This window comes from Thunnus maccoyii, chromosome 2, assembly GCF_910596095.1.
Source record: "Thunnus maccoyii chromosome 2, fThuMac1.1, whole genome shotgun sequence".
NCBI lineage: Eukaryota > Metazoa > Chordata > Actinopteri > Scombriformes > Scombridae > Thunnus > Thunnus maccoyii.
This window is the reverse complement of record NC_056534.1, coordinates 27,262,389-27,406,567: the sequence shown is the minus strand read 5'-3', so window position 1 is coordinate 27,406,567 and position 144,179 is coordinate 27,262,389. Positions and strand designations below refer to the sequence as shown.

The 144,179-nt window shown below is 39.5% G+C and overlaps 4 protein-coding genes, 1 long non-coding RNA gene and 1 pseudogene across 16 annotated transcripts; 3 read left to right on the top strand and 3 right to left on the bottom strand.

Annotated features, from left to right (window-relative positions):
• Window positions 1–59,190: 59,190 nt before the first annotated feature.
• LOC121884487 (zinc finger and SCAN domain-containing protein 5B-like) lies at window positions 59,191–62,747 on the bottom strand. Its single transcript, XM_042393335.1, has 4 exons — window positions 61,685–62,747; window positions 61,434–61,561; window positions 61,176–61,281; window positions 59,191–60,746 (listed from the first exon to the last, which is right to left on the bottom strand). Exons 1-4 carry the CDS (start codon window positions 61,989–61,991, stop codon window positions 59,542–59,544), a joined length of 1,746 nt encoding a protein of 581 aa, XP_042249269.1. The 5' UTR covers window positions 61,992–62,747; the 3' UTR covers window positions 59,191–59,541.
• Window positions 62,748–65,943: 3,196 nt separating this feature from the next.
• si:ch73-109d9.2 (uncharacterized protein LOC565042 homolog) lies at window positions 65,944–71,071 on the bottom strand. Its single transcript, XM_042393346.1, has 4 exons — window positions 70,228–71,071; window positions 68,313–68,428; window positions 67,953–68,061; window positions 65,944–67,752 (listed from the first exon to the last, which is right to left on the bottom strand). The coding sequence occupies exons 1-4, from the start codon at window positions 70,496–70,498 to the stop codon at window positions 66,581–66,583; spliced, it is 1,668 nt and encodes a 555-aa protein (XP_042249280.1). The 5' UTR covers window positions 70,499–71,071; the 3' UTR covers window positions 65,944–66,580.
• Window positions 71,072–71,416: 345 nt separating this feature from the next.
• Window positions 71,417–91,205, top strand: LOC121910795 (zinc finger protein 687b-like). Of its 9 annotated transcripts, none has more exons than XM_042432128.1 (7): window positions 72,728–72,814; window positions 74,046–74,113; window positions 74,283–74,365; window positions 80,879–81,045; window positions 81,177–81,228; window positions 81,465–83,893; window positions 88,055–91,205. In XM_042432128.1, exons 4-7 carry the CDS (start codon window positions 80,899–80,901, stop codon window positions 90,164–90,166), a joined length of 4,740 nt encoding a protein of 1,579 aa, XP_042288062.1. In that variant the 5' UTR covers window positions 72,728–72,814; window positions 74,046–74,113; window positions 74,283–74,365; window positions 80,879–80,898; the 3' UTR covers window positions 90,167–91,205. The 9 variants fall into 9 exon arrangements, 8 of the variants coding, with proteins under 8 accessions (XP_042288107.1, XP_042288114.1, XP_042288102.1 ...); XM_042432137.1 differs by having other exon boundaries at window positions 72,750–72,814; window positions 74,051–74,113; XM_042432146.1 differs by lacking the exon at window positions 74,283–74,365.
• A 14,733-nt stretch (window positions 91,206–105,938) lies between these two features.
• On the top strand, window positions 105,939–122,578 carry LOC121881869 (proteoglycan 4-like). 4 transcript variants are annotated; one of them, XM_042389639.1, is made up of 7 exons: window positions 105,939–106,659; window positions 113,412–113,578; window positions 113,710–113,761; window positions 114,000–116,416; window positions 119,124–119,165; window positions 119,548–119,584; window positions 119,807–122,578. In XM_042389639.1, the coding sequence occupies exons 1-6, from the start codon at window positions 106,389–106,391 to the stop codon at window positions 119,548–119,550; spliced, it is 2,952 nt and encodes a 983-aa protein (XP_042245573.1). In that variant the 5' UTR covers window positions 105,939–106,388; the 3' UTR covers window positions 119,551–119,584; window positions 119,807–122,578. The 4 variants fall into 4 exon arrangements, with proteins under 4 accessions (XP_042245573.1, XP_042245594.1, XP_042245584.1 ...); XM_042389660.1 differs by lacking the exon at window positions 119,124–119,165 and having other exon boundaries at window positions 105,940–106,659; XM_042389632.1 differs by lacking the exon at window positions 119,548–119,584 and having other exon boundaries at window positions 105,957–106,659.
• A 5,699-nt stretch (window positions 122,579–128,277) lies between these two features.
• On the top strand, window positions 128,278–137,457 carry LOC121881416. Its single transcript, XR_006091780.1, has 4 exons — window positions 128,278–128,367; window positions 135,990–136,087; window positions 136,209–136,358; window positions 137,371–137,457. It is a non-coding gene; the product is annotated as an uncharacterized LOC121881416 (long non-coding RNA).
• Window positions 131,086–141,180, bottom strand: LOC121881407 (annotated as a pseudogene).
• Window positions 141,181–144,179: the final 2,999 nt, after the last annotated feature.

Below are 144,179 nucleotides of genomic sequence, written 5' to 3'. Positions count from 1 at the left end.
CTCATGTTTTCACTTTCCTCGATCCTCCTCTCTGTCCCCCCCTGTGTGCCCCTTCGCTTTTTCCCTTCAGTCTAATTATTTAGCAAGCGAGGGAGGCAATCTGCTCTCCCTTGTTGCTGCTCAAGTGCCCATTACAGGGAACGCGCTTCATCTTTCTAATGAACTGATCACGTTAAATGAGTTGAAAACTCTCTGGCTTTGCTCACGTGCGCAGAGAGGAAAAAGAAGGGGGTTGGCAGGTAGGGATGAAGGGGATTTAGGGGACAAAAACAAGAATGCCAGAGTGAATCGGAATAAAGGAGAAAGAAGAAAATGGCTTTGAGAGTAAAGTAGTTACCCTCATCATATTTGGACTGTTTCTGGCTGATTTACTCCCTCTCCCTCTCTATTTCTCTCCCATAAAGAAGAGTGTGCTCCACTGCTCCTGTTCTTTGATTCTTAATGGTTGTAGCTCCACAGTTACACCCTCTTTAGCAATCTCTGATGGCACACAATAGCCGTCCAGAATTACAAAATGAATATGGCTGAATGCTCCTGTCATCTGCATCCATGGTTGGATTAATATAAATGGAATGAATGAAGATAGAATATAAATATACAGTGTGCTTTCCAGTCAAATACTGAAACATTGTTAATGGTAAACTCCAAATTTAGTGCACAAGAGACAACATGGATCAATAGCAAGAGTTTGAATTGCGGTCACTGTAGAAAATAGATGGTGACAACACATGAGAGGAAGAGTGAGAGATGATGGAAGAAGAGGGACGCGAGGGAGGGAAAGAGAGAGAGAGGAGGTGGTGATGGTGGAGGAGGGGAGGAAGAGAGGAAAAATGGTCCTGTCCCCAGGTTTGGGTTAGAAACACTTATAACTCAGGACCATAGATTATGACAGTCCAATCTTCTGGGCTGCTGCCTGAAAAATAACCACAAGCACCCAGCTGCCACACACACAAATACACACACACATGCACGGAGGGAGATGGGGATGAAGTGGAACGTAGGGAAATGAAGGGCCAGACGAAAAAGAGAAGGTGGGAGGCAATGGAAATGAAAGAAGGATGTGGATGTATGCAGAAAAAAGGTTGAAGTGAGAAGAAAGCAGAAATGCAAGTGGGATTGATGAGAGCATAAAGAGCAGAGGAAGTGTGAGTGTAATAGGAGGGTTTGTGGAAGTAGCACATGGAAAAATAATGATAGAAAAGGATAAAATGGGCAGAGCTGAGAACAAACAGAAAAGGAGGGTTACTCTGAGTTAAAGGCCCAATCTCACTCAGCACTACAGCACCATCTTTCAAAATATTGTTGCCACAGTGGTGGTTAAGCATTTTCATTTTTTTTATTTTTATGTATCCATGCATGGTCTCATTGGATCTAAAATATTTTTAGCGTGGAAGACCTGAACAACAGGGCAGAAAAAATAGCATAAAAAAACAAGACTGAAAAACATCAAGCGTGCAAACTTGAGAGTCCAGGAAGCAAGTGTACAGACACTGACAAATACAATTACATTATAACCCTTAAATTAACTATGTCAGTGATTACACCAAAGAAATTAACTCACTCAATTTTAAATCACTCTCTAATTAGCACCACGCAGAGAGGGCAGAGTACTTATAAAGACATTTTTGTCTAGCTCATGCAAATGTGGGGAACTGCAGTCACCTGTAAAATGTGTAGGTCATAAAGAAAGTCTCAAGACAGAATAGGCTGCGGGCACAATATTCATGGTACAATGAACGCTTTTGTTGACAAAAAAAGTGCCCACTGAAAGGATATGGCTGGCAATTTTCTATATTTTTTATTGTCAACAGATCTCATGTGTAGAGTCCAACCAACAATGAACTGATCAAGTATTGTGTGTGTATCCAAAGCCTGATATACCATATTCCTTTGTGCCATAGACCGCCGTTGTTGTCCAATGTGTTAGGTTGTTTAGGTTCTAAACAACCTGACATGCCCACGCTCTTCCAGGCCAAAGAACTTGTCACCCAGCATAGACGCATTTTTGATAGTTTTTGTACAACAATAGAGGTCTACGGCAGTAATTCCTAACCAGGGGTACTTGTACCCCTGGGAGTACTTCTGCTGTTGCCAGGAGGTACGTGGAGAGATTGTAGATTAGCTCAACTAATTTGAAACATTTGAATTAATGATTTGATTAAAAAATACATCTGCATATTGAGCCAGCTATAACAGTTAATTTAGGTGTTATTACAATTAAGAATGCGTGAAAACTAGCAAATGAGCAGAGGAGATGAAATAGTTAGCTAAAACTAATGGCTAAATGGTTGGAACGTTCAGCTTTTGCCACTCCATGTGGTTGTAGTTCGAAAACAAACTTAACCAAACTAAACAACTAAACCCTGACAGTTCAGTTGTATAGGATTAATAATTAAATAACATCCAGTTTGAAATTAATTCAAATGAACACATTTGGAACATAAATGGTAGTGTTGATGAAGGGGTATTTGAGTTGATCTGACTTGACTGTGGGGGTACATCTTACAAAAAGGTTGGGAACCACTGGTCTACGGCACAGAGGAATAAGATATATCAGACTTTGGATATACACACAATATGCATGAGTGCATTGTTCATTGAAAAATTGCCACCCATATCCTTTAAAAAATAACCAAACTAACTAAATTACATATTTTAAACACCATATGAAAATTTCTATGGCACATTTAATATAGCAACCACAGGTGTCTCAGGTGCTTTTCATGTGTCTGCTTTGGTCTTAAAGGGTCAGTTTACACAAATTACAAAAAAAAGTCAAGTGCCAGTTTATTAGGCACACTAATCAAAACTATCACAGTGTAATACAACAGTCCTGCAATAAATCCTACCTTTGTGGAGGCTATGATGTTTAGTTAGGGCCTGACCACCAAGTGGTGCGAAGGCCCTATTGTCTTTGAAGGATTTATTATTATGAATTTTATTGTACTGATTCAAACGCATTTTTGAGGTGCTAGGGATGCTCAAAACTCACAAAACTGCACATGCATCAGAAGTGGCGTAACTTAATATCTGATATGGGTCTTGGGTTTGGGGGTGGCAAGTTGGATCGATAGCACCCCCTAACAATTTTCAAAGTCAAGGCCCCCCTTTAAATTTGACATAGATTAACAAAAGGCAGATGTACCATCTCCAGACTTACAAAAATGCCTCAAGTCCAACACGAAGTCAGCCATTTTTAATTTTACTGTGCAATTTTTATGCAGTTTTTACCATTTACAGGAGTTGTACTTTAATGAACTCCTAGAGAATTAACCAGAGTGACTTCAAATTTGGTCAGTATCATCTAAAGACCTTTGGGATGTAAAATTGCAAAGCTTTTGAGTTTTCATGGAAAGCTTGGATCAACATCTTTTCCAATAAACGTCTTTGTTCTATTGAAAAAGAACATACATGTCTAAGATAAAAACAGAAGATAGAGGTTGAAAATAACCACATTATTGTCATTTTACCTTCTACATTTCTCTCACCAGCTGCAGGGCAATCTATCAGTTGTCTTTTGCCCTTTCAGGCACACTCGACTACTCCCTGAACGTCAAATAAGTCTAAATATCAAATGGCAAGCTTTAATCATATCATATGTCATGGGACCAATGTTAACTAACATTAACATCAGCAAATGTCAGGGAAAGCAAGGCAGCTCAGACATACTTGCATACACACACACACAGGGAAACTTCAGCTCCAATCAACAACTATAAGTAATCAGGGCTCATTATTTAGCTTTTTATAGAAAAAAAATCTCAGAACGTTTTGAAATCATGTAACTCAAACAAAAATACATAAATACAGTTTCAAAACATTCTCCATTCTATAGTTTCACAGTGTGTAGCATAATCAGCAGCACCACTTGAGGAGTCTGTTTACTGTATGCTATGGTGAGCAATGTCTACTTGCAACAAGGAAACACAATTTGATGCATGGGAATATAAAATCCAGATGAAAATCACTTTAAACACATAGCTTTTGACAAATTACATGTATTCAGTGTTAAGAATACCTGGAATTTTACAGAAAAAGCATCAGGATGTTGGCCTGTTGGGCAAACTGTGATGCAGCATATGGGATAGATGGTGACTCACATCCTTCCTGGAAGCGATTTATTCAATTTCTGTCTGGTCCTTGCCCTGGAGCCTTCATTGCCAATTCCATTCCCAATCCAGTCATTTTTATTTCTGATTTCTGAAGAAATTATTTTACAAAAATGAAAAAGGAGCTCTAGCCACCACTTGTACTGTGGTTGAAGAGGTGGCAGTAACCGCCGGAGAGACGTCAATATAATACAAATTGAGCCACAAATGTAGTAATAACTGACACATTCATCCCTCAGTGTGCAGTTATTACCACAAACATTTGTAGCTTAATTTTTACCTATCATGTTGACTTAGATGAGAAGATTGATGCATATCTCATGTCTGTACAGTAAATATGAGGCTACAGCCCCTTCTTTTAGTCTGTTTCATTTCTGGTTTTCTCTCTTAACTACCGATTGCTATAAAATCCTCAAATTTGGTAACACATGTCCACATTTTTGAGAAGGTCATATGGGCTGACAGATCCACTAAAGATATCTGATTAAAAAGATAGTTTACATTCAGTGTTAACTAGCTTACAACAAGCTCAAGCAGTAATACTTTGTGCAGTGGCTTAATGTTTCTATGGTGAACGTTTTAAAGGAGGTGTGAAGCTAACTTATCAGTGCGGTGATGCAGGTAATTAAGTTATTGCCATTATTTGCATTCTTCACAAACAATAACTAAACCTGTTTTTACTTTGTTGGTCTGGAATCTGATTTGCATAAAACCTTTCACCCAACTATGTAATATAACATTTTATTGACAATATACAGTACCAGTCAAATGTCTGGACGCACTTTCTCATTCAAGGGAATGGGAAGTTTGTCCAAACTTTTGAATGGTACTGTATTTGGAATAATTAGCTTGTTTCAGAATAATAAGTCCATGCCATGGAAAACTAGACTGTGTGTAATAGTGAAACTATCAAAGAGTCTCCACTTTGCACCCTGTGTTTTGGATATTGCGTTTGCATTTTGAACAACAACACTTCTTCTACAACTTCTGTTATGATATCACATTATGACCAGTCAGCATGGCTATTATAACAGTAACATGAGCAGCTGATCCCAGTGTTGTGGAGGAGAAATGATCTAATCAGCGCCAATATGAAAATAGCAGTGATGCTTGTCACACTGCTGTAGAATAAAGTCAATCTTTCATGCTGTGTGTTATATTATAAAACTAATCAGATATTTGATGAAATGTAGGCACAAGGTAATCACAAGCAGCAGATGTCAGTGTACACAACGAAACATATCCCAACTTCCAGTGTAGACAGGAAGTTAAAAGTCAAAATTACAGAGCCAGAGAACTTTGTTTCCGAAACACATTAGGTCAGTTGAGTCAATTTACCAGTCTGTGCTTGTATCCCAATCATGGTTTTTAGTTGTTTTTTGTTTTGTTTTGCATCATATGTACCAAAAAAAAAAAAAAAAATATTTGATCTCTAGAATTGTTTGGTTGTGTTAGGAACAAAAGAGATATTTCAGCAAATTATTGAACATTAATTGAAAAATATTTGGGGTAACTTTATATTACCTTTGTTCAATTATATAATGAGACAGTGACATGACAGATACAGTATATATTTTGAGATTTTATATTGTATGGGAAAACAAAGTTCTTACTTTTAATCTCAAAGTCAAACTCTCATCATTGCAGCAATTGGAGTATGACTCCTGGTTTATATTTGAACAGAGCAGTGTCTTCCTCAATTTGAGTCTTAGGTGATTAGAGCAATGAATATTAAAGAGAGGAAATTGGCAGAGAGGAACGAGTTGAGAAGACTGAAATGGAGATAAAGAGCAGAGGAAGGAGTCAAGGGAAAGGAAGAGTAAGAGTTGACGAGAAGGTGGAAGGAGCAAAGACGGAGTAAGGGAGGAGCGGAAAAGACGAAGAGGGGAGGAATAGTTAAGAGTAATAGAGGTGAGAGGCCAGAAGATAAGAGAATGGACAGAATGTGGCAATGGAGAGATATACAGCTGCAGGACTGTGAGAGGTGTGTAGAAGGTGCCGGCGGAGCTCATTACTGCTTATCTCCGTGGTAGGGGGGAAATAGTATGTGTGTGTGTGTGTGTGTGTGTGTGTGTGTGTGAGCGACACACACCTACACACAAACACACACACACGCACACTCAACTTACATTACCTCGCTGCACAACCATAACATGAAATGAATCGTGGAATTTAGTGAAGAGGGTGTGGTATCAGGGCTGCTTCCAAACTAGTCCACATGTGGAGTAAAAGCATATCCCAGCATGCACTTAGCGGCAGGTTATTTGCACACTCTGCATTAAAATGTAAACCTGGATTTCTTGTGACCAGCCCGAACATTTCAATTTGAGTGCGGTGCTCTTCGGCGATGCCCCCTCTCATCTCACTCATGTCTTTCTTTCACAGCTCGCTCTACCTCTCTGCACTTTGCCATCAATCTCCGACCCTCCCCCTCATCCAACCACTCTCACTCCATCTTGCCGTCCCTCCATCTCAGCCCTCATCAATCTACTGTCTCGCTGTAGACCACACTCATGACGCTAAACTTCTCAACTCTTCCTCTCGCCTCTAACTAGTCCTTCTCTCGCCCTCTTTCGTCGTCCCCTGCCCTGAGTTGATCCCTCCATCAATCATGCATCTAGCTCACGCGCTGCCAGTCTGGACCTCTCTCTCCCCTCCGCCTACCCACTCAAGACATTAATCTCTATCAGCTGTCTACACTCAGTAAGCTAGACAAGAAGCAGTCTTCTTTCTTTGCTCTCTGTCTTTGTCCTCGTGTTTTTCATCTCCCTTTTCTTTTCTCTCTCTGTAGCTTCTCAAACTGACCCCATAATTAGGGACCACCTATGCAATGGTATTCATTTAATGGAGCCGCCTGTTCGTCCCTCTAATTTTATATCCTTTTACTCTACTATTTGTAACCTTGACCCCTCTCCTTTTCTTTCTACTCCTCTGCTTCTGCCACCTCTGTTATTTTCTTCTGCTGCATTCTCGAAGCTGCATTGATTTTTAGAGTGTCGGGAAATCTAAGAAAGTCTAAGAAGTCTTGGAATTACTGCCTTACAGTGTACATGCCTCTAAGACTAGTAAATATATACAGTATATATATATGTTCAAATTGTACCTTGAGGAAGTAAGTGGTCATTATACTTGTCCCAGACATTAAGACCCAGGTTAGACTCCAAAAACTAGCTTGCATGATGTGTTCTCTGACTGTATCTGAAGCAAAAGTGTATATAGCTGTTCCACACTCAAAAAAGGGGTGAAAAGTGACAGAAGTAGTTGTGTAAAGAATGGAGAAGTTCAATTCTGTCGCCTCCACACACCTGTGTGAGGAGCTTTAAATTCTGACAGCAATAAAAAGGTTGTGGTGAAATCAGATAGCACAAAATTAAAAGGGGAAGCACCCATAGCCATAGTCATATTTTAACCCAAAATGAAAACCAAAAGGGAATGTTATTTTACTGATAGTACCATGATTAAATGTTAAAAGAAGTGGGAAGCATAAAATGGCAATTTGAAAATGTAAAGTGAAGTTGACAGCATAAACTAGAGTGTACTGAGCAGGATTTGTCCCTTGAGACAACATTAACTCTTTATCATCAAGATCATGTTTACCATCTCTGCTCTATGAACACTTGCCTACTGTATTTTTACGCTGACTGCCTTGTGTCTGTTTTCTGTGCCACACTTGTTCCCTATGTGTACTCTTTTGGCGTCAAAATATTGGCGTTGTCAATTTTACTGTCAACATGCATCTTTCAAGATTAACTCCACACTCCCAGTCACTCCCTCACACACACTCACAAACACACAGAAATCCTCTTTTGTCATACTTGACACCATAGTATTCAATAGTATTCAATACTGATCATGCTGTTTCTGTAGTGATGGCTTGAAAGACATAAGACATGAACTAACTTTGATAGAGCTGTGACTCTTTGATTTGGCAACCCCACAAAGAAGAACGTCATCCTCTTTTAACTATCTAACACTAACTAAGAAGTGTTTCCCTATCCTTAACCATGTTGTTTTTGTGCCTAAACCTAACCAAATTTTAACCAAAACAGTGTAAGATCAGAAATTATTATTATTATTGAAGCAGCAATGTTGTCCTATGGCATCAGATCATATTGAAGGGCATGGACCAACAATATATTATGTTAATTTTGTTTAATTTTGAGGACCAGAAACCACAAATTCTGAACAGAGCCAGGCAGAGAGCCTGATTCCCTGTTTCCACTCTTCTTGCCAAGCTAAGCTAAGCTGCGTCTGGCTCCAGCTTCATATTTACCATACAGAAATGAGAGTGGTATCGGTGTATGACAGTAAAAAAATTAAAAAATAAACTATAAAACTCTTCCCTACTAAACTATTCCTGTCAATGCGGTTTTCAAAATATGATTAACCAGAAGTTGTGTTTGCATGAATATTCAAGGGTGGAATGTAATATGTTTGAAGGGACATTGGCTTTCTACATGGCTTCATTTGGTTTGTTTCTCTCATAATATTTGTTTCTAACTTTTGAAACATTTTGTTTTGATTACATTTGAATCACAGAAATTAATTCTGCTTTGTAAAACAGTACAAATAGCCTAGTCTGCTAACAAGGCCAAAAAGTAGCCTACTGACGTTTTCGTCTTAGTCCTCATCATGGGACCCTCACCTTGCAGGTCCCTTAAGAGTCTCCACCCAAGCCAAGTAATGTCCATAGACTGTATATAAAGATGAACATAGCGAGGTTTGGTATCACCCAGTAGTTTGTGTTGGAGCTGCTTTGAAGCCCAGAGTTATTGCTTATGGCTTATGGAGGGTGTCATCTTCTCCATTTGGAGCCAGGACCCTCTGAATGAGGAGTGCAGGGTGTTGTCTTTCACGCCCTGCTAACTTGCAAAGCAAACGCTAGCTTACTGGAAACACTGAGCGGTGCACAGTTGGGCTAACGTTAGCTGCTTTAGCTAAATTGTGCTAACAGGGTAGGTGTAATCAAGTAACATTAAACTTACTGAAATGTTGTGACAATAGTCTGACTCAATGTGGGTCCAGGAGCTGGGGAGTGCAGCAGGTGAGTGAACTGTCAATCACAGCTGTCAGTGAACGCCCGGCAGACATCAAAGTTACTATAAATCTTTAAATCTAATTAGAAATAATTTCCAAAATGACCACCAGCACAATTAGTAGAGGGGCCGGAAATTAATGATTGAGACCACACCATGACCAACTATGGTATTACCATGAAATGATTGACTTAGTATTTCTAGAGAGAATTTGACACTTTTTGAATGAGAGTCAACTGGATCCCGGGATTTTTTGGAGCCAACATCTAAGGGACCTCAGTGGCATTTGACCTCTACACTTCATAGACCTATTGTAGAGAAACATGGCAGCTACTACTGCAACATAGACAGCTGTAGAGAGACCACTTAGACCAAATGACCTTTACCATCCACTGACCACCTCACATAACACCAATGCTCTCTCTCTCTCTGACACATACACAAACAAATGAACAAACACAGAGTCCCTCCTTTGCTGTTATTCCTCTCTCTATCGTAATGTGAGAAATCTGTGCACATGCATACACACACTATATACTGTATGGGGATTGATCACACACGCACAAACATGGGCTCCGATGGGACCCAGGGAGACATACAGGGTCTGCAGGCTGCAGCTTCATCCATCACCACTAAGCCCACCTCTTCATTTCAGCACCTTCTATCCATCCATCATTCTCTCCCTCTCTTATTCTGCCTCACCCCTCCCTCCTTCTCCCTCTGTCATCTCTTCCACCTCTTTTATGCTCTTATTCGTCTCTTTCCCTCTAACCTTTAAGCCAACCTCTGCCTTTGAGCGCTGTGCACTCTATCCATCTTAGCCATGTCTCTCCCCTCTGCTTTCCTTCCCAATCTTCTCCATCTACCTAAAATTTCCCTCTGCGTGTCTGTCAGCTTGCTTTGCTGTCCTCTCCATTTATCTTTCTCTAAGCCTCCTTCTCATCTTCCATTTCTGAATTTCTCCCTCATTGAGCACTTTCTACCCTTTTCCAGCATCATGCCTTGAATCTTATTACTTATATCTCTCCCATCTGTGTCAGCTTTTCTCGCTCCCTTCAGTCTCAGTCCCTCCCCTCTTACAGTCATCGTTGTTTGGTGATATCAGCATGTCCTGGATATCAGACCTGCATCATAAAGCATTCACGTTTAGCTCTTCTGAGATGTATTCAGGTCAGATGTCAGGTTATCTGCGGAATTCAAAATACACTTAGTATTGAGATTGCCAGTTTTGGTGCAAATCATGTTTCGGTTGTTTTAGTGCTTCAAAATTCATTATGAAGCTGCCTCCAGCTTCTCATCTTCAACAACCTTGACTTTAATTTAACTAGCGATTTGGATTTGATGTGGATTTAAGTGGGGAAATCAATACTGGATTAAGGCTTTCACCTGGATTCTCGTAGTCAATCAGTTTAATGGAGCATGTATTTAGGAGCGTAGCCTTTCTTGTGCAATCAGTGTGTTTCCATTTGGGAAACAAAGTGAATGCACAAACAAGCTTTTGTCCACCTTCTCGAAACTTTCATGAGTCCTTTTATTACTGTATGTAGCTCTTTGCCAGTGTGGTGAGCACAGATGTGTGTGTGTGTGTGTGTGTGTGTGTGTGTGTGTAAAGTGTGTTTGTGTGACATTTAATATCATAGCTCTCCCTGGCATCCTCTTCATTACACTGCACTCAGTCTAATTTCATCGGGGCCTGCAGCCGTTTGAAAACAGGCCAAATACTTGATGAGAGATGAAGAGAGGAAGAGGAAGAAGGAGGAGAAGGAGGAGGAGAAAAGGGGAGAGGTGAAACTCAAAATGGGTTGTTGATATTAAACAGTGGCTAGTCTGACATGATGCAACCATGTTCATCCACACACACACACACATGCTCACAGGCACATGAACGTCTGCAGTCTCCCACACAGTTCTCAGTATTAATCCAATTCATAGAATTAAAAGCTGAAGGATGTTTTGCTTCTTTACCCCATAAACCCCCCTCCCTCCCTCCTTCCTTTCTACCTCCTCCTTCTCACTCTCTCTCTCAGCAAGAGGGATAAGAGGCTAAGATTAATTCCCTAGTTTTGCCAGGGTATTTGATAAACAGCCACTTGTCTTTGTGACATAGCTTGGGAGAAACACAGTGAATGAATCTGCACAGAGAATGGAGACAAGCAGGAAGACGAGGTGCATGAGAAAGCAAAAGTGCAGGGGGGATGAGAAGAGGAATACCTAGATGGAGGTGACATTAAATGGGGATGGGAAGAGCAAATGATTAGAAGAGGAAAAGTCAGGTAAGAGAACAGGGGGGGAATAAGTGACAGGTGGAGCACGATAGCAATAGATGAACAGCAAACCAAGAAAGAGAAAGAAAGAGAGAGATGTTGAAAGAAGAAAGCAACTGTAATGTACTGTAATGTGATTGGTACAAATTCTGGGTGTGGTTGGCCACTAAAAATAGTTCATAGGTGCGTTTCCATCCACCATTTTTATTTGCCTTTCCTCTTAAAAAAAAAACTTGACAGGAAATGCTGAAAATTCTAAAAAATCCCAAAATATTGCAAAAAAAAATTTTTTTCACTTGGCTGTAGCGAAAAAGTTGGTGAATCAAAAGTGCAATGGAAACAGACTTGGTGAATAAAGTCTGTTTCCATTCCTCAACACAAATATGTAAGTTTCTGCTCCACTGAAGAGATGGAAAAATAGCAGCAGACAAAAACACTGTGTAGAGTGATGAGACTGTAATGCTCCTTAAATTAATATATGAAACAAACATAAATACTTTATTTCTATCATGTTCTCTATATGGTTTTTCACTGTTTGAGGTTTGACCGCTGCTCTTTTAATTACATCATCTTGTACTTCCTCTCTATTACTCCTGCAATGGTTCAGTGCTCCTTGACTGCAAAATTAATGCCACCAGCTGTCTATCTCAATGACCTAACTCCAAAGATTCACATAACAGCAGCAGATGGAAACATGCATTAATTCTAAATTTCTTTTGCTGATTTTCTGAAAATTTGGTTAAATTTGCACTACATTTGGATGGAAACCTAGCTCAAGTCATCATTTGAGATCCAACTGCCACACAAACAGTTAACTAAACGAGGGGATGATGATGTTAGCTGTTGTTTAGTCCCATCTATGACTTGAGCACTCCGTGTGTTAACCCATGACTGTGTACATTAGTCTGTGTTGTGATTCGAATCACCGGGAAACATATGAGTGCTAAAGTTACTGGACTACTTATTACTGTGATTTGACTGTCTGCTTATTTTCTGTCAGCAAAAAAAGAGAGAAAGCTAACGCTAGCTAGAGACCTCCTTTGTTAAAGTGGTGCGGCCATCCTACAGGGTGTGCAGGAGCTGCCAGTTACTCAGCAAATGTTGAATTAACATTAACGAAAAGCAATGCCTGGTGGGAATCAGTGCTAATGTTAGCAAGATAGGGTAGCCTCCACTTTCTGAGTGGAAGTTAACTAGGCTACAGGAACCTAGCTTGCTACCTTCACTTTTCAAAATGGAACACAAACTTGGGCCCTCCCAAATGTTGAATGTTGTAAAGGGGCAGATGGCTTAAATAGATAACAATACATAACCAGTGCTATGTGTGGTTGTTGCAAACTACAAAAAATTGTTAGAAAATAAAGTTGAAAGATAGAAAGAACGAAAGAAGTGAGGCTGCCATACTGTCAGCATTAAGTGAATGGAGCATAAACTTGAACATTTAATCAACCACATTGAGAAGATGGACGTGAATTAATTTAACTTCCTCAACACAAAGAAGTGAGTGTATCTGTGTTTTTGTGTATGACACTCATTGAACAAGTGAGTGACAGCTGTCATTCAGCTGCCTCACAGTGGCTCCTACATTAAGCCGTCTAACTGCAACGATGAAATTACACAAGACATCCACACCTAATCAACAGTTTGAGTCCAACCTCTGTTTTCTACTCACTGCGGTAAAGGCTGAACTTGCCTAACTTCCTGTTTGAAAAATCAGAAAATACAAGGTGTATTTTTGTCTCAGGTCCAACTGAAAGCTCCAGTTGTGTTATTTTTATTGATAGATGCTGAGAGGCCAGTGTCTCTCAAAGTCTAGAAATAAGGTGAGGGTGCTCTCCCAGCCTCTGTGCAAGTCAATATCTTGACTTTAAAGCGATTGACAAGTTGTTTTTGTGAACAAATCCCTAAGTTTTGGCATGTAATCCTGTCTGCGTTGCACTCCGTCCCTCATCTAGTCTCTTCCCTGTCAGACAAGGCTAGTGCTTGATTTTATTTGGCTGCCACAAAAAAGGAAGAGAGGGAGGGGGGGGATAATACAAATCTGACGTTCCTTTTTTCTCAGCTGTCTCCCTCTCTTTCTTGTTGATTATTTCTCTTTCTCTATCATTTTTTATTTAACTCTGCCTAACCCTCCTTTTCTCTTTTACTGTCCAATTTTCCATCTCTCCTGCCATTTTCCTCCTCATGGTTGGTCCTCTGATCCAAACGAAGGGAGAAGTAATTGTCATTATGAAAACTCTGGCCTGCTCCCCCTCCACCTTTGCTTCACGCTCTTCTGACGGGCCTTTAAATTGTTTCCCAGACAGCCTTTCACCTTGATCGGGACACTAAATCCACCAATTAAATCACCCAAATTGGAACGGGAGTAACAGCAAAAATGATATATATACCACCTTTGTGTGTGTGTGTTTGCGTGTCTGTGTGTGTGTGTGTGTTTTGACAGCAGGGATTGGCTATAGCTGGTGAGCTTAGTCCATCTGTCAGAAGGCCCCCAGCCCAAGGCTAAAGGTGCTATCTGTCATGCCAGATGACACAGAGACTGGGAGTCCATGACAGGGGGTTATCATATCACAGCAGCTAGTAAAGGAGGCAGGGAAGGAGGGAGGGAGGAAAGGAGGAGTAACTGTAAAATAGGAAAGGATGAAACAGACTGAGAGAAAAGAAGGGGATAGAAGAGGGAATCAGAAGTGAAGACAGGACACAAGAGCAGAGGAGTGGTGTAAAAGAGGAATGGAGAGATAGAAGGATTCATAAAAGGGAGGGGAAATAAACCAAGAGGTTAGAATAGAGCACAAGAGCAAGACCAAGATGGAGGGAAAGAAAGGGAGGGATAGATTACAGTACGCCACACCGGACTTGAAACAGCAAGGATAGAAACAGAGGCAGGTAGGAGGTGAAGGAGGAGAGGAGATGACTGATGGAGGATGGAGGGATGAAAGAAGAAGGGACATGATAGCTGGGGAGAGTGGGGAACGAAAACGGAGGAGGGGGAAAGTGGCGTTAAAATCAGAGAAGATTTGCTTGGTGGTGCTTTCACAAACTCACACAACCATACACATATACACACACACACACACACACAGGGTGTAACTCTCTTTTCAATTACATGTGACAGCTGCTGTCCCCCTGATCCATGCAGTTACTGTGGCAATGGTGACAGGAATTATGGCGGAGCAGACAGGTGAGTCAGAGGGGAGCAAGGGGAGGAAGAGGTGGGAGAAAGGCATGGAAATGGAGAAGAGAAGGCCAAGGATGACTTGAGGAAGTGTACGCTGGAGAGAAGGCACTCCGATCTCCTATGATCTAAAATAGATCATGCATGTGTTTAATAATCATGGAGCTTGGCGAACAAAACAAAGAGAAAGAGAAAATAAAAAGACTGGCTTAGAAGAAAGGTTGACATTTAGACCATTGATGCTCATGTTTAAATAAGATATTACCAAGGAATGGCATGCAAAGAGGTTAAACTAGTGCAAATTTAGCAAACAAAACAGCTAGTTAAGTAAAACAAATGCATCTGCATCCCATAGGCCATTGTTCTATCAGTATATAAAAAGGACAGTTCACTGCTGTTATTTCTTAAATTGTCTATGCCTATGTTTTCAACTTTCAGTTTCACTTTGTTCCTGCCTTCTTGTTTTGAACACCTGAAAATCTGCTTTTGAAACCTGCCTGCTTGTTTTGCCCCTTTGAATCTTTTTTCCCTTTTTACAACCTGTCCATTAGTGACTATGAGACTACCTGACCACAGAATCTCCTTTAACCCAGCCTGCCTTGGCTACAGAGTTCTGCTTTTAGGTTCAAGTCCAGACAATTTTGTACCCAGCAGACTCAGATTGGCTCTAAAGGTTTCTCTTTCTTCCCACAGTGCCCCCACTGGTCGTCAACAACTCATTAAACTGACACTGTCACTCAAATTAAAGGACAGAGCCAACCAACATCTACATCTCCTCTGGTTGGAGCAATTTATGTTCTTCCCCTTCCTGCCTCCTTTGTTTTCCAAGCAGAAGGAGGAAGTCATCACCATCTTGCATCAGTTGTACATCCGCAGATCTAGCTGACATCCTGTCATTGGTACCTTGCAGAGGTACCAATGACAGTAGTCAACCCTTGCTGACTGTCATTGTAATATTATAATGTTATAATGTACAAGGTGGATCCCCAGTTTGTGTGACCCCTTTGCCAAGGTGGTGGCCCTGCTGTAGTCTTCCATGTTGCTTCTCTCATGTTCCATATCTCATCAGTTAACGAATCTCTAGGTCTCCCATCTCCAGATTTTCAACCCCTTCTACCTCATCAGAGGCCAGCTAGTTGTCTTTGTCAAGCATCACTGTTGGGGAAGGGACTTTCGGTGGCCTAGAAGGTGTATGGTCCTGAAGAAAGAAAGAAAGAAAGAAAGAAAGAAAGAAAGAGAGAAAGAAAAAGAAAGAAAGACCTTCCTCCCCTGCTGCTTTCCAATTGGTCATTAAAGAAGAGTTCACTACTGTTTGTGTTGCTTTAGTGCTCTGGCCTTTGTTCCTGCTTTACTGGCTGTTCCTGCACTGACCACCCTTCCGTCTTTGATTAACTTTCTAGCTGTTTATCACCTTTGACTACCTGCCAGTTAAGGTAAGCCAGCTGGAAACATAGGAAAGGTCTCCTTTATCCATTCTCCATTCTGCCTTAGGAGTTTTTCTTTTGGTGTCTAAGTCCTTAGCAAAAACCTTACATGTGTGTGTCTGCATGTTGATGCTGACATTCACATACAAGCTAGATTAATGATCCCTGAAAATGTGTGTGTTCTGGTATGTGTCAGCAAGTCGATATCTGCAGAAATTGCTGATACTGCATGTACAAAAAGTTTTGGAATCATTTTAGCAAACAAGAACAAGAATAAGAGGGCATGAGCATGAAAGAAAGATAGATGTACTCAGGTGGTTTGGTCTCTGAGGGTTCATAGAACAAACAAGGTTTGTTTGGTTTACATGGAGGTTGTCTAACACTCTTTAGTGTACAAGAGAAAAGAGAAGTTTCTTCCAATTTCTGACTTTTGTTTCCCTCTGTTAGAGAACTAAGGAATCACCGGAGTCAACATCAGCAGGTACAAACTGAGATGGATACAGGAGCCAGGGTTCAAAACAAGGAGAGAAGGACAGAGTAGTACATAGAAAAATGCCTTAACTGCATCTCTGTTGGGCTTCAAACTTCAGTCATACTTCAGCTGATGTTTCTAACAACACTGTGCAATCAGTGGGGAGGGTTAGTGGTTGGCTGTTAGCTACTGTTATACAGCAGAGATCACACATACACGTGCATGTGTGCACACACATACACACCCAAAGATGAGGGGATTTGGTATATGAAGAGAGTAAACTGTTTGCTCCTTTGGAGAAAGTCTTCAGTGTGTCTCTGCTACAGAGTGTGTTGCTCACTGTGTGTTTAACCCACCACCCTTTGGGAGGGCTTGTGGGAGGTTTTGGAGAGGGATGACAGGATCAAAAATAGGTGTACCATACATACACAAGAACACCTGCACACCCAGATAGACACACATTCATGAACACATACACACACACAAACACACACACACATGCCCTGTACACTAACTGACTGCTTGAACTCACTCCATGGGCTGCCTGCAGGCCCACCAACATAGCCATCATTAGCAGACTCTATTTTAAGGCTGAGGCTACAGGGTAAAATATCCGAAAGAAATGGTTTCAAGATTTTGTAAATGCCAAATATGAGAAACTTTGAATATTGTACATTCAAGTGGAAATTCTTTAGTCATATTTCAATGAAACAATTGATATTTACTTTGAAAAGAAGTTAATATCACTGTAGTGTTTTTTAGTCTTATCGTGAAAGAAAAGTTGACAGAATCTTCCCTTAAGTATAAATCTATTTGAATCAAATTGTGTAAATTACAAATAGTAGTCAGATGTTGAGAATCATACCAATTTGTTACAAAAGATGCTTTTATGCTCACATATTAATACCTTACATTTTTGTGTAAAGGTACAGGAGCACTTAAATTGTGACCAAATATATTTTTCCATTTTATTTTATGATCAACTATGATCTCTATGAAACCTTCTACCCAAAGTGAAAAACATAAACAGGGAAGGTCAACAGGTTTGACCTTTAACATAATATTACTTTTCAGCCAAGCAAGCAGCATGGCTCTAGAGATGGCAATGTCAGGTTGTTGATCTACCTTTGGTCCAGACTGAAATAGCTCAACAACTATTGGATGGATTGCCATGAAATATTGTATAGACATTCATGGTTTCCAGACACTGGGTTATACTGACTCTGGAGATCCCCCAAATTTTCTGATGGTTTTTCCACAAAAATAAAGCTCAATTACCTAGTAAAAAATTCTTAAAGTGGTCATATTATGTTTTTTCTGGTTCTATTTTATTTATATGCTATTACGATGTCATATATCTATGCTAAACATGGTCACATTTCCAAAACTTGAGGTTAATGTATGTAGAAATGTCCACTGCAAGTCAAAAGTACAGGCTTCAGCCTGCTCTGAACACTTTGTTTGCAACGGTTTTTTCTACCTTACCAATGAGCTGACATCAGATTGTCATGCATACTCATAAACTTCCATCAGTTCAATAGCCTTTGTAACTAAGGTTGTTGCAAAGGTTTTACTATGTATTGTTTGCATGTCCATTCTCATATTTCGGATCAGATTCGGGTTCCAACATGCACAGATGTATTTGAAAAGTTGAGATTTCGAGTAAAGAACGAGAAAAAGTAGTGAAATCCTACAACTATAGTTTGTTGCAGGGTTTGTTGACGTAGCCTCCCAAGTGGCTGGAAGCCATGATGCAGCTTCTAGAAGCTAACCAATCAGAATAAAGTGGGCTCCTCGGGAGGGGGTCCTTTAAGAGACAGGAGCTAAAATGATAATAAGATAGAGACTGAACTGAGGGGCTGTATCAAGGGCCAGTGTAAGAGAGACACAGAGTTTTTTTAACTGTAGATCATGCAAAGATATTCCAGTAGAGCCCCAGAATTACCTGGAAAATGTACACGATACATACCCTTTAAAACTATATATATTCCTTCTCCCTCACTGAAAAATCCATAATGTATGAATATGTAAATGTGTTTCCTTTCAAAAGTTTAACTATTGATGCACAATTGTTTTCTCCTGCCATACTGAAAAGTCCATTATCAGTGTATGTGCACTGCAGGTTTCAAGTTTCATACTGGACCATGATTGGCTTCCAAACTAATTTTGATGTCACAAATCACACACTAGGTACAAGCCTTATACTTAGATTTTCACTGCACACAGAGAAACTTTCCTCCTTCAGCAGATGAATGTGAAAACAGCCTACTGGTATCAAACTCTGCACATACATCATTCTGCACAGTGAAGCTCAAACATCCAAGTGAAGTAACAATAAGAAAAACACATTTGATTGGTTGGTGGCTTTAAGGTAATACAAACAAATTTCTTGACATAAGTTCTTTCATGATGGAGGGGTATAATTTTCTATTATACTGTTTTCTTTGTTCATATATAAATGTGACAGTATGGCAACTTCAGCTTTTCCCCTACACTACTACCTCTCACCTCCTCCCACATGATGGATATATGATTATATACATCAGACAGATTTTTTTTTATTAAATGTACTGTGCTTTGTGTTTTCTTGAAAAACCAGGAGGACTATGTGTAATGTAACTGGAATGTTTTCATTCTTCACTCTTACTGAAGCCAATTATAAAATTATAAGAAATTATCTTCTCGGTGATTTCTGATTCTATGTACACAATATGGTTATAGGAAAAGGGTGAACAATGAAATTATTTCCAGGAAAAAAAGAAGAAAATAATAGATGCAAAGGGTGGCAACCAGAAGCTTAGTACTAGAGGCTTGGCTCTGCAGGCAGCTGGCTGCATCTACACAGCAGTTCATCTGTTCATGTAAGGGATGGATGCACTGAATTCATATCTCACCGTCTAATCACATCTCCCTACACAGACTGGCCGCTGTGTCTTCCTCATAATTCCTAATCTAAATATTAGGCCACACACACCTCCATCAGAGATAACAAAGTGTGTAGTAAGATGGCTTGACCTGGCCTCTGTTTATGAGCAGATGTTAATATTTGTCAAATTATAAAATTACAATCATCTCTTGCAGGATTTAATAATTTACACACACACACACACATACACACACACACACACACACACACACACACACACACAACAGACTTGGCCCAGGTGGAGCAGTAGCTGCAGCATCCATGAAGACGGACTAAATTACCTCACTGTTGGCATGGCAATGGCTCGTTGGAGAAAATGGCTGCTGCTCCTCCCCAGCTGAGCCTGCCAGGAATGATGGATCCAAGTGAATAAATGAATATGATAAAAGAGCACGAGAATAAAAGAAAAACAGGTAAGACTGTTTACTGAGAACAAGAAGAAGATAGATAAGCGGATGAGAAAGAGTTGGAGCAGATGCCATGATGGATAAATAAAGCAGATTAGATGAGCAGCTAGTGATTTCTCAGAAGCACCTGTGGCTTTAAGACTCATTAATAAGAAGATTTTTTCCAGTTTAAAAAGGTCCACTTATTAACTGCATATTGAAAATTTGGAAATCTATATCTATATTTGGCATTTAAGCATTTATTTAATTCATTAAAGAACATGTATTTAAGCAGATATATTGAGGTTTAGCACCACGTTGTCAATGAAAGTTACTAATGAGCTGATATTTATATGCATTAGTTCAGATTTTCAGTGGGGCCATCATTTATTTTACTCCTCGTTGCACAGATTTATCTCACATTTCAGGGACATATCAAAAAACAGATAGACAGTGGTAGAAAACTCAGCCTGCAATAAAAGTAAAAAATACTAAAAAAACTAACTTTGTTTTCACTTCTGCAGCCAAAAGGAGCCAGAAAAAGCACTGGGCCACAGGTGGTAAAATGCTTAGAGTAGGAACTACGACAAATTGTTCCCATTTGACATTTTTCTCCATTCCACATCTTTTGATTTAAATTTCCATGGTTACTGGGGGGAGAAATGGATCAAAGCTAATTCAGTTGGAGTTAAGCCCTGCTGTAATGCTGGGACTGTTATAAACCAGCATGTTCACTGTGAGCAATCAGGAGCGGAAGTGTGTCACAACTGTAATGTCAGTGAGTCAGAGCTGAGCAGGTAACTTATAGTACCTATGAATACACTGCTAAATAAAATCTGAGCACACAATAATGAGTGAGAGGGCATGAATGTGCATGTGTGCAATGTCAAGTGTTTTCGGAAAAGTTTCTTTTCTTGATGGGAAAGTTTCATAATCATGGTGGTTTCAACTACCCACCTAATACCTGACCTTTTGTCTGGATAAGTGGGGCCTTTCTTCAGTCTACTTTTAGTTCTGACTCCAAAACTCCTGAGACCACCCAGGAAACCATTTAAGAGGCAGAAAGGCAAAGAAAGACAAAGAAAACGCCTTTACTTCTGCCTCATCAAAGCCTCCACAGGGGCCCTGGTTCCGTCTTTCCATTCCTTTTGTATCTTGCTGCCTATCAGTTCCCAAGATGCTTTGCAAAAGCAACCAGCTCAGGCTGTGTAATTTCACTGCGCTACTTGGTTGTCTTGGAGATTCTAGTCTGACCAATCAACAAAAGCAACCACTTAAAAGGTAAAAGGCAGACCTCTCTCTGTCTCCTGTTTCTCTCCCCCTCAGGGGTCAACTTTTGTTCGGGCCTCTCTGGCTTCTTGTTCTACACTTCTAATTGGGCAGCAAGGTCACTGATCAGCACTGATCAGCTGACACAACTTTACACCGTTTCCTTCTAATGAGACGCGTGCTCTGTAGTAGCCAGCAGCCAGCAAAGGGTAAACCACTGTCCACAGATTTTAGGCCTGTGTTCAGAACTGACTGAAAACATGAAAATGCATTGTACTGTACAAATGTAAATTAATTTACTTTTTTTTGTCTTTTTTAAGCTTAACATTTGGAATTCTCAACAATATATTTTCTATCAGCCTAACAACTGATAGAAATGCAATATTTTGCACAGGATTTCAGAGCGAAAAATATTTGATTCAGCCTAAAAGGATGTTTGCAGTTTTAATTGGGGTCCATAAAATGAAAGCAAGGAGACCATCAGTGTCCAATTAAATGGCATCACAGACACTTAAGCAGTGATTACACAGTCATCTGAGTGAAAGTTAGTTTCTCATTTTCTTACCTTGTTTACTCTCTGTTATTGCACACTGAAGTTGAGATGCTCAGAGCCTTGTGTCTCAGATTTTACCAAAAAAATTCATGTTTAATCTTTTATTTTTGCTGCAGCCCCCCTATCCTGACTCACCCACCATATGCAAATACAAATCTGTGGGGACAGTGTCTTCAAAAGAAGTCTATCCTGTCTATGAATGCATTACCTATTGTTACACATGAGAAAGAACCCATACTACTTCATTTGCACTGCAATGAAGCACAAATAGAGAATTTCACTTAATGCCTCTCTAATTGGCCTTTATAAAGGAAATTATGTCTTAAAGGCTATCTGCTTAAAGCACATCCAAACAAACCATGAACTGAGAGGAGTCATTGCATCACATTGTTTTCACAGATTAAAGGAAACTGTCAACATTGTCAATCAACATGGTAATACTGAACTCCTTTGTGTATGGGTACACCATCAGAATCTGGCAGACTCAACAGTCAACCAGAAACTCAATACAAAACATTGAATGTCTAATTTCTAAAATTCGATATTAACAAAATCTTAACAATTATAACTTTTTCCATCAAATAATCAATACCTTCTAAGGCAAACAGACACTGGACGTCATTCTGCACCAGGCTCTCTGACAGGTCAGACAGTGGACAGCTCCTGGTGCTGAAATGAAATCTAATTTTATTAAATTAAGCCATACCCTTTATCTTTAATTCAAATGTTATTTTAATTCCACAACATCCCATCATTCAACCAAAAGAAATTTACAATGTCATTGTATTCATTTCTAACAGCTGCAGTTTTATTGCAAAGACAACAGAAGCTTGCCATTGGCCAGTTGGAGATAAACACATACTACATCTCTATCAGTTCTTCATAATGAATGTCTATACCTAATTTATGGCCGCTAGTTTATTCCCTGGGGGTTTTTTTGGCACCATAAAAGAGCATAATCTCTTTTTTAAAGAAGGGTAATGTCTCCCAGCATCTTCATTGCTGTTCATTGCTGAAATGAACTGCATAACTGCAGTAAGTAAGTCCTCTTAATACTTCTAAGTGTGTGTGTGTCTGCAAAAAATATTAAGCTTCTCTGTCTCATAGGCTGTGTCCAATATCATCACCTCTTTGGGACCTTGTGATGTATATTCACTTTCTGTCATTTGCTGTAATTTGACTTTCTGAATTCTAAATGGAAAATCTGTGCACTCTTGGATGCCCTTGGAAATTCCCATAATGGAGTGAAAATGTAGAGTCAAAAGCATTTTTCTACTTTTTGATAAAAATCCTCCAATTCAGTGCTTTACCATTGATCCACAGCTACGGCAATTGTTCAGTGTAGCCTGAGGAAGGCCATAGACGTTGGGAACTATGGTGATTGATGGTTTTCTGGGAAGATATACACCAGTGTGACAATCCTTCCACTGCAGAAAACCTATTAGGCAATATTTGTTTGCACTTTTAAACTTCAGACAAAGACCAGAAAAGACTAAAACCTGGTTAGCAAACAATATTGCTACAATGATAGATGGATATATTCGTGGCTGTCAAGCTAAACGACAAACAACAAAAAAATACATGATGGAAAGCAGTGAGTTGCAGCAAGAACTGTTTAAAGATCACCTTCAGACATGTTTTAAGATAATACATTATAAAAATACTCTTTGAGTAATAATTTGTGTCTAATATGTTTTTTTTCCCACCAAAAGAAGTTCAATTACCTTGAGAAAATCCTTAAAATTACATCCACTCCTTCTGTCTCATTTAAAATACCAGACTCTATGAATATGCAAATATTTTTCATTACTGCATTGCAAAGTCCATTCTCAGTATATGTGCACTGGAAGTTTCAAGGTACACGGTACACATAGGTACATGCATAAACACGCAAAAACAGCCAAAACAGTGAAGCTCTAACATCCAACTGAAGCAAAACACATTTTTGAGTGAAGGGGGACTTTAACAACACATGTAAACATTGGCAATGGCTCTTTTATTTTGCTGTATTTATTTATCTTTTTGTGATCTGCTTCTTCAGAGCCTGCGGTGTGTTTTCAGGGGCCAGGTTCCTAAGGCTCAAGCTAGCGGCCATTTCAAAGAAGAAGGATCATCAAAATGAGACAATTTGCAGGTGCTCAAACTTGACCAACCAAGAGGGAGGACATTGGTTTCACAATTCACAAAACACTCTTGCCGCCTGGAGGCAAAAAGTACATATAGGAAAAATGCAGAACATTGAGTCAAAAGTTAGATTCTGTCTTTCTTTCATTTTTTCTTTCTTTCTTTCTTCACTTTTCATCCTTATCTCCATTTAACACCCTTCTCCCTCCCTCTTCTTTCCCCTCTGCCCAGCTCTCTATGTCTCTAACTCTTACTTGGTATCTTACGCCTCAAATGGTGCAGAGAGAGACTCGCAGTTCACTTCATCTACTCCGCTTCCCGTCAGAACAGACAGTTATGTGCCCTCACAACACACGGTTATCGAAGCGCGCACACACACACAGACTGACAGACACAGAGATGTGCATGGCTATGTGAAAAGCATTTCACACACACAAATGCCCAGTGGTAAGCTACATAGTCACCCAGCGTGTCACACACATGCATGCATGCATTCACCACGCACACAAACACAGGCACTCACGCACACACACACAAACACACACACACAGATGAGTCATTTGTATGGGCAGCCAAATGGACTACCAAGTGCTGCTTCACCTCCCATAAAGCTGCCATAAACCCTCTCCGCCTCTGACAGTTGACTGATTGGTGTTATAACAAGGCAGGTGTATGTGTGGAATGTGCTTGTGTATGTATGCGTGTGTGTGTGTGTGTGTGTGTGTGTGTGTGTATGCAGTGAACACAAACTGCCTCTTACTGCTGGTATTGGATATGAAGAAATAGAAATGTTCCAAATGAAAGTTTTATAGTGAAATTTTCTTGGACAAAACTATGTCAGTATGCAAAATTATCTCCATAATTATTGATCTCAGATGAAAATGTTCATCTCCATATAGAAAGGGGTCGTTAGGGAGATGCGTCATGAAGACTGGTGTCTTGCTGCTTTTGCCTGTCACTCTTAAAATATTTCCCACAGATTCTAATACTTTTCCTCACCTCAATCAAAATGCCCACACTTAAGATGACATGCATCTCAGAAGGTGATAAAGCTGCACAGACTCTATTTCTGTCTCTGCAGACAAAGCATTGCTTTCCCTACCTTCCTCTGTGATAAATGTGTATTCACCAGAATGCAGCAGTGCCCAGTCCAAATACACTGCATAGCCAAAGGTATGTGGACACCTCAGCATTACATTCTGTCTCGCAAGGAGTCACAACACAAATACTCCCTTTTGAAAAAATATTTTTTCTTTATTATAATCAAAAAGAGTATAAAGTTTCAAGTCCAAATGGGCTCTTCATCGGGTAAGGAGGCATCAAACTGACTCAGGTGTGACACTGAATAAATTGACAGAATTAGTATAAATATCCAAACCAGACACAACAAAATATATGGTACCATGTAGAACAACACTGTGCACATAATTTATCACACAAACAATACGGCAAAAATATTAGAGAAAGTTAAAGAACTATAAACACACACAAAATTAATGAAAAAACAATCAAAATATGAAGTCACGCATGAACATCATAGCAACAAAAGGTAATCAACCACTGCTCTGTACATTGATCACCTAAATGTTACACCCATTGTTTAACATCTCATTCCATGAGATTTAACATGCTGCTGGGACAGCCTCAGCCGTTCTGGGAATGCATTCCATAATGTTTTGAAACGTGGCTGCAGGGATTTTCTCCCATTCAGCTACAATAATGTGAGGCCCCATTTAGATTTTCATTCAAGTGTCTCATATGCAGATAAAATCCAAATGCAAATGTATACACTTTTGTTTACACTAAGCCACATATATGTGTCTATGTTAACCAGATCAGAAATCTGATTGCATCTGTGTTGGTTTTCCCTGCATGCAAATCAGGGTTGGCTCTACTTCATTCCAAAGGGGGGTGATAATGCGCCTGAAGCTGTTTGGTGACTGCCAAAAATGCCAGAGAAAATAACTTGCTAGCTAGCTAGCTAACAACTATTAATAAACTGACACAAACACTTGGATGACTCGCATGGCTGGAGACGAGTGAGATGAGAGATTGCTCATCTTCACAGGCTCTCACTCACGCTGCTCCCTCACCCAATCAGATCACTGCTCTGTCATCCGCACAAATCTTTCAGTGGTTTCACTGATCAGGAATCAGATAAACGCTACAACACACCACCTGTATGACAGTGTGTGTTGAAATCTCTGGAGTTGTTACCTTCATATCACTTTTATGGGTTAGAGAGAAAGAGGGCTTATTTCAGTGTAACTTTAGTGTCATTTCACATCCATTATCATAAGGGACAGACCCAAGACTTTTTTCCACAGCATCTTGGAGAGAGGAATGCATTTACATGTTTTCAACATCTGGCTAGAATGCATCTTAGTTTCAGTCCACTCATTACACATAAAGTGGCTAAATGTTTTAAATATCCCAAAGGTGTTGATTAGGGTTGAGGTAAAGGCTCTTAAGATTGGCATTAAAATTTCTCTTAATTGGAACAAAGGGGCCTGTATCCCAAACCAGGAAAAACAGCACCTCACCATACATCAAAAATACACAAAAGTGCAAGACTGTCCACATGCTTTTGGCCATACAGTATCACCTCAGTGTTTTGTTTTTGTTTTGTTTTGTTTTTGTGTTGTTTTTTTTTTTTTTACAGTTATTGGGATAATGATGCCAAAAAGAAAAACAAAAGAGCAATGTTTCATTTTTATTAAGATACAGTATATGTGGTTTTACAGGTTATTGTCCCACTCAGACAAATTCAAAAGGACCAGGTGTCATCATTTACACACACATACACATGTGCACATACACACACACTTTCATTCATTTGCCCACCTCAAGCAGAACAATGCTCTCTCTAGTTCATATTCTCTCCTTTGCTCACCTTTTAAATTGGTACACTCACTTTTACTGCCTCCCTCCCACTGTCTCACTGCCTCTCTCTCTCTCTCTCTCTCTCTCTCACACACACACACACATACACACACACACAGGCACACATTCGCAACGGCCCACAGCAGTTGCTGTGCTTCCTGGTGTGGACAGCTCCATCCATTGTGTGTGAATAATGTCCAAGGTCACTGTGTACTCAGAGGGTGATCATAAAAACCATACTGCTGCTAACCACAGGCCCAACTACTGAATTAGACAGATGCTGGGCAAGACAGGGAGAGATGAAAAAAGAGGGAAGGAGGAGGTCAGTGCAGTGTATGCGCCAGGCGGCAAGAGAAATTGGAGAAAAGGGGGAGGGCAGGAAGAGCTGGAGAGGAGGAGGGATAAAGGAGGAGGTGGGTTTAGGGTGTGGGGGGCAGAGACAGAAGGGAAAGGGGGAGAGAGGAAAGAGGGGGAGAAAAAGAGGTAATGGGTGAGACTGGGTGAGGTATACAGGCATCCACAGCTGTCTCCCTCTCTGATCAGTCACATCACAGAGGGGAACAGCAGACCTCTGCGCTCCGTTCACCACTGCCAGCTTCACTCCTGCTGGCTACTAGCCATCTTGTGGTAACTTGTGTGTTTCTGTGTGATCCTGTCAAAGGCCACATCTGGGGACAAAATCTGGACCTCACACCACTTGACCGGGGACTGCTTGTCAAACCGAGGACACGAGTGCTGTCCAAATTTGATCTCACAGCAGTTTCACTCGGCACAGCGTTTCTGTCTTAATTGGGGTTATAGTTAAGGTCAGGCTAAGTCCTCAGGGAATGAATGGAAGTCAGTGCAATGTAAACTGTGTGTGAGTGTGTGTGTGTGTATGCGTGCATTAAGTTGCATCAACATTATCTTCTTTAATTATTTTCTAAAAGTTTTTTCATTAAAATACCAAAACAACCTGAAAAGTGTTAAATCTCCTCTTTCTTTTCCCAAGCAACTAAACTGAATGAATAGACTGTTTTGGTAACCCCAATTAGTCTCAGTAGGTTAAACCTCTGGTACAGAGACATAACTTTCTGTTTCTTTTGCCAGACAAGAATAAAATAGTAATTTGTAGTGAGGAAATCCATTTTTTTCTGGGGGGGGGGGGTATTGTTTAGCTAGCATAATCCAGCAGATAACCCTCCATAAATTTGCAAATTTACACTGTTGTACTGTTGGACAGAGCCATGCTAGCTATTTCCCAGTTTCCAGCCTTTATGTTAAGATAAGCAGAGAATGGTATCAGAATGGTCATCTCATCTAACTCTTGGCAAGAAAGAGAGTGGGCTAAGGACACTTCCTAAAATGTAGAATTACTTTAACAAGGGAAAGAGGCATTTACAAATTTTTATCATTGTTAGAAATTTTTAAAAAAACGTATGTTCCAAATTGTATAGTGTTCTCTTCATACAATCAGCAAAATCACATAATGGTTTCTTAAAAGGAAAGAACAAAAAACTTCTCACTCAAAATGACAAGAACACTTTTTCAAAGCTAAGTTCAAAACTACAGTCATTTAGCAGCTATAAAACAAAGTGTTTCAAGCTGTCTGTTTACAACTTCATATCTTGCCTTTGATATACATCAGACCACAGATTTTCATCCACTTCCCACCTACTATAATATTCTCTCTGACAGTGATTTTGGATAACAAAAGTTTTATGTGTCAAATTCAACCTTGTGTGAAAGGTGATTCTTGACCTTGGAATGGTAAAATCTTAACTGAAGAATACCATCATGTTGGATATCTCCAGGAAAAGCTAGATAGTGGACCTTGGGTTGAGACTTTTTTGTCAGATTCAACTTTGTCATCACAGGTCAAGTCCTCCATGAGTGTTACCAACTTTCCATCATGCTGAGTACGTTGGAAGAGACTTTTGATGTCTCTTCTGAACCATTAATTTTCACCATCACTCTGTAATAAGGCGTGCTGCTGCTGCTGCTGTTGCTGTTCTTGTTGTTGTTGTTGTTGACGTGCAGGTGATCAACCTGTTGTGTGCTTTCGAGCTAATTTTGGAGTCATACGTTTTGTACTGCTGCATATTTTCACACAGTAAATGAGCCCACACTGCGTTTTACATGTGACAGTCGTGTGAAACTTTAATAAATGTGAGAAGTGAGCCAGAAATCATTAAAAGTTATATGAAATTAGTTGAAGTTTTGGTCTCTAGATCACTGTATTTGTATGTTTAAGTCAATATTGGACTATTCCGCAACTCACCATTTATGTCCTATGTCAACATTCAGTGCCAATGCAGGAAGTGTCCTGTATGTAGCAGTATAGACAGGATGTGAGGGTTTGGATGGTGGATGGGTGTTTTTGTTAAACTTTTATGCAAGAGACCAGATTTTGTAACCCAACCCACAATTACTATAATATTCTCTGCAATCTGCATTTGCCTTGTCATTAACCATAACCGATCTTTCCCTAACCATAACCGTGTATTCTAGTGCCTAACCTTAACCACTGCTTAACCCATACACTCAATATAAAGATGGACATAGTGAGGTGTGATGTCACATATTGGTTTGCATTGCATCCACTTTGAAGCCCAGAGTCGCTGCCTATGGTCGGTGCCATCTTTTCCGTTTTGAGCAAGGACCTTCCAAGTCCGGGTTGTTGCTTTTCACACTCTAGAAACAAAGAGAAAACTGTAAAGCACTGCTATCTTACAACATAAACAGATTTAATCTACTTGTAATGATTGATCACAGAGACATTCAAATGTAACAGGAAGTTGGATTCTTCATGTCACTCCTATATACTGTATTAATACCCCACCATGTCTGTGACAGTCATACATCAGCATTTTTTGCAAAGCTCCAGGTTCCCCTTCCTCTAAGTGAATCTGCATGTTCAGATTCATGCACTCTTGAGAACATTTCTGTTTTAGGAAGAGAACACTGGAGTTCTGTGAAAAAGAGAGAAAAAGATTTGAATGTATCAGTGTTAGTGTGGATGAAGCCTTGTAGACTGTCTGTGTGTCTCACTTACTCACTTTAAAAAGGGTATTTACTTTTTATACATGTGCATCTGTTTTGCATGTAGTACATACATCTTGTTTGCTGGCGTCTACAATTGCAGTACAATTGTTTGTTTTTAATGTCAGTTTAATTTTTTTCACTGGGTGTGTGTGTGTGTGAGGGTGAGCACGCGCACGCCACATTTCCCCATGCACCTACGTAATTAGTGTGTTCTTGGTAATGTAGTCTAATGTCTTCACAGGAACACTCTGAAATGCTGATGAACATCTGTTTGGCAGAAAGCTCAGCACACAGTCTGTCTCTCTCTCCCTCATTCCCTGACAGAAACACACACTCCGCACAGTCAAAAGTGTGTATTTGAATCTATGTATGTGAACAATGTGAATGTTATGTACATGAAAGAATAAAATCCAGCCCAAAACTTAAAACACTTGTAATTATAGGAATGTCTTTGCATAACATTCTGCTTCACACATCAGCATGAATTAGCATTTTAGTCAGTTCTATGGCTTAAATGCAAACACACACATGCACACCCACACACACACAAAACCAAATTCTTCCAGTTGTATATCTCTGCAATGAAGAAGAAAAGTGGGACCAGCAGAGTAGTACATTGTTCCTTTTCCCTTTTAACACACACCAAAACACACACAAACAAACCAACCTGCTGAATTCATAACAGGTCAATGACAACATGGAGTACCTTTTAGATGACAGCAGGTGGCTTGTCAGTATGTGTGTATCTGTGTGTATTGTATGTGTGTGTGTGTGTGTGTGTGTGTGTCCTTGTTAGGGCTGTACAATTTTGCTGCCCCTACCAAGGTCACAGAATGTCTCAGTGCACCCTGGGAGAAAGAGCAGGCCTCACTGTGTGTGTGTGTGTGTGTGTGTGTGTGTGTGTGTGTGTGTGTGTGTGTTTGTGTGTGTGTGTGCATCCTTGCCAGCTGGCAGGAAACCAACCCACTATCAGTGTCGACCCCGCTCCTGGAGACAGATCTACTGACTAGTTAAGAAGGTAAGCAGAGAATCTGACACCCTCTCTCGCTCTTGCTTCTCCTCTCTTTCTGTCTCCATCACTCTCTCTTCTTGTCCTTCTGTCATTCTCTCAGATGTCAGGGCAAAGAGAAACAAGAGGGAAAAGTGTGTGTGTGTGTGTGTGTGTGTGTGTGTGTGTGTGTGTGTGTGTGTGTGTGTGTGTGTGTGTGTGTGTGTGTGTGTGTGTGTGTGTGTGTATGTGTGTGTGTGTGTGCGTGCGTGTGTGGTCGGCTCTGCATGTTTGCATTTTTGTGCAATCAGCCATTGTCAAATGAAATGTCTCAAACCCAACAGTTTGCACGCCTGTAACCTGAGGAGAATCTTCCAAGGTACCTAAACATGCTTTTACTGTGACTCTGCAACACCAACATTCATTTATTTTCCTTCCTTGCTCTCAGACTGCAGGGTGGACAGATGAAGGGATGATGGGATGGAATGATGAAGGCGAAGAGATATGCCAAGCGAAGGAGCCATGTGACGAAGGCAGCTCAAACAAGCTGCCTAATTGGGCACGAGAGGCCTCACAAGTTTGGTGGCAGAACACTTCAAAAACACTTTTCTAATATAAACACATCGAGGAAAGGCACATAAAGGGGTGCGGATAATTACACACGATAGCAAACACACACACACTTACAGATGCAAAGCAGAAACAGGGATATGATGGAGTCATAAACTTGGATATAATGAATTCTGTCAGAAACACACAAAGCAGCACACACACACACAACCAGGCCTACTAACAAAGAGCAAAGACTGTTACAGAGCAGCAAGATGGAAGGTCGGTGTCTTCCAATGACACGTGCACAAGTGTAAGCTTCCTAGCACACACACACACACATTCAGATACACACAAGTTTAATATAATAGGAGTCCCTCAGATCTCAAAGCAGTTGCATAATTTAACAGCAGGACTAGGATAGCCTCCAGTGTGTGTGTGCGTGTGTGTGTGTGTGTGTGTAAGACTCTCCTTTTCCAGCTATAAATACACCTGCATCTGAGAATCCCCCCGTTCTCTCACTGTTTTCCTCTGTCTCTCCTCTTCTCTCTGACTCTCTCTATCTGCACTGGAGCAGCACTCCATGGTGATACATCTACCATTTCAAATATTTCCTCACTTCCACCTAAATGATACCTGGCGTGAAAGCAAAATTCAGTATTATAGGATATTACAGGGAAGACAAAAAGCCTTATGTCACCGCCTGCTGTTTTTTACTCAAAACCTGCCATCAAAGTGAAATGTATGGTTTTCTCACCCAAGAAGGGGTGTGATTTCACCTCTGTTTCCTATGAAAGTGATTGTTATCTCAGCACTACAAATGATCAAGTGGCTTTAAGAGGCAATAAATGTAATTTACATCTTTCTACGGTAGACTGCAAAATGGACTGTTGCACTTCTGTACAGTGTGACATATCTGCCATGCTGAGATCCAGTCATACTTTTAAGAACCAGCCTGTGGACATACAGTAGATCTCAAACAGACCAAAAATCGGCTAAAAAGTCATTATATTTTCTCTATGTCTTAACATACATTGAGACTCTTCCTCCTTACTGAGATAGAAGATATTTACTGTCTTAACACCTTTCATACAGTATTTCTAAACATCATTAAAGATTTGCGCTGTGCGCTAATAACCGCAACTCAAAGTGCATTTTTGTGCTTAACATTCTTCCATTTTACACACTTAACTAGAGTGATAGAATGTTAAATTTTAGCGCTGCCAAAACGCAGATGACCTACACTCAATACTGTGCCTGAACACATCCTGTGTAGACACACAACTGAAGCCACTGGCACTCTGCTAACTCACTGCTTTCGATACGCTGCCTTTGTAGACAATGGGTATATTGGATTAACAATGGGTGTAGACAAAGGATAACACCTTATTCTACCAGGCACAGCTGCATCGCATTCTGGCTGCGACGTGGTTTTGTTCTGTCCGCCACACAGCTTCATACCCCACTGGGAACATTTCAGAAGAACATTTGACTCCAGCAGCACCAGAGAGAAGAGAGCCACCCCTCTACCTGGAGAGGAAGCCAGGGACTGGGGCAGTCATGGCAGCAGTGGTGTCATAAACTCTTTTGATTTTCCACTTCCAAGATGAACCTCTCATCATCCACAGTGACAAATATTCTCTGATCAGTTGACTTCTGGCCTGGTGCCACCAGTTATGACATAATGTTGATGTAGTGTTGTGATGTACGATCACGAGTCTGCATATGGTGTTTTATTTTGAAAATTGATCAGATGCTCTATGCCGTTCCTGTGTCTGACTTCCTGCCTTCCGGCTTGATCTGCTGTGTGCAGCTTGACGCGGCTTCCGTCAAAAATAGACTTTTAGATATAGAATTTTTAGAGGAGCAGAGCAGAGAGCCATTTTTGGGACACTTCTGAAACGCCCTGTGGCGTGTCTGGTTGGCTCGGCTATGGCAGCTGTATCGCAGCCGGAAGGTGATGCAGATGCACCCGGTTGAATCAATTCAGACCCACTCTAACTTAATATTAACAGGTAGCTTTTTTCCTCAAGTATTTAAGGCCTACAAGTAATGAAATTTATTTAAATCAATATTCCATGTCAGTTTATAATTTTTGTTTATAGATAGCCATATATTGGCTACTTTGTATCAAACAGGGCTTCAGCTATATTCAGCAAAGTCAAACTGACATCCACTACAGCTACTAGTTTCAAGACTAAAGCTTTAAGATTATAGCAAAGTTACGTACAAAAAACTACAGCTCCTATGAATACTTTGAGGGTACTTGCATCATCTTAACTTTTTTTCATTCATATCTGTGATACCCATCAATGCTCTCCAATGTCATTTTTCAAACTTTTTAGCCATAATCTTTGCTGTCCAACTGATTTTAGTCCAGTTTAACTTTGGTTAAAATTCAGGGAATCACCAAAGTTGTTAGAATTCCTCCTGATGGAAACATCAGTGTCTAACCAACTTTTTTTGCCAATTCATCTTGTAGATGTTGAGATATTTAACTCAAGATATTTCAGATATTTAACTAATAAATTTACATTTTGACTCATTGATGGTGCTAGCCAAAAAGTCAGGGGATCATCAAAAACAGTGGGCTCACTCTGCTTCATTCTTCTAATGATAGATTTCATGGCAATCCCTCCCATATAAATATTTGAATTTGACTAAAGTGGTGGACCGACTGACCAACAGACCAACATTTCCATCCCTAGAGCTGCTACCATGGCTAAAATGTAGTTATCCTCTGATTGTGTAAGTGCTTGTGCAACTACCCTCCATTTTCTCTTATTCCTCATAAATATTAATTATAATCACAAAGATACTTGAGGAGCGTATCCTGCCAGTGGAACACAGCCAGTTATTCAGTTCCATTTAATTATGCCACTTTCATAACATATTGAAGCTCGTTCAGTTTTGTAGAATATTTTTTAGTATCAGTTCAGTATTTCAAACTGAGAGGGAAATGAGAATGCCCAGTGCAGTGAATCAATACTTTATGCAACTAAAAAACTCAGAGGCAACCTTGCATCAGCATTGGAGGCCATGCTGCAATTACAGATCAAGGATTCAAATAGGACATTGGCAATCTCACTAATAAGGCTCTTTTGGGTTACTCAATCCTAAATTTAAAAAACAGAAAATGTTTCACATGGATTGCATTTTCAGTTCAATTTGTCTTCATTTCAGTTCAGTTCAGGGAAGCTTCATCACAGGGGAAGCAATTAAAATAATGGCAAGCAGTGTACTTTAGATGGATGGATACAACATCAGACCAAGTGGGACTGGACACATCAACTTATCACAGGATATCAGCTTTTTTCTCTACTGATGTGGTGCAGTTGATGAGAGTGCAGCAGGAGAATTGTTCTGTTCAGCTAATGGACAAGCGCATTGGCCATCAAAAGCAAAGCCCACTTCCCTGCATTTCACTTTCTCTTCCTTGGCAAAAATGGAAATATTTTAATACTGAGAAACTATTCGGCTACACAGCCTCAGCTAAAAGGTAAGCAGATCACAGCTATCCAAGGTCTCCCAGTTCTTTGTAACATCTATTTGAAGGATAAGAGGGGATAAAGGGACAAAATGGATTAAAAAACATGGCTGGATTGTAAATTTTAACTAATAGTTTTTCCAATGTTGAACGATTGCAATAGACATTTAACAGGTGCATAAAGCCTAGTATGGTCCGTGGGTCGAAGAAAACTAAAACTTCAGACCTCATAGGTCATACAGGTATAACGCTACCCTTTCCACTATATTTACTTCATGACATAATTAGGATGCTTCAAAAAAACAAAGGCATTTAACTGAATTACATGGCAGTAGTGTTGTTACAGTGTTGTCACCTGATCTGATCATAGTTTGTTATCATAGTCACCTTCATTTTATGAAATTTTCCTATTTAATTTTTGATTTTGGTCCGATTTTCTGGATATTTGAGCTCCTTGCCCTGTTGCCAAGAAAAAGCCCAGGCACGATTTTGACAGATTCTATTCATAATCTCACTGTTACAACTCAGTTCAGCCTGTCTGAAAGAGGCCATTTTAGCTCCAGTCTCTTTGAGACCCCCTCCCGATGAGCCCACTCTGTTCTGACTGGTTAGCTTCCGGAAGGTGCATCTCGGCCAACTTTGGGCTGCTTGGGAGGCTATGTCAACAAACCATGAAACAACTATATTAGCATCTTGAGCTCTCCACTCTCAAATGCAGGGCTCCTGTGTGTATTCAGAGTTAAAAAGAAGTCAGCAGCGCCTTTTCCTATCAGGCCCCACATCAGACAATCCAAGTCTGTTGAGTCCTTTAAATCTAAACTTATACACACAATATGTAATTTCAGCCACTAGGGGTCTCTCAATCAAAACAATAACAAAAGACAGAGTGTGATGATGTTGTGAAGTAGTATGGGATCATGGGAGTTGTTGTCTTCATTGTTAAACAACCCACTTCTTCGGGTTAGGATTACTTCAGTGTTCATCGTTCAGGATGTTTTTACCAAGAGCCGAATTATCTGCAGAGGTCTCCTCCTCTCCAAAACAAACAGACCCAGTGATTAAAAGGTAAAAACACTGAATAAAGCAGTTTCACGTAAAATATCAGGGTTTCTCTGACACTGTTTGGCGGGCACAGGATGTCCAGTAGGGGTTGCCAGCCGATCTACTGCTAACATTTGCTCAGCTTGTTTCTCTGATAATTTCAGATCCAGACGTTCAGCAGGTTTTTATCAGGAGCCGAATTATCCACAGAGATCTCCTTCTCTCCAAAATCAAACGTGCACAGGGATTAAAACTGGGGGAAAAAAAATACTGAATAAAGCTGTTTCACGTAAAAAAATCAATGTTTCTCCAACGATGTTCGGCACACACCAGACATCCGGGGTTGCTAACTGAGCTGCTGCTAACGTTTGCCCAGCTTGTTTCTCTGATAACTTAAGATCCAGACATACGATGACTAAACTCCTTCATCTCGTTAAAAGATAAAGTTAAAAAAACGACCAAGACAGTTTCTGGCGAACAACCACAACAATGATGTATTATCTATTATGCTTATACTCTTTGGTAGACGCCATTGTGGCAAACAGCCACAACACCGACACATGTATCTTGTGCATATATACTCTTTGGTAGAGGGGATATGACGCCATTGACAGGCAACCAACTGAAATGGACCGTTACCTTGATTAAAATTACTGATTTCTCTGGGTTTGAAAATTGTTGGAAACATTTGGGTAATGTTTATGGGTTGTTTTAATGTAAGTACACAATTCAACAAAATATATAACATAGGTCTAGTTGTTTTTAGACATTTTAATGTGGAATAGTTATATATTATAGCTCATGCAACTCATTTATTAATCATTTAAAATTGATTACTTCATTACCTTGTACTGCACGGCAAGTCGGTTTCTGTCTCAATGAATTTTCTAAGCGCTGCCCTGCCGACGAGATGGTTGATTATTGCAACTGCTCTGATAACCATTGCATCTCTCTAACCTTCTCTTTGTTTGTTCCACAAGCACATGAGCATCTGAGCTGTATGCCCCTGTCTCTTCTCTCCCTCTCTCTCCCTATTTTCTCCTCCTGTCCTTTCTTGTCTCTCAGGCATCGCTTGCTGGACCAGCATCCATCCTGGAACCACTCTGCTTCCCTGGCTGTTGGTACCATTTCCTGAGGTTTTGGATTTGGTTCCCCATCCTGCAGGAGTTCAGCCTCACTTCATGCCTCTCTCTTTAAATGATGTCTTTATCCTTTTCTCTCTCCTGTGTGAATAATGTCTTTTCTTGTCTCTTCTTCTGTGTATGTGAATGATGTGATGTGCGTCTCTCCTGTGTGCATGTATAGTCTGTCCTCTGCCAGGTCTCCATGGTGATGGAGGTCACGTGGCTCAGGTCCTATTCTGTTCTGGTGGCACCTGGAAACTGCTTGGCGTCCTCTTCATCACATTCTTCATATATATTGTAAATCCCTTATAATTTTGTTATTCTGTTCCATGCTGCATTTCTGTAATTTGTGTTTCTTGTTCTATTCTGTGTACACAACATCTATTGCATGTCTGTCCGTCCTGGGAGAGGGATCCCTCCTGTTTCTCTCCTTGAGGTTTCTTTCCTTTTTTTCCCCGTTAAAGGGAAAAAAAGTTTTTCCTTATCAAATCAAGGGTCTAAGGACAAAGGATGTTGTATTGCTGCACGGATTGTAAAGCCCCCTGAGGCAAATTTGTGATTTGTGATATTAGGCTTTACAAATAAAATGGACTTGACTAGTAAGACTTCACTACTTTTTCTTGTTCTTTACTCGAAATGTCAAGTTCTCAAACATATCTATCCATGTTCAAGCTGAAATCAGATCAGGAATATGAGAATGGACAACACAAACACATGGAGAGGAAAAACCTTAGCAACCAAGGCTATGGAATGGACAGCCATTTATGGACATGTGCAACAAGCCAATGTAAACAAAGTGCTCAGGACCAGTTGAAGCCTGGGCTTTTGACTTGCAAAGAGCATTTCTACATACATTAATCTCAAGTTTTGGAACTTCAACCATGTTTAGCATAGATATCTGACATAACAGTCAGATATCTGTCAACTGTCAATAACAGAAAACCCAAAAAAGCATAATATGTTCCATAGATGTGTGCCTGAATCCAAATACATTATTTGGCAAAGCACAAATAGTGGGGTTTTTTGAACAAATATTTATTTCATACAAATATTTTAAAAATTATTTGTTTTTGGGAAGAAAAAAAACCCATGTCAAATACCAGTGCGCAGGTCAGTTACATCAGTATCTCAGTCTCTCTCCTCTGCTCCGCTGTTATGTCTATTAGCAGGTCTCAATTAGGGAAGTCACATCCACCTGCTACATGACACACATTTCTTTATTTGGACATCACTCCCGGAGTTGGGGGTGTTTGCCAGAGATAAAGCTGAGCTACTGACACACGCGAAGTGCTCCCAAGGGACTCTCTATAACCTGTTTTCCCCTTCACCTTTCCACAAAGTTAGGTTGTAAAAAATAGGCAATAAATGAAAAGTGCAAAGCAATAATTGCCTTTGAAGTTCTTCCCTACATGTTGCACACTGTGCTGCCTCTGTGTTATGGTTGTATAAATAAGTAGATGTCTGTCTGCACATTGGTAGTGCACTCAGTTTAGCTTAGTAGTCAGTGCAGTTGTCTATAATCTGGGAAATTTGAGTTCGAGACTTGGTGTGGGGACCTCCTTCATGAGATAGTTTATTCAAAAATACTTATTTTAACACTTTCTACTTTTATTCGAATACAAGTACAAATATAAGTAATTTTGATGCCTCAACAAATATAGATACAAATACAAATACTGGGCTCTCTGCACATCCCTAATGTCCCATTTAAGGTTTGGGAAAGATCATGATTTTGGTTAAATGTTAATGAAGTAAAGATGTCCTGTCTCCTGGCTTTGGCCCTAGTGAACACTGGAGGTCACAGCTTGATGATGGGAGTACACAGGAGTACATCATCAGCAAAGAACTGAGATACAACCCAGAAACCACCAAACTGAACAATCTATATGCCACGATTGCACTTTTTGATTTTCATGTCCATGAAAATCAAAAAACAGAATCCATGACAAAGGACCAAATGGACCAGAGCATTAGATGATCATACAGGGTTCTCTTGCTGTCAACTAAGTACATGAAAATGAAACTAAATGGGTACATCATGGCTACAGTCTACGCTTCATCAAATAGAAATGTCCAGCAGGATAATGTGTCATGAAGCACATGTCATCTCAAAATGGTGCCAGGAACACAAAACTTACTTCATTTTACTCAATTTACTTGCACAGTTTTCAGAGCGTAACCAAATACAAAGGGGTTTTTGGAATGAGTCGGAATGGTACACTCACAGCATGTTTAAAAGTCATCAAAATCAGGAACTGTGTGACCAGCATCTGTTACCAGCATCGTGTTGAACCTTTGCCTAGAAGATTTCAGGCTGTTCTTAAGGGGGAAAGGAGGTGTACTGGGCATCAACAAGGTGTACCCACTGAAATGTACATTGACTGCACATGAATCGATGCTGATGGTACTGTTGAACATGATGTTCAAGTCACAAAGTCTTTAAGTCACCTCCTTCACACTTGTTCAAGAACAACCAGATTCACTAAGACATACACAGAGGTCATTAGAACAAAAATGTATTTAAGGCACTTGGTGATATTGATTTTGTTTACTAGTAAAAAATAGAACAACTCCCATGTGTGGACCTGTGGTCAAACCATTATGTCTACTTTTATAGAACAGTACTAAATAAATAAATAAAAACACATGCACACACACTTACACACTCAAGACAAAAACATTCTTAGATGAGGGGTGCAGAGGTCCAGGGATCAATCAGATAAGACAGACAAAAGCAAGTAAGGGGAAGGAAACAGGAGGGGGGGGGGGGAGGACAAAAAGGGACACAACAGTTGAGAACAGGCAGTTCGACTGGGGAGCACAAATGCACTTAAGTTGTACAATCTTTCAGTCCAGTGGCGGAAAAAAGAGAAGATGATTAAGAAGAGAGGACCAAGAAGGAGTGTCTTAGTTGTTCTTCTTTTTTTCTTTAGCTCAGAGAGAGGAGCAGAGAGCAGAGATGTGGTGGGATGTTCCACATAAATCTAATTTATTTTGCTGTCTCCTGCCACTAATTTGCCAAAGGAAGGATTCTTGTCAAAAGGGTGAGACGTGAAACTCTTGCTCTGACACAGGCAATTGATGATATTCACTTTTTCAGTCCAGCAATGAAAATAATTGGGTCCAGTGCAAGTCTGAGCAAATTGATAGGGTTAGGTGAGGTGAAAATAACTTTTTTAGGTTTGCGTCTTTTCAGCCACTTGAGAGCATGTACAAAGATCTTAACTATAGACTAATTTTTCATCATTTTTTTATGCAGGTGACTTGTAGTTGCATGATTATCCTGAATAATGAGGAGTGCATTTGTTTTACCACCGATAGACTCTCCTTCTTTCATGCCCAGACTTGCAGTCTGTATATGAATTCTTATGAAAATCTCAAATTCCCTTAGTTTTTCCGCCTCGTTTATCCTTCTCACCCTGCCATTATTGTTTTCTTACTCATATTGCCAAAGGGTTAGTTTGATTTGTTGTTTAAAAGTTCATTCACTATTGCAGCTGTCTTGCATGAGCAGACTGACAAATGTGAAGGAGAAAAACAAAACAGCAGCATCAAATAAAAAAGTCAGAAAAGCTTTGCCCTTCTTGTCTCATTTCTCATGTCTGTCTCTCTCTGTCTTTTTCTCTCTCTTTCTTTCTCTTCCAACTCTGACTCACCGAAAACTCTGAAGTTATAGGTTGCTTTTTACAGTGTTTGTGACCAAAAAAAAGAATGTTATGGAATTTTTTCCTCTTCCTTGCATAACATTGTATGTGTAAAAAAATTCTTTGCATTTAAAAGCCTTCAGCTAGTCATGAACTTGTTATGTGTTTATTTTTGTGGGGACAGATACATGTGCATAGAATATTCACTGAATGTTTAATACGTTAAAACATACCAACATGTATTAGAGCTGCAGAGACATTAGACATTAAAAGGAAAGTCTGATATTTGTCAATCTGGGTCTTATTCTGAGATTTTTGTAAATTCTGACTGTTGGTCATGATAACATTGTGAGCTACAGCAATGTCCAGTGGAGTGCTTTCTGTGTTTCATTTTGGTAGTCTGAAGTGTTTGAAATGTTTTCTGTTAGATGGAAGTGGTAAGGATAGCTATAGGAGGCTTGCGCTTCTTTCCTGATTTTTCCAACCGAAGTCCACATTTCTCACATCTTTGCACAAAAGAATATTATACCCATGTTGGTAAATTCCAGATTTTCCCCTTTAAAAGACAATTTTAACAAATAGGGAGAAATATGAAGTTGGAGACAGGAGACAGTTAGTTTAGCCTAGCATAAAGTCTGGAAAAGGGAAACAGCTAGCCTGGCTTTCTTTTTTGTTTATATCTCTTTTTTTATCCATACAAAAAACAACTGGTCTTTTTTACACATAGGTTTTTGTGCTGGACTACTTCTTGGCTGGGTGCAGTGACTTCCTGGAGTCTCCGCTGGTTGTCCAGCATACAGCCCCCTTAAAACCACAGTTGTCATTTTTACACTTCAGTTTGTGTATAGATTAACCAAATGAGATACAATGTGTTAATCAGTGAGCTTTAGAGGTGCCAGTAAGCATATTTTTAAACTCTGGACAGAGCTATGCCAGCCACTTGCCCCTGCTTCTAGTTTTTACGCTAAGCTAACCGTCTCCTGGCTCGAGCTTCATACTGAACAGACAGGTATAACAGTAGTATCATAGAGTATCATAAATCATAGAGACTGCCAGCATATTCTGAATGTCTGACTTAAGATTAGTCCTTCAATACAAACTGAGGTGTCCTGATGAGCCTGTCGTATGCTATAGGCGGCGTTCAGACCGACATTAGCTCTGTCCGGCTCCTTACTGCTGCAACGTGACATCCAGCAAGGCACTGCATTGGCCAGTCATATACATGTAAGCGCACCTTCCTGGTGAATTACTTTGCTACGTGAACACTGTGTGTCTGCTGTTTACTTTGTGGTCAACAAAACGAAAGATAAAATAGTTGCCTGGATTGTATTTCATTGTCTCACTGGTACCTGAACAACACGCAACCACCAATGCAGCCCCATGCATTGTTTTCACACAGGAAGTATTTTCTGTGGATAAAACAAATTTCATATTATGTCTCCTGCAGTCAAATTTCTTTAAGGTCACTGGTTTCAAAACTGATACCGTAAAATATGTGAACTTGACCACATCAAGCATACTTTGATTTTGTCTGTACACTCTGCCTACGCAAGCATATAAGTTGCATGTATACAATCTGAATATCACATGTACCACACAGGGAGCTTGTGTTTTCTCTGTGCAGTCTGTTTGTTAGCAGACCCCCTTCGGAGCCTGGGTCACTGTGTTCTATTACTGCGCAGTATGCATGAAGCCAAACAAACACCATGGCAATAGGCAAAGCAAACAGTAGCTCAGCACCCTGCTGCCATTTAAGGCACAGTATGGGGTATGTGCTGTGTGCATGTGTGTATGTTTGGAGGGGTTGGGATAATGGAGGTTACAATTTTCTTGATGAAGTTGAGAATTGTGTGTGTGTTTATAACTCAAGTGTATTTGGATGTGTGTATAAATATGAGGCAAAAGTGTGTTTGTGACTGTATGTGCACTTGTGTTGGTATGTGTGTAGGAGGGCGTGTGTCGGTGCATATTTGTACACATTGCAGATGTGTTGCGGCCAATGATTCATTGTCCTTCTGCAGCCGACTAGATCAGACTCTGTCCGCCAGCTCCATTGTGTCCCAATAACACCCTTGTCTCCTGCTGATAATTATCTGCACGGCTGCTCTCCTCTACTCCGCTCTCCTCGTGTCTGAATGGGAAAGACAAAGAGCAAGTTTGTAAAAGAGACTGAAAACTTAGTTAGGGAGTAAGGAGGGAGGAAGAGAGAGTGGCAGTGGGGTGCGAGGGTGGGGGTTCAGGGGAGGGGCAGACAGCGGAGCAGACAGACGAAAGGAGAGGAAGGAGAAATGATGATGATGAGTGTGGATAGGCAGGGAGAATTGAATCTTTTAATCTCCCAAAGTGGGAAGAAAGCGACCTGAGGCATTTGTGATTGGATTTCCTTTAAGTCCACAAGTAGGTCAATAGAGCTAGCATTGCTCATTAGCAAAGAGGGAGGAGACGGGTAGGGAGGAGAGCAAGAGAAAAGTTTTGTGTCGATACAGTGAGCATCATTCATTTGCCCTTTCCTCAGAGGAGGAAGGGGAGGAGCAGGGAGAGTGTTATGGGAAGTCTGGCTGTGCATGTGGCTTTGTTGACTGTCTGAAAAAGGTGGAGGAGAGGTTGGAGCAGGCAGCAAATATAATGAAGTAGAGAAGACTTGCAAAGGGCATTCGCACTAAATATCAACCACAAGGCTTGCAGAGGAAATAAGGATTTCTCACTGTTAAAACTGAGAGGCCTTATTTAGCCAACTGAAAATCATTGGAGGTCACTCCTAGCCAAAATGAAAATAACAAGCATAATGTCTTATTTTTATCAACCCTTAAATGACTGCCACCTATGTCTGGGTGTGAATGAAAGCATTAGCCACTGGTTTTGGCATTTGGCTGAATAATAAACAACTACTAAAAGCTTGGGATAATCCCTCCAGCCCAAATTTCTTTCTGCACAATTAGATCTCTGCTCTTAAAGCACAATTAGCAATATGGTGCCAAAGGCAACCGGAGGGATGACGGAAAGACAGGGAGAGAGCTGGGGGGAAGCAATAAAATGAAACAAAAAGGTTAAGTTGAGTGAAGCACAGTTTGTATGGAAATGTCAAGATGTTTTTTACAACATTTATTGTGCCAGGGTGGGTATTTCTTTTCAAATTACATGAGCTTTATCCTAATACTCTTATGTCATCTTTAAAATATCTGTTAACATTTTAATAAAGATAATGATGTTAAAAAAAATACTCAATTTTAATTACAATACACTTTAATTACAAATTAATTTGACTGACCGAATCTACACAACTGTTACTGCCCATGTCTTCCAACCATTTATTGAAGGGAACAGGACCATGTCACACTGCATTCTGGGTATTTTAGAGACTATTCTTTCATAGTTTTTGATTACTTGCCGACAGTTAAATCGGCGGATGGATATCACTCTCACTTCTGTACACTAAACATGAAGCTACAGCTAGCTTAGTTTAGCATAACAACTGGAAGCAGAGTTAGCCTGGCTCTGTCCAAAGATAAAAAAAAATAAATAAATAAATAAAATCTGCCTACCAGCACCTCTCAGTTTTATAAATTAATGCAAAAACAGAAATGTAGAAACAAGAGGTTGTTTTAGAAGGATTTACTGATGGAATTATTTCTTGACCAACAGCAGCTGGGTGCAGTGACTTTCTGGAGGCTCCTGAAGAGAAATAGTTTGGGCAGTTACTCCCCATCAAACCAAAAAATGTGTTTGATGAGATACTACATGTTTATTAGTGAGCTTTCGAGGTGCTTGTAGATGAAATTTGGAAACGCTGGAGAGAGAAGGCTGGCTGTTTTCTTCTGTTGCTTAGCTAAAGCTAATTGCATGCTGGCTGTACCTTCATGACACCTCATACTTGATACAAACATGAGATTGATATCCATATTCTCATCTTACCCTCATCAAGAAAAGCAAAACAAGTTTATTTCTCTAAATATTAAATAAATTCTTTAACTAGATAGATTAGATTATACAAGTACTATGTTGGGCACACTTCAAATCAGATGTTTGACTGAAAAATGTCTGGTGAATGGTCACAAGAAGAAGTAACGTACTGGGACAAACAGATGAGGGATACCAAGGAATGGCATTGCAAAACACAAATGTTTGGAAGGTGAGTAACAGTGGTGGATGATAAAGTTATCAAACAGGAATCCAGTTTTGAAGATGAATGTTTCATGAAATAACTGGATAAACTGATGTAATATTTTTAATGCTGGATTTACCAGAAGATACCAACAATTACGAGGGTTGTATGCAATGTCTCACAACATATGTAATGCCTGCCCCAAGCAGGCATTACATATGTTGCATTACATATTACCATGTACCTTTTTTCTCTACAATAAATTAGTTTATCAGGATTACTGTTGACTAGAATTGTTGTGAATGTTTATGGCAAATTTACTTCTTCTGGTTGTAGCTACAAGCTAGCAAAGTCAACACTCAAGATCAAACCCACAAGCTTGCATTAGCCTCTGTGCTACAGGCTCAGCCTTATCATAACAATTACAATGCAGTACAGATGGGTGGATCTATCAAAAGAGATGGTGGATCATTGTAGCAAGATTCTTAATCCCTATTTTTTATTGATTTAAGGTTCTCATTTGGTTTTAGTCTTTATTAAACTTCCCCTGAAACAAACATATGAAGTGGAAAATTATTGCCTCACACATTGTGTTGTTTGGTGAATGCATAATGAGCAGCATAGTGACTGGGTGTTGGTACTCTCTGTTTTGACTTTGCAACAGTTCATGCAGGTTTTCAGCTTCTCCTAACAGCATACAGACATGAAACTCTAAGTGGACTGGAACTATTTCTGCAACAGCAAGGAACTGTTTTCTTGCCTTTTCCTTAATGCATTCTGGGATAGGCTCCAGCTCCCAGCATGCATTTGTTGTTTTGTTTTTGTTAATGTCTTCATGTTTAAAAGCTTAGGTTAGATTTAGATCTCTACTGCAAGTGGCGCAAAGGTCACATTGCATTAAAAAGCTGATTTGTTTATAAGTGAAATCTCTTTCAATCTTACCATATTTGGTGAATATTACAAATACAAATAGTCAATTAAAATAACTCCAAAATAAGAGAACTCAATGTTCTGTTTCATTTGACTGTATATTTACAGCAGAAGAAAAATGTATGAATGTTCAAAAAGAATATGGAAAAAGTTAAGTATAAAGTTAAGTGTAAAGTTATATATAAAAAAGGAGTGAGCCAATCAAACACACACGCGCACAATACACATCTACACACTCAATCTTGCACACACTTTTACAAACAAATATTCATAAACCCCCCTGTGCATGTGCATGTGCACGTGCACACACAGGCACGCAATGTACAAGGAGCTGATGCTGATGAAGCAGTGGCAGCCTTTGGGCTGAGACAGATGATGGATGGAAGGGAGTTGATGACTGTGTTGGGTGGCTGCTCACTCCCTTTTCTTTTTCCCTTCTCTCTTTTCCCACCACTCACTCACCCTCTCTCTCTCTTTTTCTCTGTCCCTTCCTCCTTTCGCATCCACGTCCAAGTCTCCCTCCTTTTCTCCAGTGATGAGTGGTGGAGGGAGGATTCTGTCCTGCCTCCACTCTTTCTTCCTGCCACTCATGGTGTCAGCATCTCCCACATCGTCCGCTGCTTGGCCCTGTACAATTTATAGAACCGCTGTGGGACGGATGAGGGTGAGGGAAGAGGAGACAGACACACAAACAGACATGCAGTGAGATAAAGAGGGAAAGAAATGGAAAATGAGAGCGAGATGGTGGGACAGATAGAGAGGGAGGAAGACGGTAAGAGAAAAAGAAGCGGGGAAAGAAGAGCACACCAGCAACAGCTGAAATGATGAGACCAAAGACGCTCCCCCACTTAAACCATATGTGTTCAGCAACTAGAGGGGAATTTGTCTGACATACTTTCCCATGACTTTCCAAGTTATTATTCCCCAGATGATCTCTAAAGCTGCAGTCCATTACAATTTAACGTAAAAACTTTTATCAAGAACATAAAACTAACCTTAGCTCATGGGAGACTTCCTGTCAAACAACTCACGCTGTGGTCGGACCAGAAAGTGACAACCGATTAAACTGTGTGAGATGGTTATTAGGATTAGGACAGAGCAATTAAATGTTAATGATATAATGAATAATGAGCCCCCACTCATTCTCATTAGCAAACAGTTGTTAATTGTATACAAGGCTACCGGCTGAAGCAGGGAAGGAATGACAGAGGGAAGGGAGGGAGGGAAACTGAACTGAAGAAAAGGCAAGAGATGCAAGCTAGTGGTCAAAGAAGAAAAAAGGAGGAATGAAGGGAGAAAGGAAAATCACATTGGAGGTAATATTAATACTTAATTGTGGTTTTTGGATTTTTTGGACACCTCAGTCCAAGTCCAAAGTCAAACAGGCCTGCCTCAGTACCAACCTGACATTTTGTATGGACCTAGGAGCAGGTTGTAGAACTCTGCAGCAGCTCAGGGAGTACAAAACCTCTCATTTCCTGAAAACGCCCAGAAATCTGAGACAGCGCCGATAACAAAAGTAGTCTTCTCAAAAACAGGATTTTAATAGAGGGTTAGGGCCTGTTTCTTAGAAGCATGTACTATTTTTTTGTGAATAACCCATTTATTTATATCTGAGGAGATGTTTTTTTTACAGTGTAACCAGAGCGCCCCCATGAGGCGAGAAGGCAGAACTGCCCACTGTCCAGAGGGATGAGCATCACTTTGGAGACCTGGCAGCAGTGCACTGGAGTAGATTAAGAGGGAAAATTATTTATAAATTTCCCCTCAATTATTTACTGAGCAATTCCTCCCAGTGTTTACTCAGGGGTTATTAAATATTATGCTGCTAAGCTACTCAAAAGACAGAATCATCAGAGGACATACTGGGATACTTTTAATTCCAGTGCTCAGAATTCACAGAGCTTCCAGAACCGGCGCTCAGAATGCAATTAATGGAACGCCTACTCAATCAATTTTCTCACCATTTCACTTTTTTCCTCCGCTTTCTCTCTTCCTCTATTTTCTATTTGTGTTCAGCAAGGAAATGTTGCAGTCTCTGGCCAAATACCATCATGTGGGGAACTGTGTGTGTGCGTCGCTGAAAGGTAATGGAATAACTGCGACTCAGCTAATCCAATCTGTCTCTCTTTCTCCATCTCCAGCTCCTGTTTTCCTCTCTATCGCGTTCTCTCAGTACATTGGGAGACAGACCTCAGTCTGCTGGCCCAGAGACCGTCAATAGTTGTCCAGATAGTGGCAGCAGGCTTAGCCACGGAGAGGAAATGTAGCCTTGGATTTTTTTTCCCTTCCCTGGCTTCCACAACAAGCCATCTAATAGGTTCTGGTAAGAGGGAGAGAGAGGTATGAAGAGAGAGGAAGAGAGAGAGAGTACCTTTAACCAAACAGTAGATGAACATTACGCAGCTAAAGCAGTCTAAATCATCCTGGCTGATACTGATAACACACACACACACACACACACACACACACACACACACACAATACATGTGCACACACATAGTTCATCATATTTGTGTCTCCTACAAATGGCCACTTGTATACACACACACACACACACACATATACTGTATATATACACTGTAAAACTAAGGAAGAAAATTTCACATCAAAATGACCACACTTTCATTCCATGTAGAGACAGGCTCAGAGGAAAGTGTTTGACCAACCACTATTCTTGCTTGTTGCCCCTTGTAGGGATTCTTTCCATCTGCTCTGTTCCCTCAAGAGCAAATAAAAAAAGTGTGTGTCTATGTGTGTGTTTGTGTGTGTGTCCTTTTGCTCTGGGTGGCTCACTTTACCAAGAGAAGAAGGAGAAAACACAAACCATAACTATCATCCCTTCCCACTCTCACTGTGTGTGTGTGTGCGTGTGTGTGTGTGTGTGTGTGTGTGTGAGTGTGTGTGGCCAGAGGGTAGAACACTTCACAAAACACAAAAAGACCAATAAGTTGGAAAAGAGGAAATGAGAGGAGGCAGTCAGAGTAAAGAAAAAGGTGTCATCTGCTTGATAGTGGTAGAAATCAGAGCCGGAGACAAGATTAGTGAGTGTGTGCGTGTGTGTGTGGTGTCATATCAATTTATGTTGACAAGGTTTGCTCTCAATGACACACACACTCACACACTCACGCACAGACATACACACAGCTCAATCAACAGAAAGTGTAGAAGGCTGGTGGTCTCGATCATTTCCATGGAGCAACACTGACCCCTACTGAATGCATTTTTCAAATGAAGTGTATCAATATCAATATGATGCTCTTAATCAGTATTTCATATCAAGCCTGTGAAAGCCAAGGCACAAGGAACAATAGGTTTTTAAGAACAAAGCCTTGAGTGCTGTTAGACTAATGTAAAAGAAAAGGTTTTCATGTACAAAAAACATTCACTTCAAGCAAATGTTTGGTTTCTCACTTTCTGTCTAAACAATTTAGGATAATCAGGTTCACAGATGACGCTTCATCCTTGCAAATGCATCATTATGACTCTACAGTAACAGTTAGAGTGGGTTTTAATAAACAACTGCTGTGAATGATTCTGATCCTGCGATTTCTCTTTAGAAGATTGCTCCTGTACTCTCCTGTCTTTTCTTTTCTCCTTCGTTCTCGTCTCCTCTCTCCAAAACTGTTAAAGGCCATGTTTATCATGTTTGGTTTCAGTGGAATAAACTTTTAATGACCTCCATCCCTGCTCTCTTCAAAGTAATGATTGTTGTTCAGGAGCATGAGCTAGTATATTTCTCGCGTGGTGCTTAAGGAGCACTGACGACATTTTCAAATGGCAGTTTGGGGATTCAGCGGCAATCTCCCGGCTGATTGAACTTCTAATGTCAGTCTGTTTTTGATTTGTGGTTCTGCATGTGTGCAAGCTTGAATCGGACAGGAGGACGGGTTTGCTAAAATACCTATAAAACCAAACAGTGGATGTGGCCATATGAAGAAATGGGGAAATGTTGGTGCTGTTTAGGTAAAAAAGCACAGATGTGTGGGGAAATATGCATACACATACACATTCTATCACTCCACAAGCAAAGAGTAAAAAACACAAGAATTAAATCCACACTCTATAAGTGTATCTACTAGGAGCCATGTAAATGTAGACACTCAAGTGGCATTTTCAGCTTCTTGACAAGGAGACAGAGAAAGTAGTTAAACAGAATAATAAAACTGCTGCCTGATGACAGTGGCGACAGGAGCCGCTGTGTTTTGGGAGTGTGGGTGGGTATGTGCCTACAGCTAAACGAGGGGAAATGACAAGTCAAAATGGCACTTTTCAATGTTCCCAGTCCTCGCTGTGCTGCTTGCTATACCAGCTCAACACAAGTAATCCTATGCTTGGCTGAAAATGTAGCACCACAGTGCAAGTGTGTGTGCTTGTGTATTGCAACTCAGTGACAATAAATGCATTGATCAACATGTTGAGCCTCTGGAATGCCAGGGGATTTACAGAGGAACAGTTTGGTGTGGGTGGAGGAGAAACATGTGGAGGGAGTGATGGGGGGGGGGGGTTGGGGGTCAAAGAGGTGAGAGTGAGAAAACGGGTTGTATGAAACAAGAGAGGTGGGGAGGAGGGCTGTACAAAAGAGGACAAGGAGAGAAAAACAAGATAGATCAGGAGATGGGATTTATAGGGTGGACAACATGATGAAAACACCACATGAAAAGGAACTTTGAACAAATGGGCACACAATTACAAAGGCAGCTGACACAGCCAAGCTATGTTGAACAATGATGAGCTGCTGACAATCACCATTTGGACAGAGGAGGTTTTCAAAGCAACATGAGACAATTAACAGAGTTCCAAAGCGACAAAATAGTCGATGCCCAAATTGTAGGGGCTCGATCAGTGAAACAGTATTATTGTTCAGTGTGGAGGGGGAATGTACAAATGCTGTGGAAACTGCATCAGAAAAAGAAAAAAAAACAATGGCCAGTTACAAAATTACAAAATTACAAAATTACAGCCTCATGACCTCAGAATCGATCCACAACTTCTTTGACGTTGTCAACAAAAACTATACATCAGAAATTTTTAAAGTTGGAGTTTATGGCAGAGCTGAAAGTGGAAAACTTCTTGTATTCAGTGTTGTACTCAGTACTGAGAGATATTAGAATATATATTGCCTGCAAAAGCAAATTAAGAAAAACTGAAGGAAGACTGGTGTTGGATGTGTCATAGTATGAACAGCTATATTGTGGGAATCAACAGGTCATAGTCTTTATGGTCAGAGTATTGGAGGTTCTCCTTCTTGATGAATAATATCTTTAAAACAACCACAATTAATTTAAAAATGTATATGATACCAATCCAAGGTAGACCACCAATGTCCCAAAATCCCCAGGTTCATTGTGTTTATTGGTTTCTATGTAATTTAATTTATTTCAAATTAGTTTAGGAATGTGTACCACTAAAGTGCAATATCATTAAAGGGAACATAGTATGCTTTTTGTGATTTTCTGTCATTTACATATTGTTATAATGTTGGATGTATATGTTAAACATGGTCAAAGTTCCAAAGCTTGTCCACTTGCATATTTTGGATCAGATTCGAGCTTGAACATCTACATGTACAGATTTATCTGAGATGTTGACTTCAAGTAAAGAAGAGGAAAAAGGACCAAAATCCACCCACTACTGTCTGTTACGTAGCCTCCGGAGCTGGCAGAAGTCTGCTGAAGAGCAGCTTCCCGGAGCTAACCAATCAGACCAGAGTGGGCTGATTGGGAGAGGAAATTAGCATATTATCTCCTCTTTAAGACGGGTCCTGCATTACTTATTATTTATCTTGTGGCACTGTTTTGACCTGAGACAAAATCAAATTCTAATAACTTAAAGCTGCAATAATTGATTTTTGGCCGCTTGGCTCACTCTATGGCTGCAAAATGCTCCCCTGTGTTCACCAGCTAGTTGCTAACTTTATCTGTCATTTGATGGTGGGCAGGTAGAATACAATGGGCTGGAAACGAGGTTCATCACTAAACCAAATAGTAAATTACCAAACAGTGAGCTGAAAGTCATTAGACTGCTCCACAAAGCTGAGGTTCATCACTACAAATGATCTCTTTCACATAATACAGTATCATTTTATCAGTTGTTAACATAAAAATATTGGATTGTGAAGCTTTTAAGGATAAGGCTGTCATTATTGTTGACAGTAAATCCCACAAAAAGACCAAACCCAAAAATGTGTTTGTCTGTATGTCAGTACTCTCTGATTTCCCAGCCTATGGGGCTCAGCTCCAATGGACTTTTTTACATGTCACAGTATAGGAAAGTGCAGATATAAATAATAAAATAAATGATGGCTAAATTCCATTTAGCTGCTCCAGTTTCAGGGTCCTGATATTGTGCACGCTGGCTCACTGTCACACTGTCACGACTTAGTGGACACTTGAATAGAACAGAGACATGGTTAATCTTATTTGTAACACCTGGGCTTTTCTGACTTTGACAAGTCTAAATGTGTGCTGTGAAAAAGGCCTGTCACATTCATTTCTACTAGAGCTGTACATCTTTAAAAATGGTTCTCAAATATATAGCATCATTGTTAATGAAGGCTAATAAATATCCTATTATAGTCGGGCTCAGTAATTTGCAGTGGTTACTTAAACAGAGGTAACTAGGGACTATTATCAGCTTCAGAATGTAATACACATTGGGGGCACTAGTGAGTATTTACAGTAGCAGGAAAATGTGTGTGACACAAAATATACCACAGTGTCCACATTCATCATAATGAAGGTCACAGTGTAACTGAGTTTGTGACAATAACGGGGTCTGTGGCACAGTGGACTGAGCTGTATCAGGCTTTGGCCATACAGAAACTTTTTAGTCAGATCAGTTCATTGTTGGTTTTGGTCTTTTCAGTTTGTTGACAACAGATCAGCCTTATCTTCCACTTACTGCAGTTTACATTTTGCTTATATTGTTCTTCAAACTGACTGAAACAAAAAAAAACCCTGAGGCCAGGTATGGTGGATATCTGGGTAAATAACTTAAGCTACCATGTATAATCTGCTGTATGGAGGCGACAGGGCACATACACAATTCACAGGGTGGGAGAAGATGGGAGAAAGTCATTAGGAGTCCAACGACAAATCTTTGTCCCCTAACATGTTAATTTGACCGTGTACCCAATAATATCTGAACACTCCAATAATTATTTAAATATAAATGTGTAAAATATTTAATTAGATTGCCTAACATACTCAAGGACAAAATGAAATCACATTATTACTGACAGAAAAACACTGTAGGCTCTCAGACTCATTTCAAAGGCCTTGTTAACAAGGATCTGGCCTGACCCTTTGTTGCTCTGCCAAAAGGTTCTATATGAAGAAGTGCATAATAAATCATATGTGAGACACTTAAAATTACTGGTACAATACATTCAGTCATTGTATGAGCAGAGTAGGAATGCTTAGGGTTTCTTCTTGTGTGAAAAGAAGATTTTTCTGTTTTGTCCATCAACTGTAGATGCACTTACACACACAGCAAGACAGGTTATGTGTTTCAGAAGCTTTTGCCAGACTTGAAGGACAAACAAGCGTCAAACTGTGAGACTGGCAGGGGAAAGAGTCCAGCACAGCTATTATTACACACACACAGTGATGAAAGATGTGCATGGCTGTCCAATGAGAATGACAGTGTGAGCCCCACTGCCATGCTTGACTCTTTTTCTCTCTCTTTCTCTACACACACACACACATATATGTGCAGAGAGAAATAGAAGTAAATTATTTTTTTCATAAATAACTCCCAATTTCAAGTGGCAGCTCTCAATCCTGTTCACTGAGTACTGAAAAGTGCTCATTTGTGATCAGGGACCACATTCACAGAGTATTTTATCTGACCACCAGGAGTTCTCTTGAATGACACTAAATGTACCTTGCTAAGAGTTTCCTCTTAATACCTATTGAAGAATCTGCTGAGAGCTATATTTACATAGGAAGGAAGAGAAACACTAAAGCTAAAAGAAAGCATGCAGTTGACCTTGTTGCTCCTTGTTCAAGACCTTGTAAACATGATCAACAACTCTTCAGTTAATGTTTGTATGACCTCAGGCTAGTGGACCATTCAGAGAATTGTTTGGAACATTGACATGACAATGATGCATGTCCCTTTTAATTAAGGATGTATATAAAAAAACAGCTTTTATCTTTTTCTTAATGTATTATATTGATTTTACAATAAATATCCACCCAGTGTCAGTCAGATATAACTTAGACAATCACCTCAACGTTCATTCTACCAACCCTTCCTCCTCATTATACCTCTTAAAAAAAAATTGTACATATTCTTGAATTGATTTATATTCGGACTTTGCTTTAGTTCTGTATCCAAACCATTCCACAAATTTAACCTGCAAATTGAAAGACATACTCTCAGAGTGGTGCGAACACAATGATGTTGTTTGTTTTTTTTTAATTAAACTTTCCTCTTGAATAACAACCCCTTTCTCTGTCTAAGAACATTTTTTCATATGTTACCCAGAAGTTAATTGTTTCTTGCTTCATACATTATTTGTGTCTTAAATTCTACAAGATCCATGAACTTCAAAACATGTGACTTGAAAAACAGCACATAAGTCTGTTTTCGAAGCATCATTCGATAAGTTGATATATGAGATATTAGTTGCATAAGTATTATTAGTTGAATTAGTTGAGTAAGTGTTCCCATTAAGGGATAATGCTGATAATAATTCATATAAAAAAGCTTTATTAGCAATAATAATAAAGTTTATTTGTATAGTAACTTTCAAAACAAAAGCTTAAAAAGGTTCTTTATAATAGAATAACAAATTTCACATAATTTGAGGAAACAGGTTAATACATAAAATAAACCTAAGTGTCTACAATCATGCTAGCAGCTCTGTGAGGCTGTATTTAGGCACAGCAGTGCTTTGAGCTGAATGAAAACAACAATGTTGAATCAAAACATGCTCACAATGACAATGCTAAGATGCTGATGTTAAGCAGGAGTAATGTTGACCATGGTCAATATCTTAGCTTAGCATGCTAACCTTTGCTAATTAGAACTAAACACAAAGGACAGCTGAGACTGATGAGAATGTCATTAGTTTTGCATTCATTCTGAGAGACTAAACAAAGGGTGGCAAAAATGTTCTTGATTGACTAATCACAGTATCTAAAAGAGAGCACTGTACCTAGCAACACCATCAACTACTCTTCCTCACTATAAGACACGAACTTGAATGAACACTTTCATAAAGAAGATGTTCTAAATGAGGAGCTCTCTCAGAGTTTTCTCTAAATGTTTGTGAATACAGTCCCTGTTCATAGAATCTTAAGAGAAAGAAGAAAGGTAGTGCCAACTTCATAGCTACACTTACTCTTTCAGACACAATAATAAGAAGTTGAAGCTCAAGGAGTGGACTTCCAACAAATGGGAGTAAAAGTTAGAATGAGGAAAACATCAAAGTTCAATTTCTTCTGCATGAGCTGCTTTTATGAAATATGAAGGTGTTATGAATAAGGCACACTAGCCTAGCAACACTTGGTATAAATCTTTCACAGTGCACTCCGTAGCCTGTTAAGCACTGAATTTAGTATTGGAAAGATTTGACACAGAAGAGAAAAGAAGATGTTTCTTTTAAAGTATAGCTATCAATTCAACTAGAAAGAGACATTAATTTCCAAGTCCAGTCAGGCACTGCTAATACTATTGATTGCTTTGTAAGTTTCAAAAACAGGAGGTAAAGTGGATGACAATTCCGAGTGATGTCAGGAATTTTAGATGAAACTTGTGAAGAAATTGTAATTCTTTCTATTCTTATTCAAAGCAGCACTATCCTTTGACACTCTTTGTCTGCTTTCATTCTTCTCTGCCTGTTTTCTCATTTTCCTTTGTCTCTCCAAGCTTAGGAAGACATTAATGGTCTCTGTAATGAAAGGAAGTGGCCAAAGAACACTGCTGAGCTGCACACATGACAATTTTAAACATATTAAAAAACAGTGGGAGATCTGAAGGCAAAGCCAAAACAAGCCTTCATAGTCAAGGTATACACTGGAGGTTTTTGTGTGGGGGGAACTTAACAATTAAAAAAACCTACATTTAGGTAATTTAGGAATTGTACAAAAATTATTATTAGGAAGGGGCAGAAAAGGAGGAGGGTATTGTTATATTTTTTTGGGAGAAGAAAAAAAAGAGAAAATGTGGTTTTCATGTACACCTTGGGGTGAGATGAAAATATTGTGGTGCACAAGCCCTTCAGCATAGCACTGTTGCCTGTTCCCAGTTCACTCATTTGGTAACTGAAATAATCATTTATTTAGAAATGTTTTACTCAAAAATAGAGCAGCTGTATTTTCACCTTTTTGTTGAGATGTTGGGATACTGAGTATTGAGTTTTGGCTCATGAAACAAACACTATCTGTTGAAGCACGTAGAGGGAATTTTGCATTAAAAAGTCTTTACGTTTAAAAGATACGCACTTTATTTGAATAAGTCAGACCACTGAAGCCTCATATCAGCATCAGCTGAACAAGGACAGCAGATTTTTCCCATAGACTGTATATAAAGATGGACGTAGCAAGGTGTGACATCACCCATTGGTTTGCATTGGAGCTGATTTGAATCCCAGAGTTGCAGCTTATGGTTGGTGCAATCTTTTCTGTCTGGAGGCAAGACCTTCCAAATAAGGAGTGCGGTGTGTTGCCTTTCACGCTCTGGAAACAGCTTATTGGGATAACTAAGTGGTGCATACTTGAGCTAACATTAGTTACTTTACCTAAATTGTGCTAACAGAGCTGGTAGCATAATCTAGTAACTAACCAATATATTGTGACAATACTCAGTCCAAGTCCCAGAGAGCAACAGGTGAGTGAACTGTCAATCACACAGCAGACATCAAAGCTGCTGTAAGTCTTCAAATCTTATTAATGGAGTAACAATTTCTAAAATGACCACCAACACTCATAAAAGAATTTAGCAATTGAGACCATCCTTTAATTTGTAATAATCCTTTATGTCATTTAATGAGAGTCATGGCTCCTGGTTATGTTCACCCTCCTTTGCCACAGTGCCAATCCATTGCATTGTCTGTACAAGCTTGTAACAACATCCCTAAGTACTCCATGACTGTCTGGATCCATTATTTCTCTTTCTTTGTATAACCTTTTCCTGTATGTTTTTTTTTTTAACCAAATCCAACTGAACAGCAGCTCAGTTGGAAGTAGCTTTTAGATATTGCCAAAGGAAAAGCTAAACATACCCTTCCTCTACACAGAAACACAGCCTTGCATTCCTTACAATATTGGTGCATTAATGTGGCTTACGATTCACCGAAGGGCAAGACAGAGCGTATCTGTACAAAAAATAGGAAATGTAACCAAAAGAGGAAGCTGAAGAAAATGAAACTGTTTGATGGGGTGTTATTTTTTAAAGTAATTAAAATGTTCAGAAGTAATGCTTCCAACACAGTATAGTCTAATTAGAGGACAGAAAGAAGAGGAGAAACTGAGGATTCATATGAGCTTAATACATACTGTAGATCATCAGTTTGAAATACACGCGAGGTACAGTACATGTTGGCCAACACACAGGAATATGTTTATATATACTGTGTACTCCCACACATTCATGTGTGAGCCTACAGACTGGTTTCACAATCCTCTCACACAGCCATGTATTATGCTCACTGCAGATTCAGCTAAGTATATTTCTCAATTGCTCCTAGTAGATAACTTCTCTTGTTATTGGGTTCAAACATCAAAAAGAAAAGATATCATCTAGAGCAGAAGCACTCCTTTAATCCATATTCTCTCTCTCTCTCTCTCTCTCTCACACACACACACACACACACACACAAGCACACACAGAGAGACAGAGAGAGAGAGAGAGAGAGAGAGAGAGAGAGAGAGAGAGAGAGAGAGAGAGAGAGAGAGAGAGAGAGTTCAGCCTCTGCAAGCTTTTTCCTCATCTTGAAAATAAGATTAAAATGTTATCGGCTGCACCACCTGCATCGTGCTGCTCTGACTTTAACTACAGATACAACACATCAAGCTTAATCCTGAAAATGAGATATGTAACACACACACACAGGCTTAGCCACACAGAGGCAGAGATCTACTAAAACACAGACACTTGTAACCATTAACTGTGAGTCTAATGAAGTGACTTTCTTTAAGAGTACTACTCTATTCCATTAATACATTAGCATCCAGACAAGATGACTAGAAATCATTTAAAAATCACTGCTGTGGTCCTGATACTTGCACAAACTTTGGTGAAAGGCTGGCACCTAGTGGTCACTTAAGATACTTCAGTATCATTGTAAAACTTGACTGAGGTACTTTTGGAGGATTTTTTTTTAATCATTTACCTAACAGAGCCGTATTTAATCAATAATTGTAAAGCTTGGTAAGTTGTTCAAAAGGTGCAGATTTCAGGATTTTAGTACTGAAATCTTGGAAGAACACACATCACACTTAAGCTATAAAATTATATAAATGTAATCATTTTAATAAAATTAACCCCTTAACATCCATTCTTTTTATCAAATTTTCGCATATTTGGCATACCCAAACGGAAAAGCTTATGACAAAAGAAATGTAAGGCCATGATGCATGTATTAGGCTTCATTTGACATGTAACATCTTCTAGTTTCTGGAAATGTGTTTGTTTAGCATGTGGCTAAAACACAAAACTACATCAGTTCAAATAAGGCTCAAAAAGTGTTTTTGGTCCTCGTCTATAATGAGTCATATTTGAATAACAATAATTAAGACATGCTTTATGCCAGTACTATGCAGAACACCATATACCTTCTACATTTTGTCAACCGGTATAAAATTCCAGACCTCTAGGCCTAACCTTATGGGACCTAGGGAGTTTTTAGTTTGTGGTGTCACTGGTGTCCCCGAACATCTCCAATTGGCCAAATTGTGCCAATTACTTTTACTCATTACTGTGTGATGCTACCTCTTACAACTGGCTTAAGTGGGTTGCCGGCGACCCGGTGGATGTTAAAAGGTTAAAAGAATTTATGTGTTTTGTGACTCAAGTGAGGAAGTAGTAAGTTCTAGGGCTGTGTGATCTAGGTCCATATTTAACACGAACAACGAACAAGAATGCTATAAAGAGCAAACTAAAAATGTTACTTGCGGAGTGTGAAGAATGATGCCTTGAAGGTCTCTGACTGAAAGTTCGCTAATTAAAAAGATTCTTGCACAGATTTGAGTGTGCAGATGCTTTTTTCATTCAGAGTGTGAAGAATACATTTTTTCAAGCAACTTACTTCATATAGTTAAGAGCAACTTTAAGCGATCATGTTTGCTCAGAGCATCCAATTACTGGGTTTGACCCTGCATTGGCCCCGTTGTTGATTCTTTCAAAAAACAAAAATCTGCAATTAGCATTCTTTAAAAGTTCATTTTATTTTATTTTTTAATCCTTAATATCTCCAGTAGCAATTAACATGGGAAATTAACAACATTCTAATATATTTATAATATATAAATAGGGATAGAAGAATAATTGTCTGAAATGGAAACACAAAGAAAACCAGACTGGAGAATTTAGTAGCATGATGACAGGAGCAGAAAATGAAGGTGGATGGAAAGTGACTGCAAACAAATTCAATGTCCTGATCATGGTCAAATAGAAGTGCTTTTGTGCTCACAGGCACACTGTAATTAATATAAACAAAGAATTTGAATATTCACAGAATAAATCATCTTTTATTGACCAAAAGTGACAATTTACCTGTTTTGTGCATAATACATTTCACAACACACTGATTTTCATCCTTTAATAACACTAGAACACCTTCAGATAAAAGGTTTAGTATATAAACCTTTCTGGAATGCACAGAAAAACTTCGAACAATCACTTCAAGAGACAAGTACACAAGAAGCAGCTTTGCAATGCATCACAACAACTGTATTACATTGCAAAGGAGACACTGTAGCATCTTAATGTAAAAGAAACACACACACACACACACACACGCACACACACACGCACACACGCACACACCAAATTTGTCTTTTCATCACTGGCTGTCCATTATCATACATCTAGGTGGATCCTCTGGTGACGTTTCAGGTTACATTTCTGGGTGAAGCGTTTGCCACAGGCCAAGCAGCAGTATGGTCTCTCTCCAGTGTGGACCCGCCGGTGGGCCTTGAGGTTGCTCAGCTTGGTGAAGCTGCGGCCACAGAGAGAACAACAGAAAGGCCGTTCGCCTGTGTGAGTCTGCAAGTGGGCCTTCAGGTTGCTGGGGTGGGGGAAGCATTTCCCACACTGCCCACAGCGCAGTGGGTGCCTGTGGCCAGGGTTAGGGTGAGAGTCTGGATGGGGTAAGGGGTTTGCGTGGTGGGAGTTTGCAGACTGATGTTGGGATTTGATGCTGACCCATGTGGCACCAGTTCGGTTAAGCGCTGCGGCTTGTTTGTCTCCCAGTTGAACTCGCTGAACTGAAAGCGGGGGAGGTGGAGCGGCTTTAGATGTGGTGGGAACTCTGTTGATGGGATTTAAGTTCACAACCTGAGAGTGAGCTACAGACAGTGCTGCGGTGGTACCGTTCGAGGGTGTGTGAGAGGGCTTTTTCATCGGTCGATGGAGGTGCTGTATCGCAGCTTGCAACCTGACACCTGTACCGATTTTAGAATGCAGCTTCATAACCTCCTGCACTGTGGTTTTATGGGAACTGTGGTTCTGCTTGAGCGCTTCTGAATTCACCCTGTGCCGCTTTGCCAAACATGGGAAAGATGCCATCCCTGACTTTGTCACTGTTTTCTTCTCTATATGCTGGCCATCCTCACACCCATCAGAATCAACAATAACCTCCTGCTTGATAGAAACACTCACAGGGTCACTGTTTGGCAGACTTGCCTTCCGGGGTCCTGAGGATGAAATCTGATCTCTGCCTGGGGTAAGCTGAATTTGAACATCTGCTGTAAGAGAGTCGGACAGCTCATGTTCAGTTTGCTTTAGAGAACCTTGAGTTTTGGCTGGATCGCAGTCCTTGTCGGTTCCAAGTCTGTGATTATGCAGCAACCCAACTGTTGTGTGAGTGAGGCCAGCCCAACTGTTGTCCATCTCGAAAGATGCATCTGTAACCATGTGTGAGTCCTCCTGGTCCTCAGGAAAGACATATGCAGTCGATATCTGTGGGTCGACATTCCTCAGTAACTCCTCACCTTCGCTGGTTTCTTGAGTCTGTTTTGGATGTGCCTCCATCATCTCACTAGTGCTGTGGGAAACTGTTTTACCTAAACAAAAAAAAAAAAGATGGTAAAAGGAGTTCATATTAATGACTTCAACAATGTTTTTAATAGGTAAACAATTATTTTTTAACAGCAAGTTGTTTTCTGCAGGAGCTCATGAAATAATCCCAGTATTTTAGTCCAAACCCTGAATATACAATATTCCACCCACTGAAATCTTTTTTTGTAACCCAAAATGCCTCGAGGATTAATAAACTAATATTTATCACACAAGCTAAGAGGTCATATATTTACAAATAAGTGATAAGACAAAAAAATATTATGAATTTATAAATGTAAGAAATAGCCTGTGTGAGAATATGGTAATATGTATGTCCACAAGCCACAGTAGAAAATTAATTTCAAGTTCTACTACCATACATAGGGGTGGACAAGAATCTATGTGAAAATACTGAACATGCGCACAACACTCACCATCAAGGGTAACGCTCCACCCTCCCACATGCGCAGAAGAACATGACAGCTTGTTTACTTCTTCTTTCACATCCACAGCTGGCATCACATCTTCTTTTTCCATTGCCTAAACAGGACATAGAGCACATTGTAAATGAGGCATGTCAGGGTGAATTTGCACAAGCACCATTAAAACAAAACTGGTCTGGTATCATCTTTAATTCATTAATATGTGAAAATGCCATATGAGATTGTCTCTGAGATCATCACGTGACCCACCTGTGATTCCCCTTCTGGGCTGAGAATGGCCTCCTGTGTTGACTCTGATTTCATTTCACCTCTGTGGCCTCTTGTCCATCTTTCAACAGTATCACCCTCTTTTTTCACACCACAGTCCCTTGAAAGGTCTGAAAAACAAACAAACACTGCAGTATTAAAACAGTTCAAGTATTCTTATAACCTCCTAAATAAACAGCCTCATCACATTCTGGCAATGACTTTTTTTTTAAAGTATGTTTGTATGTTCTTACCGTCCTGTGGTTCTTCAAGTCTCTGTTCTGCATCATTAGTGGACAGTTCAACATTATCTTTGGCACAGTCAACACATTTCCCGGTTCTTCCTCCTCCTTCTTTCCCCCCTCGGTCACTTAATTTCCTCTCAGCCCATTGCAGCTGCAGTCTCAGAGCCTCCACCTCCTGGTTCCTGCGCTTCAACTCCTCCAAGAAGCCGTCCTCAACCAACCTGGTGACCTCATACATGGCTGTCTTTACCACAGTCTCCATCACATCCGAGAGCTGGGTCTGGAAGGTGACGATGAGTGTGTCCAGGTCCGACATGGTGATAGCTGTCAAATGTCCCGCGTCAAGTGAACTGTTACACAAGTGAACTCCGTGTGTTTAGGAAAACTGAACTGAAGAATAAGCCTCCAGTTGTTGTTGTTCCTAGGAAAATGCTACCACGGGTTATTCAAGCTGTACACCATCATCGCAGAGCAGACTACATTCAGCTGCACAGTTACATCCACTTGTTGTTGTGCGTATTCAAGGAGACGAGCGACACAAAGATATTCATTTAACGTTTAATTTGGTTGTACCAAATACTGCGACTTGACGTGCTATTTGTGGTCGTGGAGCCTGTTCATGGCAACTGTCAGCGAGAAAGCTAATGTGACTCATTAACCTAGCATCTGTATGCTAACTAACATCAACGGCATCAAACCATCAATATTAGTTGACTTACACAAGAACGGAACTGTATAAAACATGGCCGTGCCTCGCGTTTCGATCTGTCGACAACTGACTTACTGGTTTTCACACGTAACTAATGTTTGGCTTAAACAAATTCATATATACAAACCGCTCAACCGAGCTAGCCATTTAGCCATCGCTTGTGGTCCTTGTTTTTGCTCGTGACGTCATACACAACGCAGTACGGTGGCCTTAGCAGAGAATAACAAAACGCGTTTTAATAAAGTGAAACCCATAGGCTGCGCCAACCAGGCAATTGTAGGGGAAGCTGTTTAAAATACGAATGAATCCCAGCAAATGTTAAACACATTATGCTCCCATGCTTTATAATTTTTATGAAAAGAGGCAGAAAAAGTGAGATAGCATCTTTTTTCACCAAAACCAAGATCATGTATTTGAATAGATATTAAATTACTCTCTCCAAGGTTTTTGCTACAACAATGATGTGATTCTTTCCACAGCAACACCGTGTCCTTACATTTCGGTCTTAACTTTTGTCACCTATTTATACAGATATGTTAACTTCGTACTATATTAACATGAGAACCACCAGCCAACCTTAGGGAATGTATTAGATGTATCACTTACCAGTTATTAAGTTTAATAGTTTGTAAGGGACAATGGTCACTGGTCAAAAGAAAAACTGTATGAGGCAGAAATAGCCCATTTTTCTAAATCCAATTTCTGGCCAAATGTCAAAAAAGGCATTTTGACCCATGCTAATTGTTTAGGAGTAGAGTAAAACCAATGCAGTGCTTGGACCCCAATTCATGAAGTGGGACGTATTCCACTATGTAAATTGTATGTTTTTGTGTAGCAATCTGATGGAAGCTGAGGCCTGTACTACAAAGCAGGATTTGGGGTCAGTGAGGTAACTTCAGGTTGAACCCTGGGTTTCAGGGTTACGATGGTGGTTCACTTATTACCAGAGTACATTGCCATGGTAACTTATGCTGATCAGCTAACCTGCTCCGGAGCAGGTTAACTTCAGAGGATTGGATTACAATCTGTCAACACTGCGACCACTGACCAATCAGATCACTGGAAATAAAGGCGTCAATATATATTTTTATAGGTCAGTAGAAACATTTTATTGTTCCAGGCTTTCTATTTCCACTCTGGTTTTAAAACAGAGCTTCTAACAAACAGAGAAAAATTTTATGACGCTAAACACATAATGATGATTTTAGCTGCACTAATTGAACTGCACTTAATTGTGCAACGTTTATTTTATCCCTGGAGTGATAGCTGACAGTGTGGATGATTTAACACTCTGATTCTATCACTGTAGCTCAGAATAACATGAGACATGTGATGATGTGTGATGATAATAGAAAATAAAAACGAACACTTGTCTTTTATTAGAAAAATAATCCACACAGTGTTAATTGGCTCCCATGATTATAAATGTAACATTTGGGTCAGATAGACCTCATCAGCCATTAACTACTTGAAAAGTAGAAAAACTAACAGAAACAGTCTGAAATTACTTTAAAGGGTTTTTTTATGTAACATATTCAGAATGGTTTCATCATCCAACTAAATAGCAACAAAATACTCACTCTACACTTAAGTCATATATAATAATACCTACATGTATGTTATATATTAAGCCTTAGCCTACTTTTCATATGTGGAAAGTATTTCTAGTGAATCTATATCTTCTTATTCTGTTGTATGATTACAGGCTTGTTTACATTTCACTTTGTTGAATATGCCTTTCTGCTGTCCCTAAAACACAACATCATCTCATATCAAATGAGGTACTTCATTGTTCTGATGATGTCGCTTGTAATTAACAACCCCGCCTCTTTCACATGAACGCGCCTGTAGCTGGAAACCCAGAGTTGACTGAGCTAGTTGATAGCCAGCTTCGTGACACCAGTTATACAGGACAGCCAATGTTAGGCTCTGTGAAGCCAGCTCAACCAAAGAGAGCCAGACTAAGTTGAACTTACTTCGTAGTACAGGCCCCAGATGAAACCTACACAAGCATGGGAAGAACTCACAAACTCCACTTAGATAGACCCTATAGGTGTTCAAAGCCATGATCCTCTTGGTGCGAGGTAACACACACACCATCAAAGTTGTTTAATTGTAAATCAAGCTTTTACCACTCTGAATTCAAAAGGCTTAAAAACAGCTCTGGTTTCTGTAATATAGACATTTTCCAGTATCTTTGTTTTACTTTTGTCACATGGGATTGACTTAACAGTTTAATTTAATTACAGACTATAAAGGCCCTACACACTGTTGGTAGAACTACAGAAGTGTTTTCACTTATTGTGCCTGATTAATCCTATTTTCTGGACTGTGTGGGTGTGAACCGATTGGTGTAATTGACATCACCTGGTATAGCAGGACAGCTTTCATCTTTATCATCCTTATGGGCACATATAGTTCATTCTCAACATAGGTCTACCAAACCTAAACCTGAGCAGAGGTCTTATCAGCAAGATGAACTAAAAACACTGGTGTGGGTGTGTGGGGTCTTTAATTTAAAAATAAAAGAAAGAAAAAAAGAGAAAATCCCCTCATGAAAGTAAACCTAAGAAAAAACACCTTTCACAACCTGTGTATTTTTACAGTGAGGAGGAGAGATTGAGAGATTGCTTAAATGCAGTCCCTGACCAACATACAGTACATCAGTGGTAGGCAGATCTAGTCCTACAGCAAATATGTTTGGCCCCCTGATGAAAGCAGAAGTTTTTACTTTCATGGTTTATATCACAACTTTTCATCACAACCGCTGTGCTGTTAAAACACTGCATGCTAATGAAATTTACTCCAATAAACCTACCAGAAATGAAATCCTAATGTGTGAATTCTAACAGTTTCAATTCCACAACTTGAAGAGACTTGTCCTTCACAAACACAAATAGGTGGCAGTCTAACAGAAATTGTGTTTTTTATAAGGCAACAACAGAACTTTCAATCAACCATGAATGAAAAAGGCCTCTTTTTATTATGTGTTGATAACCAATAAAGTATGCAACACAGAACATATATTCATGTATGAGTAACTTTTTAACCAAATGAGTATTAAAATAAGCTGTTAGCCTTCACTTATTAATGGGAAAAATCTGCCTTCAGATACAATCCTAAACAATGTTATAAATCAATTTTATTCTTAAATGAATTCAAAGACATAAACAAAACATATGTTGTCATGTGTTGTCATGGTACTAGTTAATGACCCTCCAGTGAAAATTCTTGAAAACTGGCTCATGGTTAAAAGTAATTGCTGACCTCTACTGTACATATTAAATGCTTACTTTTCTGAATTACATTCAATCATCTTTGATCCTCAAAGAAAATGACTGTAGGTCCTGTAATCACCCTGAGTGGATAGAAAAGCTCCTTTTGATCTTTTGTTTATTTGAGACAAGGAGAATTATTCCAATATCATTTGTTCATTGATTAGATAAGAACCATGCAATGCCTCAGTAGTTGCAATACAGTTTATTAGAAAATAAGCATTGGGTCCTTAGATGTCCTTCATAAGGTAAAATTAATTCCTGATCCAGTCTAATGAACATAATTTAATTTTCTCATAAAGTTTATTCAAAGAAAAAAAAAAGTGAAAAGTCAAGTATTCTCAAGTAAGTTTCTTGATAAAATATTTTTCCATCTCCCCTCTCCGTCACAAGAACAGCTTGCAGCAGAAAAGGGATTTAAACGCATGACTTTGGCCTCAATTGTTTTATGTATAGACAATATTTACAGACACGGTAGAGTCCCCCATTAAAGATTGAGAAAAATAATCCAGCATTAACTCATTTTTAGTTTTATTGTCAATCTGTTATGTAATCACAAGGATAGTGTTACTCAGATTTTTTCAATTTTGCTTAAAGTGAGTAATTGTTTCAGTGACTAAATATGCAGCATGAAATGCAAATGGAATCAAGGGTACAAATAAGACTTATTTTATCAAACACGAGAAATTCATTATTTAACGTCATCTTTGTCTTACATTTTTATACAAACAAAAAGTTCTTGAATAGAAAACAGAGGGCTTGGAACTGAGGTGAAGTAAAAAACAAAAAATCTGACCAGAAAACATAACTTTGGGTTGCTGGGATCTTAATGAAAAAAATCCATGGCTCACATTTTTAAACCTCGTAATAACACAAACAATCTTAAAATCTCTGGTACTCTTTCCTTTAACTGCCATAGTTTTATAGATCTGTCATATGTTTGCGTTGATGTGATTTCAGATGATCCAGGCGTTTGAAGCTAAGGCCACATACAGTGCAGCAGTATGGTCTTTCCCCTGTGTGGGTACGCTGGTGAACCTTCAATATGTCCGCCCGTGTGAAGCTCTTATCACACATGGTGCACCGGTGAGGTTTTTCCTGTGTGTGAATTCTCCGATGCAACTTCAGATTCCAGAGACGGCTGAACTTGTTCCCGCATACGGTGCAACAGTAAGGTTTGTCACCCGTTTGGCCGCACTTGTGACCCTTTAGGTCAGAAAATGAAGGGAAACCTTTACCGCAATGGCTACAGAGGTGGAGCCCCTGCCCAGAGTGAATTCTCTGGTGGACTTTGAGGTTACAGGCTTGAGTGAAGGTCTTTCCACACTGGTTGCAGGAGTATAGTGGCCCTTGCCCTGTGCCTTTGTGTGTCTGCTTGTGGGCCTTGAGGGAGGCAGAATCAGGGAAGGACATGGAGCACTGGTTACAGGTATGTCTCCTCCCTCCTCTTCCTGCCGTCTGATGCTGCAATCTCTCTCCCAAGTTTAAAGTATCAGTGTATGTATCTGAGGGTCCATACATATCCCCTGTGCTGTCTAAAGATGGGTCCATGCGAATACCCTGGCCCCGGAAGCTCAATCTGCCACCTGAATCACCAGACACATGTGCCGGGTACAAGATGCTAGGGTCCTGCAGATACCCTTCTTCATTGATCAATAAACAGCTGAACTCTCCAGTTACATCAAGGTTAGTCCTTGAGGGTGAACCTGGACGTGACCCTACAGTGCCCCTTCTATTTCTTGAGGCACCTGTTTGGAAAGCTTGATCCTCTGCCCCCTCGGGTGCTTCTACATCCCCCTCATAGTGGCCCATGTAACTCAGATCTTCGCCAAGGCGGGATGGTGATCCTTGTAAGTCATCCAAGTTAGCCATGTCTATCATACTGCCGTCTCCATAGCCTGTCTTGTCAAAGCCACCCAAGTCTTCCATGCCATACCTGTTCTGGAAAAGAGGCTCAGAGGGGTCACCTGAGTTGACATCTTGGCCTGATTCTGGCCTCTGGTCAAAGCCAGCTTCCCAGTTTACATGACACTTTGGGATCTTCTGGTCACTGAATTGTTTGCTGGGCCCCGGCAGGCCTGATGTCTCTGTTTCTGATGCATGAGAACATGAAACAAGAATTTAAAGCAGTTCTAGATAAATAGGTATGGTGGCATTACAATGACACAAATAACATATTAAAATAAGTATGTGTGTCATTTTGTTTACAATTTTCCAATATATTTGCATGTGACAAAATTAACAAGATATTAGTGATAGAAATCTGTATCTTGCTGAATATGAGGAGACTGACCTTCCAAATTGACTCCCCATCTCTCCTGGGACTCATTAGTTTCTGGCGTGATGCGAAGAGCTTCCTCCTTGAGCAGTCTATCTAACTTTTCACCTTGCACACCTTGGGACTGGCAGACGATCAGAAAAACAACATTAATACAGGAAATTAAACTCTACTCACCTCAAAAGAAACCATAAGCTTGGCATTAGATCAGCAGGCAGTTTTAATATAATGCTATAGCTTTTAAAGGTTACACAAAAAGACGAAAACACTGACAAACGGTTACAAACTTCCTGCTTACAGACTGCTGGCTTACCAAATGTTTAAAATATTTAAAACTATTTATTGAAGTTTAAATGGTAACAAATTGTTCTCTACCTGTGGTGCCTTCATGGCACTGTGGGCCTCCACGTCATGACTGGGTGTCTCTCCATCAGGACCCTGGGAGCTGTTTATATCTTCTTGCAGCACACTCTCTTGTTTCAGACTTCTCTCTGTAGCAGAAAAGGGGGGAAGTGGTTGGGTTTAGGATGACTCAGAGAGATCATACTCTAGAAGTTCTTCTTGATGCTAATTTTTTGTAGTTTTCATAGCTGAAAAAAAAAACAATTTCAATCATGTCAGTCACATACTGTTTCCATCTCAGTTTGGTTTGCATGCAGTTACAGCACCTGCCTCTTCGAGAGGGCAGTGTTTCCTGCTCATCATGAGATACATATTTGGTGGAGTATAACTTTAAGATACCTGAATTGACTTTTTTGGCCACCTTTGGCCACTTAAAGTTGTTATGGTGAACATATTGACAAATATATAACAGATACAGAAAAACACAAGAATTCATTTGGAATTGTGTTCCTGGCCATATGACTGACTAACATAAGTCTAATAATCACTCTCCTTCTAGCTCTGTTTTGCTCTCCACCAATTCTGGAGGGAAATGTCTGACTCTTTAGTTGCTAAATGCTCCACTATGTTCAGCAGCTAGTCACTAGCTTTGTCTCTCTTCTGTTTGGTGGTTTGGTGGCTGGTCAGATAATGTACAGTCACGTCTATGACAGTTTTTTTTCTCTGAACAGTTGCTTGCTGCTGCTGGTGATGAGGTTGATGTGAACAGTGAGACTAAACCAGTCACTGTGCAGGCCAAAAAACCCAAATAATAAGCTAAAAGCTGTTACACACCATGTAACAACCCCTATCACATTACACACAGTAATTTGGTCCATTATTAATATCAACATATTAATTATGTGTTAACTTTAAAGCTTTAAAGCTGCACATGTAATCTGTGCTATCTATTAATTTATTTTCTAAAAAAGATTTCACTTTCCTTTCATGTGATTACAAAGGATTATTCTACAGACTGCATCACCTAGCATGATTTCCTAGTTTTCCAACTTGAAAAGAGTGCGGTCACATTAGGTTATCAAATGAACTGGAGGTGTATTCATAAAATAAAGCAAACTGATGTTTGAGGAGGTCTGGCATGGACAGGAGGATAGTCTGTAACTTCTACAGATGCACCATTGAGATTGTCCTCTCTAGCTGCATCACAGCCTGGTATGGGAGCAGCTCTATGCAGGACCACAAAGTCCTGCAGCGTCATCAAAGCTGCTCAGTACATTATCAGGTCTGAACTGTCATCCATGCAGGACCTCTACATCCAGAGGAGTGTGAGGAAAGCTGGAAAAATCATTGAGGATCCCAACCACCCCAGCTACAGACTCTTTTCACTGCTACCATCAGGCAAGCTGTATAGTAGCATCAGAGCCAGATCCAGCAGGCTCAGAGACAGCTTCTATCCACAAGCCATCTGACCATTAAACTCTGGGACTTTGTGAACATACATAACACACACACTGTCTCTCTCTCTCTTCTTCTCCTACACACTTACTCACCCCCCACCAAACACAAACACACCCTCTTTTCCCCACTAGAAAATATTTACATTTTCATCCCAAGTATTGATCCCATATCACTCATATGCAATACACTATTAACCTTTTTACCACTTATGTGCAAAACCGCACCTGTGCACCAATGTGCTGTATAATGTATATTTGTATATATTTAATTCGTTTCTCTCTTATCCTCCTCTTCTCTCATTTTATCATATATTTTAATTGATATCCAAATCCAAATTTCACTCCCTTCAATGTTGCTATCTGCTGTGTTGCTGTGCATGTGACAATAAAATGTCTTGAATCTTCGTTTAGTTGCGCATGTGACTTAATTGATATAGGGGATATTAGCTGATATTGGCTCAATAGAGATGAGTAGCACCGGACAGACTAACCTGTTTGTATCGCTTTTAGTTTCTCCTCACTGGACACCCCGACTCCTCCGCAGTCCACACATCTCCCCCTCCTGTCTCCCTCTCTTTCTTTGCGGCGGCTCTCCGACCACTTCAGCCGCCTCTTCAGGGACTCGACCTGCTCCCTGCACCGCGTTACCTCCTCCATAAAACTGTCCTCCACTAGCCGGGTGATCTCATACATGGCAGCCTTGAATACCGTTTCCATGACACCAGAAAGTTGGGACTGAAACGTTACGATAGTCTCGGCCATGATGCCAATAATGTGTGATACCTCTGGACTTAGTCTTATTTTCAGTAAACTGAAGAGAAGGCAGCTTTCGTCTGGCTGGACTCACAGCTTGTGGGCAAGCTGACGTTTGTCTCTGTAAACTAAATTAACGGTAGTCAGTTTCGCTTTCTCGACTTTCAGTGTACTTAAATAGGCTGCAGAGGGATATTTGTTGGTCCACGTTTGCTGTTTAGTTACCACTCAGACAACAGTCATACCAGAACTCACGTTAAACAAACCGCAGAGTCGCTTGTAATGCCAGCCTTAGCTAACTAACGTTAGCTTGCTGCACTATTTTTGATGTCGAGTTTCAGATTCTAAATAGAAACGCTATTATCTGAGACCTAAAATAACCATATTCACTATGCATAAAGTCTATGCTTTGTGGAAGATGAGTTTGTTATTTCAAAAACAATTCAATAGTTTCGCTGTAATCTAACGTGAAAATATTTTTTTTTCCTTTTGAGCAAACGCATTTCCTCTTGATTCCGTAAACAATCGCACTTCCGTGATCTCAAATACGGGTCGTGAGTTGGGACAATTTTCGTCATTTCAGTTGGATGAGTGCTCTGCGAAAGATTAACGCTTCTCCTGATCAAGACATGAACATACAGAACTAATGATAATTAATTACTGATGCAAGTACTAGTTTGTTGTTTCTAAGTATGGAGGGTTTTATAATTATACGTATGTGTGTGTGTGTGTGTGTGTGTGTGTGTGTGTGTGTGTGTGTGTGTGTATACTTTTATTATATATAAATGTATTATGTATACATGATAAATACATACACAAAAAATTTAACATTTATACATTTATGTCTTATTTAATTTGTGATTTATATATTTGTGGTGACAATTAAGCATCAACTTATATAATTATTTATTTATTTCAACATTTTATTATATAATAATTTATTTAAGCATTTAATTGTAAAATCAAAATTTGTTTTCAGCTCTCCATATAGGATAGGTAACAAACATTTTATCAAACATTGTCCCAGTATATACAGATGGCTCCAAGGATCCTAATACAGGGAGCACAGGTTTTGCTCTCAGCCTTACAAGTTACGGTTAAAAGAGGAACATCAGATAATTTCTCCATTTACACAGTCAAGATGATGGCAATTGCAACAGCATTACAGTGAATAGAAGAGTTACAAAATAAAAAGATTATTTGTACAGATTCATGTTCTGCATTCATGTCATTGCAGTCATTTACATCTCACAGTAGCCAGGATATATTTAATGAGATATATGAAACTCTGTACAGATTTAAAAATATGAATATTTTGATAACATTTATGTGGACACCAGCTCACAGAGGGATAAATGGCGATGAAATTTTGGATGCATTAGCAAAACAGACACGGAAACATGAGGAGATCGTGGACATTTCACTCAGTAAATCTGAAGCAAAAGGAATAATCAAAAGAAACATCATTAAAGAGTGGCAGCACAGTTGGGAAACAGCAAACACAGGACGACACTTTTATGCAGTTCAGTCAGAAGTGGGCAAAGTGAGGTCAGCTAAACATCTTAACAAGACTGAGAGTAAGACATACCAGACTTAATAACACGCTGCAGTGGAAGAACTAGGTGTAAAAATGTATTTGCCATTATCGGGTTACGGAGTCTATTTCATTATTTGAACGAAACTGGGCTGATCAAAAGAATTTAATGTTCAGTGAAATATAGTTGTTTCATTTATTTATTTTTATTTGTTGTGTTGGTCTCGTGGGACAGATAACTCTGGTTCAGGCGCCAGTAGCGGGTGGCGGTAATGCACCTTAACGCTGGTTTTACGGCCACCCGCCGTAAAACGAAAAAAAGACGACGACGAAGAAGAAGCGTAATCACCGGATACTCTGCTCGGTCGATGTGCGTCACACAAAGCAGGGGCCGCGTCTGTTCGTGGGAAGAATCCATGTTAAGTCAGCTCCTAATACCATGCTGTTAATAACCCGACAGTAAATATTCTGTCCAAAGTGGACCGTATCGAAAGTCGGATGAATGGTAAACCGGACCACGATGTCGGCGGACGATTTTCAGACGAAGTACGCCTCTGTCATGGAGAGCATGCTCAGGAGTGCTGTCGCGGAGACGACGAAACTTTTCGAAACTATGGTCGACGAGCTGAAGGCTGAAATATCCATGATCAAGAAGGAGAATGAGGACCTCAAAACAAGATGCAGCCAATTCGAAAATGCGAAAAGCCAACCGACCGTTCATACAGGAGAAAGGGAGCCTCCTCCAGGACCAATAGACGGCTCTGAGAAACGTGACACAGCTGTTCAATGTGGTGAGTTGTGATGCCCGTTAGTCACCACGAGCCAAGTCATCTTAACTAATGTCAGTGTCTGATGATGCTATGTGAAGGTTTTAGCCAGAATTATGTGTGTATTCGTGTTTCATGAAATATGTGATATACAGCACGTCCACTTATTAAGGTATCGGTAGTTTAGTTTAAGCTAGGTTATGCTTGACGCAGTGTCCCCGGCGCGTGTGTGCGCGCGCCAAAAATGACGTCATCGCGTCTTTTAGATTTGTTTATAGCTATGATTATATTCCATATAATCACCGTGACGTTGCGCTAACAACAACAGTCACTTCCGGGAAGACAACTGGCAGTTGATCTGCACTGCGGAGATTGTGAAATCGGCAAACTTCTTTACTGCTGTTGTCATTTTCAGCCGTGACTGGAATGTTTTAAGATGTAGTTATAGTTAAACACAGTGGTCCGACCTATCTGACGTTTCAGTGCTTATTTTATGAACTGTGTTGCTTTGCTAGTGTCTTTGATAAATCAAATTTAACATCAACATCTCACCGCCGGTTGGACTAACAGGTGGCAGACTGTCATAGTGGGAAGACGCCTGCTTTACTCATTTATACTTACTTATGCTTACTTTTAATTACTTTTAGTACGTACTGCCTATACTTATGCTTATTTACATACGCTTCTTTGTTTACTACTTTACTTGCTTGAACTGACATTTATTTTTGCCTCCTGTCATTAAATTGTATGTACATGACGTAGGGTGTTTTTTTTTACCTGGAAGTTATTATAAACAAACACTGTGATTGGTTCTGTACTCCCACAAGACATCTTGGCGCAGGCCTCCGCAGATGGCCCCAAGTTACGACCATGCACAGAGGTGCTGCTTGTGTTGTTCATTGCAGTATTCTCTGAAACTCCAGGGAGCATACAAACAAAATATTCTGTGAATAAGCATAAATCAACAAATGCTCTCTGTTACCATTTCCGGGTTTTGTTTACTTTGTTCTGCATATCACGACATGAAAAGAGTTGTTACAAAGTTATTTTGCTATTTTGTTGTGTGGTCACTTTCTGACAATAAGTAAAAGGGAACACGTGCTGTAAAGACAGTCAAAATGAACAACTATAAAGAGAGCAGAAGTAAAGGAAAGTAGGCTCCCTAGCAACAGTAGTAAATGCTGATGTACCGCCAAACATTGCATTTGTGTACTGTAATTTCTGTCGCTTGTCTGTCTCTCGATGTTTGACCTAGGACAGCCATTCCAGCATGCGCCTAGTAACAAAGATTCAGAGATGCACGATCAAGCGCCGCAACAACTGGTGGGTGATATATCAAATATACTTGATGTATCGCGGCTTGTTCTACATGAGATGTAGTAAATGACTATATTGTGAACATTGAGTACAAATTGTCACGTAATTTTTTTTTGAGCTGCCGACATGAGACTCATTTTGGCATTTTGCTTCTTTCGCTCTCTCTTTCTCACAGACACAGAAAGAAAAAAACTCATACTCATATGTCGCACACACTTGCCCGTCCATCCAGACCACTCTTGATGGCGAGTGGGTGAGGTGAGGCCTGTGTTTTTGTATCTGACTGGTAACGGTTTAACTTTCCGCTAACAGCTAACTGTTGTTGTCGACCTTCTGTTTACCGTAAGTTTCAAGTTCACAGCAACTACACTTCCGCACCAGTGGTTCTATTTGATTCATTTCATTATAACAGTACTTAATTTAACTTTATTACAACAGTACTTTATTACAACATTACTTTAACTTTCTTATAACGGTACTTAAATTTCACTTTATTGTAACAGGACTTTATTTCACTTTATTACAACAGTACTTTACTTAACCCTATTATAACAGTGCAGCATGTCTGCTGCACATGGACATGCTCAGAAGTAGCTCAAGTGCATTTTCTCGTCAATATGGCTATATTCCGCATCGAGACGTCTCTCGACATGTAAGGGATGGAGAGACCATCTCCTCTTGCGCCACCTTTTGTAGGTTTAATAGCCATAAGCAGATAAATTTTCCCTCAGCGTGCCATGTTGGATAATGATGTTGTTCAGGTAACACTTGTTGACTTCTTGCTTATTCACAGAATATTTTGTTTGTACACCCCATGGTGTTTCAGAGAATACTACATCGATCAACATGTTGAGCATAAATGCCTATGTGCATGCTCATAGCCTGCGTGTCATCTCTGGAGAGCTACCCCCGGTGCCTTGCGCGAGAATGACCAAAGCATGAGCCTAGTGTTCTCTAAAGCATGGGGATCCAAAATAGGAGGGAAATCATATTATGCCAGCTTAGCTGATGTTAGAGGTTAGTCCATTGATTAATTAAGATTAGACAGAAGCATGATAGATAGTTTTCCAACTGTTTCCTTGGTAATGAAGGACTGTTGATGAAGAGCTTCCTTGAGGCCCTGTAGTGGACACACAGAAAGCAGAGAGGTGTCTCAGTCTCAGTGCATTCAGTGGCAGGCTGCAGAGTTGGATGCATGGAGCTCTAAACTAATCAGAAGGGTCCTTGGAAAAGTCATGAAAAGTTTATCTACACAATAAAAATAGGAGATTATAAAAATAATAGATTATTCAAATGCCAAATGGCATGGCTCGGCTTGTGGCTAGGGCACCTTTGCAGTCTTTTGCTTCTTAGTTAAGTCTCTTTCCAGAGCTCTCAGCTCATAGTCATAGAAAAAAACAATGCAGAAATACCAGGCCATCTCGGCTGCACGGCCGAGAGGAACGCAGAACGCAGAAGCAGAAGCAGCAGTAGTCAGCAAGGCGAAAAGCAGAAGAAGAGCAACAATCAAAAGGGCATTAGTGAAGAAGAAGCAGACAAAGAGTTGCAAAACTTCTTATAGCTAGGAGGCGTGTTTTTGGAGGAAGAGGATCCTTGGCACTCTTTGAAGAACCACATTGATTACTAATTAATTACTTTGTGTGGAGAAAAACTGGCCTCCAACTTTAAAGAGAAATAATTTTATTCCTATCGGATATCTGAAAATTATGCGCTTGCAAATTGAATACTCACTCGTTCTGTCATCAGTGTCATCAACAGATTGATGTGTTGATAGACATGTTGGTTTATCAGTATTACATTGAAATTGTAATATTGATTAACCACATCAAATACAGAATAAAATCAATAAACTTTAATTTTTGAATCTGTAATTAAATCTATTAAGAAAGCATTATGCTAGCAATCGAACCATAGCTAAATAATACACGTACATTGGTTAATATCAAATAAACCAAGAGTTTGAATTTCCATAATATCAATCTAATTAATAGTTCTAAAACACAGTGAAAGTAAACATTGGTTAGATAAGTCCAGATACATATTTTTACACATTTTAGTCACATTTCTGACCAATTCAGACACTTATTGTGCATAAAAAAAGAAGAGAGGAGGAGAGGTACACTCAGACGAATGTGGCTTCTTCCAAAATTTATGAATTAAGAGGTAGTGAGCTATCGGAAGAAGAGAGGGTGTCCATCCAGGTTGGAGCAGTCTGTTTGTAAATGAGAAGAAAAACAAAGTCGTAATTTCCAAAATTGTTCATTTTCTCTCCTTGACTGGTGGTGAGAGGGCTGGGTTTTTTAGTCCTGTCCAGTGTTTTCTCCACTCAACCATGCAGCGGTGCGCTGCAAATCTGATTTGGTCTCAATACAGCCTGACACAGGCATGCAGCACACTCTCATGCGCATCCTGAAGGCACACAGAGAGCACCGGTAAAAACGGATATGTTTTGAGGGTCCACTGGCCCTAAAATGTATTTTATTTTAATCCATTCAGTCCGATAACATTTGGAAAGACTAGAAGAGCTACATGATTAATGGCCAAACGTCCAGCGCTAGAATGTCATGAGATTTAAAAACTGTATACTGTGAAGAGATTTATCTGGCAGTGATAGGCTTAATCAGCATTGTGTGAACTCGTTTGACGAGAGCTTGAATGTAACATTTTTTCATTTATATGTAGGCTAAAAGTTCTGCACTGCAGGTTTAATTACTCTTCCAGGCCTGTATTGGTGTATTCAGGGAATGTATTCATTAGGGCCCGATCAGCGAGTGGTGTGAAGGCCCTGTTGTACGTAAAGAAATTATTATTAGGACCCAAGCACCAAGTGGTGCGAATGCCCTATTGTGTTCTTCTTCTTCTTCTTGTCCTTCTCTTCCTACTCCTACTCCTTCTTCTTCCAAAAGAATGGCATTTTTGAGGGGATAAAGGTGCTTGAAAACTCACAAAACTTTGCACATGCGTCAGAAGTGGCGGAACTTGATATTTGATTTGGCATGGGTGTGGCAAAATGGCTCAATAGCGCCCCCTGCAAATTGTCAAAGTCCAAGCTCCTACCTTTTAAATTTGATGTATATGAACGAAATTTGGTAGGCACATGTATCATGTCCAGACTTTTAAAAAAAGCATCGTACCCTAAGTTCAACAGGAAGTCAGCCATTTTTATTTACTTATTATTATACTTATCACTTATTATTTTGTGCAGTTTTTGCCAGAGCAACTTCAAAGTTGGTCAGTGTATATTTAACTGATATTTAACTCCTTTGTGCACTGTTTGATATATATGACAGGCCAGGAATTAAGTCATTTTTAGGGTAAGGCCACTTTGGCCTTCGATCAATTGCAGCCAAAATGTAGGGCACCAAGGCCAAAACCAATTGTGCAATAACAGTGTGATAATTACATTGTATGAAGATAAAATAGTATACAATCAACAATTAGTATTCAGTGTATTGAAAAACAATACAGAGTTTTTTAAAATTGTACACTGAATCAGTGTTTCCACTATAATTGTACAGGCCTGGTGGGCCAACGAGAGGCCCCACTGGGCCAAAAAAATCTTTTATTTAATGCCAAAAATAACGCCAAATATCTATTCATTTGGACATCAATAATCATTTGCATTTGGGAGCCTCTGTGTGGCATTGTTCAGAAACACTGTGTCGTTGCCTGGGAAACTCTTGACGCAATGTGAGTGCCTCGTCTCCTTGGGGTTTTTTCGGTGCGTACCACCGGGCCTGAAAAAAGTTCTAGGGGAAACACTGCTGAATGTTTGACTTTTTTTGCAAAATGCAGTATGATTGATTGATATTTTTTTTAAATGTGAGCAATTCATTATATTAATTGTCACTGTTATATTTTAATGATAAAATAAAGTCTATAAATGGGCATGATCAAGAGTGATTAAAATTAATTAAGTTTCAACACTCATGCAACTATTAGCATTTGAGTCTGAGATCATAGGAGCAGTCACAAAAATGACTTAAAACACTTTCTTACACATTAAAGATTAAACACACTGATAAGAAACTTCTCAAGGAGAGACTTGTATGAGAGCTGCGAGTCATGTAACAGCCGACAGACTGTCCTTTTTTTTTTTTACTGAACAGTGTTTCTCTTTCGCCCGGCCAAAAAATACTTTTAATGTACTTTAAATATTGCCAAATATCCATTCATTTGGAAATCAACAGCATTTGGGAGACTCTGTGCAGCTTTGTTCCCATACGTGAGTCAACCTCTGTGTCGTTGCCTGGGAAACTATTGGTAGCGTAGCTCCGTTAAGGAATATGGCATTGGGTAATATGTTTACGTAGTAATGCGGGAAAGAGCGAGCGGCAGAAAAGTGATGGTGAACGCGAGTGGAGCAGAGGAAAAGGTTAGCTGTAAGTTGTCAGTCTGGCAGTAAATGTACAGTACATACTACAGTCTGTCAGTTCATAAATGCTGCAGCTTCTCAAGATCAAGAAAAGTCACATCTGTTATTTCCCCAGGTGCTGGAAAAGTGAAAGGCGTTAGCTCCAAAGTTAGCAACAATGGAAGATGCGGTTTAGCTGTTAATGTTTATGTTAAAGTTAAACATATATTTGCAGGAGTGGGAAAAATCTTGCACTACTGGTGATGTCCAGCGGACAGAGTTTGTTTATTTGCTGTATCACATGTAGTTCTAAATGCGGGAATCTGCAACTTTCTCTTCAAGGCACAACAGCCAGTTCAAAACAGAGCATGCCAAACTGGCTATGTGGGTAGTTGTAGAAGGGGCATTACGGCCACACTCTTGGGCATCCACAGCACTGGCCATTTGGCTGTGGTAATTTTCTGCCTTGATATGAAAATGCATATGCATGTCAGGTGACAGGAAGTCAGCATTATGTTACAAACGTCATCCAATTTACATGAAATTAACATCATGTGGTCTACACACAATATACAGCAACATGACATATAAGTAGTTGTACATAGTGGACACAGGAAGTGATATTGTGCAGTTTTTGCCATTTTCAGACGTTGTACTTTAACAAACTCTGTGATGCAATGTTTTCAAAACTGAATGTACATCACCCCAAATTTTTCATGCCTGACTCCCGGACTGAACATATCTACATGTCATTATTGAGTCATAGACATAGTACCACCTACTGGCAACAGGAAGTTACAGGTACTGTACTTTTATGATCTCTGCCTAGCAGGTTGACCAGATCCACCTCAAATTTGGTCAGAAAAGCCTTAATGATGATGCTATATTGTGAAGCTTGTGAGTTTTCATTGAATGACGCTGCTGAGGCAATGTGGCAAATTAGATGTTTTGGCATGTAAAAAAACAACATAAAACTGTTGTAACTCAACTCCACATTGTCAGATCAGATTTCACATTTTCGATAAAAGTCCCGGTCTGAAGACATGTACAGGCCATTATTGAATCATATTCATAGCGTCACCTACTGGCGACAAGAAGTTATAGGCCTCATACTTTTACCTACTTCTACTACTACTACTACTACTACTAATACTAATACTCCCAGCAGGTTAACCAGATCCACCCCAAATTTGCTCAGCTAGGCTAAGTTGTAAGACCTTGATGGTGCTAGATAAGTGAAGCTTTTGAGATTTCATCAAAAGCTGTTGCCATGGCAACACGTTATTTGCCATGAAACGGGCAGCTGTTTTTGAGCGGTTGGGATGCTTGAAAACTCATGAAACTTGACACACATGTCAGAGGGGCTACATTTTGTTGTTTGATATGTAGCTTAGGGTGTTGCAAGGTGGCTTGATAGTGCCCCTTAAAATTTCAATGGAGGAGCCTCGAGGTTAATTATTTTCTCCAGCTGTTAGCATTGATAAGACTACCTGTTTGTCTTTTTGAGCTCCTTATCATCTGTGACAGTGGTATTTGGCAGCTTGACATATTCTATTTCTGCAGTAGAGATGCTGGAAGATGCTTTGGACTTGTTTTCACTCGTCATGAATTTATTTCCTCTGGGGCAGAAAAACATGTTACACAAGCTTTCAGAAACTCCTGCAGGTTAAACTGGACAAACAAAACACTTTTAGGGCTGACTGACTCTAACACAATCACTATAAACAGACTTTAAGAACTCGCTAGTCCAGCAACATAAATGCTACAAACCGTCGGTTTTACACTGGTACTTTCTCCGTTCAAAAAGAATATGTGACGTTGTGAACATGTAATCTCGCATTATGTCCAGTCTGAAGTAGCGGGGCGTGATTCCAGAGTCCGTATTTGGAAGTTCCTGGCTCCAAACAGAAAAGATGTCGCTGACCGTAAGCAGCAATTCTACGCTTCAAACCAGCTCCAATGTAAACCAATGGGTCATGTGACGCCTTGCTACATCCAAGTTAAGTGTTGCATTGTATAAATTAGACTCCCCAGCGTTGAGTATAAATGCAGATTACCAGTAGTATGAAATGTTGAAAGATTTGTGCAACAGTATTTGCACATCACTGAGGTCTTTTAAAAGAACAGTTTGTGTGTGAAATAGCGTATGCATGATTTCTGTGTGTGCATGTGTATGCATCCTTTACCCTCTACATCTGGCCTCATCCCTGGTCTTTGCCATCTAAGCCCTTTGACTCTGTAATAACCTGGCAAACTAGTTCTTTGTAGATCAGCAGGCTTTTTTTCAATGTGTTTAACAGGAGTCAGACCAATCTGCCTTTGGGGATGTGCTGCTTAAACTATAGCATTTTTTTCAAAGATTGCAGGAACCATAGTCCAACCAATTTCTTGTCTTTTTTTTTGGTTTATCTTTACAGACCTTGTTCCTTTTTGTACCATGCTGGTGGAGCAATGTCAACCATTGAGGCACTCATCATGGCAAAACCAAGAGCAGCAATGTGGTTATGAGGAGATGGAGCAATGTCTTCAAAAGGATCAGGACTATGAAGAGAGAAATTCCCTGATGCCACTTGTCAAAAAAGAAGTGCGTGTGTATCTTGACAGCAAAAAAAGTTATTTCCCCATTTTATGTCTTCTCTTCCTCACATTGGAATTTGTGTCACACCTCTTCAGGAATCTTATGGTTCTTCTTCTCTGTGGTTTATATTGGTACAGGAGGAAATTGAACCCACTGTGGTCTGCAGGCAAGGCTTGAGTGATAATGCAGGTGAGAAATTAAAACTGACTGAAAATAATGAAAACAATCTTGATGCAGCTTCAGTTGGATAATTTGTAAGAAAGTAAGGTTTGTGAGGTTATAATAAACTTTAGAATTTTGATAAGATTAAATCATTGTTTTATATTCTGCAAAAGTGAAGTATCTCATAGCTACATATTTTTATACATTTCTATAGCATTTTTCTTATGTATTGTCCTTGACATCTCTGTCACTGCTGTGCCTAGATCCACCACAGGCCTCTGCGTGTGGAACCGAAACAGAGGGGCTTCTCATTAATCAGGAATGTTCAAATGGAGAAATGACCTTACATCAAAAAGATGAAGAGACCCGAGTAGCCATGGAACCACCGTGTTCGGTAATGGATAGCAATTTACAAGCCCAGAAACAATTATCAGAACCAGGGCATTCACAAGTCATTTCAATCGCTGCAGTAAAATATGTCATGGAAGAAGAGTCTGGTGTCGGTCTGAAGATATCAGAAATAAGGACACAGGGTAAACTTGTAACATCTGCAGAACAACCATTGGTGGCTGCTCAGAAACTATCAGAGGTTGAACCACATGAAGAAAGGCAACTACCAGCGAATGAAATGTCAAATAAACAAATGAATGTTACTGTGCAACAATTCACAAAGGAACAGTTAGCAGAGACCATACCGCTAAACAAAGAAGTAGTACATGAAGAATTAAAAGGTAGCTCGACAGGAAGAGAGGCTAGTTCCAAGCCTGGGTTGTCAGTATGCCGTAGAAGAGGAAGAGGACGTCCTCCAAAGAAAGCAAAACATCTGCAACAGCCAGTGAAAGAAATACATCAGACACTATTCACTGATGTTCCAACAGACCAGGAGGTGCTCAAGGCTCCACCCACCGAAGTTTCATCTGCAAATGAAACTCTAAAGACCCCATCAGCTGAGCCAGTACAAGCACCATCAGTTCAGCACAGAGAACACTGTACCTCAGTAACTCTTCAGGATGCAATGCTACTAGTTGAAGCCATGAATCAGTCAACAGTGAAAAATACATTCTCCTCCCCACAAGGAATGGCACCACCACAAATCCAGTGTGCTCCTCGTGTGGTTACCTTACAAACTGTGGATGAGGTCCCAGCTGATTTACTTACTCCTGGATCCCCACCACAGACACCACCGCTTCCTGTTGTAACTCAAGAAGTTGCAGTAGATATACATGTAACAGAGATGTCCACAACAACACAAACAACAAAAGAGACACCTTGTGATGCTTCACAGACTACAGATGCCATTGAATCAAATAAAACTCAGTCCCATATTAAGGTTGTCAAACCACAACAACCGCATGCAGGTACCCCTTCCAATACTACTACATCTCCGCCATCTTCAACTGCTGCAACTCAAACCAGTGTGTCACTTAAGCAGCACCCACTCCATCCTCTGATAACATTGGCAATGCCCAGTAAATCACTGAGTAACACAGTCCCAAATAAAATAATCGTTGTGCCAAGATCATCCTCACTTATGTCACATACAATTGCAGCACTGTCCCCAACACAGCTATCTACTGTTGTGTCAAAAGTTGCTAATGCACAGAATAATAATTCACTTCCAGCTTCTACAGCTGCAGGCCTTCCCCTTGGAACACCTCCCCTTTCCTCTGTTTCTCAGAAAACGATATATGTTACCTCCAGGAAATCGCATCCTGTTGTGACTTCTCAGACAAGCACTAGTTCAACACACCAGCAGTCAGGAACCCTACCATACCCCAAAGTAACAATTATAATTCCAAGACAGGTGTCAGCTGTGGCATCAAAGAAACAGAAGTCACAGAAAACACTTGTTCTGACAACAAAGCAGGAGTCTGCTGAACCAGTTGCTGCTGTCAAGGTGTCAAGGCCACTGTTGGTTTCTTCATCACAGCAGATAAGCATTTCACAAATGGCTTCAGAACAACAGTCTACAACATCGTCAGTTGGGGTAGTGCCAATCACTGTGTCCCCAGAGGCCCCACTGACCACTGAACAGAAGCTCTCTGCAGTTGTCAAATTAAGCAGGCTGCCATTTCCGATGTCAACCAAGGAATCAGTCTTGATCTCAAGACTGCTTTCAGATGGATCTTCTGAAGGTACCACACAAGAGAAACCATCATCTGTGGTCAAGTCAACTCAACCATCAAAAAAAACGATCTCACTGTCAGAGGTGCCAGCACTATCAACTGACATTTGTCCCAATTTAAAAAAAACTTCTGTCACTGTGTCTGTATGTGCCTCTCAGGTGTCAGAAGAGCCAAATGATATTCAAGAGAAGGCATCATTATCCTCTGAAACATGCATTAGTTTGGATGCAGCACCTGTGAACAGTTGTGTGCAGCCATCTACACCATCCAAGGTCTCGGCACCAGTCTTGGAGAAATCAGCAATAGCTGTCAGCACAACTGAATCTTCAGCTGTATCTGGTACAGCTATTGAACCTACTTATAGTTTGGATGAAGAAATAATCAGCAATTCAGTGCAAGATTGTGTACAGCCAAATGAGCCACCTATACAAGAGAAAGAATCGGCTAAGTTCGTACAGCTATCCTCCATCACATCCAAAGACATAGCTGACCCTCATTTGCAGATGACTAAAACCCAGTTCCTTGCACAGTTGGCTGTGTCACCTGTAGTTCAAGCCCCAAAAAAGGTAATGTAGTAGTAAACATTCCACAGTCTTGTGTAGTAATATCATTATAAGGAGGGTTAAAAATGTTTGCACTGGTTACTGAACATTCAGACAGACTACAATGGGTACTTAAAGGAAGATGAACAGATGAGCTGTGACAGTATTGATTTAACACCCTCACCCTTTGATAAGGTAATAATGCACACCCCAGCGGCTAGGCAGTTAAGCACTACTTTAAGTTATGCAATATTTACTATATAATATGTTTTTACGTAAGGTACTGAATGTTAATGTATTTTCATAATGTACACCCCCCATAAGTCAATTTTCCAGTTGGATCTGGACTTGCAGGTGCTCAATGTTGAATGACTCAGATCTGAATTTGGGCTAAACATTTTTATCGGAGCATCCCAACCATGTAATATTAAAATTTGTACATAATATTCGCACATTGAATTTTGAAAGGCTAGTGTTGGGTGGTATGACCAAAAATTTGTGTCACTGTATTTTTTACGATTTGGGTGGTTTCACGGTATATCACAGTATTTTTTTTTTGCATGACTGGGCATTTATATAGGTTTATATATACCTCCCAGCACTAGTAAATACTAGTGCACACCGGGTGTTTCCCCTATATGCTTTCAACAGCGGTGCAGCACCGCTGCTAAATGATGAACTCCACTACTGAAATTTCACATTGTGCATAAGAACACAAACCACTCACTCATCCTCTGCTTCGAGCAACTGACTGGTAGCTCTCTGTCCTCCACACACAAACAGTGGACAGCAGAGCAGAGAGGCTGCAGTGGAGACAGTGAACCAGTGATGTGAAAGAATTGACGACTTCTACAGTCGTTACTGTAGGTCCAATAAAACCTTTGAGTAAAAAGCCAATACTTTATCAAACTGCCTGTTCAACAAGCATAAACATGTAGAAAAGCGATATTTTCAACTGCTTTGTCTGCAGTCCCTCATCTACCGCCAGCATGTTTTACACAACCATAGCATGCTGGTTAGGCTAATAGCAAACTGTTATGAACAAGCTAAAACAAAAGCTGTCCATATGTAGCTGCTGTAAATGTTTAGCTTAGTTTGCCACTGTTGTGACCGGTCTCAAGTGGCCAAAACTAAAGGGAGACACACCATGTCAAAGTTTAACAAAAAGATATTTTTGTCACCCCCAAAGGCCCATTCTTAGCCAGAAAAAAACATGCTTCCAAATTCTTTTGTGCCACTTACCCAACTATGGTCAAATGCTCAGACGGCTGGCTAATAACTAGAATGGGACAATAAGGAGCAGGCTCGACATCCTGACTCGGTTTCTCAATGAGCTGGCAACTACATCACATCTTGACATATTTGGCAACATCACACTTCAACCGAGGCCAAAAGAAATACCACAGGACACAATCATAAGTTTTTCTCACCACCAAATGCCCACAACTACCATGCGCCATTTGCAACACCATATCACAGAAGTTACTTGGCATAACAATCTGAAAAATTGCTTCACTGCCAAAGTTGCTAACACAGGGCACCCACTTTCTCTTCAGCAGATCTCCCTGGACAAATTAACCATGAGCAATTTCTCTCTTCCCTTTTCAACCGGCCAAGCCTCATCCCACCAGTCAGACAGAGATGGATCAGCCCTTTGGTCCTCCACCCAGTCCTCCCTCAAAACAGCTGGAAGAATATAAAGCAGTGAATGCCCTGTTCTGTAACAGGTGAAAAGGGCAGTACTGACTTCACAATAAATTAGTGTTTAGCGCCTGTGTCACGCAACAGCTTAATCAGTACATGCTTCTCACTATCAACCAAGGACACAACGGCATCGCCAATGAATGGCTTAAAACGAGAACCAGTTTTGGAAATCAGGCCAGAACCAGTACTCAGATCCACAGACAACAGTCTCTGCTCCAAAACTGCATAGCATAGCTTGAGTATACAATGGCAAACGACGCAAAGGTGAATGAGGCTTAACTCTCGGCTTCAACAGCAGACACTTGTCCTTCCAGTGACCTTTCCCATGGCAGTAATTGCACACTCTGGCACCCTCAGGTTATCTTGTAAGCAGGTTTACTCGAGGAACCAGGCAGAAATTTTTGCACCACCAAGGAAGTTACCACAATTATCATCCCCATCATTTCAATCAAGAGTGTGTCTCTGAAAAAAACACCCTTGTGCATCAACACAAAATCATCAGCCAATTCAGCTGCTTTGAGCACGGTGGAGGGCTTCTGCTCATTTACTTATGTAGCAATGTGTTGAGGGATAGTGTTTTTAAACAGTTCTAGCACAGTCAGCTCACAAAGACTGTCAGAAGTATCACCTTCCACAGCTGGGCACAAATGGTGAAAATTGGAAGTCAAATAACAGACAAAATCCACATTTGTTTGCTTATCACCCTTTACCCAATTTCAGAATTTCTGCCAATATGCTTCAGGGACCAACTCTTATGCTCTTAATATAGCCGATTTCATTGTATCATAATCCAAATCGGCCTCAGCAGCAATAACTGAATAACCCTCCTGAGCTCTCCCAGTGAGGACGCACTGAAGCATCACCCTTTCCGAATCTGTCCAATTTTTGCATCGAGAACACATTCAAAAAAAGTGAAAAAGTATCAGGGTCTCGCTCATTAAACTACGGCACCAAACACAGGATGGCAATAAAATCAATACAGGGCTCTACAGTGCGAGTATTTCACTTACATTTGCCCCTAATAACAGACATGTGCAACCGGAAAAATAATTTACAAGCACAGTGTGCGAGTAAAGATTACAACCTAAATTTTACAACCAAAAACTACTATTTAATAGTCAGATAGATAATAATAAATATCAGGGCACTAACTGTAGCCTCAGTAACCAATAACTAACTGTTATCTTTCATTGATACTCCCCTTGGAGAAACGGTGTTCTCTCAGAATACAGATCTTGCATCAGGCTGCCTGGCTGCCCTCGGTGTACTTAAATTTGAGTGTTTGAGAAAGAGCTGATCACACCCACACACAGCAGAAACAGCAGCAGGTGATAGCTGGCAATGGGCTAAAGGCAGTAAGACACGGTAATGACTTGGTGTGAATGACAAACTGCGAAGTCAGCCCGTTTCTGAGTTAATTAACTCTGTTACTTGAACATTTTTCACAGTGCTCCTAAATTTCTTTATGCGCACCTAAAAGTTAGCATGAAGCCCTGTCAATACCAATAACTGGTGCAGAGCCAACAGAAGCAGAATCCTCTGTACCAGGATTTTTGGTGCGTGCCTGAAATGGTGGCTCAATGACGTAACAGTCATACTAGAATGACCCCTCCCCTAACACTATATAAGAATTAGAGCACCTTAACATCAGCTGAGTGTGTAGTCTGTTGTTTGCTTATGCCAGCATGCAATTACTTCATTGCAAGCTTAGCATTAGCATCCAGAGGGATATATGCTGCAGTTGCAGCAGTAGATGTAAACTCTCTGGGCAGTTAGAAAGGTCTACACTTAACTATGATATATTCTAGGTTAGCAGAGCAGTGCCTCTCGATAATTGCATTGCTCATGCACCAATCTTTGTTAACATAAATGCACAGTCCCCCACGCCCCACCTCTGCTCCTACCAGAGTCATTAGCTGTTGTATGCGCCCTGAGGATCTAGCACCCTGGTAGCTCAATGGCGCTATGAAGGACGCCGCTGTTAAGCTATGTTTCCATAAAAATCATGATGTTGGCATGTCTGATGATGAGGTGTAAGAGAATAGTATATGAGTTACATACAGACAAAGTTTGTACTCAGTATGTACCGTATGTTTGGTTCAGCTAAAGCTCTTGTCTTCATGTTTCTGTAAGGTGTTTGTGGCACTGGAAAAGTATGTGCTAAAGTGCTAAATTGATAGTGTTGATTTTTTTTTTTTCAATTGACAAAGCTCAGAATAAAAGTTGTAAATCCAATGTTATCTATTCATAAATTGTCTCTTTGAAGTGATGCTATAGATGAGTTTGCATACTAAAAACTGATGCTGATGCGGCATTATGGTAAAATATTTTTGGCTGGGACATTTTCTCAGTTTACCTGCCACTGGCAGATGAGTGAAAAGGGTTAATTTTGGACCCTGTGTGCACATCAGTGTTTGAGTTTTTGTTAGGGCTCTGAAATGTATTTTGTCTTTGCTCATTTTTTTTTCCTTTTTGTTGTAGGCATCCACAAATGACTTTGCAGATGCCAGAGCTTCTTGTTCAGAGACCAGCGCTGATGACAAGAGAAAGTTACAGAAAAATTCCCTTGTGGCCCGGCTCCGAAGTCACCTCAAAACTCACTTGCAAGCTAGAAGAACTGAAACAAATACAGAACTACTCAAAGAAACTGAGACCACCCCTGTAAGCCCTGAGAAACCTAGATTGGAGAATGTCAGTCAAAAGGAGACAAACACTCCTAGTGAACCTGTAAGTCTTAATAAGCTGCATGTAGATGATGTTACATCTCTAAAAAACATACCTAATGACCCCACTTCCATTAGCCCTGGGAGATCTGGACTATGTAAAGATGGTGTCAGATCGAAGAGGACTTTTAGTGAACCAACATCTGTCAGTTGTAGGTCAAAATTATCTAAAAATAATCCTGACCCTAAAAGAGCGACTAGTAAATCCACTCCTGTGAGTCATAGAAGGTCTAGTTTTGCCAGAGATGTTGTTGACCCTGAAAATACAAAATCCATTTCTGTGAGCCCAAGGAGTTCTAGTTCAACTATAGAAGGTGTGAGCACTAAAAAGACTAAAACCAGTTCTGAGACTCCAAGGAGGTGTACAGCTAAAGACAACGCTAGCCCTAAAAAGACCCAATCAACTTCTCTGAGTCCTAGGAGGACTAGTTCAACTAGAGATGGGACAGCCCCTAAAAATACAAAATCCACCTCTGTGAGTCCTAAACACTGTAGTTCAGTTAGAGATAGTGCTAGCCCTAAAAAGACTAAATCCACACCTGCCAGCCCTAGAAGATCTAGATCAGCTAGAGAACATGCTAGCCCTAAAAAGACCAAATCTATTTCTGCCAGACCTAGGAAGTCGAGTTTGATTAAAAATGGCAGTAGCCCTGAAATGTCTTCCAGTGAATTGACTCCTGTCAGCCTTAGAAGATACACCTCTACTAAAGATGGTTCTAGCGCTAAACAGATTAAAAGAGAATCTTATTCTTTCAGTCCCAGGAGGTATAGCAATACTACAGATGGTGGTGAAATTGGTACCCCAAGTGCTAGGCAGCCTAAGTTGACTAAATATGGTGCCAGACATCAAAGGACTGGGGAATCTACTCCTGCTAAGAGACCCAGATTAATTCAAGATGTTACCATTCCAAAAAAGACTTTAAGATTGGTGAATGCTAAGAAGTTATCTAAAGCAGCAAAAGCAAAGACGCTAGCAAAAATGAAAAATTCAAATCAATCAACATTGCAGAATGGAGCAAAAACAAGCCATATAGCAAAGAATGGTGCTAACTGTGAGGTTGTGAAAAGATTTACGTCTAAAGCTGTGTGGATTCCTCCTATAATGCCAGTCAGCAAAACAGCTTCACTGGGGGGAAAGAGGTCATCACTCTTACCAATAAAGAAAGAGACGAGTTCCCCAAGATCCAAGAATCATACAGTAATTTACCCCACTGTTCGAGGTCCACCTATTGTATCACCATTACAGCCATTATTAGTCATTGGTAGATGTCTGCTCAAGAACCAGTGTGGGGAATGTGGTCGTGTCCTCAGTAGCAGTGCTGCCCTGGAGAGCCATGTCAGTTGCCATACAGGTCACAGACCCTTCTCTTGCACACTCTGTGGGAAGAGCTTCCCAGACTCCAAAGGTTTTAAACGGCATGGCAGGGTGCACCGCAATGGTAGGATCCATATCTGCCAGCAGTGCGGGAAAGGGTTTGTCTACCGTTTCGGCCTCACCAAACACCTCCAGATGGTGCACGGCAGAATTAAACCTTTTGTTTGCCAGATCTGCGGCAAGGCATTCTTCGCGAAGCGAGATGTGGAAACCCACATACGGATCCACACGGGGGAGAAACCATTCCCTTGTAACCTCTGTGAAAAAAGATTTGCAAGGAGAGTAGAACTGAATGTGCATTTGAGGTGGCATAATGGTGAGAAAAGGCACTGGTGTCCATACTGTGGGAAGGGATTTTTAGATTCCAACAACCTGAAAAGGCATAAGTATACTCACACTGGAGAGAAACCACATTCCTGCCCACACTGCCCTAAGAACTTCACGCAGTCAGGCCACCTGAAAAAGCATGTTAAAAATGTGCATAAAATCCAGTGAGCGATGGACATCCAAGATGCCACCATGCTCCACTGAGAACAACCTCTGTTTCTGTAGTGAGAGGTTGTAATGTGAGAATACTTGGTGTGGAAGGGATTGGTTTGAATTTGACTCAAAGCAATGTCTTTCTAATGCAAATGTTAATAGGAAATTGCAGGCCTTTTTGGTGTTATTTTTATCAGAGGATGATATCTTTTTCTTATATTTTTATAGAGGCTTAAAAAATAGTCCTAAATTTTGGTAAATATGCTTCTTCACTTTTTTGCTGAGTTAGATGTTAGGATTTCTGCCACTCATGGCTGTGTGTTAAGTATGGAGCTGGAGCCGGGAAGCGATTAGATTAAACTGGAAACAGTACCTCTTAACCCTACTTATTACCAGGGTTGTGTAAAGAGCCACTACAAGATAAATAAAGAGTTTGTTGAACTTAAGATAATGCAAAGATATTCCAGAGTAGAGCCCCAGATTAAAATATAGACCTGGAAATGTGGATAATATGCCCCCTTGAAGACATGTTGGTAGGCAGTTGGCGTTTTGAAGAGATCAAGGCCAACAGTTTCTCCTTCCTTCCTGTCTTTTTGCTAAGTTAATAAATGGTCCCCAGGTTCCAGCTCCATTTTTAACACACAGATATGAGAGTAGTAACTCTATGTGAATAGACAAATAAGCGTATTTCCCAAGATGTTGAACTATTGTTTTAAAATAATTTTCTAAGGGGCACTGTGTGCTCTTTACAGGGTAGAGAGGATGAGGATAAAAGCCAATAATATATGTGCATTTCAACAGTATTTTTCTCTTTACGTGGTTAATGTAAATTTGAGGTTAATAATTTATTTGAACTAATAATTACCAGTTACTTTTTGAACACACACCATGTGAGTTCACTACAGAAACACTTGTATAACTGTGTATCTCATACAAAATAGCCTTTTTGCAAAAAAATGTTGGCAACAAATATTAGACATTATACAGTGCTGCTTGAAAGTTTGTGAATCCTTTTTCACTATTTCTGCATAAATATGACCTAAAAAATGATCAGATTTCTATGCAAGTCCTAAAACTAGATAAAGAGACATGAATTAAACAAATGAGACAAAAACCTTACACTTGTTTGTTTATTTATTGAGGAAAATGATCCAATGTTATATATTTGTTTGGGCAAAAGTATGTGAACCTCCAGGATCATCAATTCAATTCATTTGAAGGGGAATTAGAGTTGGGTGTTTCAATCAATGGGGTGACAATCAAGTGTGAGACTGGGAGGCCCAGCCTTATTTAAAGAAGAGAAATCTGCGTCTTCATTATCAAAGTGTGAGCTTCACAAAACAGGTTTGTGGAAGTGTGTCATGGCTCAAACAAAGGAGATTTCTAAGGACCTTAGAAGAAGACTTCTTGATGCTCACCAGGCTGGAAAGGGTTACAAAACCATTTTTGAAGAGTTTGGACTCCACCAGTCGACTGTCAGGCAGATTGTGTATAAATGGAAGACATCCAACACTATTGTTACCCTCCCCAGGAGTGGTCGAACAACAAAGACCACACCAAGAGCAAGGCATGTAATATTCTGGGAAGCCACAAGGGACCCCAGGGTAATGTCTAAGAAACTAAAGGCCTCTTGTGCAGTGGCTACAGTCAGTGTTCATGAGTCCACCATCAGGAGAACACTGGACATCAATGGTGTGCAGGACAGAGTTGCAAGAAAAAAAGGCACTTCTCTCCAAAATGAACGCTGCTGCTGTCTACGGTTTGCTCAAGACCACGTGGATAAGCCAGAAGGCGATTAGAAAAATGTTCTGTGGATGAATGAGACCAAAATTGAACTTTTTCAGCTTGAATGAGAAGCGTTACGTTTGGCGGAGAGCAAACACTGCATTCCAGCATAAGAACCTTATCCCATCTGTGAAAAATGGTGGTGGTAGCATCATGGTTTGGGCCTGCTTTGCTCCCTCTGGACCAGGACGGCTTGCAATCATTGATGGAACTATGAGTTCTGAGTTGTACCAGCACATTCTATAGGAAAATGTCAAGGTATCCATCTGTGAACTGAAGCTCAACAGAAAGTGGGTCATAGAGCAAGACAATGACCCTAACACAAATCAATCTACCAAAGAATGGTTAGAGCAGAAGAAAGATAATGTTTTGGAATGGCAGAGCCAAAGTCCTGACCGTAATCCTACAGAAATACTGTGGAAGGACCTGAAGCAGGCAGTTCATGCAAAAAAGCCCACCAACATCCCCAAGTTGAGACTGTTCTGTAAGGTGGAATGGACTAAAAATTCCTCCAAGCTGATGTGTAGGGCTGATAAACAGGTACCGGATTCATTTGGTAGAAGTTACTGTTGCAAAAGGGGGTCACACCAGTTACTGAAAGCAAGGGTTCACATACTTTTGCCTCACAGATTGGATCATTTTCCTCAATAAATAAATTAATAAATTTAATGTTTCTGTCTCGTTTGTTTAATTGGGTTCCTTTTATCTAGTTTAAGCACTTGTGTAAATCTTATCAAATATTTATGCAGAAATAGAGAAAATTCTCAAGGGTTCACAAGCTTTTCAAGCAGCACTGTATGATTATATGATGGCGGAAGATGTTTTTAATGATTTGCCTGTGTTGCAAACAAGCTTTACTGTGCACACAACCATATCTTGACAGCAGTTAGTGATACATAAATGTATGAAGAATTATTTGATTGACAGTATTATTTAACTGTAAAAATGTAAATGGTTTGAGTTTAGATTTTTTCTTTCTTTACATTGCTTTTGACTGCTGCTGTTATAAAAATGGCAATAATGGGTTGATTATACTGCTTGTATGCTACAGACCAGACGTAGGCCAGACTGATTATGTAACTTACCAGGAAGTCCAGTTTGTGTGAATTTTTCTCATTCATGTGACTGTACATTCACAATGTTGAGTCTTTAACTCAATGCACTGTTTTCACTCAAAACGATACAGTACATTTACAATTTGAGAAAACACAACCTGGCCTCAGTTCCTCAGTACCTTTGAATAAATCATCTCTTCAACTCAAGCATTTGTCATCTGTAATCGTTGCTTTGTATTCAGTCTAAACACAATTTCAAAGGATGGGTCACTGTTCCAGAAATAGAGAAGCACTGGGGCACAGCTAAAGCTGTCAACTGTGTTGAAATGAAGCACATTAAAGTTAAACATTTTCATTTTGTCATTCTGTCTAACTTTGTGCTCTATTACAGAAAAGACAAGATGTTTGTTGTCTTTAATTGAATCCATTTTTTGTGTTTTTAAGAGATGTTTGTAGCTTGATTGTTGCCAAGTGCTAATTACATTTGAACAGCTGTATGACAATACTGACCCATTCATTTTGTATAAACCTAAACCCCAACTGTACAAGAAACTGTACGTATCCTGAATTGACCTTGATTTGATAGTTGTCAAATGAACATGTCTGTTTTTTAGTTCCTGTCATTGAGGAAAACAGGCATTCAATAAATGCAGAATGGTCAAGTAAAAAAAAATATTCCAGATAATTTATATTTAACATCGCAGAGATACGTAAGTACTTTTTTCACAATTAATTTCTCAGAATATGTTTACTGTGACAAAAATATAAGCATTAACGATTGTAAATCAATTGTGACCAAGATTTGCCAAATGGCTGTTATTAATTTTCAGAAAACATGTATGGAGTCTTTTTCAATATAGGACAATAATGTAGTGCAGGATTTACTTTACTTTTACTTTACAACAGACTAACATAAGCATTATCTGTCAATAAAAGGACTATAAATATCAACATATCTCACCTCTAGTTTGTGTCTAGCCATGATATACATAGTTTGGGTTTAAATTTGCAATTTCCACCTCTTCCACTCCAGTATAATGAAGAGGAAGAAGTGGAACATTTGGAATATTACTCCTAAAGTAATTTAAAAGTCGATTTAGAAATGTCAACAGCAGCTTCTGTCCTGAAACAATGTTGTGGTTTCTCTGGATGGTCTACCAACTCTGTTTTCACAGTTTTCAGTCAAACTGATATCATCTGATGAAGTAGTCTCAAGAAAACTGTTGGTGACAAGGTGTGTTCACTACACACTGACTGATTCTCATATATAATTCTTTTGATTCCAGTAGTAATTCCTACTCTAGCCATATCACTTTAAATTAAATCTGATTGTGGGATCCATCCTACCTGCCCACAGGTTCACTGTCCTCTGAGGGTATGACCCTAACTGTTCTTTTAAGATTCAGTCAGGCAGAGAGAAAGTCCTTCTGCGCATTTTCTGGGAATATTGAGAATATTGGATTTGTTTGCCAAATATTAATACCATCACATGACAGTTGTACTACATATCATATCAATATTTATTTATATTATTTATATTTATATTATGTATATATGTTTCCCTAAAAAAGGAGGTTTTTGTTGCCTTTGGGCAAGAAAGAATTAAACATTTATTTGACATATAAATGTAACCTGTCCATAGACGTTCATTGACATGCATATTTTTTTCTAAGCTAAAGTGTTTAAATATAATTTAAAAAGGAAGTTCATCCAAGTTTATGTTTAGATCATGTGTTGATTTTGTTTCCTGATCAGATACCGTGCCTCGTCTCAAATCACAATACCCATTTTAGCACCTCTGAAGAAAGAATACAGGAATGGGAAGAATTAAAATAAAGTAAAGTAAAATGTCCAGGTAACCAAATATTTGTCCAATGCAAGATTTTGGCTGACATGTCATAAACATACAGTATATAAGAGAAAAATATCCATGCAATGCAACTGGATTTTTCTACTTTTTATAATAGACAAAGTATACATTTAGTATTCAATTCTTAACCAGTGCATGCATGTTATCTTGGCAGAAGACCTCCACCAGTAGAAAATGTCCATCCACAGTGGAAGCACATTGTTTTAAATCATTTACAGTCATAAAAGGCAGACTATTCAATGTAGCCTGACTGATACTGGATTTTTAGGTTGATATTGATATACTGTTATCGATATTTGGGAGTAAAAAATTTACTTTACCTGTCCACCTCTACTGTCCAATGCCTGATGCAGAGAATAGACATGAGATACTAGAAAACCTAACCAAAGCTCTTCAAGTTCTTAGTACAGAGGCATTTACCAGCAAGCACAGCCACAGTGGCAGCGACAGAATCAGAGCAAGAGGGCCAGCAGAACGTACAATGGAGTGATGGCACTTGCCCACATTGCCAACTTTCAACAGCTATAAACTCAACAATCTGCAACCAGCAGGAGGCGTTGTAGTTTGCCTGGATGATGGGAGAGCTCAGGGAGGTGTGAGGGAGGGTTCCACCACCTTCACACAGGGAAATGCTCTTAACCCCGGTGCCGTTTCCATCAGTAAGGTTGGCTGATAGCTCCCACTGGAAAGGTTTACACTGAGATACATCTTGGGGACAATCATCAGCCAGTACACTAATCACTTCACACAGAGGCTGAATAAAATCTGTAATCTGGACAGAACAGAAAAAGAAAGATGGGAAATGTATGCATGAATCACAGTGATTTTTGAAATTGGAACATGAAACTTAAAATTTAGATCTGTAGGATACTTGTATATAACTTTGTGCATCTGCAATAGCCATCTTTGTGGCTGGCTTTGTAGCTATGTTTCAAAGCCTTTCTATTTACTTTTTCCAACTAGGTGTGAAGAAAAATTTGTCTGGTTAACTTGGTAAGAACAGAGAATCTAAGAACAGCGTAATTAGAGTCAAAGCCACTGGATGACTTGGCTTCCAGTGAGAGTGACATCAGTGCCTGTTGGTGTGTCGGCAGGTAGCGTAATGGTCAAAGTAGCATCAGTATATTGTCCAGTTGTCAAGCCAAGGCTGTTAAGAGAAAAAGCCACAGGCAGCAGGAACAGGTACTTGAGATCTGAGACATTTTGGCATCGATAAGGTCATTTAACAACGTTTGAAACAAAGAAATGCTGCCTACCCTCACCTGTTTGGGTAGGACATGGGAAGTCTCTGTTATTTCTGGCACTGATGAGGTATTGACCACCAGAGCCCTGGGTCATGACACTGAAAGGGAGCTTGAAGGCTTTGCCTGGCATTACACTGCTGTCCACCAGAGCCTGCCAAAAAATCTTTCCACCACCCATTAGACATGGGTCTGTATCAAAAAATAATGTTCAGAAACCTGGATAAGGTGTTAACATAAAACAGTAATCTGGTTTCTATTAGAGTACTCCAGGTAGCATATCCAGGTTTCACAAAACCAGGATAAGGTCTTATCCAGGTTTCTGAGAACAGGATAATGGGCCTCAGAGATCTGGTTTACTGAAAACTCTGAGTTTGTTCACCCTGAAATGAGGGAAACTCTGGGTTTTCAGTTCCAGAAAGAGAGCTAACTTAAACTTGGGGTCAGTTTCTGCAGTTACCGAATCTCTGAAGCTAACCTGCTTGCCAGAAGGTTTTCTTCAACAAACCCTGTGTTTCTCTCTGTCTCCTCCCTCTTACAGAGCCTGACAGGCTGTTTAATTTCCTCATTGATTCAGTCTGTATCAAAGCACATTTATTAGCGGAGGTTTACTGTCCGTTAGAATAAACATCCTGGTTGGATATTAGTTTAGTTACTCAAGGACTTTTCAAAGTTACCGCTTTTATGTGCATCAGTCATTTCTTTGAACAGCAGTTTTTGCCTTCATATTTAAATATTGCACAGTGTGAATTCAGTTTCAGCTCAGAATAAAACCTCTGCATGTCCTTCTGTTATAACACTGTGACTTTGTGCACACAAGACAGCTGTCACTTTTTAGAGCAGCTCCTGACCTGAAATGTTTACTGCACATAATGTGTAATCTCAGTTTAAATTTAATATATCGGTATGAAGCTTTAGACATGTAGGATCAATGAATAACTATCTCTATCACTCACAATGTGATTGGTTACACTGATGGAACATAATTCCTACAATATTGGAGATTATATGTTAATATTTATGAGTGAGCAAGACCAAGATACAAATATATCTAAAATATTAAAAACTACTGTATTTTAACCATGACACCTTTTCAAGTGAAAATCACCAAACACATTATTACTGGATCACACTGTGAGCTTACAGTCATGTCTCTATGTCTTTGATATATATATCTTTTAAATCTTTAACTATATTTTTCATCTTCAGTTGCTGCCTCCTGCGTTTTGTCCATGTCAGAGTAAAGCTATATTTAAAATGTAATGTAGCTGCAGCCTGATACACAGTCAGATTCCACTTTATCATCATTAAGGAAATGTAAGTCTGGTAAATAATGAATTAATGGACAACACTGAATAAAATTTTATTGTGTTAACTCATTGGCACTTTTCCCACTCTGACTCAGGTTCATTTTTTAAAGATAAATGTGCACCGTCCGCATACACGTGCATTAATATCTATACATCCACTGGACTAAAATGGAGGCTCTGCCTTTTACTTACCTGTTGCCATAGTGACTTGTAGTATTGGAGCTCCATTGATGATGGCTTTTTTCATTCATCACGCACACACTTAACTCAGAGTGAACATACTCAGAGTTGATTGAACTGACTCTGATCAGCTGTTCCAAAACCGAAAACTCGGAATTTCCCATCTCAGGGTTCATCAACTCAGAGTTCAGGGTTAGACTCAGAGTTTGTTAAGTCTGCTTTCTGAAACAGGCCCCAGGTGTTTACAGGCGCAAAACATAACCGGGATACTCCAAAAACTGCATCATAAATAGGATACTAGAGTGCATGTTAACACACTTTTGACCCGTCTTTAGCCTCATTGCTCAAAGGAATTTGCTGTTTGGCCACAAGAAATCTGTCAAGGTTAGATTTTTTTTTCTAAATTAATGTGCTGCAGATATTTACACTTTCAAAATGTATAATGGTCCTGGATGCTAAATGTAAGTATACATTTATGAGTAATTTGTGTACCAGTCAAGCTAAACCTACATGAACTGATTTTTTTGGCCACTTGGGGCAGCAGTAACAGGCTGTAATCATATTGGCGTACAGACTGTATATTATCACCTTACAGAGTTGTTATGCAGAACATGTGAGCTGACAGGTGCCATTAGTATTCATTTGCGACTGTGTTTCTGGCCACCATCTGATATCTGTTTTTAGCTCTGTTATGAACTTCATCCTGAGGGAAATATCTGACTCTTTAGCTGCTAAATGCTCCACTATGTTCACTGGCTAATTGCTAACTTTATCTGTCTACAGTGGGTTTATCAGAGCTTTTTCTCCGCAAGTGCTGCTGCCTGTTGTGTCTTGAAACAATACCAAAGAGAGCTCTGAGAGTGAACCAAATTAATAAAGTTTTGTCTTAAAACCAAAACAACAAGCTTAAAGATGCTAAATCGCTCCTTAGAGCTGAGGAGAACTGCAGTCGGGTGATTACTGCCTGTTGGTTTGTTGCTACAAGTGACATCTTTTATATACAAGTAGTGATGTGATCCATCATTAACATAAAAATATTGATTATAGCTGCTTTAAATAGGTATTGCCTTGTCTGCCTGAAGTAGATAGTAAAACAAACAAGTTGTGAAAATGAAATGAATTCATGCTTATTCTACAAAGACATTCTAAAATAACCTGGACAAAATTACTGGTACTCTTTAGAAGTTGTAAGAAATAATTGATTAGTAGTGATAATATAAGGGGACTATTGTGTTGTAATCTTACAATCACTCATGCAGCTAGTTTAATTTAAAAGTAGGAAATTACTCTCTGCTGTTTTGTGCCACTGTGTGCATCACACTGAACATGAAAAACAGAAGGAAAACTAGAGAGTCGTCTAAAGACATTAGAAAAAAGGTAATAGCCAAGCATTGTCAACGTAAAGGTTATAAGACCATCTCCAAAGAGCTTGATGTTTCTGTGACCACTGTTGCCGATATTATTAAGAAGTTTAAGGCCCATGGAACTGTAGCTAACATCTCCAGAAGTGGTTGCAAGAGGAAAATTGGCCCGAGATTGAACATTGTGGAATGGTCGACAAAGGACCAAGGAAAATTTCAATACAGATCCAAGCTGATCTTCAAGTTCAAGGTACAATAGTTTCAAGTCATACCATCTGTCGCTGTCTGAATGACAATGGGCTCCATGGTAGAAGACAGAGGAAGACTCTACTTCTCAGAGGGAGACACAAAAAAGCCAGACTGGACCAAAATGCATGTTGACAAGCCACAGTCCTTCTGGGAGAATGTGCTTTGGACAGATGAAACAAAATTAGAGCTTTTTGGTAAGTCACGCCAACCCTATGTTTACAGAAGAAAAAATTAAGCCCTCAAAGAAAAGAACACCATGTCTACTGTGAAACATGGAGGAGGCTTAGTGATGAGGAAACTAGAGAAGGACCCATCAAGTCCAATGAACTATAAGCCAATAGCACTGATGTCGCATGTAGCAAAGATAATGGAAAGAATGATTACAGAAAGATGAGCATTTTATATGGAAATCAGAGGAATTCTATCACCTCATCAGAGTGGATTTAGGAGGGCTAGAGGAACCATGGACCCTGTCATGTTTCAAGAAACGGAGATTAAGCACAAATTAATAAAGAATCTGTAATAGCAGTTTTTTTAATGAAGAAAAGACATATGATATGGTTTGGAAGGAGGGATTGATGATCAAATTAAATATGATAGGAATAGCAGGTTAAACATGTAATTGGATTAAAGACTTTTTATTCGATAGATTTAATCAAGTCAGAATTGGGACAGCCTTATTAGGAAGATATATATTAGATAATGGTACTCCTCAGGGCAGTGTCATTGGCCAAATACACTTTTCCATTATGATAAATTATGTTTTTTTCTCAAGTTCAGGGCGATATTGGACGGTCATTGTTTGCTGATGACGGCGCCTTGTGGAAAGGGGTAAAGAATATTAATCATATTATGGGAAAAACTACGTGAGGCAGTTAACGTGGCTGAAAAATGGTCATTTGTGGGGATTCAAGTTTTCAGTTGAAAAAACCAAAATAACGTTCACTAGAAAGAGAGGTGTTGATACACAGATAAAGATATAATATAAAAAATATAATATGGGAAAAGGCTAGAACAAGTGAAAGTCTTATGATTTTTGGGTGTGTGGTTTGATGCAGGATTAACATGGAATGAACATATTTATCTCTCCATATCTCTCAATGTAAAGCAAGGAATCTTTGTCTGTTTGTCTGTCTGTCTGTATGTATGTATGTGTGTACTTCCCATATCTCGAGAACCGTTCATCCGATCTAATTCACACTTGGCAGGTGCATTGCTGGGGACACAAGTGCAGTGTTTGGACACGCAACACTTTCAATATTAATAAACTTGGAATAAACAAGCGATCAGCCACTCTGCTCTGCAACAGTGGGGCAGGGCTTCTGGGCTCTGCGACTGCATGTCATGATTAGAGCTGTACAACCCCGCCATCAGAGAGAGAGGAGGGGATGACATCTCTCTTCATTTGATAATGTTAAAAGTTAGGCTTTGTTGTGGGTTTTCCCAACTCATTTTAAAAAAGACAAGAGAAAAAGAGAGAGGGCAAGCGAGCTGAGAGCACAAGCAAGCAACAGAGAGACAGGCTGGAAAGCCTTTCTGAGAGAGAGAAACCCATGAATGACAGAAATACAACTTTATTTTCTGATTGTTTCATGGCAGTTATGTTCTAAAGCACAAATAAACAACCATCAAACACTCAAGAGGTGATTTACTGTGGAGACAGACGCTCTTTTGGTGCAATTTGGACACATCACACGTTTAATAAACTTTAAATAAACAAGCTAACAGTGAGCAGCTCAGCTCCGTGTGTGAGTACAGCGGGGGCTGTTTGATATAAACACCATCACATCGCAGTGGGGCAAAGCTTCTGGGCTCTGACTTGCTGAGTGGGACAAAGGCACATGCTCAGTTAAACTGCCCAAGAGGGAAGAACGATCATACACAGGAGAAAAAAACAGAGACGGAGGCAGTAAAACTAGCCAATAAGAGCACAGACACATTTGATTGGCAGCAGAGTCAACCAATGGAAGGCCATAAACTGCGTCTACGGTTCAACCTCAATTTAGTCTCACTAGTGAAGTTTCCGCTTATATGCGGATGATTTATTATTACACCCACAAGATCCTTTCACATCATTAAAAGAAACATTCAAAATAATCAACAACTTCTCCTCAATCTCACACTATAAAATAAACTGGAACAAATCCACTATTCTACCTTTGACCGCAAATGCCTGGGATTCTGCAGCCCAAGATCCCTCTCTCCCACTCCACATTGGTAATATCAAATACTTAGGCATTAATATTTCCTCCAGGCTGTCAGAGTTGTTTAACCTCAACTACACCCCTCTGCGGAAAAACATAGAAGATGATTTTAAACGCTGGACCAAGTTACCACTTACTCTTATTGGACGCATTGCAACAGTTAAAATGAAAACCCTTCTACAAATCAACTACCTATTTTCATTACTTCCCATTACCCCCACTGACAACTGGTTTCAAACTTTAAACTCTTTAGCAACTCAATTCTACTGGAAAAATAAAAAACCAAGAATCTCACTTTCAACATTACAGAGCACAAAATCACAGGGCGGCCTAGAAGCACCAAACTTCCCTCATTACTCCTTGTCAAATCAGGTACAATATTTACTCAAATGGATCCATAAAGATAATTACAGTACACCATGGTTACAGATAGAACAAAATCAATGTTAAACCACTTCACTCACAGACCTCCCATTCCTACCACAATCAATCAAGAAACAAGACTACTACAAGAACATCACAATCTCAACTCTGACAGCCTGGTGGAAAGCCCACAAAATCACCAAATCATCACTAGCACCATGTAGGTTCACCCCGATTTGGCACAATCCGGACTTCCAGCTGTACAACACTTCTGTTCACTTTCCATCATGGCACCAAAAAGGAATCACTCACCTCCACCACTTATTTGAAAACAACCAGTTCATATCATTCAATACACTTATCCAGAGGTATGGGGTTGGGAGAGACCAATTCCTCCAATACCAACAACTAAAATCCATTATTAAATCTAAAATCAACATATCCAATAACACATTACAGCCTTCCGAACTAAGCGAAGAAATCTTTAAAATTACAAACTCCAAAAGAATAATTTCAAAAATTTATAAACTTCTTTCATTGACAGACACCTCCATAACACTTCCAACCTCAAAATGGGAAAAGGACCTGGCTCTATCTCCCAACCCCGATTTCTGGATACAAATCAGTAAAAACATCTTCTCCATGCCTACCAATACAAATTTACAACTAATACAATATAACACCATCCACAGAATACGCATCACTCAAGGGAAAATGTTTAAAATGGAATTGATTAATACAGATATCTGTTCACACTGCACCTTGGGTCACACAGATGATTATTTTCACGCCACTTGGTCTTGCCAGCCAGTTCTTTCTTTTTGGATGACAGTCACAGAAAAACTCTTGTGTATCTTGGGCTGCAGAATCTCAGCATCCCCATCGCTCTGCTTGCTGGGAGACTTGACACATATCACAATCCCAACTAAACACAAAAACCCGTTATTGATTTCTCTAACTATCGCCAAGAAAATAATATTTCAAAACTGGAAATCCAAACATTCCTGCCATATCACTCACTGGACCAATTTACTCTCAGAACACATCTCAATAGAAAAAATAACAGCTTGCAAACAAACAATAAACAAACAACAAACAAACAATAAACAAACAATATATCAGCCTTTGAGGAAACATGGAACATATTCATTAATCACCTAAAACTACACCCAGAATCCAATCCAAATCAGTAACCAAAGCCAGAGCCACATACATGACCACATATCAGACCACATACCCAACCAATAACAACCAATTTAATTCACTTTTCCTTTCCGTTTTTTTCTTGTTTGTTTTGTTTTTTGTTTTGTTTTTCTTTCTTTTTTTGTTTGTTTTTCTTTCTTTGGTCTACTTCTTCCCTCCCCACTCCCTCTCATTTCAGTTATATATATATATCATCAATATGTATCATAATAGGCTAATTATTGTTGTTTAGAAACTAAATATCTTTATCATTATTGTTATTATTATTATTATTGTTGTTATTGCTACCACTACTATTGTCATTTATGCCAGATACTATGAATTACACTATTATTATTGTTATCACTATTATTGTTATTCCAGATATTATCACTTACACTATTATTATTGTTGTTGTTGCTGTTGATGTTATTAATATTATCATAATCATTATTACTGCTGTTGTTGTCGTAAGTCCGGGTAATGTCATATTTGCAGGGTGGTGGAGCCATGTGGGGCGTGGGGCGGGGGGGCGCCCGCCTCTCCCGATTCTTTGCCCTCCGGTGGTATGGCCGCGGTTCTTGACGAGAGCGGCGGGCGGTAGCTGGCTGTGGTACCTCCACCCCTACCCCTCTTATAGTAAAAAAATCTGTGGTCACCTCCACTGGACAAACTCTCTCCCAAAGGGTCTGAGAGCGGTCCAGCTGGATTAGGTTTGGGCCGTCTCCAAAACAGACAAGCAAACAAACAAAAAAACAACAAAAGACAGAGAGAGGAGAAGGGGAAAGAAGCAAAACAAACATATACTATAGGAGGAATACCCCTTAGCTGGTCTCAGCTGGTCTGGTCCCTGGGCTGTGGCTGTGTTGCTAGGGGGCTGGTTGTCATGTGTTAGGGTGATGGTGTCCTCCCCTCCTTGGGCTCTTTGTGTTTGGCTCCACCCCCCATAGCCATATTAATTTAATTTAATTGATATAAACTCAAATAGATATAAATTGATATAAATTAATATAAATATCTAATTATTTAGCCCATTTTGCTGTTATTGTGGCTGCCTCTGCCGCTACCGCCGCCACAGTATACTATCAAACAAGACTATTATCATTATTACTATATATTGTTGTATTGTTATTATTATCATTATTATTATTATAATAATTATTAACGCTCTCACTTTTTCTTTCTCCCCCTCCCTTCCCCCCCTCTCTTTTTCTCACTTTCATTCACTCACCCCTCCTTCCCTTTTCCCACAATCAATCCATATTGCTTAGTTGCTCTCTACGTTTACTATCTTTTTCATTGTAATATGATGTTGTCATTGCTGTTGTTTGTCATTACTTTTGTTTGTTTGTTTGTCTATTTGCTTGATTTGTCTTTTTTTTTTTTCCTTTCCACTGTGTCTTGTTAACAGTATCACCAAGAAAAAAAGAAGTTTCCATTTAATTTATTAAATCCTTATTGTTTTAATTAACATATTTGTTAATTGATACATATATATGCGATTCTCAAGAAATAATAAGCAATCGGCCTGTTCCGAACAGGCACGCTTTGAATGGGCACTGCAGTAGTCTCTCTACATCTCTCTATATAAAGCAAGGAATTTATCTGTCTGTCTGTATGTATGTATGTTTCTCCTTCACATATCTCAAAAACCGTTCATCCAATCTACTTCATACCTGGTGAATGTATTGCTCGAGATTTAAGTGCAGCGTCAAATGTGAAGTTGTTTGGATGAGTGGTTCTTGAGAAATATATAAAAATACCTTGTAAACAATGTTGATTTGCCTCTTCTTTTGCCTGTGGAGTCAACAAGTGGAAATACAGAAAGTGCCGCTCTGCCATTGCAACCCACACTGTGGTCAGAGGTGGGATCGCATCCATAGTGGTAATGACTGAAAAAGTTTGAGAGACTTAAACTCTACTATTGAACTGTGTACTGTGAAAGAGACTTGGCATGTATGTTCAAGACTTACTGCAGGATGTCTCAAACACGTTTTGAATGGGCACTGCAGTTCATCTAACTAAAAGCAAGGAATCTGTCTGTCTGTATGTGTGTGTGTGTCCTTTGCATATCTTGACAACCGTTCATCCAATTGACTTCACACTTTGTGGGTGTATTGCTGGGGAACTATTGCAGTGTTGAATTTGGTGCAGTTTGGACATGTAATACATTTAATATTAATAAACTTTGAATAAACAAGCAAACAGCGAGCTGCTCAGCTCTTTGTCTGAGTGTGGCCGGGCTGTTTGATATAAACACTGTCACATCACAGCAGGGTGGGGCTTCTGGTCTCTGAATTGACTTCACACTGAGGACCCAAGGAAGTGGTGCCATGCTATGTTATGCTATACTACAAAGGTACTTCTCCCATGTTGGAAGAGAAAGGGCCAAGCAGTAATGTTTTGTATGGAGCGGGCAGAAAATAGTAGAGACTTGACATTAAATCAGAAAACATATATCCCTACAGTACCATTACCAGTAACACTACCCTGGCTGTTCCCCTCAGTGTCAGTTGATTTCTATATTCTGGGGGGAAAAAATGCAGGTACATAATGGTTTTGGAGATATTGCAGTTTTGGTTGATGATAAGTTACAAACATTATATCAAACTATTGTCCCAGTATATACAGATGGCGCCAACGATCCTAATACAGGGAGTGCAGGTTTTGCTTTCAGCCTTACAAGATGCTATTAAAAGAACATGAAACCATTTGTCACAGTTGAGATGGTGGCAATTGCAACAGCATTACAATCACAGATAGAAGAGTTACAAAATAACAACAACATAAAGTTAATGAGATATATGAAACCCTGTACAGATTTAAAATAATTAATATTTCGATACCTGTTGTAAATGTAAAATTGGATGCAAGTCCGCTAGTCCACTAGGCGGCACTGTGATATTGACGTAGAGGCCCGTGGAGAGTTAGGCACATAGAAGAAGTAACCACTCTCGAGAACGAGAAACGTTAAAGAGGGAAATCAGGAAGCTTGCAGTGTAAAAAATGTATTTTCCATCAATTGGTTAGAGAGTGTATTTCACCATTCTATTTGACAGAAACTGGGCTGATCAAAAGAATTTAATGTTCAGTGAAATATAGGTGCTTTATTTATTTGCTTTTATTTGTTGTGTTGGTCTAAGAGGACAGATAACTCTGGTTCACACCATAGACTGTATAAAACTGCGTTCACACGCCAGTAGCGGGTGGCGGTAATGCACCTTAACACTGTTTGCCACCCGCCGTAAAGCGCAAGAAAGACGAAGAAGAAGAATAATCACCGGATACTCTGCTCGGCCGATGTGCGTCACACAAAGCAGGGACCCGCGTCTGTTCGTGGGAAGAATCCATGTTAAGTCAGCTCCTAATACCATGTTTTTAATAACCCGACAGTAAATATTCTGTCCAAAGTGGACTGTTTCGTAACTCGGACCACGATGTCGGCGGACGATTTTCAGACGAAGTACGCCTCTGTCATGGAGAGCATGCTCAGGAGTGCTGTCGCTGAGACGACGAAACTTTTCGAAACTATGGTCGACGAGCTGAAGGCTGAAATATCCATGATCAAGAAGGAGAACGAGGACCTCAAAACAAGATGCAGCCAATTCGAAAATGCGAAAAGCCAACCGTCCGTTCATACAGGAGGAAGTGAGCCTCCTCCAGGACCAATAGACGGCTCTGAGAAACGTGATACAGCTGTTCAATGTGGTGAGTTGTGATGCCCGTTAGTCGCCACGAGCCAAGTCATCTTAACTAATATGATGATGCTATGTGATGATTTTAGCCAGAATATGTGTATGTTATATGTGTATTCGTTTTATGAAATATGTTATATACAGCACCTCCATCTATTAAGTTAAGCTATCAGTGGCTTAGCTTAAGCTAGTCTTATTTAAATCGTGGGATCCAAAATAGGAGGGAAACCATACTATGCTAACTTGGTTGACCTTATTCCATCAATTTCAGGACGTTCTAGTAAACATCATATCTGCGCCAAAACGTTGAAAAACGGTATTTATCATCGAAGACAAGGAGATAATGTGTTGTACACTCCTCTTTTACCATTTGACCTCGTAGTTTTGATTTTATGCCTTAGTTTCACTAGTGTTATTTCATATCTATTTCATGCTACAATACAATAAAATGAAGTAGATGTAAATGTAGCATTAAAGTAGGTCATAATGAAAATATTTTGAAAACTCTTTATGACAGCTGCTTAGTATGTTAAGGAATGCTATGTCAAAAATTCTGTCGTGTGACAGTATAGTATTAATTAACGATTATTTTCATTAACGATTAATCTGTTGATTAATTTCTCAATTAACGTTAATCGATTAGTTGTTTGGTCTATGAAATGATAAAATCACCATCACCACTCAGAAATCAGTATGAGAAAGCCAGAGCCAGTTAGCTATCACAGTGGTTCTATAAATCATGATGGATGGAAACACATAGGTCTATACTGTAAACATTAATTTCACAGTTAACAAGATTGTCAAAGCCTGGTTTCATTTTAAAATGGGATTTTTAAAATTTCTTTCAGTTAATGTTACGTAGTCTCTGGTCTGTGTAATATTAACTAACTGTGGGCTTCGTTAGTTATTGTAGCAAAGACAAGACTTCCTCAGTTTCTGCTTGTATGCAGACCAAGCGCAACAAACACAGTTTGAAATTGAAGCCAATGCTGAAGTACCTTGAAGTGCAGTACCACTGACTGTCACCAGGTGCTGGCTCCAAAAAATCTCGGCCTCCAATAGACAAGAAATGTCAACTTCTTTCATGGAAAACTGAGTCAAAATACTTCTTCAATGAGTCATCATGGTCTCAATCTCTAAATTCAGGGCCTCTAATAAGTGTGCTGGTGGTCATTTTGAAAATTGTTGCCTGTTAATAAGATATAAAGATGAATAGTGGCTTTCTGCTGTGTGGGCATTGATTGACCACTGTAACTGACAGTTCACAGGCTGCAACATACAGCATGATTACTAGCGTAGTTACAGTGTAATCTTTTGTACTACTGCTGCACCAGTACTGTACACACCAATACATATATGTAGGTACAGGGGAACAAGATGTGAAGTTATGGAATAGGGGGTAACAATTTGGGAATTTATGAAGAACTTGTACTATAGTTATTTTTTAACTACCAATTATCTATTCTATTACTACACAGTGTTTCCCCTATAATAGTACAAGCATGGCGGGCCGACAGACCAACGAGAACCCCTGCGAGGCCAAAAAATAATTTTTTAAATGTCAAAAATAACGCCAAATATCCATTCATCCGCAAATCAATAGCGTTCGGGAGCCGCTGAGCAGCGCTGTCTGGAAACGTGAGTTAACATCTGTGTCGTTGCCTGGGAAACTGCAGGTAGCGTAACTCCTTTTAAGTAATAGGGCAGAGCGTAAGCGAGGGAGTGGTTGTGTGAGAGAGCGAGCGGCAGAAAAATAACGCTGACTGCCAGCGGAGCAGAGGAAAAGGTTAGCAGTAAATTGTCAGTCTGGCGGTAAATGTACAATACAGACTACAGTGTGTCAGTTAATAAATGCTGCAGCTTGTCAAGACCTTGAAAAGTCACGTCTGTTGTTTCCCCAACTGCTGGAAAAGCGAAGGGGTTAGCTCCAAAGTTAGCAACAATGGGTTAGCCTAACCTGACGACGCTAAACAGATAAATAGAAAACGGAGAAATATGTAGCTGCCTGCTAATCCCCCCCCCCCCCCCCCCCCCCATTTGTTGTAGTTAACAAATGATTATCAAGCTAACACTCCAACAGCACCTTTCATTTGTTCAGTTTATGCTACATTTGACATGAGCCACAAACCAGACAGCTCTGTGTCAATAAATATATTCAGATTATTACTCACCATGTTTGCTATAAAGTAGGTTAGCAGGGAACAGATCGGGTGTGTTCCTTTATCTCACTAGCCTGACTGGTTGGCGAGCGGAGAGCTTTTTCCATTTCTCTATAGAAAAGGTAGATATGAATGAAGTGTACCTATTCAAATTGTGATGAACTTTGATGACAGATGTGAAAGGTTACAGGTCAAAACTGTAATAAAAAAATAACATAGTACTCTTGCATTATTATTGTCTTTATGGCATTGCTTTTGTCGTTTTTTCTATACAAATTTTTGTCACTTATTTGATTTATACTCTGTAGGGATGCATGATATTATCGGCACGTCATCGGTATCGGCCGATAAAAGCTCTAGAATAAGATATCGGCATCGGCGAATTCTGACGATTATGAGAGGCCAATATGTCGTCTTCCCCTCCGCCACCTGACTGTGCTTTCCTTGATGGACTGTGTCACCCCGACTGTCCCGGTGCTTCTTCCGCAGGCTCCACTTCACTCAGCTGCCCATCAGACCAGCTGCTTCTTCCCACTTTAACCTGAATAACAAACCGGTGGATCCAACCGGAGCACCAAGCACTGGTTTGTTATTCAGGTTAAAGTGGGAAGGAGCAGCTTCATAAGGGGGCATTAATTACATCAGATTAGATGTGTTGGACATATCTAACAATGTATTAACATGTAATTAAAATTGTTGCAACTTCAGTAGTAAATAACCTGTAACGTTAACGTATTAATGTAAAACAGGTTACCCCAGTCTCTCCAGAATGGATTTCAGTCTGACTGGTTAAATATAAAATAATCTGCAGACCTGATCTACATGATGGAGTGATGTGTGTTGTTCGTTGTAGCTAACGTTAGTCCAGCTGCTGGAAACAGCTGCTCAGCTGGACAGATGCTCAACTCAGCTGGACAATAATGTCGCTCCAGATTTATCATTCTATTTACTGCCGCAGCTAAAATGCATTCATACTCAAAGCAGGGGAGTGTCGCTTATACAGTTCATCACCTTTCTGTTGATTTTGTTGGAAGCATGTGCAGTTAGAGTCCTGCTGTCTGACAGCTCTCAGCCTTCGAGCAGGCAGTTTCTTTTGCTAGTTTAGCATTAGCATGAGTTCCAGATGGCTAAACCACACTGCCACCAGACAACAACTCTGTGGAATCTCCACAACATAATGCTTCAGAGCTCATCAACATGACTGACTCAGTGAGCACATCAAGTCACACACTATGACTTTTTTCTTACTTGGGAGGCAGGGAGGTGGGTTTATTTTACAGTTTGTGTGGCCCCTACAGGTGCTCACCAAGGTCACCTTATTAACCCATAACCAATTAATCATTTACATCCATAATCAGAAGTCAGTAGTTGGTGCTTCCCATGTTTACTCAAAACCAGATTTGGAACCAGGCACAAAAAACTCTGTGTAAGTTCAAGACTAAAACTGTGTGTCAGCATAAGACAGATTATTCATATGTATTCTTTTCATCACATTTCTAAAGCCATGTTATACACATGGTCTTAATTATCACCCACTCCGCTGCTCTATACATGCTGATGAAAAGAATTGCAAAGAACAACTGCAGTTCTCCAACAATGTAACAAAGCAGCTGACATTATGCAGCTATAGCTCTTTATAAGACTTATTTTATCATTAATTTGTCATATGTCACATATACCTGTAAATTGTCAAAGTCAGTGATATCTCAGTCATCATAATTTCATCCAGAAAGGTAATTGGTGATTTAGTTTGGAGAGCTCATATAAAATGGTCTTTACAAAGTGCTTTGCAGTAAAGGTTAAAATGAAAACAGGGAGCTAAAATGATACCTCCGATTCAAATACAAAAAGTTATGAAAATGATTACTGTTAATAATTCAATAAATAAAAAACATATTGACTGATAATGCAGAAGATGAGGGACGTGCGGTGTAACTGCCAAATGATGTACTGTACATTTTCTGTAGTACCAGGTTACGTCATTAGGTAGAGACTCTTACTGTTTAATGAGATGGAGTTATAGGTGTGTCTGCTGACCGTGCATCAGTTCCACACAAATTGTGATATGAATGCACCTCCTTGCCGTCCGAGGAAGAAACAAGTCACTGCATGCCTCCCCCTGCAAACTGTGGCGGAGTTTCTGTCTGGTTTACTTAGATATCTGAAGCTCATCCATCCATCCATCCACCCGTTTTCCGCTGTTTATCTGGGACCAGGTAGCGGTGGCATGAGACTGAGTCAGGAAATCCAGACTTCCTTCATCCTGGCAATGCCTTCCAGTTCTTCCTTGGGGATCCCAAGGTGTTTCCAGGCCAGAAGAGATATGTAGTCTCTCCAGTGGGTACTGGGTCTGCCCCAGGGTCTCCTACCAGTTGGCTGTGCCTGGAACACCTCCAGAGGGAGTCAGCCTGGAGGCATCCTAACCAGGTGCCCAAACCACATCAGCTGACTCCTTTGATGCCAAGGAACAGCAGCTCTATTCTGAGCTCCCCCCGGATGTCCAAGCTCCTCACCCTATCTCCAAGGCAATCTCCCAGACACTCTCCGGAGGAAACTTATTTTGGCTGCTTGAGTCCGTGATCTCATTCTTTCAGTCACTTCAGTCACAGAGCTGAACTGATACAATATGCACTGTAACACAATACTAACAATCTCTCTATAAAGACAGATTGTGGAGACATTTTAATTGCTCACAATCTAATATTGTCATATCTTTCTCTATCCCTCTGGCTCAGCTCTTTCTTCACCACTACGGTCCAGTACAACACCCACATTACTGCTGATGCTGCACTGATCCACCTGTCAGCCTCACACTCCATCTTACCCTCACTTGTGAACAAGGCTCCAAGATGCTTGAACTCCCTCATTTGGGGCAGCAACTCACTCCCAACCCAGAGACCAGTCCACCTTTTTCTGGCAGAGAACCATGGCCTCAGATTTGGAAGTGCTAGCTCTCATCCCGACTGCTTTACATTAGGCTGCTGGACACTCTCCTCACCTTAGCTGCGCCTTGAGATTCTGTCCATAAAAACCACAAACAGGATCAGAGACAAGGGACAACCCTAGCGGAGCTCAGCACCCACTGAGAATGGGTCTGACTTACTGCCGAGAATGCGGACACGGCTCTCACTGTGGTTATTATAAGGACTGATTGGCTGGCAGCAAGGTTCCCCCATACCTGAAATGCCACTTCACTGAGGTCTATAATTCTTTCTTGATCTAGACTCTCACCTGGGACCGATATTTGCCTTGGGAGACCCTACCAGGGGCTGTTGCCCCCGACAACACAACTCTGAGGGTCACAGCAACACTCAAACCCTTCCACCACGATAAGGTGACAACTCTCGGAGGATCTGAGGCTCATGCTAATGTTAAACTAGTATCTTCAACAGAAGCAGCAAACCACTGGGAGCTGAGTGTCAGACAGCACAGAGCACCACTGTAACTCAGGCTTTATTTGTATAGCACTTTTCATACAAATACAATGCAACACAAAGTGCTTTACACAACTAAAAACAATACAGTTCTGAAGCAGACAGGTAGCCAGTGCAGAGACTTTAAAATTGGTATAATGTGTGCTCTCTTTCTGGTTTTCATCAACACACGTGCAGCTGAGTTCTGAAGCAATTGTAGTTTCGATATAATCTTCTTAGGGAGACCAGAAAGCAGAGCATTACAATAGTCAATCCTGCAGGTAATAAAAGCATGCAGTAATGTCTGTGTATTGGCTTAAGGAATGGTCGCAATCCAGCAATGTTTTTAAATGATAAAATGCATTGTTACTTATATTTCTAATGTGGGGTTCAAAATTGAGATTTGAGTCAAAGATGACTCTTAAGTGTTTCACCTGTTGACAGGGGTTTAATGCCAGTGCCTGTAGTTTCACATTTAGTTTCTCTCTCTGAGCTTCATTGCCAATGACCAAGAAGAAAGTTTTGTCCTGATTGAGCTGTAAAAAATTCTCTGCCATTCATAATTTGATATCTGGCAGCAGCGCCCCCCCCTCCCCCTCCCCACTGCTATGGAAATTGATGTTGTGCCTCCTTATGGCATTTTCAAGTGGCCGCATATAAAGATTAAAAAGAGTAGGACCTAAAATTAACTGTGGTAACTAGGGTGCTAATGTTCAGGACCAGCAGTACTTTAATTACTTGCAGTAAATTATGTTAACATAAGTGTTGAACTGTATAAGTGATACTCCCTTACTGTGAGTATAAATGCATTTTACCGGTAGCATGAAATGTTAAAAAATTTTCTGGACTGACAAAATTTGTGCAGTAGTATTTGCGCATCACTGAGGTCTTTAAAACACAGTTTGTTTGTGAAATAGCGTATGCATGATTTCTGTGTGTACATGCGTATGCATCCTTTACCCTCTACATCTGGCCTCATCCCTGGTCTTTGCCATCCAAGCCCTTTGACTCTGCAATAACCTGGCAAACTAGTTCTTTGTAGATCAGCAGGTTTCTTTTCAATGTGTTTAACAGGAGTCAGACCAATCTGCCTTTGGGGATGTGCTGCTTAAACTATAGCATTTTTTTTTTTTCAAAGATTGCAGGAACCGTAGTCTCAAAAAATAACCTTTTTTTTTTTTTTATCTTTACAGACCTTGTTCCTTTCCGTACCGTGCTGGTGGAGCAATGTCAACCATTGAGGCATTCATCGTGGCAAAACCAAGAGCAGCAATGCGGTTATGAGGAGATGGAGCAATGTCTTCAAAAGGATCAGGACTATGAAGAGAGAAATTCTCTGATGCCACTTGTCAAAAAAGAAGTGCGTGTGTATCTTGACAGCAAAAAAAGTTATTTCCCCATTTTATGTCTTCTCTTCTTCACATTGGAATTTGTGTCACACCTCTTCAGGAATCTTATGATTCTTCTTCTCTGTGGTTTATATTGGTACAGGAGGAAATTGAACCCACTGTGGTCTGCAGGCAAGGCTTGAGTGATAATGCAGGTGAGAAATTAAAACTGACTTTGAAAATAATTGAAAACAATCTTGATGCAACTTCAGTTGGATAATTTGTAAGAAAGTAAGGTTTGTAAGGTTATAATAAACCTTAGAATTTTGATAAGATTTAATCAGTATTTTACATTCTGAAAAGGCATATAATCTCATAGCTACATATTTTTATATATTTCTACAGATTTTTCTCATGTATTGTCCTTGACATCTCTGTCACTGCTCTGCCTAGATTCACCACGGGCTTTTACATGTGGAACTGAAACAGAGGGGTTTCTCATTAATCAGGAATGTTCAAATGGAGAAATGACCTTACCTCAAAAAGATGAAGAGGCCCGAGTAGCCATGGAACCACTGTGCTCGGTAATGGATAGCAATTTACAAGCCCAGAAACAATTATCAGAACCAGGGCATTCACAAGTCATTTCACTCGCTGCAGTAAAATATGTCATGGAAGAAGAGTCTGGTGTCAGTCTGAAGATATCAAAAATGAGAACACAGGGTAAACTTGTAACATCTGCAGAACAACCATTGGTGGCTGCTCAGAAACTATCAGAGGTTGAACCACATGAAGAAAGGCAACTACCAGCGAATGAAACGTCAAATAAACAAATGTATGTTACTGTGCAACACTTCACAGAAGAACAGTCAGCAGAGACCACAGTGCTAAACAAAGTAGTAGTACATGAAGAATTAAAAAGTAGCTCAACAGAAAGGAAAGCTAGTTCCAGGCCTTGGTTGTCAGTATGCCGTAGAAGAGGAAGAGGACGTCCTCCAAAGAAAGCAAAACATCTGCAACAACCAGTGGAAGAAATACATCAGACACTATTCACTGATGTTCCAACAGACCAGGAGGTGCTCAAGGCTCCACCCACTGAAGTTTCATCTGCAAGTGAAACTCTGAAGACCCCATCAGCTGAGCCAGTACAAGCACCATCAGTTCAGCAGAGAGAACGCTGCACCTCAGTAACTCTTCAGGATGCAATGCTACTAGTTGAAGCCATGAATCAGTCAACAGTGAAAAATACATTCTCCTCCCCACAAGGAATGGCACCATCACAAATCCAGTGTGCTCCCTGTGTGGTTACCTTACAAACTGTGGATGAGGTCCCAGCTGAGTTACTTACTCCTGGATCCCCACCACAGACACCACCACTTCCTGTTGTAACTCAAGAAGTTGCAGTAGATATACATGTAACAGAGATGTCCACAACAACACAATCAACAAAAGAGACACCTTGTGATGCTTCACAGCCTACAGATGCCACCGAATCCAATAAAACTCAGTCCCAACAACCGCATGCAGGCACCCCTTCCAATACTACTATATCTCTGCCATCTTCAACTGCTGCAACTCAAACCAATGTTGCACTTCAGCAGCACCCACTCCATCCTCTGATAACATTGGCAATGCCCAGTAAATCACTGAGTAACACAGTCCCAAATAAAATAATCGTTGTGCCAAGATCATCCTCACTTATGTCACATACCATTGCAGCACTGTCCCCAACACAGCTTTCTACTGTTGTGTCAAAAGTTGCTAATGCACAGAATAATAATTCACTTCCAGCTTCTACAGCTGCAAGCCTTCCTGTTGGAACACCTCCCCTTTCCTCTGTTTCTCAGAAAACGATATATGTTACCTCCAGGAAATCATATCCTGTTGTGACTTCTCAGACAAGCACTAGTTCAACACACCAGCAGTCAGGGACCTTACCATACCCAAAAGTAACAATTATAATTCCAAGACAGGTGTCAGGTGTGGTATCAAGGAAAAAGCAGTCACAGGAGACACTTGTTCTGACAACAAAGCAGGAGTCTGCTGAACCAGCTGCTGCTGTCAAGGTGTCATCACCACTGTTGGTTTCTTCTTCACAGCAGATAAGCATTTCACAAATGGCTTCAGAACAAGAGGCTACAACATCGTCAGTTGGGGTAGTGCCAATCATTGTGTCCCCAGAGGTCCCATTGACCACTGAACAGAAGCTCTCTGCAGTTGTCAAATTAAGCAGGCTGCCATTTCCGATGTCAACTAAAGAATCAGTCTTGATCTCAAGACTGCTTTCAGATGGATCTTCGGAAGGTACCACACAAGAGAAACTGTCATCTGTGGTCAAGTCAACACAAACATCAAAAAAAACGATCTCACTGTCAGAGGTGCCAGCACTATCCACTGACTTTTGTAAAACAATGTCAGTGGACAATGTAAAAGAAACTTCTGTCACTGTGTCTGTATGTGCCTCTCAGATGTCAGAAGAGCCAAATGATATTCAAGAGAAGGCATCATTATCCTCTGAAACATGCATCAGTTTGGATGTGGCACCTGTGAACGATTGTGTGCAGCCATCTACACCATCCAAGGTCTCAGCACCAGTTTTGGAGAAATCAGCTGTCAGCACGACTGAGTCTTCAGCTGTATCTGGTACAGCTATTGAACCTACTTATAGTTTGGATGAAGAAATAATCAGCAATTCAGTGCAAGACTGTGTACTGCCAAATGACCCAGCTATACAAGAGAAAGAATCAGCTACCTTCATACAGCTAACCTCCATCACATCCAAAGACATAGCTGACCCTCATTTGCAGATGACTAAAGCCCAGTTCCTTGCACAGTTGGCTGTGTCACCCGTAGTTCAAGCCCCAAAAAAGGTAATGTAGTAGTAAACATTCCTCAGTCTGTGTAGTAATGTTATCGCAAGGAGGGTAAAAATGTTTACACTGGTTAGTGCACATTCAGATATTGGGTATTTAAAGGAAGATGAACCAGGGCTGTGACAGTACTGATTAACATTTATCACTCTCAGATAAGGTGATGATGCACACCCCAGCAGCTAGGCGGCTAAGTGCTACTTAAAAGGTCCAATAAATGACATTCAGCCCCACTAGGTGTCAGAAAACAGATATTTGCTATGTAAAGTTATAGTGGAGTAATTGCAATCTGAGCAGTGAATGAAGTCACGCTCCCTCTATGTGTGTTGTTATCTGAGCCTCTCTGTTTTTTGTTTTGATAGCTGTGCTAGCTGTGTGTGCATGTGAGCATGCATGTTGGTGCATGAGAGTCCCTCCATGTCATTCCACATCAGTTTCTAACAGTGCGGCCACATCACAAACTTTCTCAAATTACAGCTAAACAGTGCACTAAAGTATGTTTCAGAAAACATTTGAGGCAAGAAATGGCCAACACAGTAACAGAATCTTGATCCATATTTGATCAGCACTGCCTAGTTTGACAGTTTAAAGGGGAGTTATTATGCTTTTCCTTATTTTCAGACATATATATAATGTCACAATGTCAGATATTCATGTTAAGTAGCCGACGTGTCAAATAACGAGGTGAACGTATGTAGCAGTAATCCCTGTGAGCAAAAAGCCCTAGCTTCAGACTGCTCTGAACGCTTGGTTTCCAACGTTTTTTTCTACTTTTAGCCCGAGCTGACGTCAGTTCGTGACAGATTTCTTTATATGGACATCTGCTATGTGCACAGTGCTCGAGTACGCTGCTCTGCTCCAGGAGTAGCCATGACGCCATTACACAGCACAGCAAAGTAAAATAAGTACTTTACCTGTCGGAGGTGTGCTGGTTGTCTGCAGTTCTTTATAAAACATCTCACTATGGCTGTTTCGCTTGTACTCTTTCTCCCTGCATCATTTCTGACTGATCTGCTGAACAAATAGCTCAAATAGCTCCATATGTTGTTGTTTCGACCAGTTTTTAGCGCCGCTAATGAAGCTACGCTAAATCAGTGAGGAACACGTTTTTACTTGTAAATTCTTCACAATAAAAGTCTCCCATTAGTTAATAATTTAAAACCTTTTAATTTGAAGAAGCAAAGCAGGAAATGTTTGGTTTGCATTGACGTAAATTTACACAATTCTGAGATGTAAAGCTGGCCAATCAGAACAGAGGGCCTTAAAGAGACAGGAGCTAAAATGGAGTGTAAGAGAAACTGTGTATATTGAGGGGCTGCTTAAAGGGCCAGTATAAGATAAATAAGTTTTTGAACTTTGAATTATGCAGTGCTACTCTAGTGGAGTCTAAAAATAAAAATTTAGAGCTGAAATGAGCAGAATAGGTCCTCTTTAAACTGAGTTTCGTGAGCAGTGTATTCAGATGCCGCTCCCCCCCCCCCCCAATTTTATTTAGTAAACGAGACGCACATTTGTTTTGGTCTGAGATGCTGGTGCTAGTGAGACATCCAGTGGCTGAATGTTGTGTATTGCAACTAATAGTTATGCATTATGTACTATATAATGTTTTTATATAAGCTACTGTGTGTTAATGTACACCCCTCAGGCCAAATTTCCATAAAGTGGGATCTGGACCTGCAGGTGGTCAGTGTTGAATGACTCAGATCTGAATTGGGGCTAAAAAAATTTATCGGAGCACCCGAACTATGTAATATTAAAATTTGTACATTGTTTGGCACGGTGAATTTTGCAAATACTATTTATGGTTATAATGTGTACAGAGGGTCCAAAATTAATACCCACCAAGCCCTAAATGCAGTTAAATTTTTGGTTTGGTGTACAAATAAGTCACAGTTTTGGGCCAGGTTTACATTGCTGTCTTTTTTATGTGTTTCAGTGCTTCCTCTATATTCTTTCAACAGCGGTGGAGCACCGCTGCTAAATAAATGCCAAAGCTGAAATTTCACATTGCACATACTTATCACAACAAACACACACACACATAGTGGACAGGATAAAACAGACTTTAGGTTTTACTTTACTCGAGTCGACTGAAATTGTTCACTGCCATGAGTGCAACAAAATCCAGCAGTAAGGGAGACAGTACAAGCAATTTGTCAAACTAGCAGAACAATAAACATAAATACATCTTTGACTTCCAGCAGTCAACTCCTGTGCCCCTCTCATCCGCAGCCAATATGTTTCACAGCCATATGGAGCTTGTTATGTCAATAGTGAACTGTTATGAACAAACTCAAAATGGACATTTACTGTATGTAATGACTGAGTCTAATTAGCTAAGTCTCTTAAGTGAGTTGAATTCTTTTAGACATTAGGCTGACACCAGCCTGCCTCTCCTCTCTACCATCAGTACCTACAGCAGTGAGTCTGACCAGCAGCAGCAGAGAGAGTCTGAGGTTTTGACAGTATGAAAGGTTATTCTAAGGGTCTTGTCAATGAGGAGATAAGGTCTGATGTTAATTAGTCCACATATTAAAATGAAAAACTAGTTGTTACAAACAAGTTTACAATAAATAAATATATTATTTATTTTAGGGATTGTTAATTGGTTAGTGTATCAGCCACAACAAACACTTTGAACCTTAGTAACTTAGTTTAATTACTGTTATCGTTATCAGCATGTCCTTGACATTTATTACAATTACAGCTATCTGGGCCTTCAGAACCCTTTTACTGTCAAAAGCTCATGGTAAGTTAACATGCACATGATTCTATGAACGTAAAGAACAAATATATGGTAGTTTTAAGTTATTCCACTGCTAATGTGCACAAAGGGTTGTAAGCAGAGTTTGAGAACAACAGTGATACAGGCATGTCTGATGATGAGGTGTAGGAGAATAGTATATGAGTTAAGTAAAGACAAAATTTGTACTCAGTATTTACTGTATGTGTATGTTTGGTTCAGCTAAAGCTCTTGTCTTCATGTTTCTGTAAGGTGTTTGTGGCACTGGAAAGGTATGAGCTAAAGTGCTACATTGATAGTGTTGATTTTCTTTTTCTTCAATTGAAAAAGCTCAGAATAAAAGTTGTAAATCCAATGTTATCTATTCATAATTGTCTCTCTTCTCAAGTGATGCTACAGATGAGTTTGCATACCAGAAACTTAAGGTGATTATTTTTAGTCAAATGATGCATGATGTAGCATTATGGTTGGTAAAAATATTTTTGGCTGGGAAATTTTCTCAGCTTACCTGCAGTTGGCAGATGAGCCAAAAGGTTAATTTTGGAAACTGTGTGCACATCATTGTCTGAGTTTTTATTAGGGCTCTGCAATATCTTTTGTCTTTGCTCATTTTTCATATATATATATATATTTTTTTTTTTTTGTAGGCATCCACGAATGACTTTGCAGATGCCACAACTCCTTGTGCAGAGACCAGCACTGGTGACAAGAGGAAATTACAGAAAAATTCCCTTGTGGCCCGACTCCGAAGTCACCTCAGAACTCACTTGCAAGCTAGAAGAACTGAAACAAATACAGAACTTCTCAAAGAAACTGAGACCACCCCTGTAAGCCCTGAGAAACCTAGATTGGAGAATGTCAGTCAAAAGGAGACAAACACTCCTAGTGAACCTGTAAGTCTTAATAAGCTGCATGTAGATGATGTTACATCTCTAAAAAACATACCTAATGACCCCACTTCCATTAGTCCTAGGAGATCTGAACTATGTAAAGATGGTGTCAGATCGAAGAGGACTTTTAGTGAACCAACATCTGTCAGTTGTAGGTCAAAATTATCTAAAAATAGTCCTGACCCTAAAACAGCGAATAGTAAATCCACTCCTGTGAGTCCTAGAAGGTCTAGTTTTGCCAGAGATGCTGTTGACCCTGAAAATACAAAATCCATTTCTGTGAGTCCAAGGAGTTCTAGTTCAACTAGAGATGGTGGTAGCCCTAAAAAGACTAAATTCCCTTGTGTGAGTCCTAGAAGGTCTTGCTTAACTAAAGATGGTGCTAGCACTAAAAAGACTAAAACCACTTCTGAGAGTCCAACGAGGTGTAGTTCAGCTAAAGACAATGCTAGCCCTAAAAAGACCCAATCAACTTCTCTGAGTCCTAGGAGGACTAGTTCAACTAGAGATGGGGCTGCACCTAAAATTACAAACTCCACCTCTGTGAGTCCTAAACACTGTAGTTTAATTAGAGATAGTGCTAGCCCTAAAAAGACTAAATCCACATCTGCCAGTCCTAGAAGGTCTAGATCAGCTAGAGAACATGCTAGCCCTAAAAAGACCAAATCTACTTCTGTCAGACCTAGGAAGTTGAGTTTGATTAAAAACGGTAGTAGCCCTGAAATGTCTTCCAGTGAATTGACTACTGTCAGCCTTAGGAGGTACACCTTTACAAAAGATGGTTCTAGCGCTAAACAGATTAAAAGGGAATCTAATTTTTTCAGTCCTAGGAGGTATAGCACCACTACAGATGGTGGTGAAATTGGCACTCTAAGTGCTAGGTGGCCTAAATTGGCTAAAGATGGTACCAGTCCTAGAAAGACTGGGGAATCCACTCCTGCTAAGAGACCCAGATTAATTCAAGATGGTACCATTCCAAAAAAGTCTTTAAGATTGGTGAATGCCAAGAAGTTATCTAAAGCAGCAAAAGCAAAGACACTAGCAAAAATGAAAAACTCTAATCAATCAACATTGCAGAATGGAACAAAAACAAGTCATTTAGCAAAGAATGTTGACAACTGTGAGGTTGTGAAAAGATGCACGTCTAAAGCTGTGTGGATTCCTCCTATAATGCCAGTCAGCAAAACAGCTTCAGTGGGGAGAAAGAGATCATCACTCTTACCAATAAAGAAAGAGACAAATTCCCCAAGATCCAAGAATCATACAGTAATTTACCCCACTGTTAGAGGTCCACCTATTGTATCACCATTACAGCCATTATTAGTCATTGGTAGGTGCCTGCTCAAGAACCAGTGTGGGGAATGTGGTCGTGTCCTCAGTAGCAGTGCTGCCCTGGAGAGCCATGTCAGTTGCCATACAGGTCACCGACCATTCTCTTGCACACTCTGTGGGAAGAGCTTCCCAGACTCCAAAGGTTTTAAACGGCATGGCAGGGTGCATCGCAATGGTAGGATCCATATCTGCCAGCAGTGCGGGAAAGGGTTTGTCTACCGTTTCGGCCTCACCAAACACCTGCAGATGGTGCACAGCAGAATTAAACCTTTTGTTTGCCAGATCTGCGGCAAGGCATTCTTCGCAAAGCGAGATGTGGAAACCCACATACGGATCCACACGGGGGAGAAACCATTCCCTTGCAACCTCTGTGAAAAAAGATTTGCAAGGAGAGTAGAACTGAATGTGCATTTGAGGTGGCATAATGGTGAGAAGAGACACTGGTGTCCATACTGTGGGAAGGGATTTTTAGATTCCAACAACCTGAAAAGGCATAAGTATACTCACACTGGAGAGAAACCACATTCCTGTCCACACTGCTCTAAGAACTTCACACAGTCAGGCCACCTGAAAAAGCATGTTAAAAATGTGCATAAAATCCAATGAGAGATGGACATCCAAGATGCCACCATGCTCCACTGAGAACAACCTCTGTTTCTGTATTGAGAGGTTGCAATGTGAGAATACTTGGTGTGGAAGGGATTGGTTTGAATTTGACTCAAAGCAATGTCTTTCTAAAGCAAATGTTAATAGGAAATTCCAAGCTTTTTTGATGTTTTTATCAGAAGATATCTTTTTGTTGTATTTTTCTAGAGGCTTCAACAAATAGTCCTAAATTTTGGTAAATCACTTCACTATTTTGCTGAGAGTTACATGTGAGGATTTTTGCCACTCATGGCTGTGTTAAGTATGGAGCTGGAGCCAGGAAGCGATTAACTTAGACTTGAAACAGCACTTCATAACCCTACTAATTATCAGGGTTGCGTAAAGAGCCACTATAAGATAAATAAAGAGTTTGCTGAACTGTAAATAATGCAAAGATGTTCCAGAGTAGAGCCCCAGATTAAAAATATAGACCTGGAAATGTGGATAATATGCCCCCTTGAAGATATGTTGGTAGGCAGTAGGGATGTGCAGAGAGCCCGGTATTTGTATTTGTATTTATATTTGTTGATGCAGCAAAATTATTTATATTTGTATTTGTATTTTAATTAAAGTGGATATCGGCATAAAAATCCAGTTTTTGTTTTTATTACAATTTTCATTTTAGGATACTATAATGTTAAAATAAGTGTTTATGGATAAACTATCTTACGAAGGAGGTCCCCACACTGGGTCTCGAACTCGAGTCTTCCAGATCATAAACGACTGCACTGACTACTGAGCTAAAATAAAGTGCATTACGGATGGATGTATACACCCATAACACAGAGCAAGCACAGTGTGTAACATGTAGGGAAGTACTTCAAGGGTGATTATTGCTTTGCACTTTTAATTTATTGCCTATTTTTTACAACCTAACTTTGTGGAAAGGAGAAAGGGAACAACAGGTTATGGAGAGTCCCTTGGGAGCACTTCGCTTGTGTCAGTAGCAAAGCTTTATCTCTGGGGAACACCCCTAACTCCAGAGTGATGTCCAAATAAGGAAATGTGCATCATGTAGCAGGTGGATGTGACTCCCCTCGTTGAGACCTGCTAATAGATGTAACAGCGGAGCAGAGGAGAGAAACTGAGATAACGATGTGACTGACCTGCACGCTGGTTTTTGACATGGGTTTTTTTTTTTTTTATTCCCAAAAAAAAAAAAAATTAATATTTGTACGAAAGAAACCCACTATTTGTGCTTTGCCGAATAATGTATTTGGATTAGGGCACACCCCTAGTAGGCAGTTGGCATTTTGGAGAGATCAAGGCTTCAGCTTCTCCTGGCTTCCTGTCATTTTGCTAAGTTAATAAATGGTCTCCCAGTTCCAGCTCCATTTTTAATGCACAGATATGAGCGTATCAACTATGTGAATAAACAAATAAGCGTATTTCCCAAAATGTTGAACTATTGTTTTAATATAATTTTCTAAGGGGCACTGTGTGCTCTTTACAGGGTAGAGAGGATGAGGATAAAATCCAAGAATACACATGCATTTACAACAGCATTTTTCTCTTTTCATATTTAATGTAAATTTGCGTTAAATAATTTATTTAGCTAATAATTCCCTCTCATTTTTGATCACAAGACTTTGTTCACTCAAAAACTGTATCTAATACAAAATAGCCTTTTTGGCAAAACATTTTGGCAATAAATTGAAGAAATTATATGATGAAAGATGTTTTTAATGGTTTGCCTGTGTCACAAACAAGCATTATTGTGCACACAACCACAAGATGTTGTAAACTTAGTAATGTTATAGAAAAATGCTAAGGTTAAGCAGACATGAAACACCTGTTTCAGACTTGTTTTAGCGCTGCACTTTAGAGCTATCATACATTTTCTTCTGTTGGTTAATCACAATAACACCCTCAATTTTTAAATTTTGTTAGCAGACATTTTAATATCTTAATAATATCAAAATATGTTGCTGCTGTGATATCACTTGAAAAATCAAAATTATTAATTGATTTTTTTTGTCCTCAAAATGGTAGCGTAAACCTATGTTGATGGGGAAAAGTATTTGTTGACTCCCTTTTCACAGTATTCACAAGAAATACTTTAACTGAAAAGCAAACATTTTGACAGCTGTTAAAAATATATGAAGAATTATTTGATTGAAAGTATTTAACTGTAAAAATGTAAATGGTTTGAGTTCATACAGTCTAGATTCATTGCTTTTGACTGCTGTTGTTAAACAAATGGTAATAATAGGTTAATTGTACTGCTTGTGTGCTACAGACCAGATATAGGCCAGACTGATTATGTAACTTACCAGGAAGTCCAGTTTGTGTGATTTTTTTTTTCTCCATTCTTGTGACTGTACATTCACGATGTTGAGTCTTTAACTCTGCACTTTATTCACTCAAATCGATTCTGTACATTTACAATTTGAGAAAACACACCCTGGTCTCAGTTCCTCAGTACCTTTTAATAAATCGTCATCTGTTCAACTCAAGCATTTGCATCATCTGTAATGTTTTGTATTCAGTCTAAACACACTTTTAAAGGATGGGTCACTGTTCCAGAAATAGAGAAGCACTGGGGCACAGCTAAAGCTGTCAACTGTGTTGAAATGAAGCACATTAAAGTTAAACATTTTCGTTTTGTCATTGTGTCTAACTTTGTGCTCTATTATGGAAAAGACAAGATGTTTGTTGTCTTTAATTAAATCCATTTTTTTGCGTCTTTCAGAGATGTTTGTAGCTTGATTGTTGCTAAGTGCTAATTACATTTGAACAGCTGTATGACAATACTGACCCATTCTTTTTGTATAAACCTAAACCCCAACTGTACAAGAAACTGTACATATTCTGAATTGAGCTTGATTTGTTAGTTGTCAAATGAGGACATGTGTTTTTAAGTTCCTGTCATTGGGGAAAACAGGCATTCAATAAATGTAGAATGGTCAAGTGAACCCTCCTCTGCACTCTTTGTTAGAAAAACAATACTCCAAATTATTCATATTATTTAACATCATAGAGATAGAAATGTACTTTTTCACAATTCATTGCTCAGAATGTTTACTGTGACAAAAGTATAAGCATTAACAAATGTAAATTAATTGTGACAAGATTTGCCAAACGTGTGTAATTAATTTTCAGATAACATGTATGGAAACTATGTCAATATAGGACAATAATTTAGTGCAGGATTTACTTTACTTTTACTTTAAAACAGACTAACATAAGCATTGTCTGTTCGTAAAAGGACTATTAAGCGAGTTAAGATAATGCCCTCAGATAACGACACTATCTGCAGGTCAATCAAAAGTCTTAAAGTGGTTTCACTCAAATCACAACATATCTCACTTCTAGTTTGTGTCTAGCTATGTTATATGTAATCTGTAATATGTAATTTAAATTTGCAATTTCCATCTCTGAGATTCCTGCACCCACTTCAGTATAATGAAGGCAAAGAAGTGGAATTTTGGTTTGTTGTACATCCATCCATCCATATATATATATATATATATATATATATGTGTGTGTGTGTGTGTGTGTGTGTGTGTGTGTGTGTGTATATATATATATATATGTATGTATGTATGTATGTATGTATATATATGTGTATATATATACATACACACACACACACACACACACACACATATATATACATATACACACACATATATGTGTGTATATACATGTGGGTGACAAATAAAAGGAAAAACCTGTACCCTTAGAGTGAGGGGTCACTGCAAATAAATACAGTTATTCTGAGTCATCACCTTTATCCTATGATGAAACATGTCTATCCTGATGGGAGTGGTCTCTTCCAAGGTGACAGTCCCCCATCCATAGGGCATGATGGGTCACTGAATGGTTTGATGAGTATGAAGATGATGTGAATCATATGCTATGGCCTTTGCAGCCACCAGATCTCAACCCCATTGAACACCTATGGGAGATTTTGGACTGACGTGTTAGACAGCGCTCTCCACCACCATCATCAAAACACCAAATGAGGGAATATCTTTCACTATCTGGAGGAATGGTGTTCCTCAGCCTTGGCATTGATTCTACAAGTCTCTGGAACTCATCTGGAGGGATGAACACCATTCTTCCAAAAGATATTCCCTCATTTGGTGTTCTACCTATTCTAGCCATGTGCTTCCAAACATAAATTGAATGAGCAATGATTGGTCCAAATTTAGTATGACAATAATTTTGAGAGAGCCCGGAAAAGAGAACATCAGAAATATGGGTTGCAAGACAAATAATGATGACCATCTATGTATTTAATTGGATATTGCTTTCTTTAGCCTCTTGTAGTTTATTTATTCAGTTTTGTCAATAAATGCATATATATATCTATACCAAGGTACCTAAAATGTGGAGCCATTGATGGTTATATATATATATGTATATGTTTCTTTTGATTCCACATGACAGTTGTACAACATACCACATCAGTATTTATTTATATTATATTATGTATATATGTTTCCCTGAAAAAGGAGCTTTTCGTTGCCTTTGGGCAAAGACACCATTACAGTATGTCATAAAAATGTAACCTGTACATAGAATTTCATTTACATGGGTATTCTTTCTAGGGTAAGGGAAGGGTTAGTGCTCAAGTGCTCAAATATGATTTTAAAAGGATTGATTGTGTTGATTTTGTTTCCTGCTCAAATGCTGTGCCTCGCCTCAAAGCACAATGCCCATTTCAGCACCTCTGAAGAAAAGTTACAGGAATGGGAAAAATTGTAAATTATGGTAACCAAAGATTTGTCCGATGCAAGAGTTTGGCTGACATATCATAAACATACAGTATATAAGAGAAAAATATCCAAACATGCAGTGCAACTGAATATTTTCTACTTTCTATTTTAGACAAAGAGTACATTTAGGCAAGGCAAGTTTATTTGTGGGTGTTTCTGCAACTAGGGGCATGTTTAACCCTTTCATGCATGGTGGTCACTACAGTGGACAGCTATTCAAAAGTTTTCTTAGATATGCATGGGTTTTGATGGTATAGTTGCACATCAGCCACCACAGTGGACTCTAGTGTGTCATCCCATACACTGCCATCCAACGCTCAGCGGCTCAGGAATATCTTGCCAATCCTTCTATGGTAGTTGACCCTTGCAGGTAAATAAAATGTTGTGATATGAAGTAACAATTAAAGAGTAATACAATTGTTAAAATTTCTAAGTGTTGATTTTATGTTGGGAGAAAATGATGATTAATGATCTGTCCACTAAGTTGGACATTGTTCATCGCTGGCTATATTTCAACTACAATTATACTATTACTGTGACTTTGTTGTTCTTGAAAATTCTTCATCTGCAGTAACTCTTTTGGCTGTGAATCAATTGATTTATGTTATTAGAATGTAACTTGTAGTTTTAGGGGGCTAAGGATACTGAGGGAGCTGAGGATGCTGAGGATGCTGGGGGGGCTGAGGATGCTGAGGGGGATAAGGATGCTGAGGGAGCTGAGGATGCTGAGGGAATACCTGGCACCTCAAAAGAACGTCTGGATTAGAAAAGAAGGATCTTCTGCATTTCAAGTCATCTGTAGTTCATGTGCTAATAAATGCAGTAAGACAGAGGGAAGAGGCTGAGGAGTTAGGAACAAGGTTCAATAGTTTTGCATTGCATTGAACAGTATTAGAATATGTTAAAATATGTTAAAACATTAGTTCAACAGCTTTGAAAATATATATTATTTTATAGTTCAAATAATATACAATTTTAATTCATTGATTTGCTAAATACATATTCCTAAAGTTGAAAACTAACGCATGCTGTCCACCTGAGTGGACTCCTCCTTGAAAAATGCATGTTCAAAATAAATGAAGTTCAAATATTTTTTTCAAAGGAGAATAAAAACACTTAGGAAAAAAATCCTGACTGAGGTTATCATAATTCATGCATGAAAGGGTTAAGTCCCAGCAGTGAAATTTTGGATTTATGTTAAAATTTGTCATATGATGCTTGATAGATATATTCACAATGTTATTACAAATCTTGACATAAAAAACGCTTTGTTTATGTCCCACAACGCTGGTCTCAATGTTGAGATCCACGAAAAGTAATTCTAATTCAATTACAATATGACATTATTTCAAATGAAATTGTTCCATATAGATATTACTTTACATCATATTAAAACTCTTTTTTTGTTTACTGATCATTTATATGATTTTTTTCATTTAAATGTGCCTGTCCCACACTTTTGAGTCCTTACTTCAACACTGAACCAATGTGGTAGTAAAAGTTTTTTTCAAAGCCAAACAAATCTAGTTTCTATGGAAACAGAAGTTAACAAGTGAGCACATGGAGGACAGGTTGGGCCACTCACACTGGGTGACCCTCAAGATCAAGAAAAACAAGGTAAAGATCATCTTTTCTTCTGAAGTATTTATTATGTGTCCTTACTGTACAGCGTAGTAATTGTGTATTTTTAACTAAATTTTAAAAATAAATTAATATTACTGTTGAATTTCATATAAATTAGATGCCAAGAGTCAAAACTAAGATAGCAGGCCTTGCTAGCTGCCATTTATCTGCAATATTAGCAAAAATTAGCATTTCCACAGCATGTCTTTACTGCAGCAACTTTAGGTGTTGTGGTAAAGACCTTGTGTCGCAGTAGAGACATATTCAAGGTGAGTTATATATTATAATATATATTATATTGCAAATATTAAGTCTATTGTAAACTTAATTCAGTTTTGCAACCATAGATGACACCAAATTAATCAGCCTTCAACATTGGTCTGAAGCTCAGTACCTCGGGGGTGCAGTGTCTGTAGATAGGTTTACTTACTTCAGCAATCACACTGTCACCTATGTGCTTTGCTCTCATTTTAATTAGTTACCTGTAGATTTACCAAAAGCTTCAAAGTTGCAGTGAGTTTACTCCTCAGGCTGAAATGTGAAATAGTTGGACTTGGTACACAAATGTAATGTTGTGTTGAGATGCTGTTAGTGTTATGGGTTTGTGTTAGAGTATTTGTTAATTAATGTTTGTGCCACATCAACTTTAGGCCATAATATTTTTTTAAACATGAAAATTAGTCTATAATGCAATACTTCTACTATCTTTGACACATGTAATACCTTCTGTTTTTATCTGTTACTGTTGTTCTCTAGAGTAGCCTATTGTTAAGTTGCATTATTAACATTTACCATTAACATTGTGTCCTTACCAACACAAGATGGCATTACCTCAGAAATGCTTTATTTTAATTATTATTGTGATTTTTATTTGCAAAAACTATTTTAACACTTAAGTAGAGATGATTAACACATTAGAAAACCATGAAATTGTTTTTTTTTTTTTATCAGTATTTTCAATGATTCACAAAGCTTGATGGAAATGAATTTAAAATTCTTAAAAATTTTTTTATAGAAATTAAAAAAGGAAAATGTATAAAATGAACATTGTTGTAATGTTGCTGTAAGGACATTTTGCAATAAAAAGTGATAAAAACCATAAAAAATAAACATGTTCCAGATTGAAATCTTAACAAATATATGCAATTTTGTGTACATGTTTATATGGTTGGTCATTGGTGGTTTAAATTAAAATTCATACAGGTTGATTTTTTTAATTTTAGAGAAAGTGACCGTAATTGTAGAAACACCCTTGTATAGCACATTTCAACAACAAGGCAATTCAAAGTGCTTTGTATAGAGCATAAAATGCATCAAGACAGAATATAAAAGCAACACAAGGCAATGTAAAATGACATTTAAATCCAATTAAAAAGTGTTAAATTTGGAAATAAAAAGAAGCTAAAATAGAATAAGTCAGATAAAACAGGAGAATAAAAGTGACAGTGTAGTGCAAGATATTAACCCTCAAATTTGGTTAAGTAAAAGGCAGCGGCAAACAGAACAGTCTTCAGCTGTGATTTAAAAGAACTGAGAGTTCCAGCAGACCTGCAGTTTTCTGGGAGTTTGTTCCAGATATGTGGAGCATAAAAACTGAATGCTGCTTCTCCATGTTTAGTTTTTACTCTGGGGACAGAAAGCAGACATGTCCCAGATGACCTGAGAGGTCTAGATGATTCATAACGTAGCAGCAGATCAGTATTTTGGCCCTAAACCATTCAGTGCTTTATAAACTAACAGCAGTATATTAAAATCAATTCTTTGACAGAAAGGAAGCCAGTGTAAAGATCTGAAAATTGGAGTGATATGATTCACTTTCTTAGTCTTTGTGAGGACACAAGCAGAAGTGTTCTGAATCAGCTGTAGCTGTCTGATAGATTTTTAGGGAGACCTGCAAAGACACCATTACAGTAGTCAAGTCTACTCAAGATAAATGCATGGACAAGTTTTCCAAATCCTGCTGAGACATAAGTCATTTAATTCTTGATATATTCTTTAGATGATAGTAGGCTGATTTTGTAATTATCTTAATGTGGCTTTTGAAATTCAGGTCTGAGTCCATGACTACACCAAGATTTCAGGCTTGGTTTGTGGTTTTTTAACATAATTGATTGAAGCTGAGTGCTGACTTTTAACTGTTCTTCCTTGGCTCCAAAAACAATTACTTCAGTTTTATCTTTGTTTAATTGAAGAAAATTCTGGCACATCCAATTGTTAATTTGTTCAATGCACTTACTCAGTACTTGTATTTGACCATAGTTTCCTGATATGTTTATGTAAATTTGTTTGTCATCTGCATAACTGTGGTAATATATACTGTTGTTTTCCATAATCTGGGCTAGTGGGAGCATGTAGATGTTGAACAGAAGAGGCCCCAGAATGGAGCCTTTGGGAAATCCGCATTTCATTTTTGTCTGCTCAGATGTCAGATGTCCCTATAGACACAAAGTAGTCCCTGTCCTTTAAGTAGGATTCAAACCAGTTCAGTACTGTGCCACAAAGTCCCACCCAGTTTTCCAGTCTGTCTAGTAATTTGTTGTGAATGACTGTGTCAAATGCGGCACTGAGATCCATTAATACTGATACTGAAATTCTGCCACTGTCAATGTTTAAGTGGATGTCATTGAAGACCTTAACAAGAGCAGTCTCAGTGCTGTGTTGTGGTCGAAATCCTGACTGGAAGACATCAAAACAGTTGTTAAATGCCACGAAGTTGTTCAGCTGTTGAAAAACAGGTTTTTCAATGATTTTACTTAAAAATGGGATTGTCCTTTTTTCAGTGTCTTGATGATGGCAATTTTCAGGGCCTGTGGGAAGACACCTGAGAAAAGAGACGTGTTGACAATCTGTAGAGGATCTGAGGCCATGCAATTTGAAACGATTTTGAAAAAGCCTGTAGGCAGAATATCAAGGCAGCAGGAGGAGGATTTCAGATGTTGTATAATGTCCTCCAGGTTTTTATGGTTGATCGGATAAAATTGTGTCACTATCATTCAGTTCTTAATCAGTGCTCATATGTTATCTTGGCAGAAGACCATCTCCAGTAGAAAATGTCCATCCATAGTGGAAGCACATTGTTTTAAATAATTTACAGTCGTAAAAGGCGGACTATTCAATGTAGCCTGACAGATACTGGATATTTTAGGTTGATATTGATATATTGTTATTGATATTTGGGAGTAAAAAACCGTTAGACTTTACCTGTCCACCTCTACTGTCCAATGCCTGATACAGAGAACAGACATGAGATACTGTGAAACCTAACCAAAGCTCTTCAAGTTCTTAGTACAGAGGCATTTACCAGCAGGCAAAGCCACAGTGGCAGCGACAGAGTCAGAGCAGGAGGGCAGGCAGAACGTACAATGGAGTGATAGCACTTGCCCACATTTCCAACTTTATCAACAGCTATAAACTCAACAATCTGAGAGCAACAGGAGGCGTTGTAGTTTGCCTGGATGATGGGAGAGCTCAGGGAGGTGTATGTGAGGGTTCCACCACCTTGACGCAGGGAAATGCCCTCAATCCCGGTGCCGTTTCCATCAGTAAGGTTGGCTGATAGCTCCCACTGGAAAGGTTTACACTGAGATACATCTTGGGGACAATCATCAGCCAGTACACTAATCACTTTACACAGAGGCTGAATAAAATCTGTAATCTGGACAGAACAGAAAAAGAAAGATGGGAAATGTATGCATGAATCACAGTGATTTTTGAAATTGGAACATGAAACTTGAAATTTAGATCCGTAGGATACTTGTATATAACTTTATGCATCTGTTATAGCCATCTTTGTGGCTGGCTTTGTAGATATGTTTCAAAGCCTTTCTAGAAATTTGTTTTAATCTTTCCAACAAGGTGTGAAGGAGAATTTGATTGGTTACCTTGGTGATAACAGACAATCTAAGAACAGCGTAATTAGAGTCAACGCCACTGGACGACTTGGCTTCCAGAGTCAGAGTGATGTCAGTGCCTGTTGGTGTGTTGGCAGGTGGCGTAATGGTCAAAGTAGCATTAGTATATTGTCCGGTTGTCAAGCCAAGACTGTCAAGAGAAAAAAGAAAAATACGCTGGTTACAGGAAAGCAATCCACACATTTGCTTTTGCTTGAAATTTTTACATCTACAGGGGAGAGTCTTTGCAGATTGGTGTGGAGTTACACCTTTGGATGACTCAAACTTTTCTCCAACTGTGGGGTTGCGTTGAGCATGGTACTCCACCCAGATGTAACTTTGCCCTAAGCTACAGGCAGCAGGAACAGGCACTTGAGATTTGAGATGTGTTGGCATTGATTGATGACATTCAACAAAGTTTGAAACAAAGAATTGCTTTTGGCTACCTCCCCTCACCGTTTTGGGTAGGACATGGGGAAGTCTCTGTTATTTCTGGCACTGATGAGGTATTGACCTCCAGAGCCCGGGGTCATAACACTGAAAGAGACATTGAAGGCTTCCCCTGGCTCTACACTGCTGTCCACCAGAGCCTGCAGCGAAAAGTGGCAAAAGAAGAAGTTCTTATATTCTTAGAGAGTTCAAGGTCTTCAAGAGTTAATATAATTCAATATGTAATTTTTATAATGAACAGGACAAAAACTGTGGGGACAGGTACATGGGATGTGAAGAGGAGGTGAAAAGACTGACCTGGATTTTCACTTTTGAGACAGACATCTGGGTGGTAGACTGTCTCTGAAATGTACTGTTTGACTCTTTGTCAGTTCCTTTCAGAATGACGACAAACTCCCCCTCAGGTACCTCATCAACTGTCACCAGGATGTCTCCGTTGCCCATGTCAGTTATTGTACCATTTCTAACAGCCTCAGGACCAGACACAATTACCAGGCCAACATCTCCAATTGTCATCGAAGACGGACCCTTTCGACCCATCACTGAGAGCATCAGGGTGGCCGGCTGGCCTGGTTGTCCAAAGTAGAGAAGAAAATAAGCAATGTAGGGGAAGAACAAGAGGGGAATTCGTTTTCATGGCCAAACGTCATTGGCTGACTTTACAGTAAACACTGTACACTTGTGGTGGTGGAAAGATGCCGCAATTTGCACATTGTTTTAAGCTAAAATGTATGATCGTGATACACCATCATTTGTGGACTGAGTGCATTTACATATGCACTAGTATCATGGTTTTGAGTCTTATCCTGGTTTTGATCATATTTGGGATATGACGTTTACAATGAACATGAGAAACCTGGTTATTCATATACCTGTTTACATGATTCTAACAGTATCCAGGTTTCTAATCAACTGTGAGCAGTTGTATCTTGATTTCTCACCATCTCAGCCACTATGTTCTGTACCAACAAAGAATGTTCAGAAACCTGGATAAGGTGTTTACATGCAACAGTATCCTGGTTTCTATCAGATTACTCCAGGTAGCATATCCAGGTTTCTCAAAACCAGGATAGGGCCTTATTCAGGTTTCTGAGAACAGGATAAAGTGTTTACATGCACAAAACATAACCAAGATACTTGAAAAACTGCATCATCACCAGGATACTAGTGTGCATGTAAGCATACTTCTAACCCGTTTTAGCCTTTGCTTCAAAGGAATTTGCTGTTTGGCTACAGGAAATCTGTCAGGGTTGAGAAACTTTTTTTTAATATAACCTGTTGCACATATTTACACTTACAATATGTGTAATGGCCCTGGATGCTAAAATGTTAGTATACTTGAGTAATTTGCTTATCAGTCAAGCTAAACCTGCAGGAACTGTTTCATTTTTTTGGCCACATGGGGGCAGCAGAAATAGGCTGTAATCATATTGGTGTACACACTGTATATTATCAGCTTAATGAGTTGTTATGCAGAAGTTCACAGGTGCCTATTTACACGTCCAGCAAATGTTAGTATTCATTTAGTATTTAGTATTAGTATTCATTTGAAATTGTGTTTCTGGCCACCATTCGATATCTGTTTTTAGGTCTGTTATGACCTTCATGAACTCCTGAGGGAAATATCTGACTCTTTAGCTGCTAAATGCTCCCTATGTTCACTAGCTAATGGCTAACTTTATCTGTCTACAGTGGGTTTATCAGAGCTTTTTTATTTGCTCTCTGCAAGTGCCACTGCCTGCTATCTCTGCAAACAATACCATGGAGAGCTTTGAGAGTGAACCAAATTAATTAAGTTTTGTCTTAAAACCAAAACAACACGCTTAAAGATGCTAAAATGCTCTTTAGAGCTTAGGAGAACTGCAGTTGGGTGATTATTGCCTGTTGGTTTGTTGCTAGAGTGACACCTTTTACACATAAGTAATGATTTGATCCATAATTAATGTAAAAATATTGATTATAACTGCTTTAAATAGGTATTGCCTTGTCTGCCTGAAGAAGCCAGTGACAAAGTAAGAAGATTGTTATTTGTCTTCATTATTTTCTTTCAGTTTTCTTCCATTCTTCTTCCATATTCTTCCAATATGAGCAGAAGTGACTTACATGTGGTGACTTAATTATTTTTCACCGCTAAATGAAGCACTTGTAGCACAGTGACATCTACTTTAGATAAAACATGTCCAGCAATTTACTACAGAGTGATTTGAAACATGTTTTACATTCATAGCCATCACACAATAACTCACAAACAATCATTTGAATGCTTGGTATTATGGGTGGGAAATTTCCTTAAAACTTTTACACATGCTGTATGGTTGGAAAAATATAAACAGAAATATAATTACATTAAAAAAATATAAATCCCTACCATAGGTCAAAATTAAAAATGACAACAACAATGTTGTGGGACCATAGCATTTATGATTGATAATTACACATACTTACTCTGTGTTTTTAAAATGTTCAGTCAGTATGATACTGTTTCTTTATTGCATGTACTCTACCTGCCTGTGGACGTCCACTGAGTATTGCATAACCTGGGTGAGATCCTTTGAAGCTCTCCACAAAGTCATAGATAAAGGTGATAGTACTCTGGCCTGGAAACATATGCACAGACTGTCGGTAAATACAGATACACACCGAAAGAATCTTAGTGTACTTTTATGAGATCTGAATGAATGCCTCTTAACTGTTGAAGTTTTACTAACAAATTTGCAATAATTTGTGTTATTTGGTACTTTGAAACCAGAATAACTATCAATCTAGATGTTTTGCATGGACAAAAAAAGCAGTGGGAATAAATGTGAGCATGCTACTGATTAGAACCCATTTTAAACGCCACAGTCAGGGTCAGGGTGTGAATATGGGCTTGGATTACCTTAAATTAAGGCAAATTAAGCAATTTCAACAGCAGGTTCGTTTTCTTTAGGACATTGTGTGATTATCAAATTATAAGTATCTGACCTGTGACTTTAAGTGTGTATGGTTGGTTGGAGTTGATGTTGATCTGCCAGGTGCCTGTCAGCTTGTCGGCATTGAGACGAATTCTCCTCAGGTTACCTACTGTCTGAATGGTTCCCAGCTTACCGCTGGCCTCACTGTGGCTCTGGCTCACACCTGGAATTTACAAGAATGAAATTAGTCATCAAGTTGTTTCACAATGGCATTCTCAGCAAGAAAGATTAATTGCTGCATTGGGAGTGATGTGTTACCTGCAGGGTTGGTCAGTGTGAAAGTAATGGATGTGCCTGTGATGTAGATGGTGATGTTTTTCAGAGATTCGTCCAACGTGAAGGGGAAGGTCTCCTGCTTCCCAGGGTTCCTTGCTCGCTGAAGGACTGTCACCTGAGGGAGGGACAAGAGGAACCAAATGGGTGATTTACCTCTCGATTCTTCATAATAGTCTAACCATTTAAGGCCGGGTACATGCTTCAGATAGTGGGAATTGTATAACGGACTTACTTATGCTTAATCAGAACTGCACAATCTTACCAGGGCTGAAGTGGATGTGTCAAGGATGACGTCTGTGGCCTCAGGCAACTGTTTCTTGGACACGTGGATCGCCTGGCCTCCAGAGACCAGAGCCAGGTCCTTGTAGTCATCAAAGGAAGCAGCACTGAGGGAACGACGGCGCCTTGTGCTGATGTCAGTGATGAGGAATGACACCTGTAGATGAGTTAATAGGGAGATTATAACCCCAGCCTCTCAAGTTAAATACTGAGTGAACATGGGACACAACTGGATGTCAGTATTTACCGTTGACTTGGTGCTCCTGATGAGAGCATCAATAGTATCCTTGAGGTCGATGTCTTTGGATGTAGCATCAGTGAAAACATAGATGTAGGAGGAGGCAGGGGCACCGGTAAGAGCCAACTGGAGACATCAAAATAATTAACCTGTTAAGTTCATTCTGAATCATCATACTCTTAGAGGGATCCATAAAAATATGTGGAACTACATTTTGAAAATGTCAATCCGTTTTAGCACCTGAAGTCCTGATAGGCACATCTCGGGGAGATCACCACCTCCGTTCACTGTGAGCTTAGAGATTTCTATTTTCATCTCATCAGCGTCTGTTGTCCTGATCATAGGTCCAAACTCTACATATAAAACACAAAAAGGGCTAAATGCTAGTACATCATTCTGGTTTGGACTGTATCATTTCTCATCCTGCAGAACGACTGTGACTGTATGCTGTATAATATACTATATGCAATTCAGTTTGATAAATCTACTTTACATTATATTACACTAATATTTAACTAGTGTAACAACTATATAGTCAAGCATAACATGGAAAACAATATATGGCAATATCACAACAACAAGTTCATACCTGGGTCATTGAAGGTCACCAGAATGTACTCGGATGGCTCGTCCTGTGTTCCTTTTTTGCTGTCAATGATTTCATAAACAACATCCCTGGCTGCATCAATGTCATCTGACATACTGCCAGTGGTGTCAATAACAAAACACACAACAGAGGAACGGGCAATCCCCATCATTCTGTGAGAGAGGTGAAAAATTAAAGGTCAAGTTAAACCTAATAGACCATGCCACAGTGTTTATTTTCATCATATAGTATAATTCTGTCTTTCATTCATGCACAGCAAATAGTTAGATTGAGATGTTTTCCACGTCTGATGATTTACCTCAGGAAGTCATTGTCCCAGGCGGCCAGCCGGATGTCCTCCAGCAGCTGAAGGCTGGCGGCTGTGGCTGCATTTACAGCAGCATTGTGGAGGGCCACATTGTCCGAGCGACGCTCATCTTTGCTAATGCCTCCGCGAGGAACTACCATGCTAGTCAGGTCAGCTGCACCTCCATGGCTACATTTACCTGTCACAGGATAGAAGGGACAGGTCGAACTGGGACATGGTTCAAAAAGCTATTTATAGTAGACTTGTGCCTGCAATGTACTCATGTGTGCTTTTCCTAAGAAGATTGACTTGCCCGTCATGAAAAAGTATGTTTGTCTTGTACTCTAAGTAGAACAAACATGTTTTTAGACAACTGGCTCATGAGTGCAAACTCAATAAATGCTGGGATATCTTGAATGTCATATGAGAGTGACAGAAGAGATGTGTGTTAGTTATCGGTTTAAGTCCCCCTCTAGTCAAAAATGTGTTTGAGCTTTACTGTGCAGAATGATGTATGTGTAGAGTTTGACACTAAAAGACCAGATTAAAAACCTAGGAGTAACCATGGTTGGTGAACTAAGCTTTAAGGATCATATTAACAACATCACCAAGGTTGCCTTTTTCCACCTCAGAAACATTTCCAGAATCAGAGGCTTTCTTTCTCAGTCTGACTCAGAGAAACTCATGCATGCATTTGTCATGAGCAGGGTCTTCCAAACAAAACAATGCATTAATTACAATTTATCCAGAACTCAGCCGCACAATTTCTACCCAGGACAAAAAGATCAGACCATATAATTCCAGTCCTCCGGAACCTCCACTGGCTACCCATTGTTTTCAGAATACAATTCAAAATCCTCCTTTTGGTTTATTTTATTTGTGACATCTTAGATAGTTTGGAGCCAATCGTGGTCTAGTATGCAACTTACACAAGTGTGACGTGCAAACTTGAAGCCTCCAGTGCACAAACACTGAGAAGGGACTTTAGAGTGAAGGAGACATTCTGCTTGTGTCCAGCAGTTAAACATTTAAAACAACAACAACATTTGTTCAATATTTGTATATTCAGAGATTCTTGATTTTTCAATGACGGAGAGGGAAAAGATGGAATTTTGAAATTTTTAACGAAGTAATTGTACCTTTTTTGAGGGAAAAAATTATTTTAGATACATATTATTCCGAGGATGTTTTACATATCTTACGACATGTCTGGCGAGGATCTTTAAATGTTTTATCTAGATTCCCAATAGAAAATTGATTTGCTTTCTTGCAGAGAACTTGATAAAGATTGACATGTCTCTCATATCTGTCTGTCTAGCCAGCAGCCAGTTTGCTAAGCTTAGCATAAAGACTGGAAACAGGGGGAAATGAATAACCTGGCTCTGTGTTGTAATAAAATCCAGCCAGTAGCTTCTCTTAAAGTCCATAATTGACACATTATCTCATTTGTTGAATTCATACAAAAACAAAGTGTAAAAATAACTTTTGATGTTTTATATGTGGGACTATTTCTTGGCCAGGAACAGTCACTTTCTGGAGCCTCAGCTGGTGGCGTGATGTCAGTGGTATCGATCTTCTTATCAAACTCTTCTCAAAAATATTTGCCAAAATGTCGAACTATTCCTTTAAGGTGCATTGGCTGATCCTGCCCCGGTTTGTGAATAAATTAATGACTTCATTCTTAATGTGGCCTCCTATATAAATCAACATTTTTCGCTAATATTAAATATAATTTGCTAAATCAATAAGTGAAATATCCTCTTGTTTTGTTTGTTCTTTCTGTCATGGTGTGTTGTCGAGTCATGTATGCAGGTAATAATGATTTCATATCAATGTTCACATATTTTGACTCGCTGTGGAAATTAATTTCTTCCTTGAGGGAAATTAAAACTGAATTTATTTAATGTAGTGGACCTTGATAGGGCATCTGCACAATTCACAGACTGTATTGTTGGTGATCACAAGCCTCACTTAGCCTTGTGTTAAGAATCAGTAGCCCTGACTGTGAATGTGGGCCTGCGTATTTGAATATGTGTTTAAATATGGTTTGGTACTGATACTGATACCTTTAGGCTTGTCAGCAGAGAAGATTCCCATGTAGCCTGATGTGAGTTTCTTCTCTTGCAGGATGTCTTGTAGTTTTCATAACTGTACAGTCAGAGTGGAAGATCCCACTTATACCAGTCTCTGCAATTAAGATGTGTGTATTGTTTTTGTCAACTTTGAAATAAACTTGACTGCTTTAATAGATAGGAGAAAGCTGGTAACAGCTGTGTAGTCTTCCAGCTATTCAGTTACTTTGTTTTTCATTTAGAACAAGTTATCTGAAAGTAATGCACACCCACCAGCCACTCTACTCTTTGGTCTATAAATATCTTCCCAGATCAAGTTTTACCCAGCCTACAATGATATGAATATTGTCTACTTTATGACATTGAACCCACCATAATATACAGATAGTCCTCCTATGTATATGGCAAAAGTAATACACACACGCACCTGCTAGGTTTTCCAGAGGAAGGTCTGGATGTATGAGGGCGATGTATGGCTCTGTGTATCCCAGCTCCACCCAGTTACTGTGGCTGTAGAAGTCCTGTCAGTACATGGAAACACACACATTAACACTTTATAGACACAATTGTCAATACATCTTGACTATTTATGCACACGGTCAACTTTTTCTTTTTCTATCCTCTGTCATTCTGTCTTCTGTCTGTTATTCCAATGTTTTTCTCACCTCTCTTTTCAACATCTCCATGCCCAGCACTTTCCCTCCACCTCTCTCACCTGAAGTGTATGAAGGACTCTGCCCAGTGTTTCCCTGGCAGCCTGGAAGTTTTCGAACTTGCGAATGTTAGCTTTAATGGCCGTCATGCCTTCCATGATTAGGCCACGTCCCTCCAGGAAGGTCTCTGAGTTGAAGTGATGTGGAGCACTGAGGGAATTTTCCGCAGGTAATTATAATTAATTATCATTTCATTTTTAATTATTGTGACCTGTTATGTTTTTCCCACCTGTTGGCAAAGTCACGGTCTACCAGTCCATGCTGGATGAAGATCTCTTGAAGAGCAGAGTGAAACTTGGCGCCTGATACTTCTCCTGTTGCTGTTGGGCCAAGACAGGCCTGGACCAGCTCTTCAGGAGATGAACCCTGCAGTCAGAGGGAAGAGGCTAGAGGTTACAGTTGCAGTAACAAGTCAAGAAGGGAGAGTGTAGTACTGTAGATGTACGCAAATGTCTGTTTGCCTTAAGAATGGAGCCATGTTTCTCACAAAGAATAGGATTAAGAAGTTACAAAAAATCAACTTAATGACTGTTGTTCTAGATAAAAATGACTCTTATACACCTCCACTACTCTCATCACACTCAGTTTCAGTAAGATTTGATGGCTATATTTTAAAAATGTAGCATGAAACAACCACAAAATTATCATTTATCCAGTATTCTACATACTGTGTATCAAGGCTGAATTAAAACACACTAATATGTTGAAATGAGGGTGAATGTGTGTATATTGGAGTGTGTGTGTGTGATTATGTTTGTGCTGTTTGCACAGTTTTATCTTCCAATCCTACCGTGGGTTTGAACTCATGACCAGCAGCTTCAACCACCGCTCGACATGTCTCTGTCACTTTTTCTAACAGGGCCGTTCCTGTAATGCTGACATGAGTTGAAGCCCCACCCCAGATGGAGATAAAGGCAACAGTGGGCCCTGATAGGACCAAGGCCAGCAGGGCTATGCCGAGCACTGAAGTCATGATCAATCTACAGAGAGAAAAATATTATTAATTATCATGTGAATTACGGAAAAAGACTGTCAGTTAAGTTGGTTCAATGGATACGTGTTCTGATTGTGTATACTAACATTGCCAAATGTTTCTGGAAGATATATTGGAAGATGCATTAATGAATAATGAGAATGACGTTATGATGTTATTTCAGTTTTACTGAAAATGACAAAGGGAAAAGAAAATGCCAGGAACAGTGTCAAATATGGAGATTTCAAACCCAAAATAATGACTATGTAAAGGAGAAAAAGAGAGAAAATTAATATATAATGAAGAACTGATTTTTAGGAGCCTCATCTGCCCTATTCTGAACCAGTATATTTGTACTTTGAACCTAACATAAAGGGTTAAAGACACACATTAAATACACTCCTGAAGAATGTCCTGGTGTGCCACTCCCAACCAAGCATATAATTGCACTTTTTTTCCTATTATTTGCTATTCAGACAGATTTCTCAATAAGAGTGATTATGTAAACATTGAGCTGAAAGCCATCGAGACAATCAGTCCCACCTCCTATACAGCAATATTTACAACAAAGTTCTGAGATAAACTGCAACAAAGTGTAAAAAGAAAATGAAACCAAAAACTATTAAAAGTATTAATATATAAAATATATACAAAAAGGAAATGTACAATGAAAGTAGCTCACAAAAATGTACATTTTATTTCAATTTAATTGACAAACTGCACATGAAGTAATGTAAAGGAAAACTTTTTTCAAAAGGAAAACTTAAAAAATGTTTTAATAATGTACTGTATATATTGATTACTTTCCCCATCAAAAACTACTATATGATAAAATATAAAATAACATATAAAGTAGATGTGTTATATAAATAACACATTATCTACACCTAAAATTATTTTGCCATAATCTTTTCATTATTATAAAAAAAGTCAAGAATTTTTAAGAATGTTTTTTTTTCAAGAATATTTAAAATTACTTAATTTTTTTAGAAGAAACAATTCAAAATGTCATAAGCAATGTGGAAAAAATGTAACAGTAACTTGTCAATTAAATTAACAAAATTAAACTGTTGAAATACAATCATACCTTGACGGGTCTAACCTCTGATGACTCCAGTGACTTTACCAGAAGTGTCAGGTGCAATCTCACCACCCCTTTTTATGTTTGAGGTTGGAGACGGTTGGAACTGCAAAGCAGGTTATCTGAAAGAGGTGCATGCACATGTGTGTGTGCGTGTGTGTGTGTGTGTGTATGTGTGTACTATCTTCCCCTTCATGTGACTGCCAGTCATGCACAGCTATAATCTGATTAAACTGAAATGGTTCAAGAGTTTCCCTGGAACAATAACCTGGATATCATCATTGTTACTCATCAACTCATTAAAGCCCCCATCCAGTGTACTTCCTGTTTAATGGTTAACAGTCTTTCTCAAATTGTCGGACATAATCCATTATCATGGCAACTAGATTGCCATTCTAGCACACAGGCAATGTGTCAGAATGGTAGTGATATTATAGCCTAACCTGTCCACTTAATACAGCATTCGCTATATAGACTATGTGAAATCTATAGGTGGATTCAGATGATGGCTTCTTTATTGATGGACCATCTAAACATCCAAACATTTATGATCTGCTCGCTGTATATTCTCCCTTACATAGTCTATTAAACGAACAGTGTGGCTAATCAATAGTATCAGGAAATGACTCCGAAAAATATGTTTCAAAATGAAAAAGGGCTTTACCGTTCACAGAGGTTCAAACAAGGGTGGGCAAGTTAACATATGACTTGATACATCCCTCCCACGTCTCACATTGGAGGTGGAGGAGTGGATGGTAATGATTCCAACAACATGGTGTAGACTTTGAATAGCATTATATAATATTCACTCATTTCAACATGTCAGTTGAGCTATGCTTTCTGGTCTGTCCACATGCAAACATGTAGACTGAGTATGAATTACATTTTCAAGTGAAATATTCCCTTATTTGATGTGTTTTCCATTTCATCCCTGATCTGTATCCAGGATATACAGGACTTAGTCAAAGCTTGCCAGTGTGCTGGGATGGATTATAGTCTTAAATGTTCTGAGGTCAGAGCGTGATATTTTCTATAAATTATTTTCTCCTCATCTTCACTGCCTGGGACTTTCATTTTAGTATTATACACAAATAATTTACTTTTATGTATCTATTTGTTTGTTTTTCATGAGTTCATTCTCTCGCTGTCATAAATACCCCTCATAATGATAAAAAATGCTTGGCAGTATACACAAAAAGTTTACTTGACAAACTAAATATGAAATAAATATTGTCCACAGCTTTACTCTCTTTTTTAAATTTGATTTGTTGATACGTTCTCCATGTACTCATCTATCACTTTCTCCAACATTTTCCAGCTAACTTGTCAGGCCATCGGGACATTATCATTTCTCGCCAAACGACTGTATGACAATGTGCTTTTTGAAAGAATGTACACTCATGTTGACTCATGTAGATGTTGACTGTTTCCAGATGAGGCCAGATGTCAGCCAATTGATATGAAATTGTGGCACAGATTAATTGCTATCATTTGTTACACAAGCTTATTTTCCAGTGTTACACAAGGATAAAAATGTAAATGAAGTTACGGATTAATGTTTAAATTATCATATGGTGAATTTTGTTGTTTATGCTGAAACACAACCTGATGCTTCTCAGCCCTGCTAAAAAACCCTTTTACAGAAAAAGCTCAGCAGTTTCAGCGCTTCATCAGTAAGTTTGAAGACAACATAAACATTGTCATTACAGAAAATGTTATTTTATTGGGGGAAATATTATAACACAATATGATATTATAGTTCTTATACAGGGTATTAAGGTCAACCAAGTCAAATTCATTAGCATTACAGAGTGGTTCCTCTATGTTCATTATTGGAAATATGTTCAAGCACTCTCAGTTCTCAGGTAACCTCATTAAGGTATTTCAGGTGCTTTGTTTTTCCTCTGAGAAATAGTGTACTCAGGTCTAACCATGTATGTGGACAGGGCAGAAAGTGCAGCAACCCAGAAGATGTAGCTACTTCCTG

Coding starts and splice junctions, on each gene's coding strand:
- LOC121884487 (XM_042393335.1), bottom strand. CDS start 61,991: ATGTCGGACCTGGACACACTCATCGTCACCTTCCAGACCCAGCTCTCG. Junction 61,282..61,433: donor GCCCAGAAGGGGAATCACAG/GTGGGTCACGTG, acceptor TGTCCTGTTTAG/GCAATGGAAAAAGAAGATGT. Junction 60,747..61,175: donor GTGGAGCGTTACCCTTGATG/GTGAGTGTTGTG, acceptor TTTTTTGTTTAG/GTAAAACAGTTTCCCACAGC.
- si:ch73-109d9.2 (XM_042393346.1), bottom strand. CDS start 70,498: ATGGCCGAGACTATCGTAACGTTTCAGTCCCAACTTTCTGGTGTCATG. Junction 68,062..68,312: donor GTGCCATGAAGGCACCACAG/GTAGAGAACAAT, acceptor ATCGTCTGCCAG/TCCCAAGGTGTGCAAGGTGA. Junction 67,753..67,952: donor ATGGGGAGTCAATTTGGAAG/GTCAGTCTCCTC, acceptor CTCATGCATCAG/AAACAGAGACATCAGGCCTG.
- LOC121910795 (XM_042432120.1), top strand. CDS start 72,526: ATGGTAAACCGGACCACGATGTCGGCGGACGATTTTCAGACGAAGTAC. Junction 81,229..81,464: donor AGGCTTGAGTGATAATGCAG/GTGAGAAATTAA, acceptor TGCTGTGCCTAG/ATCCACCACAGGCCTCTGCG. Junction 83,894..88,054: donor TAGTTCAAGCCCCAAAAAAG/GTAATGTAGTAG, acceptor TTTTTGTTGTAG/GCATCCACAAATGACTTTGC.
- LOC121881869 (XM_042389632.1), top strand. CDS start 106,389: ATGTCGGCGGACGATTTTCAGACGAAGTACGCCTCTGTCATGGAGAGC. Junction 113,579..113,709: donor TGCCACTTGTCAAAAAAGAA/GTGCGTGTGTAT, acceptor ATATTGGTACAG/GAGGAAATTGAACCCACTGT. Junction 119,166..119,806: donor TTTACTGTCAAAAGCTCATG/GTAAGTTAACAT, acceptor TTTTTTTTGTAG/GCATCCACGAATGACTTTGC.